The following is a 144179-nucleotide window of genomic DNA, read 5'->3' on the forward strand; positions in this document are numbered from 1 at the left end:
TGACTGTCAAAAACACAAACAACACAGCGACATAACAAAAGACAAACTTACATATACACACATGAATTTTCTATTTTACTTAAAAATATAACCTTTCATAGGAGGTATTTTGAACCATTATTTGTCGTTCATATGCCTTATTTTGATTGCCTTGGCAAGTGGCGTTTTAGACAGCTAAGCCAGAGGGCCCAAGTATAGTGATGGTATATTTTCTATTTCTGTGCAGTCAATCTGTTGTATATCAAGGGTAAGAGTAGTCCCACATAAACAGTACTCCTACAACCGGTGGCTCCTGTGTATCTGCTGTTCAATCACCATGCCTGTGTTACCATACCAGCTCTTCTCCAGAGGTCTCCTCTCTGGCTAATGGGCTGGCCCCTAAGGAATCCGATTGTCCTGTTGGATTCTGGCCCAGATTAGGGTATGAAGGTAACAATTCGGCAAATAGTGTTGAATGAGAGTACCAGGTTGGTTGTGTGTTGGAGCTGAAATGAAGTTCACTTCTGCTTTCCAAAACAGCTTTAGAGGTCACCCTGATGCTTTTCAGTATTGCAGGGAGACACTGTAGGCTGGATGGATGAGAGAGTGTTTGAAACGGAGTGGTTCACAGTGGCAGTTCGCCAGGGTTGCCGACACTCCCGCATTTAGCGGGAGTATCCCGGTTTTTGTTCCTTTCTCCCGGTCTCCCGATAATGTGTGCGATCCTCCCGGTTTTTTAGTCCGTCAAAAAAAAAAAAAAAAGTGACTGCGCATGCGCAAATCACAAAGTGCCGAGGCAGACGCCGCGGCTGTCCGGCCGGGGATCTGTCAGCAGTGTCTATACTGCCTACAGCGACAGCGCAGCAGGGGGCAGCCATCGGAGCAGGAGCAGCAGAGGGAGCGGCACAAGCAGCAGAAGGCAGCGCCGCAGATAAGATGGTAAGATAGCGGCTAACTGCTTCGTGCCTCCCTCCTGCTTCTCTCCCTCTGCTCCCCACTCTTTTTCCTTTAATTGGGTTCCTTTCTTTAAAAAAGTGCTACGGTACCACTACCATCTCAAAATGTAATTTGGATAGCCACGCCCCATTTTTGTGCCGTAAATGGGGCAGGGCCATGGGCGGAGCTATCCAAATTACATTTGAGAGCTCCCACGCCCCCTAATTAGCTGCCCTCTGCCTGGTCTCCCGCAAAGGGGAGATGAAAAGTCGGCAAGTATGCAGTTCGCCCGATGGTGGGACTTCTGCTTTCAAAGATCTGCTGTAAGCATCGAATCAGTGATGAGAGAGTCCCATCTCACCAGAGCTTCATACTGACAATGAATGTGTGATTGTTGGAAAAAAAAGGGGAGAGGAAAGGAAAGGATTGGTGAGGAACTGCTGTAGAGATCAGAGAAATCGATTTTGTCTAATGATATCACCCTGTGTGGATCCAATCTCTTTTTAATTGCACTGTGTGTGTGCTCTACATCTGTTGTCATAAAGTAGGTTATCGTGGCCAATCTCATATGGTCGCCTTTTTATCCCGAGATCTAGCTGGTGTGCCACAAAAAATATATATGTATCTATTGTGATTAGAACCACATCTAATCAGTACACATTTAGTTCGCAATCAAGATATATCGACTTCCTCCCCTCATTCCTTACACACAAACAAACAACATTTTATGTTTAACCCAACATGACTATGAATATACTAACACCTATATATAAAAAAGGCACTCCGCTACACGTATACAACTTACCTCATCACGTTAGGATTTTTTCACTCAGTTCAGTTTTGTTTGAAGCACTTTTTGCTCTTTTTTCCGGCTATCACACTTTTGGTTTTACATAAAGACCGCTCATATCATGAAGCCGTTTTTGAAGTAAAATTATAAACCTGTATAATCTTCTCTAGTCAGACATGAATGGCTATGTCCAACTTATACAGCAATACATTGTCACAAAGATAAAGAAACAAATTCAACAAGTGAAACAGATAGGGATCTAAGGTCAACATTGCAAGCCTTTACAAAACTGCAAGGAGCACATAGGCTCTACAACATGCCAATCAACTACCTCAACCAATCAAATAAACAGCAAGAGGATAAAAAGTGGGCATCTGCCCGAGAGAAAGATGTCGGATTGAGGAAGCCGACAGGCGAAACGCGTCTCCTCCAGCCACATTCAACACGCTCCGGCGTCAGCTATAGCCAGCTAACCGCCACCGCTACCCTGGGACAGCAGGAGAGACACCCAGAGCCGCTGCACGCAGACCCGCGATTCCGGCGTGGTAACACCTGCGGCTGACTTAAGGTGACTCCCGCAGCAGCTCAATAAGAGCCTGCGAGCGGTCTCCCCGGTAATTATCATACACAGTAAATCTTATGGTTCCAGCAAGGTAAACTCACACCGTGCGAGCGGTGAACACCTTCTTTATTCCTTGCTATTTGTACATGTATAGAACACCGCCGCAGCCCACACACTGTGCAATTAGTGGAATTTTCACTGTCACCTGTATATGAATAAATCGCTGCTGTTGCCCACACATAGTGTGAGCTGTGAACACTATTTTCTGCTACCTACACCCAGGGCCGGATTTGTGCCTAGGCCCGTGAGGCACGGGCCTCAGGGCGGCACCAATCAAGGGCGGCACAGCGGGCTGCCATTCCTTTATATAGCAGCATGGCAGAGCGGGTGGGAAGCGGCAAGTGACAAGCGGGGCCGCCGCTGACATGATTCATCATATGTCAGCGGCCGCGTCGCTCGTTACCCGCCGCTACCCTCCCGCTCTGCCATGCACACAGTACATTGTTCGCACCCGGGCCGACTGACAGCCGCCAGCGCCAAGGGAGGCTATAAAACAGTACCTGTGTCAGCTGGGCGGGCGGCGTGTCAGTAGAGCAGCCTGGGCGCTTCCCGGGATCATAGCAGATTCTTACTGCTTCTGTCCCGGCCAGGGCCGTGCAGAGTGTTCCAGCAGCTGCTGCAGTGTGGCCTGAGCGGCTGCGGCTCCGGCTCCAAGTGCGGGCACCGGGATGTATGTGTGGGCAGTGGCATCAGAACAGGGGAGGTAAGGGGGCAGCTTGGTCGGCGCCCGGAGTTGCAGAAGTGGCACTTGCAGACAGGGACAGCGCAAGCAGCGCGGCTGTCCTGTGACTGTCTGTTCATCGGCAGCGTGTCCTCCAGTTCCTGGCTCCAGAATGACTCTACTGACAGCCTGTCTCTGTGCCAGCACCAAAGTAAGGGCCTTGCTAAGGCTTACTTTCTTAAAACAAGGATGTTGTACATGTAATGTGTATGTGTATGTGTATATATGTGTATATATATATATATATATATATATATATATATATATATATATATAGATATATTTATCTATGTATATATATAGTGGATCCACGAAAAGAGCACTCTGGAGACTTTTCATTCAAATCAAAAACACACTGTATTGCAGTATAACGGTATTAACGTTTTCAGGACCTCAGTCCCTTCCTCAGATACCTACAGCAACTAAACAACAAACAAACCCCCCTACATATACCCCGCCACTTACCACATTGCCGCGCTTCACCCGCCGTCTGCGTCGCGTCTGGGCTTCCTGATGACGCACTTCCGGTCGCGTCACCCTCTGCTCCATGGCAACCAAGATAGCTTGCGTTGCACATGGTGTTGAGTGCGGTCCACAGACACTGCCGCCTCTCAGCCTCAGTCCGCAACCCCTGGCAGCGGGGATACGAAGCAACGGGACTGTAATGCAAAAATACAATAAATGCATATGAAAAACAATACATACATAATAAGACAAAAAATACAAAAAATACATACACAAAAAAATAAATAAAAAGCGCGGATAAATGCATAATAGACACCGCAACTAAAGTATACCTCGCCATTAACCCAAAGAGTTCCAGTTTATCTTGTCATTTAGGCCACCAGGCCTGGTCGTGCCCAAACGCAAGATCCACTGGGACTCACGTACCAACAGACTTTTATTCCTGTCTCCCCCACGCAAGGATTGGGGCACATGGTCGATGATAAAATATTTTAAGTCCTCCAACCGATGCCCAGCTGCCTTAAAGTGGCGAGGCACAGGCTGATCCACATCCTTGCCACGTAGAGTAAGACCAATGGAGGATCTATGTGCGGCCATCCTCTCCTTAAATTTGCGAGAGGTCTGGCCCACATACATCAGACCACACGGACAGGTTACAATGTAAACGACATGTGATGAATTACAAGATAACACATGCCTAATATCGTAGGTACGGTCACAGTGAGGGTGTCTGAAGGATTTACAGGCTATCATGAATGAACATGTAACACAATTGGCACATCGATAACATCCCGGGGCTTTTGTATAAACATTAGCCCCTGGACGTCCAACATCAGTGACATCTGCATGAACTAAGCGATCTCTTAGATTTCTGCCACGTCTATAAGACAACAGTGGTTTAGTGTTGGCAAACATGGACAAATCCCTGTCTGTCCCCACGATAGGCCAAAGTGCCTTAACTGCCCTACCCGTAATGGGGCTAGAAGTAGAAAAGTCACTCACAAAAGGTATCCTATTGGCCAATGTCTTAACAGGGGTTCTGGTCAACTGATCTCTGGGCATGGTCATAACCTGATTTTTTTGTTGTTGGAGCAGGACAGGGTCATACCCTCTATCCACAAATTTCTGGACCATATTTTCCAACTCCTCTGGTACTTTATTCGGGTCACTTGTGATACGGGCAGCTCTCACCATTTGAGATAGTGGAAGCCCCTTCTTAAGGGCCGGGGGATGATGACTAGAGGCCCGAAGTAGGGTATTCCGATCGGTGCTTTTAGAATATAACCCTGTTGTAAATTATATATCTTATATATTTAGCCACATGTGTCAATCATGTGTGTGTGTATATAACGCTGGGTGGAGTTACACCCCGCCCAGCGTTATACACACTAGCTAAATATATAAGAAGAACAGTGTGTGTAAGTGTGTGTATAACGCCAAGCCCCTCGCACAGAGCCACCCACTTCGCCCCCGTCACACTGCTGCGCTGCCACACAGTAGGATTGGCAGCAGGCGCAAGCGTCTGGAGGGAGCCGCCGGGGATAGGATAACCGCCCTCCCTTCCGTCCGTCCTGTCCACTACAGTATGTATGCCGCCCAACCTCCCTCCCTCCCTTCCGTCTGTCCACTATGTAGCCGCCCGCCCTCCCTCCCTTCTGTCCACTATGTAGCTGCCCACCCTCCCTCCCTTCTGTCCACTATGTAGCTGCCCGCCCTCCCGTCTGTCCGTGCACTATGTAGCTGCCCTCCCTCCTGTCCATCCACTATGTGGCCGCCCTCCCTCCCTTCTGTCCGTCCACTATGTAGCCTCCCTCCCTTCCGTCCGTCCACTATGTAGCCGTCTTCCCTCCCTTCTGTCCGTCCACTATGTAGCCTCCCTCCCTTCCGTCCGTCCACTATGTAGCCGCCCGCCTTCCCTCCCTTCCACTATGTAGCCGCCCTCCCTCCCAATGTCTAAACCTAACCCTCCCTCCCTCACCGTCAACCCTAACACTCCCTACCTCATCGTCAACCCTCCCTCATTGTCAACCCTGACCCTCCCTCAGCGTCTACCCTGCCCATTAAGCATTTACATGTTAAGGGGACGGAGCCCCTTACGACGGTGTGAAGAGCGCCCATAGGGCGCGAAGAATCACCTAGTATGTGTATATATTATATATATTTATATTTATATACATATGTATGTATATATATATATATATATATATATATATATATAAAAATTATTGAAAAAGGTTTTATCTCTAGGCTCATTTTACTATTACAGTATACTGGCAAGTTGGGACTCATACCTTAATAATGATTACATTAAAATAGGGGGGGGGGGGGGGGGCGGCCAAAAATGTTGTGCCTAGGGGCGGCCTGACCCCTAAATTCGCCCCTGCCTACACCCATGTTCAATATCAGTAAACACGCATGATAATATGGTGTGTATAATGTCAGACTGTGCAGAATAGGAGATATTAATCTCTCTGAATGGGGAATATTTTCCCTATTAAAACGGCATATGTATTTCGTGTTATCATAGTCCATACACTGTGTGTGAGGCCAGCCTTTTCTGCTACGTACCTAAAGCTAATTGATGCCATCTGATACCTAGGACAATTTGTTGTTTTGAAATGTCAGGTCTGGCAGAACAGATAATATTAACCCCTTCCTGACATTTGACGTACATTTACGTCATGGCCGGGATGTACTTCCCGACGCATGGCATAAATGTACGTCATGGCTTTAAACTGTCACCGCGTCTATAGACGCGGTGACAGTTTGGAGATGTCTGCTGTCCCTGACAGCAGACATGTCCCAGCATGTCCAGGGGGGGCGGCGATGCCTCCCCCCCGTCGGCGATCGCTGTGATTGGCTGTTCAAATGTGAACAGCCAATTACAGCGTTTTCTGTGTACCGGCGAATAACGTTCGCCGGTGACACAGGGATCGGTGGTGATTGGTGCTGTAAAGTACAGCACCAATCACCACGGGGTGTAAGGGTGACACTGGTGTCACCCCACCTCACCCCACCCGCCCCCAAAGGCCGTGATTTGTCCGTCGGACCGACGGACCAATCACAGCCATGGAGGGTGATTTAAACTAACGGTGACTGCACTGCAGACGCCATTCCGGTCTGGAATTGTGTGCAGTGCGGTCACCGTGCCTATCTGCCGTGATATACTGACCTGATCCTTGCAAATACTTACCTGATCACTGCTTGTAGCGTGCTGGATGCTTCCTGGATCTTGTGACTTCTTGTGACTTCCTGTGTTGTGCTGCTGCAGTGTGATAGAGTTATAGATAGAGAGATAGAGAGAGATAGAGAGAGATAGTGACAGAGAGTGCTATATTTTGTGTCTGCTGCCCCCCCCCCCCCCCTGTTTTGCTGATCAGTATATCTGTGCTGATCAGCAACTTTTTGGGGGTGCTGGGTTTTTTTTTTATATATATATATACAGCTGTGCTGCGTGTGCAACTGACTGCTGCCCCCCCTTTTGTGCTGATCAGTATAAATTAACTGATCAGCAACTTTTTGGGGGTGCAGAGTTTTTTTTTATATATATACCTGTCAGTGCTGCTGCTGCAGTGTCATAGGCCCTTATTCTGAATCGTGCGGTACGGGCCGCGTGCGGCCGTACCGCCGATGTTTTCAGTCTGCACATGCGCAGAGGTCAATCTGCGCATGTGCAGCCGAATTCGCCGCAGACGTATTTCGTCCGCCGCAAAGGGGGCGTATAGGGGCGTGAGGGGCTTCATACCCTCATTTCCCTATGCATACGCCCCGCGTTTCATGGGCGTTCCCATGCAAACGCGGGGCGTATGCATGGTAATGAGGGTATGACGCCAGTGATGGGGGCGGAAAGCTGACGTCGCCGGATGTCAGTTCTCCGGCCCCATACAAGCTATCACACGGACGATTGTCCGTGTGGTCTCAGCTTGCGGGAGCTGCTGGGGCGTGCGGCCCTGCCTTCGATGGTCGACGACCATCGAATGCAGGGGGCAGCTCCCACCATGGTGGAGGCGTACGCCCCACCATTTTCATGCGGATCGCCAGCCGTCCGTGTACGGACGGCCGTGGCGATCCGTAGTGTGGGCGGGGATTGGTTTGTGCGGCCGGAGCACCGTGTGCGGCTCCGGCCGCACGATTCAGAATAAGGGCCATAGAGTGATAGATAGTGAGAGATAGAGAGATAGAGATAGATAGTGACAGAGAGTGATGGAGAGTGCTATATTTTGTGTCTGCTGCCCCCCCTTTTGTGCTGATCAGTATATCTGTGCTGATCAGCAACTTTTTGGGGGTGCAGAGGTTTTTTTTATATATATATACCTGTCAGTGCTGCTGCTGCAGTGTCATAGAGTGATAGATAGTGAGAGATAGAGAGATAGAGAGAGATAGTGACAGAGAGTGATAGAGAGTGCTATATTTTGTGTCTGCTGCCCCCCCTTTTGTGCTGATCAGTATATCTGTGCTGATCAGCAACTTTTTGGGGGTGCAGGGTTTTTTTTTTTTATATATATACCTGTCAGTTGCTGCCAGTTGCACTGTCAGTTGCACCAAAGGTTGTGCACCTGCTGCCCCTCACTGGTAATCAGTGTCGCATCAGTGATCACCTTTTTTTTGAGGGTGCTGTGGGGTCTTTTTTTAATTTTTTTTTTACACACACTGTGATTTTGTGGGTGTCCTGTGGCCACTGTGCGCTGATCAGTGACGTACATCACTGATCAGCTTTTTCGGCACAGGGTTGATCTATTTTTTTTTTTTTTTTTTTTTATCAAATTCCTGTTGCCTTTGAGCGCTGTTCAGTGACGGACGTTACTGACCAACATCTGTGCTCAATTTTTGGCGCAGGACCTTTTTTTTTTTTTTTTTTTTTTTGATCAAATTCCTGTTGCCTTTGAGCGCTGTTCAGTGACGGACGTTACTGACCAACATCTGTGCTCAATTTTTGGCGCAGGACCTTTTTTTTTTTTTTTTTTTTTGCACTACATACACACTACACACTACATACCCCCCCGGGTTGAAATAAAGTTTGTAACCCCCCTACACTATACACGTGTTGAAACATTTCACTACCAGAAACACAAAAATAAAAATGGCATCCCAAATGTCATCCCAAATGTCATCCCAGTCATCCAGAAGAATGTATTCAGCGGAGGAGGCATATGCCATGCTTGCCTCTGACTCTGACACAGCCAGTGATGCAAGCGGGGAATTTGAAGGATTCATCTTAAGCTCCTCTTCCTCCTCTAGTGATGAGGGACCCCCTCAAAGATGCCCCCGTAGAGCAGTTAAGACCCCCCCCAATAATTGATCTCGTATGGACCCCACCACCAGACAATTTTGAGCCCCAGGTTCCTGAGTTTTTGGCCATCCCAGGAATCCAATTTGATTCCACAGGTCTCAGAGAAATTGACTTTTTCAAATTATTTTTCTCTGATGATTTTATAAATTTAATGGTGGACCAAACTAATTTATATGCCCAGCAGTTTATTGCTCAAAACCCCACGTCATCATTTGCTAGGTGGACCCCTGTAGATGCAGTAGAGATGATGACGTTTTGGGGTCTGGTGTTTCATATGGGCATAGTAAAAAAGCCAGAAATTAGGCAATATTGGAGTACAGATGTTCTGTACAGCACCCCACTTTACCGTATGGCCATGACCCAGACTCGTTTTGAGTTAATCCTTAAATTTTTGCATTACAACGATAATGCACAGTGCCCACCCAGAGATGATCCCACCTTTGACCGGCTATTCAAAGTCAGGCCGGTCATTGATCATTTCAGTGCCAAATTTCCAGAGATGTACATCCCAGATAAATTCATTTGCATAGACGAGTCCCTTATACATTTTAAAGGAAGTGTTAAATTCCGCCAGTACCTTCCCAATAAGAGGGCAAGGTATGGCATAAAAATGTATAAGCTGTGTGAAAGCACCTCAGGGTACACCCACAGGTTTAGGGTATATGAAGGGAAGGATTCAAGAATTGAACCGCCAGAATGCCCCCCCTCCCTCGTAGGTGTTAGTGGAAAAATTGTCTGGGATTTAGTGCACCCCTTCCTGGATAAAGGTTATCACCTCTATGTGGATAACTTTTACACTAGCATCCCCCTGTTTAAGGCCCTTGGTTCAAGAGGTACAGCAGCTTGCGGTACTGTGCGCAAGAACCAAAGAGGCCTCCCAAAAACGCACATTGCCCAAGTAATGAGAAGGGGTGAAAGCAGGGCACAATCCACCGAAAATATGTTGTTGGTCAAATATAAGGACAAGAGGGATGTCCTTATACTGACAACAATTCACGGAGACAGTACCACCTCCGTCCCTGTACGAGGTACCAGTACCCACACCTCAAAACCTAATTGTATCCTGGATTACAATAAGTACATGGGCGGAGTGGATCTTTCAGATCAGGTACTGAAGCCGTACAGTGCCCTGCGGAAAACAAAAATCTGGTACAAGAAGCTGGCCGTGTATATCATCCAGATGGCACTGTATAACGCTTACGTGCTATTCCGTTCTACCAGCCAGAGGGGGACATTTATGCACTTTCAAGAGGAAGTCATAAAGGGCCTAATATTTGGGAACCAGCAGGCAGAGGGCCCCAGTACTTCTAGTACTGGCCCCCGTATTGTACCAGGGCAGCATTTTCCTGATGAAATCCCCTCCACTGGAAAAAAGGGCAGGACACAAAAAAGGTGCAAAGTTTGCTATAAAAAGGGAATAAGAAAGCAAACTATTTTCCAGTGTGACACTTGCCCCGACAAACCCGGCCTATGTATAAAGGAGTGTTTTAAAATATACCACACATCTATGGATTATTAGGTTCATCATTTCAGCGTGCTTCGGGGGTCTTGCTAATGCCACATAGCACCCACCATTCATTCCACCAGAATCTGAGCCGCAAAATCCAAAAATCACTCCTTCCCTTCTGAGTCCTGCCATGCACCCAACTGGTATTTTTTGGTCACATGTGAGGCATTGCCGTACTCGGGAGAAATTGGGGCACAGATTTTGGGGTGCTTTTTCTCCTTCATACCTTATGAAAATGAAAAATTTTGAGCCAGAACTGCATTTTTGTGTAAAAAAATGTAATTTTTCATTTGCACAGCCCAGTTGTATCAAAATTGGTGAAACCCCTGGGGGTTTGAAATGTACACTATACCCCTAGATGAATTCCCTGAGGGGTGTAGTTTGCAAAATGGGGTCACTTGTGGGGGGGTTCCACTGTATTGGTGCTTTGGGGGTCTTGCTAATGCGACATAGCACCCACCAAAATTCCACCAGAATCTGTGCTGCAAAATCCAAATATCACTCCTTCCCTTCTGAGTCCTGCCATGCACTAAAATGGTATTTTTTGGTCACATGTGAGGCATTGCCATACTCGGGAGAAATTGGGGCACAGATTTTGGGGTGCTTTGTCTCCTTCATTCCTTGTGAAAATGAAAAATTTTGAGCCAGAACTGCATTTTTGTGTAAAAAATTTAATTCTTCATTTTCACTGCCCAGTTGTACCACAATTAGTGAAACCCCGGGGGGTTTGAAATGTACATTATACCCCTAGATGAATTCCCTGAGGGGTGTAGTTTGCAAAATGGGGTCACTTGTGGGGGGCTTCCACTGTATTGGTGCTTCGGGGGTCTTGCTAATGCGACATAGCACCCACCAAAATTCCACCAGAATCTGAGCTGCAAAATACAAAAATCACTCCTTCCCTTCTGAGTCCTGCCATGCACCCAAATGGTATTTTTTGGTCACATGTGAGGCATTGCCATACTCGGGAGAAATTGGAGCACAGATTTTGGGGTGCTTTTTCTCCTTCATACCTTATGAAAATGAAAAATTTTGATCCAGAACTGCATTTTTGTGTAAAAAAATGTAATTTTTCATTTGCACAGCCCAGTTGTATCAAAATTGGTGAAACCCCTGGGGGTTTGAAATGTACACTATACCCCTAGATGAATTCCCTGAGGGGTGTAGTTTGCAAAATGGGGTCACTTGTGGGGGGCTTCCACTGTATTGGTGCTTTGGGGGTCTTGCTAATGCGACATAGCACCCACCAAAATTCCACCAGAATCTGAGCTGCAAAATACAAATATCACTCCTTCCCTTCTGAGTCCTGCCATGCACTAAAATGGTATTTTTTGGTCACATGTGAGGCATTGCCGTACTCGGGAGAAATTGGGGCACAGATTTTGGGGTGCTTTGTCTCCTTCATTCCTTGTGAAAATGAAAAATTTTGAGCCAGAACTGCATTTTTGTGTAAAAAATTTAATTTTTCATTTTCACTGCCCAGTTGTACCACAATTGGTGAAACCCCTGGGGGTTTGAAATGTACATTATACCCCTAGATGAATTCCCTGAGGGGTGTAGTTTGCAAAATGGGGTCACTTGTGGGGGGGGTTCCTAACTTTTAGCATCTTATGGTGCCTAGAAACCTACATGGTGCCTAAAAAATAATCTCATAAAAAGGAGGCTCCAAAATCAAGTAGGTGCTCCTTCTATTATGAAGTCTGTGGTTTGGTCAACGTGCACACTAGGGCCACATATAGGATATTTATGAAAACAAAAGAATTGGTTGAATCAATTTTTAGTCACATTTCTCTAGTAAAATGTACTGTGTTCCTTAGAAAAATGTATTAAAATTGAAAATCTGCAAAAAAAATGAAATTTTGAAATTTCACCTACACTTTGTTTTAATTCCTGTGAAACACCTAAAGGGTTAACAAACTTCCAAAATGCTGTTTTGAATACTGTGAGGGGTGCAGTTTTTGAAATGGCATCATTTATGGGGGTGTCTCACATACAAGTCCCTCAAAGTCACATCAGAACTGAACTGGTCCCTAAAAAAATCAGTGTTTGAAATTTTCTTGAAAATTTGAGAATTTGCTATTCATATTTTAAGCCTCCTAGTGTCCAAAAAAATTAAAAGGAGGTTGAAATAATGATGGCAACATAAAGTAGACATATGGTCTATGTTAGTTATTAACTATTTTGAGTGGTATGATTATTTGTCTCACAAGCAGAAAATTTACCATTTTGAAAATTGCTAAATTTTCCATTTTTTTACGACATTTTTGTATTTTTCACAAAAAAACACAGACTGTATCGACGAAAATTTACCACTAACTTGAAGTACAATGTGTCACGAGAAAACAATCTCAAAATCACTGGGATAAGTAAAAGCAAAAAAAAGTTATCCCCACTTAAGTGATACATGTCAGATTTGAAAAAAAGGGCTCTGTCAGGAAGGCAAAAACAGGCTGCGGCGGGAAGGGGTTAATCCGCTTGATACATGTATATGATAAATAAAATGAACTTGCCGGAATAATACATTTGTGTGTGCCCAAGTATAGTACTTATAATCTGTGCAGGTGAACTTCTTTCGGCTATCTGCTCACATATCGATTGTCTATCGATACTAACGATAATAATCTGTTGTTTACAAATGCCGTGTGGATGCTTAGAAACAGTATTCGGTACTCTTTACCTAGAAGGGCGCCCGCGATTGGAATCGCGGGCGTCGGGAGTAAAATATCGCGGACATCGCGGGCATCGCGGGTAAATCGCGGGTACATAAAAAACGGGTGCCCGCGATGACCGCGATTTTCCCATAGGGAGCAATGTTAAAAAAGAAGATTGGCCGCGATTTCACTGTAAAATGCCTCAATGCCCGCGATTTTCCCATAGGAATCAATGTTAAATGGGCTACAGAGCCCAAATAGGAACAATTAACCCTTAAATGTCCCCCCAAATTTTTAACGCCACCCCACGATCCACGCCAACCCGAAGCATGGCGAGCGCAGCGAGCCCGCGAGGGGCGGCGGTACGCGAGGGGCGGCGGTACGCGTCCTCCGACCTTTTCATGCCCTAGAATAGAATAGAATAGAATAGTGTGGCGAGCGCAGCGAGCCACCAAGGCCCGAAGCGTGGCGAGCGCAGCGAGCCCCGCGAGGGGACGCGGATACCTTCACAGGTAAACGCGTCCCTTCGCGGACTTCACAGGTGTCCGCGTCGCCACGGACACCTGTGAAGCCCGCGAGGGGACGCGTATAACTGTGAAGGTATCCGCGTCCGCTCGCCACGCTTCGGGCCTCGGTGGCTCGCTGCGCTCGCCACACTATTCTATTCTCAACTCCACGCCGACGTGGATAGTAGGGCATGAAAAGGTCGGAGGACGCGTACCGCCGCCCCTCGCGGGCTCGCTGCGCTCGCCACGCTTCGGGTTGGCGTGGATCGTGGGGTGGCGTTTAAAATTTGGGGGGACATTTAAGGGTTAATTGTGGCTATTTGGGCTCTGTAGCCCATTTAACATTGATTCCTATGGCCAAATCGCGTCCATTGAAGCATTGAATGTAAAATCGCGGTCAGCACTAAATTTAACATTGAACCCTATGGGAAATCGCGGTGATCGTGGGCATCGCGTCGCGGCCGTTAATGTACTGCCCGCGATGCCCGCGATCACCGCGATGGGCACCCTTCTAGGTAAAGAGTACCCAGTATTCATATAAAAAAATTTTTTCGATACAATGTATACAACCAGTGCACGTAGAATTGTTACATTCTTTTGTGTGTAAGGAATGAGGGGAGGAAGTCGATATATCTTGATTGCGAACTAAATGTGTACTGATTAGATGTGGTTCTAATCGCAATAGATACATATATATTTTTTGTGGCACACCAGCTAGATCTCGGGATAAAAAGGCGACCATATGAGATTGGCCACGATAACCTACTTTATGCCAACAGATGTGGAGCACACACACAGTGCAATTAAAAAGAGATTGGATCCAAACAGGGTGATATCATTAGACAAAATCGATTTCTCTGATCTCTACAGCAGTTCCTCACCAATCCTTTCCTTTCCTCTCCTCTTTTTTTTCCAACAATCACACATTCATTGTCAGTATGAAGCTCTGGTGAGATGGAACTCTCTCATCACTGATTCGATGCTTACAGCAGATCTTTGAAAGCAGAAGTCCCACCATCGGGCGAACTGACAATCTGCCACTGTGAACCACTCTGTTTCAAACACTCTCTCATCCATCCAGCCTACAGTGTCTCCCTGCAATACTGAAAAGCATCAGGGTGACCTCTAAAGCTGTTTTGGAAAGCAGAAGTAAACTTCATTTCAGCTCCAACACACAACCAACCTGGTACTCTCATTCAACACTATTTGCCGAATTGTTACCTTCATACCCTAATCTGGGCCAGAATCCAACAGGACCATCGGATTCCTTAGGGGCCAGCCCATTAGCCAGAGAGGAGACCTCTGGAGAAGAGCTGGTATGGTAACACAGGCATGGTGATTGAACAGCAGATACACAGGAGCCACCGGTTGTAGGAGTACTGTTCACGTGGGACTACTCTTACCCTTGATATACAACAGATTGACCGCACAGAAATAGCTGTCTAAAACGCCACTTGCCAAGGCAATCAAAATAAGGCATATGAACGACAAATAATGGTTCAAAATACCTCCTATGAAAGGTTATATTTCTAAGTAAAATAGAAAATTCATGTGTGTATATGTAAGTTTGTCTTTTGTTATGTCGCTGTGTTGTTTGTGTTTTTTGACAGTCAAATTAAGTGACTGACTACTAACCTATAAATGCTCCATATTTTAGATAAAGAAGTCCAATAAAAGTTATGTTTTAAATGATTAATCAAATCACATAATTTAATACAAGAAAGAGTGCGCCCAAAAAGACACATTTGTCTTACAGTTTGCTTCTTGCAAACAAACCCCCATTTATTCCCTGAAATAGCAGCAATCTCCCTCTCTCCCTGATTAGTCTAGCAATCTCCCTCATTTCACCTAGCCCACATTATGTAGCTGTTATATTTTTTGGGGAAAAAAAGGAATGAGAAAGAGATACATTTACATTGAATCAACAGAACCATTACCAGCATTGGTGATAAAACACAATGAAGAATGCATGTCTTGTGGCCATTTATATGGAACCATGTGCAACAATTGGTGAACAGTTCCTGACACATGTCAGTGACTTTTCTTTAGCAAGTATAGTAGCTCTTACCAACTGCTTTGGATATGTCTTTTTAAAAGATTCCTCTCAGATGAAGCAGTACACGTTCACAATCTGTTTTCACAAACTCTCCATATTTGGAAGAACACACGCCCTTTGGTTGGACGCCCCCTGAGGTGGGGTGCTGTGTAAAATTCTACTACCAACTATAATCTCCCTGAAACTAGTTTCCAAGAGTAGGCAAGTATGGGTTGATCTTGCTTATGCCCAGTAACAGGATCACTAGTTTAATAAATGTATGTCATTATTGGGTAGATGCTTTTGTTAGAGTGGTATTGCCGTTGGAAACAATACATAAGGTACTTGTATTTTAGTTCATATACAGTACTGTCAGCGTGCTGTTTCTGACTTCCCCATGTCTCTGTGTTCAGGCTGATCACATTACTTCATAGAACAGCTGGCTGAAGCTGTCACATTGTGAAGCTCAGATGAACGACCACAGAGCATTAAAGAAATGGTATGGCTACCTGATATGTCATTGCTGCTTGTTGTGTTAGTATAGGAGCATATGGCTGAAACATGATGCAATCTACATTGGAGAAGGACACTGTATTGCAAGCATCTGGTTGCATTATTCTTATACAATACATGGGTAATAGTAAATACCATTCTGATGCCCCTTTCCCACTGCAGCTAAAAAACGGTAAATTGCAGATTTTCAGCACAATTTACCGTTTTCAGGCTGCAGTGGGAAAGTGCCAGAGTTGAAATACCGTTTAAATCTAAATGGTATTTCAACCCGTTTTTAAAGTCCTACACGTTAAAATAACGTTTAAGAGGCAGTGGGAATGCCTCTTAAACGTTATTTAGCCTCCAGGCAGTCCCAGTGCCTGATGAGACCTAGTAGTTCTCACTTTGTGCATGTGTAATGAGTGCACGTGCATAATAATGAGCAGCTCATTACATATGCGCATATGTAATGAGCGGCTCATTAGTATGCACGTGCACTCATTACATATGCGCAAAGTGAGAACTACTAGTTCTCATCAGGCACTGGGACTGCCTGGACCCCGCATGGACCCCCGCTGCCTCCCCACTGCCCTACATCCCCGTGCAGGTAAGTACAATGGGGAGGGGAGGTGGGGGCACAGGGCAGGTACGGGGGGAGGGATTAGGCACTCTTTACACTTGGGGGGGGGGGATTAGGCACTCTTTACACTGGGGGGGGGTTAGGCACTCTACATTTTAAATGGTATTTAAAACGGTAATCTGCTGCAGTGGGAATGCTAATACCGTTTTAAATACCATTTAAGATTACCAGTACTACTGGTCTGCAGTGGGAAAGCAGCATTATTCAACTGTGTATCTGATAAACGATCATGTTATGTATTGTTATTTTGTGGGGATATGTACTTTTCATTGTTCTGCATTGTCAGCTTTGTTGGATGAAATTACTTATAGTACAAAGCTTAAAAAAACATTCCATAGACAACGTGACTTCCACTTCCGCACATTGTGGTGTTTCAGTTTTCAGTTTGTCCATCCACAAAATAAAGAAAAGCTGACATATTTTATATGCTATTTAATGTCCTTAATTTTATAGTGGTACAAAGTATGAGATACATATGGGTCAAGTCACTGCACAATGCAGCCAGTGCAACTCGCAGGCTCTGGTGTGATGTGCATGGGACCACGCATCACATAAGACCTGCTGTCATTCACCTACAGTTTATGCTTTTGCTTGATCACTGCAATCGCAGGAAAAGAGCCCACATTGCAGGTGAATTGGATAGTGTATGGAGGGCCTTTAGAGTCACAGATAGTGACATATTCTACCAATTATTATCATCTGCTGTTCCCGTAGAGCTTGAATGCTCACCAGTACTTAGGTGACCACCTGTATTTACACTTTACACAAGTAGTAACTGTAACTCAGGACTGCTTGGAATTGGATGGTGCTACTGTGCCATACTTCTGGCAGATAACAGGCCAGGCACACAGGATATCACAGAATCGGATGGTAATTAATGTAGAGGACTATTGGGGGATGAGAACAGGCCAGGGAGAGGAAGAGGGTGACAGTGTAAGGCAGGGTGAGGCAGAGTGTGACAGAGAGAAAGAGTCAGTGATAGGTAAAAACATAGGGTGATGGGTACACAAGGGCGTAACTACCATAGGTGCAGGGGGTGCAGCTGCTATGGGGCCCAGAGCTGAGAGGGGCCCACTTTGCCTGTCAAAGTATCATGTGCTATATACATTTTTCAGCATTAGGTGATAAATAGGGGCCCTTACAAAACTTTTGCTATGGGGCCCACATGGATCTAGTTACGCCGCGGGTACATGCACAATATCCTCTGCGGTCTGGATAACAGGGGTCCCATAGTAGAGTTGGGAACACAGACCTCCCACCCCTTCGCTTTCCTCAGTTTGGCACTTGGTCAGACATATTCTGAAAGTGCCATTTACACCGGTTGTGAGCTGCCGTTAATTCACAGACAGAAAATAATCAGAAAAAAATGTACAGCTGTCTGTAAATAAGAGGCAGCATGTGACTGTGATCCTCAGTGCTCATAGGTGGCAGGACTCTATCAGTGGAGAACACAAGGTCATCTCTGCTCCTTTAAGGTAAGGGTCAGGTCTCACAACTAGTAAGGACCACCCTACTCGCTGCACTCATTTTGTATCTCTCCTATTATCCCTATAGATCTTTGATGGCTAACCTTGACACTCCAGATGTTGTTGAACTGCACATCCCACTATGCTCTGCTACAGTTTTACTATTTGGCCATGCTAAAACTGATGCAGGGCATGCTGGAGGTGTAGTTCAACAACAGCTGGAGTGTCAAGGTTAGCCATCACTGCTATAGATTGGAAGCTTCTGAGCAGGGCCCTCCTATCTCTATGTCAGTTTGTTTCTACCCAGTTTGTTTAATCACTGTTGTTTTCAATTGTAAAGCGCAACGGAATATGCTGTAAATAAATAAATAAATGAAACATTGCTCAAAATGGTCTGCAGGAGGGCCAGGGGATCTTATTGCAATGCACCTGTGGCACCAATGGTAGTTCCACCACTGGTAAGGACATTAAAAACTCAGGTGGGGTGGCATAGTATTGTAAATAGATATTACAACGTGTTTGATCTGGGGATATATAGTGTAAAAATGTCTGAACTGAATAGAGGTTTCCACCCAGGTGAAATACTTCTGCTGTTGTTCTTTTACTTATTGACTTAATAATAATAATATTTGCCTTTATAGCGCAAAAAAAACAAGCTTAACAGTGGATACTAGTGAAATGCTTGAGAGAACAGGAAAATCTTGAATGGAAGTAACAGTTATATATACAGTACTTCACATGGAAGTATATATAACTGTTTACTGTGTATACATACAGTAAGTCTTTAGAAACATGGCGCCTGCCATGTTCTGCCAACTATTCCCTACTGTGCATGCGTGGCAGCCATCTTCCCAGTGATTTTTTTATTGCCGCTGCAACGCTGACTCAGTACTCCGAAAGGATGTAATTAAACATGCGCGTAGTGTGGGCCCTCGTGCACTGCACACATTGCACCCATCATTAATATGCCATATTATTATATTTACTAGAATTTCTGGCTAGTTTCTTATTAATGATTGTCATTTTTAATTCTTATAAATAGTTCCAGATCCTGTAATTCATTTTGGAAATGAATAGTATGAAAATAAGTAAATGCACACTTGCCCAGGGTATCAATGCTGCTATAAATATTATACTAGGCTGTAACTGTAGGTAAGGTGAATAAAATGCACTGGTGTTTATAAAATTGTCTGTAAAATGTTGCAGAGAATTAGAGAATACTCTCAGAACCATAGTAGGCCCTTCCCATAGGTGTGAAACTAGGACAGTATAAGAGACTTTACAAGCTTGAATATATTTGTGCAGAGCAGAGCAGCCTCAGTCACGGTGTCTGGCCCTGTTGCAGTGTCAGTGTGTCTTGGCACCCGCTCAAGGCCAAGCTGTTTTTATGTTGCCCTTTTTTTCTTCAGGTTTTTTTGTGCGCAGAACACTGGCAGAATAAATCACCGCTGCTATGTAATCACTTCTGAGAATCTTAGCAAACACACTTGAAGCAAGACAAACTGGAGGCAAGCCATGGCTAATAAAACATGCTGCCTATATTCTCTTAATAGGTTGATAAAACAAAGGGAAGTGAATTCTGTTGCTCGGCACTCATGACAATACTTTAATCAGGCTCAGAGCAGAGGCAGAGTGCTCACTAAATTGTTGTCAATAAGGATTTTCCTATTGTTATCAAGGTTTTTCTATGAAATCTACTAGACTTCACTGTCTTCGTTATATCTCATTTTTGTATTGTGTGTGATCCATTTATTAGGAGCTTAATAGTTCACTGTTTTACATTACAATATAAGAATACAGCGCCTGCTTCAGTAATGTACTCAATGCTGATGTTTTCACAGATAAGTGATTATCTGCCGGCTGCACACACACGTCCAAGTCCATTACCGTAGTCACTGGCAATGAGGATTCATTCGCAAAGAGATTGGCAGGAAGTGGCCATGTGGGAGTGGTAACTGGGAGTAGTGGCAAATATGCCAGGTATATTGCACCTGTGTTTGGGCAAATTGCTATCTGCTTCTGCAGCATACTCGCCTACCCTCCCAGAATGGCTTGGAGGCTCCCGATCAGGTCCAACCTCGAGTCCCTGGGAAGATGGGCAAGTCTACCACATGCTCCAAAACAAAATCCGGAATCTGCAAATTGCTGCATTTTAGCCCCACCCCCTCTTTGCAGACCCGCGAATCGCACTGTTTTGAGTTATGCGGCGGGGATTAGTGACATCACCCCTCGCATCCCTTCCCCCATGTTTGGGTCTCCGCCGGGCATTTCCCAGAGAGGAAATCAGAAATGTAGGCAAGTATATTCTGCAGTCCCATATACACTAAAGATGGCTGTCATGTCTCAGTACAGGGCCATTCTCTGTGACCATAGAGTTACTCAGAAGGACGATTATTGAAGTATCTGTGGCCACGCTACATTAGCAAAGCCTCCGTAGTGCACCTTAATACAAATCCTGCGAGGTGGAACATTTTCATATTTTCGTAGAGTAAAGATGGAGCCATGGCTATCCAAGGCCTATTTTTCTCAGCTGCAATACAATACATAGAACAATACAGTAGGGGATTAGCAGAGTAATTCTATTACTTAATCCTATTAAAGGGCTAGATGAGGAGAGCTCCATCTGTAGCTGCAAATGCATGATGATCTCTATGCACAAATGTACATGGAAATTGATATATATATATAATATATATATATATATATATATATATATATATATAGTACTATTTTTCTGGAAAAATAGGTCCAGGAACTCCAGATCTGGGGGTGGATCAATTAAATAAATAAATATACATACAATAGAGAGAGGGAGGGAGAGATAGATGTATATATTGTATTTAGAAACAAAGGCACTCACAGGTGACTTTAAAATAAAACTTATCTTATGGAAAGTACATTTTCAGTTCCTGATGATGTCATATTTAATTAGAGATTCAGGAACTGAGTTCCTGCTGGTTCCTGCTGAAAAATAGCACTATATATATATATATATATATATATATATATATATATATATATATATATATATAGAAAAACTTGGGGGAGTAAGCACTCATTACAATTTCCAGATATAGTGGGTGCAGAATAGCCTAGGGTTTTTGTAGAAGAACAGGATATCCAGAGGATATGAGAGGCAGCACTCCTGATTAAACTTAGAAAGTTTTTATTTCATATGTCACCCGACATTGGTTTATATATAGCTGGGGTACAACTGCAACTGATGAAACAAGCAAGTACAACAAGACATGGGTTTCAGATTAATGTATGGAACATAATCACCCATATGGCAGTCAACGGAGCCCGTTTCGGCTTATCCAGCCTTCATCCTGGACTGACCCACACTAAATCAATCACTTACTCCGATGTCAGCCCCTCTGTGAGCACAAACAATACATGGCTAAGAAGACCAACTGGATCATACAAGTGTACTGGGTGTGCAAATTGTCCCTTTGTCATCACGGGAGCACACCTCGTACATCCTGTAACGGGTGTACAATACAAAATATTCCATCGATTGAATTGTGAATCTAGGTTCGTAATTTATGCCATTCTGTGCCCATGTAAAAAAATTTACATCGGTAAGACCATTAGAATGGTCAAGGAGAGGATCTCCATGCACAGGTCCTCAATTAAAAAGGCGCTAATTGGCATTGATCAAGCCACTCCACCAGTGGCTCGCCATTACCATGAAGCAGGACACTCTCTAAGAGACTTTTCCTATATTCCGGTAGATCATATACCACCTTTGCGGAGGGGGGGTGATAGACACAAAATTCTTCTCCAAAGGGAATGCCAATGGATAAAGAAACTAACAACCTTATCACCCTTTGGCCTAAATGAAGAGTTCCCATTGTCATCCTTCCTATAGATCTCCAACCGTCACTTTCTTACACAGAGACCATCCTCAGTCTATGATACAGAATTATTGCCTTTAAGTCAAGTCTTACACATCCCCAAATGAATGATAACTGAACATGATGCATATGGTGATTGCTATCTGTATCCCCTATTATGGGTGATTTTTTCTAAGGAGATGTGGATACCTCATGCAATGCTTCTTTATATATACTTTTCATTATGGTTTTTTCATTATTTCTTTAACGCATTTTTGCTAATTTTTTTATATATATTTGGGTGCTTTGGTTATATAGATTTTTCATACAATTATCACAGATTGGTGGTCAGAGGTTGCGCAGCTCTGTAATTATCGTGATGCATATGCCATACAAATTACTCCTATCCTTTCCCTAGTGCGCACTATTTACCTCCTTTGTGAATTATATTAGAGTTCCTCCAGTTGGATTGAAATGGTGATAGACCTTAACTCTGAATCCTGATGAGGCTCGGCACGGCCAGTGACACTGAATGGTGCCAACTGACCGGTGCGACGAGATACCAGGAGTTGCTTTTGAGTAGAACCTGAATAATGACAGCTTCCTTACCATGTGTGCCACAGCGCGACGTTAAACCTGATGAGACCCGGCCCTGATGACTCTGCTTACTGCAGCGTATATCAGTGGTAGCGGGTTACCAGGGTAACGTAACAACAGGTTGTCAAGGTAATGCGTCAACATGACGCTAAGATAGAGGAGGAGTAATCTTCCTGGCACGGAGGATGTCCCGGCATATAGACGCTCGGGCGGATGCGCGATTATGTCAGGACGCATCAGACGCACGCCCACGTCACTCAGGCCGGGCTCCGTGACACACACGGAGGTGTGTACTGTTTTACAGTCCCTGATTGGATCCCGGACCGGATACTCCATATTTGGAGATCCGGAGGGTGGTGATATGCATTCACATTATCACGGAGTAGCGCAATTGGACCTCAAAATCTACACAGTGTGGTGTGCATTAACCTGATTATTAACTGCTATATATGGATCCGATACGATTTGCCGGCGGTCGGAATCCCGACACTGGAATCCCGACCGCCGAAATCCCGACAAGGGGGGGACATGGATCGCCCCCCCTTGCGGGCTCGCTGCGCTCGCCACGCAGCGGGCCCGGTGCCTCGCTACGCTCGGCACGCTATTTTATTCTCCCTCTATGGGTGTCGTGGACACCCACGGAGGGAGAAAGTTTCGGGATTTCGGCGGTCGGGATTCCAGTGTCGGGATTCCGACCGCCGGGATCCCGACCGCCGGCAAATTAACTGCATCCCGCTATATATACCTGACTGGGGCATTGATTTAGTGTGGGTCAGTCCAGGATGAAGGCTGGATAAGCCGAAACGGGCTCCGTTGACTGCCATATTGGTGATTATGTTCCATACATTAATCTGAAACCCATGTCTTGTTGTACTTGCTTGTTTCATCAGTTGCAGTTGTACCCCAGCTATATATAAACCAATGTCGGGTGACATATGAAATAAAAACATTCTAAGTTTAATCAGGAGTGCTGCCTCTCATATCCTCTGGATATCCTGTTCTTCTATATATATATATATATATATATATATATATATATATATATATATATATATATATATATATATATATATATATATATATATATATATCATGTCAGATGCAAAGTAGCTGTTGAGTGGTGTTATTATTTTGACTTTGAATCTGAAAAGTAAATAGTTAAATAGTCTGAAGAGATGCGCTCCAAAGGTATACATTAATCATTTTCGATTCAATACATCCCTGCTCCAGGAACCTATTAAAAGAGGTCAGTTGACTTAATTTCCAGACCAATCAGCTAAGAGCGAGCACTGCATTATGCAAACAGTGTTGTTCGGTAAATTGCTTTCCAAGTATTTTACAGATAATGCACAGATCATTTTGATGGTAACACAAAAGTTCTTCATAATGCAGATGATTTCAATTAGAATGTTTAATTTAAAATTTGTATTTATTTCTGTCTTTTCTTATTCAATGTGTTATTCAAATGTCATTTTATTTTATTTTTTGCAATTTTAGCTAATGGGTAACCTCTATGGGCAAACGTCCTGTGTTTTATAAAATAAGTAATGATGGAAAATAATATGCTTGGATCTTGATTAGAGGACAGTTGGTCCTGCATGCATGAACCTTCAGAATTTCAGTGCTGCTAAAGTTTTCAGATAGGCTGACATTCATTTGTGATATACAGTATCTTTAACACAGTATAGACACCCCCAGTTTATCCTACTTTATATATAAATAATTTATTTGCCATTTATTTGCCACTATCCATTGTTTATCAAGCAATCTTCAATTAATTTCTCATCATCTTTCCTTATTTCTGCTGGTTCTAATAATAACTGGGGCAAGTACCAAGAAGGATGTAATGGGAGAGGCACAGGAGGGGGTTCTCTCCTGCCCACCTTGTAACCCCTCCCCATCGTCCCCCTTATTAAGTGGGACAGTTCAATTTTTCTAAGATTGTCATCGATCCTGCAATAAGCATAGTCATCCCAATATGCAGATGGCTTGGGAGGAGTTGCACTGCCACACATTGCAGAGCTCATTCCAAGGCTTTTGGCTTACTGTTGTCTCGATCCAGAAACTTAGAAACACTTTCATAACATTCAAGTGCCTCTCCAGGGCCGGCGCCACCACTAGGCAGCTCTAGGCATTTGCCTAGGGCGCCGGCACCTGGAGGGCGGCAGTTCGCCCCTCACCCCCTGCACTGTGGTACCTGCGTAAAAAAAACTTCTGTCCCCGGCGTCCCTGCTGAGTGCTGGTGTAGGGGTGTCCGTGCCGCCGGGGGAGCCTGCGGCGCTGTTATCGTGTATACGCTTGTCGCGCCCGGCGGGGTCCCTACAGAGCATAGAAAATAACGCCGCGCGCATAGCGCTAGTTATTTTCTATGCACTGTAGGGACCCCGCCGGGCGCGACAAGCGTATACACGATAACAGCGCCGCAGGCTCCCCCGGCGGCACGGACACCCCTACACCAGCACTCAGCAGGGACGCCGGGGACAGAAGTTTTTTTTACGCAGGTACCAACCAAGACCCCCCCCGACCCCCCCCCCCCCCGCCCGGCACCGGGGCGCCCCCACCCCGACTCGCCTGGGGCGCTCCGGTGCCTTGCACCGGCCCTGTGCCTCTCTAAGCTTGCTCTGCAGTATAGTGTGCAGCTGGCGGGCAAACTGACATCTGTCCAGTATAGTTCATGTCCATTCAGCGGCACTCACACAAATAATCATGATGCTGCCTCCGCAACAAGTATCTGCTCTACAAAGCCCTCCACTATGCTCATCCCCATCTGCATGTTTACAGGCCTTAGCCATTCTTTCTGCATGCCTGAGTTCCTGCCACTTCTCAGCCATGGGCGTGGCCATCTTGGATCAGGTAACATGACCCAACACAGGCAATCCTGTTTCTGGACTCTGACCTCACTTCTCACACTCTGGGACTCAGCCTATCGACACTTACCTGCTGTTATAAGGATGCTGGGAGGACTGCCCCAATCCGTAAGTAAAATTATGTCTCCACTGTAGCTGCATCATTAGATCTGCTCCTGTGATTCTCCTGCTTTCTACAGCATTCTGCCTAATATCATCTTGACACACAGCCTGACTTCCCAGTGGTCCTCACCATGTCCTTTGGTCCCTGCCGATTCGCTGCACTATTGCTAGGGCCGTCTTAACAGCAGTGTGGGCCCCTGGGCAAAGCAATGCACTGGGGCCCTTACCCATTCTCCACTCCTAGGGGTGGGGGGTGCTATTAGCAGCAGCTTTGATGTCCCACGGGTGGCAGGGGGTGCTCTATCTTCAATTCAACAATCAGGACCTGGAGCACTGGTGGGGCGTGCGGCCCTGCCTTCGATGGTCGCCGACCATCGAATGCAGGGGGCAGCTCCCACCATGGTGGAGGCGTACGCCCCACCATTTTCTTGCGGATCGCCAGCCGTCCGTGTACGGACGGCCGTGGCGATCCGTATCGTGGGCGGGGATTGGTTTGTGCGGCCGGAGCACCGTGTGCGGCTCCGGCCGCACAGATCTGAATAAGGGCCATTGATTGGGAAAACGAAACAGGTAAATCAGCAAGAAGCAATGGGTTCTTAAGCTTACTTAAAGACCAGTTTATTACACAAACGGTAGAAACTCCAACTCGTGATGAGGCGCTCTTGGACTTAGTATTAACAAATAACACAGACTTAGTTTCAAACACAAAAGTAATTGAACAATTAGGGAATAGTGATCACAATATGGTTTCACTGGAAATCAACTTCAGTAAATTACATCAAAAAGGATCTGCAAAAATACTAAACTTCAGAAAAGCGAACTTTGAATTATTCAGGGAAGCCCTTACAGGAATTGGGTGGGAAACGGTTATGGAGGGAAAAAATGCAGAGGAAATGTGGGATACTCTAAAAAAGGTGCTTGATTCACTAACTATTGAATATATTCCTAAAGTAATTAAAGGTAAATTCAACAAAAAAAAGCCACCATGGTTGGACAAAGAAGTAAGGTCAGCTATCAACAATAAAACCAGTGCCTTTAAATTCTATAAAAATAACTTGAATGAGGAGGCGTTCGCAAAATACAAAGAATCAAACAAAACTTGTAAAGGGGTAATCAAAGCAGCTAAAATATTATATGAAGAGTGCATAGCAACTGAAAGCAAAACCAACCCAAAGAAGTTTTTTAAATACATAAATAGTAAACGTTTAATTAAGGGAAACATAGGCCCACTAACTGATACTAGTGGAAAAAGTGTTACTGAGGACAAGGGAAAAGCAAAACTGTTAAATGAGTTCTTCTCATCAGTATTTACTAAGGGAGAGCAGACTGTGGAACGAACATTTACCACAAACGGGACAAATAAGCCAGATCTCATTGTGGATTTCACGCCGATGGAAATAATACTGAGGCTAAGCAAACTCAAAACACATAAGTCACCAGGGCCAGATGGGATTCATCCGAGGGTATTAATGGAATTAAGGGATGAACTAGCTACCCCCCTACATTATATCTTTAGCAAGTCACTATCGTCAGGTATAGTACCAAAAGATTGGAGAATAGCAGAGGTAGTGCCAATATTCAAAAAAGGAAAAAAGGAAGATCCCGCTAATTACAGACCCGTTAGTTTAACATCAATTGTGGGTAAACTATTTGAAGGATTTTTAAGGGATGGTATCCAGGAATATTTAGATCATCACCGTCTACTCAGTACTAACCAACATGGGTTCGTGAAAAATCGTTCATGCCAAACTAATCTACTAGGGTTCTATGAAGAGGTTAGCAAAAACCTCGATAATGGAAATGCTGTAGATGTGATTTTCCTAGATTTCGCTAAAGCATTTGATACTGTCCCACACAAGAGATTGATTAATAAAATGGAGAACCTAGGATTGGGTGAAAATATCTGCAGATGGGTAGGGAATTGGCTATGTAATAGAGAACAAAGAGTGGTTGTGAATGGTGCCGTATCAGATATGATACCGGTACTAAGTGGAGTGCCCCAGGGCTCGGTTTTGGGGCCCATTTTGTTTAACATTTTTATTAACGATATTGGGATAGGGTTACTCAGCAATGTATCCATCTTTGCGGACTATACAAAACTTAGCAAAGTCATCAAATCACCAGAAGATGTCACCATGCTTCAAAATGATCTTGCAATTCTAGATGAGTGGGCTAAAAAATGGAAGATGAGGTTCAATGTAGATAAATGTAAGGTTATGCACCTTGGGAGACACAACCAGTGTGCAAGTTACAACCTTAGCGGAGAGGAACTGGGTAATTCCATACTTGAAAAGGATCTAGGAGTCCAAATAGACAGCAATCTAGGATGTAGTGCCCATTGTAATGTAGCTACAAAAAAGGCCAACAAAATTCTGGCATGTATTAAGAGGGGAATGGAAACTAGGGACTCAAGGGTACTTATGCCACTATATAAAGCATTGGTGAGACCTCACCTAGAGTATGGAGTACAGTTCTGGGCCCCACATGATAAAAAGGACATCATAGAATTAGAAAAAGTCCAAAGGCGAGCAACAAAGCTTATTAGGGGAATGGAGAATTTAAGCTACGGGGAGAGATTAAGCAATTTGGGACTATTTACATTAGAAAAGAGACGTTTAAGGGGGGACATGCTCAACATGTACAAGTATATCAAGGGCCAATATAAGGAACTGTCACACACCCTATTTTCTACTAGAAAGGAATCTAGGACGCGAGGGCATGAGTATAGATTAGAAGAAAAAAGATTTCATTCAGCTAGTAGAAAGAATTTCTTTACGGTCAGAACAGTCAAACTCTGGAACTCTCTTCCCAGAGAGGTGGTAATGGCTGGCTCATTAAATGCGTTCAAGGCAAAGTTGGACAAACATTTACTGGAGAAAAACATCCATGGGTACAAATAAGAAATATAATTTGTCTGTAAAATACCAGAACCAACCAAATCAGCAATGGATATCTATACCAGGTTGAACTAGATGGACGCAAGTCTTTTTTCAGCCTTACCTACTATGTAACTATGTAACTATATAAGGATATCCTCGCAAAGACCTAATGATCAGATAGGGTTGAGTTAGTTTATCATAACTTTAAGAAAGGGTAGTGGATAAGTGAAATGACCTCCCATCATAGGTGGTAGAGGCAAAGACAGTAGATCAGTTTAAACATGAATGGAATAGTCATATGAATATCATTACAAAGAACTAAGGATCAAAGAGGTTTGATATTATATCTAAAGTTTAAAAGCGACAGACTAAATGTGTCAAGTGGTTCTTATCTGCCATCAAATTCTATGTTTCTATGTTAAATAGATCGGTTGTCAAATGTTTCTGCATTTTCTATGTATGAGAGCGTACATATCATTTTGCTGGCAAATGGTCTTTGAGGAGGAGGGGGAGGTGGAGAAGGGAATGGTTAGTAGTATAGGATAAAAAACAGTACAAGTCACTATTGATGAGATGACGACTCTGGGGTCTTGTTTTTCTTAATATGTTCAACAAAATATGGCATAATGCAGTAATGTAAAGATAAAACTATGTTACTAAATCTTTCCTGGCTACCTGGTGTCTATGCATTGCTTAGGTTTTTAAGTTTGATGAATGCTACAGTTTGACTTTCTATGTATGTCAGTCTTCACATATTAATGCAATTTTTTTGCCAGCAATGTAAAACTCTCTGCTGGCACCACAGTCATCCATCATGTCAGTTCTCTGGATGGAGGGCTGAAATCATTATGAGGTTTTTGAAAGGACCTTGAGAATTTAAATAAATATATCAACCAGCACAATTTGAGCAAGTAGATAATTAATTTATACAGAACTACTGGAATGACAATAAGGTAACCATACAATTTAAGGACTTCTTTACACACGCATTATATCTCATGTGACATAAATTGCATCACTAGAACAGGAAGGTGACAGTAGACTGAAAAAAGGGTCAGCAATAATATTTCCAATTGAATGCAGATTTACTTAATAAAAAACAAATGACAAGGTAACGTACAGGGTGTGTTGAAAAATACAGTATAAATAGGGGTATAGCTGGTAGAAGTAAAATCAGCATCAGTTCAGAAGTAGGTGTCAAAATTGTCGAGGAGACTGAGGATGAAGTAGAGGAAGGGAAGAACAGGACAGGAGCACAGGTGGGGTAAAGAGGTAGGGTGAGTACGTGAGGCAGGAGGACCCTACTCATAAGAGTTAACATACTAAAAATAGGTGGGTGGACGAACGAAAAACAACAGGACAAGTAGGAACGGAGGGGAACGGAGGCAGGATAGGAGGATCAAAAGAGGTTAGGAGGAGGGATAGGCTAGTCGAAAAAAGTGGGTTTTGAGGGAGCGCTTGAAGGAGGTAAGGGAATCAGAAAGCCTGAACTGTGTATGCACATCTAGGAGTATAATCTGGAGGACGACACGATATTCTGAATTATATGATACCAAGAACGTGACTATGTTGGCCATAACACTTCTATGTCATGTAAGTGCAAATGATAATGATGACACACATGTAGTTGCATAGATATGGCTTACACACATGTAGTTGCATATAACCACAACAGCATTCCATTTGCAAACCATTGCATTCAGAATGCAGCATATTTGGACCTACATGCAACTTGGAATGAAGCCTATAAAATAATTTAACACTTATTTAACTCAGGAAAACAAGAATACATATTAGATAATATTGTTTTGGATGTCATACTGTTCATTCTAAAAATGTCAATTAAGTGGTTAACTTATACAGTATATTATAGGGGAAATTACAGCAAAGTAGCTAGTATACAAGGAAAAAAGTTGCGTGTAAATGTGTCTTGCACAACTAAAAGCTGTGTGCCAAGCTCCCAAAATCAAGAACAGCTCATTTAAATATTAATTCGCAGAACACAATGTCATCTTGCCGTCTGATTATAATGAAGCAGAGCTTTACAATTGGGAATAAACTGAGTAATAAGACAAGATTGGGCATTATGAAGCAGACAAATAACTAAGAGGTATCTGCTGACAAACCTACAATCTATAGGAAAATAGGATCTTTACAAACAAGGTTAAATGCTTAATCCAGTGCATAGTTGTGTCTGTATCATTATGCATAAAGCATGTCCCATTCTACCCAAATATGCAAATTACACTGCACAATCTGCATACATTCAAGTACTCATTATTTTGCAGGATTTGCATAACAATCATGGTAGTGATACAGAGCTGGCATCAATGAACCAATTTTCACAACTTGCCTCAGTTTAGTATTGTATTTTAGTGATTTCAGCAGCTGATGTTTGAAAAAGAACACTTAGGAAATGTATTAAATCCTGGAGAGAGATAAAGTGGAGATAAAGGGCCTTATTCTGATTAACTCCTCTGGGAAATTCCTTCTTAGATGGACAAAACCATGTGCACTGCAGGTGGGGCAGATGTAACCTGCATTGGAGATGTTGCCCATAATAAGCAATCAGATTCTAGCCATAATTTCTCTAGAAAATGATAGACAGAATCTGATTGGTTGGTATGGGCAACATCCCTAATAGTCTTGTTTTTATCTTGACTTGTATAGTTAATCTTTTTTTTAAAAACATATTTTATTGAATGCAATGCAGAATAGTAGGACAATAAAACATGTCAGGTGGAAGCACCTGCTGATATTTAACAGCTCCTAGGACAATCTCTGGTTACTTTTTGGATTTCCTAATTGGAATTGGCTCAAAGACTTTCCCAACCCTGGGTTCACAGCTGAAAACTACCATCTTTCTTCTATTCCTGGGACACCATCACCTGTTGATTGTGGATTATAAAACATCGCAAAATTGTTCAGGGTGCCTCTCCATTTGAGGACTGCTAAAAATCCTCCAGCGCTGTTTACAAAATCCTGCAAAGTTAATGGACTCCCATATGCACTCCAATTACATATTGGACCCATCCTGGGGAAACTGAACATTTCTACCTACCCACCAATTGAGCTCTCAAAGGGGACACAAACGTGATTCCAATTTATAAGTATACAAACTTTGATTGCGCTATTACCTGTTTTTTATATTGATTAATATATATGCTTATGTTATAATAACTTAAAAACTGTCTGATTTTTATACCCATTTATTAATTATATGTTTTTTACTAATTAATAAATACTGTGTAATATTACCACCAATTGATCCATTTCTAGCGATCCACCTTTTTGCTTTACTTGTACCCTCTTTAGGGGTTTTTGACACCCCTAGTAGGAGCATCTTGACACACCACCCCAGTAGGAGCCCATTTTTTCCTTTAGCCATAAGTCTAAAAGATCATTTTTTTTCTAAAACATGATCATACAGCATTTGTTCCTTACATATCAGAATCACATACAAAGAGCTTGTGAAAGAAACACATAGATATCAGGGATCAATGTTACAAAAAGATAGCGGTGAGATCAAAAAAGGGTAGAAGATTATGACAATGTATATACTTTAAATTAGTATACCTGTGGAAAGTGAAACGGCAGTTAGTATCCCAAAAAAGGTGGTGCACCATTTGCAATAATCTCCATGTCATACCAGGGCGTTGATTTAAGACCGTTTCTTAGTGCCTCTATCATTGTTTGGCTTAGGGGGGTATTCAATGTGGGGGTCACGGCAGTCGAGCTTGCAGGGACTAGGCTGGTGTAAAAGGGGCCAACCCGTGAATGTCCCTGCATGATCCTGGGACAATATTCCCTGGTAAATCCCTGCATTTTCTGGTGTGAAAGGGGTATTATTTCAAATAGCCGGGACCTGCAGTGCTCTGAATACAGCCGGGCACGCCACGCTCTATGCATGGCTGTCAATGGCTGTCACTTCTGCCTGGTGGTGGCTGTCTCCCAGTTACCGCAAGCATGTATTGGTACTTGTTTAATATCTGGGCGCCCCATTTTTTCATTGTATTGCATCGCACCGCATGCAATATAGTGGCATACAATTCATGCAATGCGATTTTTCATTGTAAAGACCCGATTTTTTATTGTATAGTCACCCATGGGTGATTTCATACCCCCACTATCCAACCACGCTTCGGGCTCGCCACACTATATAAAATCAACTCCATGCGTAGTTGGATAGTAGGGGTATGAAATCACCCATGGTTGATTATACGATTAAAAATCAGGTCTTTACAATGAAAAATCGCATCGCATCGCATGCCTTAAGTAGTGGCATGCAATGAAAAAATTGGGGGCCAAGATAATACACAAGTACCCATGTATTCCCCCTTGGCAATGAGCATGTAATCCCACATGGCAACGAACATGGAACCCCTGGCAATGAGCATGTAGGTAAGCAGTACTTATGTAGCATAATTTTTAATAGGCATCATGGTGTTTAGCATAATACATAATGGACATTATGCTGTGTGACTTAACATGTAATGGGCATTATGGTGTACATTTAAAGTCCCTGTTTATGAAGCATATTGTGAATTTTGATTTGATCTGTGGCATTATGTGAATTTTGGCTCTATTCGTGTGGCATTATGTGAAATTTGGCACAATCCATGTGGCATTATGTGAATTTTGGCTCAATCCGTAAGGCATTATGGGAATTTTGGCACAATCCAGGAGGCATTATGGGAATTTTGGCACAATCCAGGAGGCATTATGGGAATTTTGGCTCATTTCATTTGGCATCATATGTAAGGGGCAAGTATAATGGGGTCTAGTATTTTGTTGCATAATGTGTAGAAGTTGTATATGGTGTGGTACACTACACTCAGGGACATGCCCCCTTTTGAGTGGCCACACCCCTTTTCCCAGAGCGCACCTTTGGCGCGCACAACTACGTCCTTCACTTTTGTCGCCAAGTTGGGCCTGTGTACTTTAAACACCAGGGCCTATTTTTAATCCCATTCCCGCCTTCTCTCTGCTCTCCTCTCTCTTGCCGCTCCCTTAGCATGTACACTGGCACCACTAACACCCTCCCCCTCCCAAACCCTCTCCTATCATGGTGCCCCCCCCCCCCCCTGTCATTTTCTCCACGATCCACCCCTGCGTACAAATATTATTCACAGTGTCTATTTCTGATGAACGTCTAGGCAGGGTGGAGTATTGGTATAGTTAATCTTATAGTGGAATCGCTATTGTCTCAGCAGCCATTCAGTTCCTACTTGCTTCCATCCACCTTAGTTTCTCTATTGTAAACACTTAGCCAGATTGAGACCTGTTTGCTAGGCTGCGTGTATTCACAGACTAGCGAGCAGGAAAATGTCACCCGCGAATGTCTACCACCCCTCCGCCGCCCGAATGTGGCCCCTAGCATGCAAATGGATACGTTCACATAGACATCTGCTCACAAGCAATTGAACGGGAGAGAAAATATTTGATGGTCTCTCACCATCGAATGATTTCTCCACTGATTACTTAGAAAAGTCATCCCGGACTGACTTTTCCAGCGCCTGCTATAAGCCAAATTCAGGGCAGGTGCTGATGTCAAGTGATGTCAGCCGCCCACCCAAAGCAGGCTTCAACACACACATGCATCTGCAGGGGTATGGGCATGCCCATAAAATGCTGGGCTTTCCCCTGCTTCCACCCCATGCCTGCCACCTTCCCATCCCTCCTGGAGTGAACGGCACGACGGGTGTGAAACTCACCAAATCCATTCAGTCACTGGGGTGGGTGTATGAAGAAGTGATAAGGGTGGAGAAGTGAGCCAGAGGAGAAGTGGCCCATGGCAACCAATCAGCTGCTCTGTATAATTTTAGATTGTGCAAATTATAGATGTTTCTTCAGTGCTGATTGGTTGCCATGGGCCACTTCTCCTCTGGCTCACTTCTCCGCCTTTATCACTGCTTCATACATCTACCCCACTGGGTTTGTACAATCGCAAACCCCGACCATCGGGGGACTGGGATGAATTCGACCCACTATGAGCGGGTCTGAATCAGCCCCACAGTTAATAGCCGAAAAAATGCATTTACCTATCACACTAGAACTAAGTGTTTTATACAAATACAGTTTTCCCCTTTCATATTGTTTGTTTTTCTTGCGCCATAGTGCCATCTGCTTGAGTACAGACTGCAGCAATTACAGTTTCATTTTTGCAAGGCTAATTAAAAAAATGTCACCATTACATTTGATTGTAGAAACCAGCACTTGTGTAATTGGCGAGAAAATTACATGTCTAAAACATTAATTGAGGCACATGGGACATGTAGTGGTCGTGTTACCGTGTATCCTTTGATGATAAAAAAGACACAAAGGCCTCCAATTGGTAGAGAAAGTTCTCACAGCTGTAGGGCTGTCTCTCAGTTAATGTTGTGCTTTCCTTCCTGAGTGTCTTCCTGAAATTCTTCTCATCTTTGGTTGTCATTTAGTTTGGGATTTGGTCATTTCTGAAATTATAGGACATGAATTTTTGCCAAATGTACACATCAGTAAAGGATGGGCAGTCTATCATTTTAATGGCATCTGTCAGTTGTCATGGCAGGGCCAGATAGTGGGTTATTCAGGCTGCAATTTTAGAGGCTGAGCAATAAATCGATAGGCTGCGCATGCGCAAGGGTATTCTGCGATAAAATCCTGCTCGTTTTTTAGAGCTGGCCATACACAAGTTGATTGACAGGTAGTCGATGTTTGGAGGTGGTATCCGGACATTTTCTGGGAAGGTCGGCAAAAAACACAGGCATGCCCGGGCATTTTAGAGGAAGTCCTGTGATGTCAGCTCCAGCCCCAAACAACTACTGAGTAAGTCCTGGGCTAAGCACAGACTGCAAACACTGGAAAATCATTTGATTCGATGGTGAGAAGTTTGTGAATTCATTTGCAGGGAATTGCCGATCTGGGTAATTTTATGCAAATCATACTAAGTCATTTACAGGCTTGCACAGGGCAGGATTTAATTTTGGCTGGGTGGTGTATACCTGATAACAGGGCTCTGCAATATAGCAGAGCAGCAACCAGGTCTGAATAACCCCATAGCTATATTATCAGCATTTGGGTGCACTGTGTCATATGGAAACTGGGGTCTCTGTGTAGCATAATGTGAACAAGGGGCACTGTAATGTTTAACCATAAAAGCCTAACTTTAGGGTCTCTCCTGGGGATGAGACCATGCTTGTACCACCAGTTTTTGGTGGCGGGGCTGTCACTCACTCGCTCCACCCAAAAGATGCACTGATTCATAAGTCACCAAGGAGAGGCAGGGCTAAAATGCATACACATGTGCATCATTAAGCTTTGGTGACCATCGAAACACACCAGATGTATCCCTCATCCACTGGCATTCCCATTGCAACCTCTTTGATCACTATTTGGACTCTACGAATATGTTGCCTCATTGAGAATGCATTATCTATTGCACCACAAGCTAGGGGACCACTCTTTCTACCCTATTCCTAGTGAGGACATTCCTAAGGACCATGTATTCAACAGACCTCTGAGAAATCTTCCAACGGTAAACATTTTGGTTGACACCATCTTATGAAAGTTGTGTCTTTCCTTCAACTGATATCGTGCTAGCAAATTGTCATCATAGTCACCGAAACCAGTGGTCCTCATGTACCCCGAGGATGAGAACCACTGACCTAAATCGATACTGAGTCCATATAGAATAATAGGAACAAGCATATCAACTGTAGGGAATAAAATATTGGCATGTGGTTTTATTGCCACTGTGCTTTTATTGATTACTGCTATACATATTTTACAGACAATCCCCTATTATGAATATTATTGTTTGATTGTTAAGGCCCCATACACTATATAATTTGGGCCCAATTTCACCTGATTTGGGTGGATCGGGCCATGAAATTGGGCCAAATCGCATGTGCAGACATCCCTTCCGACCCATGCCGGAGCCGGTAGGTCTGACGGCCTCCTGGCCAGTGCCGGTGCAAGGCGCCGGAGCGCCCCAGGCGGGGGGGCACCCCGGCGCTCACCCGCTCCACGGGTGGGGGGGTGGGGAGGAATACGGCCGGCGCGCTGATATGGGGGGGGTGGGATACGGCCGCCGTGCTGTTCCCCCCAGTGCATATATAATTATCTAGCTCATCGGGCGGGAGGGAGGGAGAGCTGGAGGTCTGGGTTAGCGGGCAGGAGGGAGGCCTCGCAGTTCAGTCCCGGCGCACCGTGTACAGCCGCTCAGCCGGGCAGCGCTGAGCACTTGGCTCACCCTCAGATGCTGCCCGGCTGAGTGGCTGTACGCGGTGCGGGTGGAGGAAGATGTCAGTTAACATGCACCGGGACTGAACTACAGCGGAGCGAGCCCTCCCTCCTGCCCGCTAAGCCAGACCTCCAGCTCTCCCTCCTGCCCTGCTCCCAACTACCGCCCCCGAGTGCAAATGCCTAACACTGCCTAGTGGTGGCGCCGGCCCTGCTCCTGGCACCCAACCTCACATGCCGTCTCTCTGCACGCAGCTCCCCCCCACCTCCCGGCTCCCTCCACCTGCAGCTCCCCGGGAACTGAACGTGATAAATCGCATGCAATTTATCACATGCAAAACTGCGGCTGTGGAGGGAGTCAAGTACAGGGGTAATCTCGCGAGAGCTACCGACCTCTAGCGAGATTTCCCCTATACTTGACTCCCTGCACTTCCGTCGGACCACACAGACCAGTAATTCTTAAACTGCGGCAGCCGCCGGAGCGTGGGACGGCTGCCGCAGGTGAACTTGTAAGTGTTTTTTTTATTTATGACCCGCAAGGCATTTTTCGCCTATACAAACGGCCCTTGTCCCCAAAAAGGTTCCCCACCCCTGAGGTAGAGGATTTACTTTGCCCTAACATAATCTGCATTGACTATAATCATCTATATTGATTTTGTAATGAGCTGGAAATAAATAAATGACAGTATCAATAACGTTCTAATAAGAAATAACTAATATGTGGAGCATAGCATATGAATAAAAGAAAAAAATTGATATACATTCTTTATTGTATTTACAGTAAGTGTAAACCTGCAATCCAAAGGTAAACCAAAGAGAAACTAAATAATAGCATCAACACTTTCTTCAGCTGTTCTAATTAGCCATGGAAACGTTTACACATGTAGAAGAAATATGAAATGCACCCTTCGGGATTTGCATAACTTCATTCATTTAGATATGCAATTGGACAATTTATGACATTATACTATAACATTTTGCATGCTTTGCAGTGGAATTCGGTGTTCCCCGTCCTACTCTGGTTCACACAATGGACACACAGGGGTAAATTTACTGAAATGGGAGTTCTATTGAAGATGGGATGTTGTCCAATAGCAACCAATCAGATTTTATCTAATATCTTATAGAAGTCGCTAAATAGTTAAGAAGCATAATCTAATGCTATGGGCAACATCCCATCTTCCTTTTTAAAGCTACAGAATCATGCATAGTGGTTATGTCAATAATTGTGGGTGTAATTATACAGTATAAATGAGTTAATTCAATTTAACTTGGATTTAATACATACTGTTTTAATATTTCCGTATGTGAAATGTGGCAACATTGTTCGTAATACAATTTTTTTTTTTTTATTATTTTGAAAGACTGCTGTCTTATTAACTTACCTATAATATTATTACTAATTATGCTATTTAAAAAATATATATTTCTTCATTCACTCGATGAAAATAAATCTGGTTACATCTTAAAACACAATTTTTTAACTTTTGTTTGTGGAGCTGAATTCTCAACAATTTTTTTGTCATTAAAATGTCTTCCAATAAGAAATGGGACCAAAATTGGTATTGTGTCACTGTATGACCTAAATGTTTCCAGTCATAGAAATGAATTACATACAGAGCTTGATTAAGGAACAGATGTACTAAGCTTGAAAAGCCAAAGCAGTTATTTGCCAGCACTACCGGCACTACCGCTGACAGTATCTATGGTTTTACACTATGAGATTTGCACCCTCCCCTTTGTTTCAGAAGTAATCTAGGAATAAGGACGGAGTTCCTTCTTGTCTTAAAAGGAGCGTGATCAAGCCAGGCCTAGGAGAGGCCCCCTTCCAGTACGCAGTTACACATAATTGGGTTGTTTCCTTGTATAAAATAGTATACATTGGTAATGCACTATGAGTGTTTTTTAATCTTAGATTTTTGGGGGAAAACAAACCACTGAATATATATACGAATAAGGAGATATTCTGAAGAAAAAACATCAAAATTTACCACTTTTGACTGATGCAGGATTGATCCAGGCCTAGGAGAGGTCAAACTCTAGACCAGGACAAATCCTGACTTGAGACAGTATAAAGATTAAGGACAATATTTTGATTTTAGCTACTCTCAATTAGGCACTCTGGTTCCAATTCTTCTATTTGCACTCTATTTTGGTGATAGTGGGTAACTATCACAGGTTACTAGCTGCACCTGTTTTTGAAGTGCAAGAGCCCAACATAATTTTTATTCCTTGCTACTTTTTTGACCATCTGTAACTACCCAGTTTGTTTTGTCATTGTTATTTCCAAATGTAACGTGCAATGGAATTTTCTGCATTATATATTAATACTTTTGTGCAGTGTTATATTGTGCTTTTGTGTGGTGTTTTATTGTGCTTTTGTGTGGTGTCATTTTTCTTATGTGTGCAATTCTATCACTTGTTGTTTGCGAATAGATCGCTTGTGCGATTAGATCGCTCGAATATTTGTTTACAGTATATATTCCGTTAGTTTTTACTACTGTTCAGTTAGGAAACTTTAGCTAGATTCTCCACTTGTCTTTCTCCTAAGGATCCCTGGCACTTTGTCCCAAGTGAGACCTGGTGGCACCAGAGTTGGTTCTGACTTCATTTGACCCTACATATGTGGCTATTAGAGGTGAAGATCGAGCCTCGGAGGTGCCAGTCATCTTTTGGGAAGCTAATACAGCGACAGTGTAGGGTCTACTGTGGACGTTCCAAACAGCGGTCGCGGTTTTAGGTTCACAGCCTCATCGCAACATCTAGATCAAAAAGTTAATTGCTAACTTTGATTTTTAAACAATCAATACAATGTGCAATTGGAAATGAACAATTCTTCAGAAGCAGATAACTTAATCCTTAAAATGGTACTTGATTTATCAATTAGTATGAAAGGAGAAAAAGGGATTGTCACCAAAAATCACTTTCTAGACATAATATATAATGCATAATAATGAGTCATCTTAAAGGCAAGATGTTTATTGCTGAATGTCTTGAAGATATTCCCCTTGTGGGTGATGCTTGGGGCAATCAAATCATTCAGATGTTACAGAAGTTCAATACTGGATTTTAATAGATTGGTACTCGCTGAGCCACATCAGCCTTTTAATGTTACAAGACAGAATACAGACTATTGTTTTATTTCAACTGTACCATACTGTATGCTATATTGAGTGGAGTGCTGACAGCAAGGGAAACAGGCAATGTTTGCCTGTTTCAGAAAATGGTATGCTTCTTTTATCAGAGAAAGTGATTGATTGGTTTTATTTTTGTACAATATTTTTAGGAATTATAAAAAGAAATATGAGTGTGTCTATACATAACCTATATTTGTATTTTATGTCAACAACTACCACTTCAATTTTCTAGCTTTTCCATGTAACTGCAAATTCAAATGCTTTTACAACAATTAATCATGCATTGCAAGACTGATTCTGTATAGCCAACTATAAGTATATTGGATTTGTATAAAGTAAGTGTGAAGCTTATAGAATAATAGTTGTTAGAAATATTAGGTTTGCAGCTGTGAAAAGAATAAATGTTTTATCTCTAAGATGACACAATGCTGAATGCACTTGTTGCTGAGGTGTAATCTACAGTGTTCAGGAGACTGCTTCACCTAGTTGTGTTGAGCACATTTGTGTTGAGCACATTGGCATACTTCTTACAAATGACTGATGGTATGAAGGGGCCAGGTAGGACTATGAGACAGGCCTCTTAGAAGAGGAATATTCAATGTCGGGTAATGACTGTTGGGCTGCCCCGACAGCCGTGACCCTGTCCCGTTGTCAGCCCGCTTGACGCTTATTTCACAGGCAGGATTCAATGTCCCGCCTGCCGAGCGCCGAGAAGGGGGCGCAGCCACGTGAAGTTGCCGGGAATCGGCACGCAGTGACCAGGAGCTCGTCAATTCCCAACCGTTCTCGGCAGAACGAGCCCGACTGCTTGTGAAGTCGGGCTTGTTCTGCCAAGATCCCCTGTTCAATGCTTTCGGGGAATACAGCAGCGAATAGGGCCCCCCGTCGGGAATGGCATCGGGAAATTGAGCAACAACGTTGTATAGGGAAAAACGCACCTCCAGATTTTTTAAAACATGGGAAAGTTATGTATCCACCCTTCCTTTAGATTATCAAAAAACGATTGAAGCCACACTAAAAAATACTGAATGGTATATAACAAGACTACTGTTGGATAACCCCCCTATCGTCTTTAGTTCTTAGACTTAAATTTGGTCTATATTCCCCTAAGGCTCCGGACCTGAAAAAAATATATAAGATCAGTGTCTTTGACCTTATTAACAAGTGAGTGTGTGAATCAAATCAAAATTCTAATTGGTTGGAGAAACTTGATCTCCAAATTACAAATGATGTTATTAAATTTCAAAAATAACAAATTATTGAAGGTCAATACTGATTATGAACCACAAAAAGTAAATCAGTGGCTGACATACACTAAGGGATAAATTTACTAAGATGAGACGTTGCCTATAGCATCCAGCCAGATTCTACTTACTGTATATATTGTGCACCTTCTACAAGATAAAAGATATAATATTATTGACTGATAGGGATAACATCCCATCTTCAATAGAACAACTCCCATTTTAGTAAATGTATCCCTTATAATATTGTACAGTATATTCAGAGTACAAGGTTTGAAAGACAGTGACCTATATATTGAAACTTTAGGAGGCTTAGCCATGGATTTTAGTACTGTAACTATGATACCAATGGTAACCACAGTCACAGTAATGACTGCCATTGATATGTATCACTCATCCTGAACTGGATTTTCCCAGGAGGGGTCATCCAATGCAAAAGGTAGAAATGCTCCCAAAAAAACTTTCTGAAGCTTGGAAATGTAATATGTTTTTTGTCTTCATGAGTAGTAAACCCTGTTGAATTCAGTGGGTCTTGTTCTGACATGTATGGACTGCCAATATCGGATGTAGTATAGTGATTTGCTGTTAGTGTACATGGGTCTAAATCGCACTGCACTTCAGTTCAACAGATAATTTAATTTCAAGAAATATTTTGAGTAACAACAACCTCAAGTTCAGAATCCACTATTGTTTTAGAATTAAAAATACTACAAGTAGCAGATGTAACATGTGTAGTGAGATTTAGATTTGGGGCGGTTATATTTTCTGTGCAGAGTAATTACTGTCTGCTTTTGCATGTAGCCCATAATTGTTTACAGCTTTATTTTTATGCTGCAATTTAGATTTCAGTTTGAATTCACCCTATCCAAATCCAAATCTTTGTCTGTGTCCTACGTTGTTTTTCCAGTTGTTTGCTTTTATTTCTTACAAATATGAATCCGTCCCTCAGTTCCAATATCCAATAGTAACCTTTTTTATCGTATGTACTGTATGCTTGAATAAGAAGTTTGAACTAAAACTAAGATCCCTAATTACTGTCATTCATATCTTTAGATGTTAAAAAGGGATGGATTAAAAAATATAAGTAACTAGAGAGTTTTAATATATTGGCTCAAGGATTATTATCTCAATTCATGGCAGTTTATCCGAATTTATTTCTTCATTAATGGTATTATCTTTGATTATACAAAAGCAACATCTGTTTGACTGATGGATCTAAAGGCCCCCATACATTGCGGTGACGTCTCCCCTCAGAAGTATTCGCACATAACAAACGTTGAGCTTCCCAGGCGGCAGGATCGCATGCAATGGTCCTTTTGCATGCAATATATCACATGTACTCCCAGCCAAGCCTGCCAGAAGCTAGAAGCAATTCTGCAGATTGCTTCTCCAGATGGGGCGACTCGGAAGGTCTTGTGCGATGCACATGGGTCCATACATTGCATACTGTACATATCATTCACCTGCAATTTGGGCTCTTTTCCTGCGATTGATCAACCCAATCGCAGAAAAGGGTCCAAACTGCAGGCCATTCACCCAGTGTATGGGGGCCTTTATGTCACATTAGGCATTGCATGTTGATCATGGAGAAGATTGCTGCTATCTGTACAAATGGGTTCTTAACTTAGCAGAAGATTAGTAATCAGTTCAATATTTCCTACACTTGCATGGAGTCAAACAAGTACTCTAAGAAACCCAAATCCTCCATCCTTCACATTTTGAGCAAATCAGTGTCTACTGTATACTAATGGTTCACATATGTCTCTCTTCCTGGGTATGTTTTTGATGAAGCAGATACAGAAGCTCTGACAGAAGTTGTAAAACTTCAGAAACCAGTGCAGTGCACATCAGTGCATGACAACCTCTTGACATTCATATCATTATTTCTATAGAAGCCTTTACATGTATTGTAGCACATCATAGCTCTCAATAAGGGGTCAATGTTATAAAAAGAAATGGAAAAAAATGAAAGCTTATTTAAATCAAACTTCCAATAATGTATGTTATAGGATAACTTGCAAATATTGGGTTGGCACTAAGGGATTACTGTTTTGCAGAGAACAAGAACATATAAAAACCCTAATAGTGAATGAGGTTGTCAACAATGGTATATTGTAGTAAAAAAGAGAGGGTACACTACAGTAATTGGTAGACCAGACAATAATCTTTCCAAACTGATTTGATATCAACTATAATTACCAGCTCATAAGAGGATGATGGCTTAACGAAAACAATAGAAACATTAAACCGGACAACATATATTCTGGGCCAGTAGCAATATACCTTACTCCCTGGTACTTAATGCTCTACGGGATCTGGATGATAGGTTAACTGTGTCTAGGTCGGCAGTCAAAAGGTCGACAGCACAGACAGTGTAATGGTTAGCATTATTGCCTCACAGCACTGAGGTCATGGGTTCGATTCCCATCATGGCCCTTATTTGAGTAGAGTTTATATATTCTCTCCGTGCTTGCATGAGGTGCTTACGTGGATTTCCTCCGGGTACTCCGGTTTCCTCCCACAATACAAAAATATACTGGTAGGTCAATTGGCTCCCAACAAAAATTAACCCTAGAATGAATATGTGTGCGTGTGCATGTGGTAGGGAATATAGATTGTAAGCTCCACTGGGGTATGGACTGAATGTTTTAATATTCTCTGTAAAGCGCTACGGAATATGTGTGCGCTATACAAATAATTTGTAATAAATAACATGCACAAGGTCAACATAGACAAAAAGTTCAACACAAGCAAAAGTTCAACATGTCAATGGTTGATAAATGAAATCGTGGACATGAGTTTTTCATGATATTTTTTTTTAAACTAGTTCACTTATAAAGGACATTTTGAAATGGTAAAATGGGGGTCCACATGCTGAGGTGTTGACACTGATACCAAAATAATACAAACAACTTGTCAACCTTTTTGTGTAAACCTTTTCAGTGTTGATATTTTATTTGTGTCAACCTTTTTTCAGTGTTGACCAACTGCCTGATGACCTTTTGATGTGGAATTATTGCCTGTAGCCCTAGACACATACCCCCAATTTCATAATTACCACTCAAGATTCATGTATTGGCCAGTGCTGCAGAACAGCAGAAAACACTGGGAAAATAGCATCAAGGCCGTTTTTTAAGAGATATGTGCATGTGCTGTAAAGAAGTCACCAAGAACATGATGTAGGCGCCATGTTCCTGGAGACCTGCCCAAAGTCCAAGTCTACTTTGCTGCCATCCAGGAGCCTGTACACAGTTGCTCTCCTCTCTTAAACTACCCATGGTCAGCAAACAAAAATATTGAAGACCTTGGGGCAAATGTAATAAGCCCGGTGAAGAGATAAAGTGGAAGGTGATAACGCACCAGCCAAACAACTCCTAACTGCCATTTTTTGAACATAGCTGTATGGCTGATGCGTTATCACCTTCTACCATCTCCACTTTATCTCTTCTCCAGGCTTAATACATCTGCCACCTTGAGAGCAATTTGTTCATCCCACTATACTCTTTCCCAGGCTCAATTTCCAGGTTAGAACTAATTCTATATTTTTTGTGCCAGACATTTTATGAACTTGCTTGGTGGTTGAAAGGCAGGCAAAGTTTGTGGACGAATGAAGGATGCACATGCTTGGTACTGTATTAGTAACAAGATTAATCACTACCATGCAGAATTCTGCACTGTATTCTCCTTCACCACTGAAATGGAAGAGGTTAATTCTGCCCTGTTTTTTATATTCAACTTCTCTCCGCTCTATTCCAAATAGGTACACTGGGGCTTTGTGTACTTTAGTTTAGTCTATGTTTAATTGTAAAATACTGCAATACATCAAGGAACAAAATTGGAGGAGGTGGGAGAAGAAATGCCAACAACATTTTCTGAAAATAAGCGAGGGGGTTATAGAATAATACTGACTAAAGAATAAAACATAGCCTGGATCTGGTGTAAACAGCTCTTGGCTAAGTATTTCTGCTGCTGTCATATAAACAGAATTATTTCCTAGCAATAAAATCCTACTAATGCTATTCACTGACTAAAACCACAGACTTGGCACTTAAAATAAAGAAAAATGGAAAGAAATTATAGTAAAAAGACCAAAATGTCTATAATCCATTCAAATTGTTGCTCCAAATAATTTCTATAGCACTTTATCCAAATCCCTCTGAACTGGCATAGGGAAATCGGCGAAAAATACCTTTTGATCATAAAAGAGGTTTCTGAGTCATGCACGCAGCAGACCAGCCGATAATGGAGATTAATCCCTAAGTTATGTGAGCTAGGCAAATGTAATCTCAATGGGGTTCGAAAGGGGTGTGTGTGTTTCATTTCTCCTAGTGTGATGTGCATAAAAATTCAGTAAGTACTCTTAGAAGAGGTGACAGTGTGGGGATAGGCAAAACTGATTTACATTAATGGTGATTTCGTTAATTTTTAGAAGTCCACTTTTTAGTCACTTCAGTGTATAGGACCTAGACAATTAAACTCTTAAGCAGCCTGCTGCATGGAAAGCGTCTGAACTAGGAGTGAAAGGATTCTATTGCGCATAATAATTGTATTTCTAGTGTTATTACATTTTGAGAAGCTGCAGTACCATTGCTCTTAATTAACTCACTTAAAGGGTCCCTGCTTCAGTGAATTGAGGTTAATAAAAGAAAATGCTCAGGGTGACAGCTGTCATGAGATGCAAGATTGGGAATTTGTGACATGCCTTCTTCTACTAAAAAGGCTGAATAAATCAAGTTGGTCTGGATGTGTTGTGAGGACCCCCTCATGTATTTATTTATTCACAGTTTCTTATATAGCACAGTATATTCCATTGCGCTTTACAATAGGACATGTAGGGTGACATTTCATAGAGTCCGATTTTGTGTTTTTGGCGATAATTAGGAAACAAAATGGCGTTATCGCATTTTTTCCTCAAATCATCCATTTAATAGCCCCAGACCCAGGGACCTACCTACGGGCTCAAGATAGGTAAGTATCAGTATGTGTGGGCTTTGGATGTATTAAAGTTTTATTTTTAATGGGTGTCAGTGTGTTTATTTAACTATTTATTTTACTGTGGAACTACAAGTGCCAGCGGGCCCTTTAATGCCCCGCATGCTGGGACTTGTGGTTCTCCAAGTCCCAGCATGCGGGGGAGGCTTGCTGGGACTCATAGTTCCACGGTATAAGAGAATAGTTTTTCATCTATTTTTTACACAGAATCAGCTCGATGCCCACAGCCCAGGGGCATCGAGGACAGGCCCAGGCTTCAGCATGGGCAGGTAATTCTGTAGGGGGGGACCCCTTCTTTGGGGGGTCCCCACTTCCCCAGGATCCCTGCCCATGCTGACTGGTCAGGGGGATGAATGCTTTGTCCGGGGGGACTTGTATAAAAAATCTCCCCCCGGCTGTGGCATTACCCTGCTGGCTGGTTGGGCCCGGTGCTGGTTGTTGAAATACGGGGGACCCCTACTCATTTTGTCCCCCGTATTTTGGGAACCATGACCGGCCCTTGAGCCTGGTGCTGGTTTTATAAAATCCAGGGGACCCCTATTTGGTTTGCCTCGTGATTTTATGAAACCAGGACCGGCTCTTTGAGCCCGGGGCTGGTTATGCTCAGGAGGGGGGACCCCATGCCGTTTTTTGCGCAATTTTTTGTTTTTACCAAAAATCGCATGTTTTGAAATGTGCACATTTTCATGACTGAAAATGCGCACATTTCTATGCCTTAAAATCGCCACAAATCGCACCATATCGCAATTTTCCCCCACAAATTCACATTTCATTAAATATGCGGATTACAAGGGAAAAATGTAAGTTCTAAAAGTGCGATTTGCGGCAATATGGTGCGATTTCTAAAAATGCAATAAAATCGCATTCTATTAAATGTCACAAACGGAATATGCTGTGCTATATAAGAAACTGTTCATAAATAAACATGGTGCCTGCACCTTGTTCTTGGGCACATAGAAGGCCCCCATCCACTAGGGTGACCTACCCCACCATCTCACCCGGCGGCCTCATCAAATCATACTCACAGTATGAGCACAGTACTAGCAGCGCTAATCCTCAAACATTATGTGGCTGATTTAGAGTTAGTTGCAAATACAACAAAATGTATTGCAGTGCAAGCAGATCCAGCGAGGAGGATGGGGTCAAAGATGGGGTCAAAGGGAACAGCCGGCCCAGTCCCTATGATGTAAGGAGCCCCAAAAGATGGCTGCTGCAGTGCAGGGATGGCTACAGTCCAGGAATGTATTGTTGTAAAGAAAATATATTGGATGCTGCACCAGATGGCTACCTGCCCATACAAGTGCCAGCTGGTTAGTGACTTGGACCTGACTTTCCAGCTACCGGTAACACCCTCCGCCCTACAAAATTATGTCAAGCAAAGTACAAGTGATGTGACTTTGCGTTCTCCCTTCTGCCCTTCCCTGATCTGTCTTTGCATTGGGCGCAGTCCTTGGGTGCAGCAGACACAGTGCTGAAGTGGAACCTGGAGGAGGTGGCTGAGTTGTAAGTGCCTGTAGAAGCCTCATTTTGAATAATTATTACAAAAAAAAAAAAAACACAGATAACATTCCATATGCAATTTAATATCAATGTGCAGTTGTTGCTATTATGGCCCAATGTAAGAGGCGTAAGTTCATCCCATTTTCCGGAAGGCAAGCTGGAAATTGGTGCCCCCCTCCCCTTTAAAATAAGTGTGACAATGACGGGTGGGTCTGGGTCAGACTCAGCGTCCAATCTCGCAGTCCAGTTGTGCAGCGGTGGGTGGATCGTTGCGTTCTGCAGCACAGGCTGAGCGGTACCAGGAAGTAGTCATCTTGTCCCCTATCCCAGGTTTTAGCAGAGCTCCTGAGACAGAGCCGATTAACTCTGCATTAGGAAGAGTTACGGTCACACTTGGGTCTCGTTGTGTTTAGGACAGTGGCTCTCACACAATTAAGGTATAGATGGTAGACAGTGACTAGGTCGACACCTAACAATGTCAACATACCATAGGTTGACATTGACAGACATTGACAGAGGGACATCACAAGCTTTAGGTTAACATGGACATGTTCAACATGAATAAGGTCACTTTTTTTGTGTCTATGTTGACATGGATACTGTATAGGTGCTTGCTGCACTCGCAATGCTTTGATGTTTGGCCTAGGGATGCCATGGCTTAAATTCTGATACTATAGGGTGCTGTGATGTTAAGCAGTCACTGGGTTAGGGCACACTAGATTGGACAATTGGTTCCTGTCTGCCAACAAAGTCTATGTCTCTTTGTACAGCTGAATTATTGGTGCATACAGGGGATGGATGAGTGGGTCTAGGTCTGGGTTCATTTGGTGCAGAGATATCAGTGTCCCCGAATGTGTACACCAGAAATTATTGGCACACACAGGGGAGGGAAGGCTGTGACCTCAAGGGGTGCATAATGCAAACATTTAGCAGGAACATTACAGGGTAAGACCTGCATGCTCTTTCATCATACCTTGGATTATTCTCTAAAATGGGAGAGCTCTCCCATTGTCCAAAAAACAGGGAACCCGCCCGCTTCCTGTTTCTTATCTGGAGTAATGGACAGCGTAGGTGGGGGTTGGGTGAATTAACAACACTACTCGCTATGAATTATGCCATCATGGGGGTGGGCCAAGGTTCTTTTTGCGTGATGAGAGGGCTCATGTGCAGGCTACATGCAAGCCCCCTCCTTTCCCATTGTGCCAGAGTCTATTGCGCATGTACACATCTCCAGGAACATGGTCCCTGGGACATCTATATTACTGTAAAAAGGATTGGTTTTGCACTTGCGCTGCTGAATCTAGATTGATACTCTGTGAACCACGCTGAACAAAAGGACACCTGGACACACTGTAAACATCACATTTAGAATTTTATGTATGAAAAGACATGTTAATAAAAACTGAATATACACATACAAGTAAATTAAATTAAAAAGCAGATACAATAAAATAATTTGTAACTTCTCATATACTTGGTTGCAATATGAGGCAAGCACTTGAATAAGGCAGTATCAATAGCCAACTCAAATGAGGTCACAAATTAATTAATAAGTGGGGGATGGATTCCAGGAGCAATATGAAGTCAATAATGGATTAGATCAGCCAGAGTGTTAGTAGCGGGGGGTAGTTTGTTAGATGAATTGGGGAAGATGCAAAAATGAAAATGGGGACCAAGCTGCGTGTAACATGCAACGCCAGGTGGTAGAGTTTCAGGTAACGCAATAGATCCATAGGTTATGCTCACCCTTCTTGGTAATGGATTCTGGAGGGATCGGGGAGCACGATGGCACGGCGGCTCGACCCGGTGCACGTGACGTTGTGTCGTCCGTGAGTGAGCGCTCCGGTGGGATGCGGCAGTTGAATAAGCCATGGGATAGCACTCCTGATGCTGGTGGCTGCAGGCAATAAGTGGGCTCCAAATATGATAGCGGAGACAAGTCAAACGAGCCGGCTCCGTGTACAGAGAGTCGTGACCTTTAGAGATGGGTTGACTCAGGGGCGGAAATTACATTGACGCGTTTCGTTTCCCAGGCAACCGAAACCTTTTTAAGACGGATTGTTCATGTCCACCTCTATACTATTTAAAGGCATGTGCATATCTACTTAAATACCATGTAAATGATCTAATAAAAATTTAATGCTAACAGCAAGTGTGCCCGGTGTCAGAATAGTAAATAAAGATACAATACAGATACATACAATAACATATATTCAACTAGAGGAATGCTTTATAAACATATCATTTTAAAAGTGTTTTTACAGAGAGGAATGATATAATTAGATTCAATTATAAGCTTAATAATTATCGCTCAAATTTATATTTGGAATAAACATTATACACATCAAAGCTCATTCAATACTTGCATATAGTACGAGATCACATAGAAGAGAGAGAAAGCTGAATTTTTAAATATATCAGATTTAGTTGTCAGGGTTCAAGTGAGATTAAATTCATTAATTAATTAGTTAACAGATCTATTTGTACAGGTAGTTCAAGGTCGCACGAGAGAGTACTGACTGGTGATGAATACATAAATATACAGAGCAAAAATGCATTCATTATTAATAGGTAGTAATCCATGATATTTACACTAGTGAGGATATAATATTACAAAAGACCTCCCATACCTGTAGGTTATTAGCGGATGTTTTACGCTAGAGATATAGTCTAAGGAAATATGATATAGAGATGGAAAGATGAGATTTTCTACGACATCTGGTAGTCATTATAAAGTCTGTTACCAGACAGAGGGGCAGATTTATTAAGCTTGAAGAAGAGATAAACTGGAGATAAAGCGGAGAAAAGGTAAAAGAAGATAAAGCACCAGCCAGTCAACTCCCAACTGTCTTTTTCAAACACAGCTGATTAGCTGGTGCTTTATCTCCTTTTACCTTTTCTCCGCATTATCTCCAGTTTATCTCTTCTCCAAGCTTAATAAATCTGCCCCTATGTATCTAGTCGGGTTCTGCAGCTAGTCTGTAGGGGGTGCCGAAAGCAGCGACTGCAAACCCCAGGCATCATGGTAACCCTATGTACCTTGGGTCGAAGCCGGTCTCCCCAGCCCGTGCAGAGTAGCCCAGAGTCCTTTATAGCATATCTATATTTGGATATACAAGGATAATTGAAGGAGGGATAGTATGTGAAAATGAAAAAAATATGTATAAGATAAATACATAAAAAATATATTAATATAAATACAGAAAAATATATATATATATATAAAGACGGAGAAATTAATTACAATCTTGGAAATATATCAGGGATTAATCAATGCAGGTTAAATCCAAGGCTTCATTTAGGCCTAGGGGGCTGAGAGTATCAAGTTTAAGTATCAAGTTTAAAAATCCAAGAGGATTCAGCTATACAAAGCTTTCTAAACCGATCCCCTCCTCTCTATTTGATAATATCATCAATGCCCATGACTGTGAGGCCACTCGGGTCTCCATTATGATGTTCAGAAAAATGTTGCGGAATGCTATGATAAGCCACTTTTTTTAAAATATTATTGCGGTGCTCTCTGAATCTGGTTTTTATACTGCGAGTTGATCTCATACTGTAGTCGACATGGGCATTCAAGGATGTAGACACAGTATTCTGTGTCGCAGTTTATAAAATGTTTAATAGCAAATGTTTTGTTGTTTGAAAAAAGATACTATCTTATTCATTTTATTGCACATATGTTTACATGTAAGGCATATCTTTTTATTGCATCTATAATTGTCTAATGGTTTATTTGGGAGCCAGGAAGATTGGGAGATTTGTGGAAGAAGAGGTAAGAGGCTGGGGGATATGTAGTCTTTGATGTTTCTATTCCTTTTAAATATTATTCTGGGCTTCACACAGGCGGTTAGAAGTATTTTGTCATATTTGAGAATCTCAGAATTTTTTTAGGATAGTCTTTTTAATATCTGAATATTTAGTATTGAACTTTAATATAAATAGAGGGGGATCTTGGTTCAGATCTATGGACTCTTTCGCTTTCATCTTAGGTTTTAATAAGTTTTTCCTTGCAGTAGTCTCTGTTATATGGGAGGCCTCTTGAAGGAATGGTTTAGGATAGCCTCGTCTCCTGAAGTGACCAAGCATGGAATCTGACTGTGATTTGAAATCACTGTCGAGTGTGCAGTTCCTATTTCAAATCACAGTCAGATGTATATAATGTTTATTGCAAATATAAATTTGAGCGATAATTATTAAGCTTATAATTGAATCTAATTATATCATTCCTCTCTGTAAAAACGCTTTTAAAATGATATGTTTCTAAAGCATTCCTCTAGTTGAATATACGTTATTGTATGTATCTGTATTGTATCTTTATTTACTATTCTGACACCGGGCACACTTGCTGTTTTATTTTTATTCGATCAATTACATGGTATTTAAGTAGATATGCACATGCCTTTAAATAGCATAGAGGTGGACATGAACAATCCATCTTGAAAAAGTTTCCGGTTGCCTGGGAAACGAAACGTGTCGACGTCATTTCCGCCGCTGAGTCAACCCATCTCTGAGGTCACGGCTCTCTGTACACTTGACTTGTCTCCGCTATCATATTTGGAGCCCACTTATTGCCCGCAGCCACCAGCATCAGGAGTGCTATCCCATGGCTTATTCAACTGCCGCATCCCACCGGAGCGCTCACTCACGGACGACACGACGTCACGTGCACCGGGTCGAGCCGCCGTGCCATCGGGCTCCCCAATCCCTCCAGAATCCATTACCAAGAAGGGTGAGCATAACCTAAGGATCTATTGCGTTACCTGAAACTCTACCACCTGGCGTTGCATGCGCTAACAGGTTACACGCAGCTTGGTTACCATTTTCATTTTGACTGTTTTGGCTTGCATCTTCCCCAATTCATCTAACAAACTACTACCCGCTACTAACACTCTTGCTGATCTAATCCATTATTGACTTCATATTGCTCCTGGAATCCATCCCCCACTTATTAATTAAATCATGACCTCATTTGAGTAGGCTATTGATACTGCCTTGTTCAAGCGCTTGCCTCATATTGCAACCAAGTATATGAGAAGTTACAAATTATTTTATTATATCTGCTTTTTCATTTAATTTACTTATATGTGTATATTCAGTTTTTATTAACATGTCTTTTCATACATAAAATTCTAAATGTGATGTTTACAGTGTGCCCAGGTGTCTTTTTGTTCAGCGTGGTTCACAAAGTCTCAATCTAGACTCAGCAGCGCAAGTGCAAAACCAATCCTCTTTGCAATTTCTTGGTGAGTTGCTAGCAGACTCACTTGCACCTGCTGCAGCTGTTAATCTGGAGGTTTGATTTTCTTGTGTTTTACATGTGGTTCCAAAATAAATTTTACTAAGCGCCAGGTCCTGCGGACTGAGGAGGAGCCTAAGAACCCTCCTGCGTTCACAGATTTTTCTCTTTCTATATTACTGTGCCATTTTCTATGTGACTTCTGTCTGCAGTGCAGGCTGCCACGGTACACCAGAGTATGTATAATTATGTGAGTGCAGGGTGTGAGGTGTGGGACCCACTAGACCTTCGGCCTATATGCACCTTACACCCTGTTCCCATTATAGATACAAAAATGGGTGGAGCCTTGTGATATGATTCAAACCACCACCCCATGCCCCTTCCACCAGAACCTTCCACCCCCCTGAGAACAGATCAGAGAAGTAGCTTAGTATATTTTGTATGATGGCTCCACAACTCTAAATCATTGTACGTAGTACATTGTTCAGGTAATACAAATGTTGCACTCAAGAGCTTGTTTTACCCCTAGTTCTAATTTAGGCCCAATATATGCAGTGTCTGTTCCACTTGTCGCACACAGGAATAAAATAATATAGAGAAATACTCGTTAGAATTAGATGTAATGGGGCAATTCAGGGCCCTAGACAGGAACCTATGATATATTGCTATTAATCCAGAAACTGCACTATCACACTCCATTGACTAATCTTTCCTTTTCAGCTAGAGAATTTAATGAATTCGCTCTTTTCACAGGGACTGTGATTTTTACATTCCAAATGTGCTGCAGAATCAGAAAATAGGCATACAAATAATGCTGTTCTCCCTGTGCTGGGTCTGCTTAAGTCAACACAGTAAGGTGTCTGTAAATGTTTATTTAGAAAAAGAACAAACTGGAACCAAAGAAAAAAAATGGTTTCTCTGCTGAAATCTGAAAATCTAAGAATCGAGAAGGCAGAGTCCCCACATTAGACATCATATTACCAACTTCAAGTATAATACATATTTGACAATGTGTTAAGGCAGTGATGGGTAATAAGATGCTCAAGGGCAGTCAGCACACCAGGCATTCAGCTGCAGCCCCTGGCTCATTGCTGCTTTGTTCTCCGCCAGGCATTTTATTTTGCTTTATGATCCATATGCCATGGGACCTACAGTATTTCCTGCATTATCTTTAGTAGACCTTCACACACAACTGCAAATGAACATTGGCTGGTTAAGAAACAGAGAATAATACTGAACTTGATCTAATGTTTTGCCTGAGGCAACCAACTTCTATGTTATGACCTCCTCCACATCACATGATCTCATCTACACATTATAAGGAAGCTCACAGAGCTAGCAGCACATCTGAAATCAGAGGAAATGAGATGTTCAGTAACACATTATCTACCTCCTAGCTGCTCAGTTAAGAGCAGTATGATTCTGGATTACTTCTACAGCAGGTAGGAAATATTTAGGCAGATGATGTAACTCTTAAGACTTTGATGTGTATAGCTTAATCCTTGATACGGTAACATCTCCTCTTTTAGTTTCTCCAGCAACTGCGGCTACCATGAAATAAAACAAAATTTTCCTAAGAGACCCACGGATCTAAAAAAAACTACATACAAATAGTGACATATATACCTCTGATACAGTCACATTCATCAAAGAATGGTTGATTGTTTCAGTTATAGAATCCAAATAGGCAGTTCAGACAGTCCATTTAATTACTGGCAGGACAAAAGACAATTTGGAGGCCCTTGCACAAACTGGCTTTGCTTTATTTAATATTCCCACCCTCCAGTGTGTACTCTGAAACTATTTTCAGTGCAGCCGGGAACCTTGTCAGTGATCAGTGTAGGAGGTTGCTTCCCCAAAATTTGGAAAAGATGATCATCAAAATTAATTACAAATTCCACAAGGAAGAACTTTGCTGGCAATTACGACAAAAATACAGAGGCGCCTCTAATGGTGGATTCCAGCGGGGACAAATTAATAGTGTGTAAAGAAGAGGATATGCACCCTGATGGGGTGAGCAATGGGATGATGATGACGACATCTTGCCTGTGTACAGCCAGGTTGTGCATGGAGAGATCGTTGCCAGCAATGTCCCCTGCCCATTGGCAGCTTGTTTTGTTGGGGAGCAAACAAACCAATTATTTCAGCCAGTTTGGCAGTCCCATGCATAACCTGTTGAATATATACAACATAAAGGTGGGTGGAAGGGCCCAAGGACAATTCCATCTTGCACCTCTTTTCTTTGCATGATGCACTGTTTGGAGAAATAAATGTTATTGAGGTTAATAATACCATAGGTCAAAATTCTGTGATTTTAGTAGTTTATATGATTTTTGCAAAAAATACAGATCAAAAACCAAATCTCGCATGGGCAATTTTGGCAAAACCAAATACAGATCCCAAACACTGCCGGAGATACAGATCCAAAACAAAAACCAATGACGGAGGGCAGCGCACATCCCTACTTGTAACCTCTAAACTATATAACAACAATATATGCATTTAAATGATTTATGCAACTTCTAAATATATATAGCCAGGGCTATTTTTCTGCAGGCTCCAGCAGGAACTGAGGCCCTTATTCTAGTTCACTCTATCTGACAAAATATTTCTTAGATGGACAAAACCATGTGCACTGCAGGTGAGGCATGTGTAAAACCCCACCCAAATCTAATTATCTCTGCACAAGTAACACCTGCCTCACCTGCAGTGCACATGGTTTTGTCCATCTAATGCCCCCCATACACAGTCCGTTTTTTCAGTCCGTTCTGTACTTTTAAAGTACACATCGGATCGGATCGCATCCCTAGTGCATGCAGTGTGCATGCACTGCGATCCGATACGATGTGTACCTAGTACAAAAAGTATGTGCAGCACATACTTTTTGTACCGTACTATGTGATGTGCGGGAGCGCGCATCGCATAGTACAAAACGGAGCCGGACGCAACGGAGCGTCTATGGGCTCCTTTAGAGATATTTTGTCAGAAAGAGTGAACTAGAATAAGGGCCTCAGTTCCTGCTGGAGCCTACTGAAAAATAGCCCTGTATATAGCCATAATGTAATGTAAAGGTGTCCATACACTGAGCCGATTTGCACCGATTTCAGATGATTCTTATGAATCGGGTCATCAAATCAACCCAAATCTGGTCAGTTAGATGTCCTCTCAGATCCGATGTGCAGTCCCGTGCAAATTGGACCTGAGTCGGTGGTGGGACCTGCTGGCCGTTTGACCAGCCGACCTGGGACCTCCCTTGCGGCGGCAAGCTATGTGGGAGCAGGGACGCATGCAATCCGTCAGAACACATTGTGATGGATCGCATGCGTCCCTGCCACCCGGTAAGGTCCAGGGGGTTCGAGGGGTATAGGGTGGCCATACACTGCTGCGAGACATCACAGCAGTGTATGGGCACCTTAAGTGTATTACAAGTACCTCTTTAGCATTAATATAATTAAGGTCCAATGTGCAGCATTAGATACCTGATGTGGAAGAAGAAGTTGGGCATTTTTCCTGAAAGGTGCCAGCAGGACACAGAAAATCATTACTCAATATTTACTAAGGTTATGGACCTGCACTGGAATGCAATTACTTTCATATTTTCTTTTTTCCCCCAAACAATTATTTTATAGTGAAATCATAAATATACCTGTTTGAGGTTACTTTTAGACGTGCAACTTATTTTATCGATTTGATTAACATTCCCTTGTGTGTGTTTTTTCTGGACCAGATTTCTGCATTTCCAAGGTTTGCTGTAAACTTTTATATTGAGAACACATAATTGGAGTTACATATTCAGCTTGCGGATCACAACCCTACACTGATTGCATCCTGAGCCGATGCTTATTCCCGTCTTTGTTAATGTTGTTTCTTTGCCTTATTTGATCCAGACCCACTGCCAACATGGTAAGTCACTCGTAGCTACAATATATACATTTGCAAACATGTGCTTATATACAAAAATTATTGGCTGCCAGGATGACTCCAGACAGACCATGTTCTTGTATTCCTTGTGGTTCCAGCGAGAAAAAAGAAACCCAAATTACAGTGAGGGAATAGACTCTTTGTAAGTGTCTGTTCTGTGTCATCTGTGCAGACTCTGGCAGATGTTGGGCTTATTATACTTCTGCACCATAACAATGAGTGACAGCTTCCAAGAAAAACACTGAAGAAAAAACAGCATTTGCACCGGCTAGAGTGAAATACAAGGAGTTAATGTGCCTGTTCAACAGTAAAACAGTAAGCTAATGTTTCCCAGTTTAGTCATTAATCCTGCAGCCCTAACCTTCTTTTGTGTGCTCTTTTTGAAAGCTGAAGTAGCTGCCAATTTAAAGCCAGCAAAAATGACAGCCAGTGTCAGACGTAATAGCCATGTGAGCCAGATTCAGCCATAAAGAGGGGAGCAGCAGGTGCAGCCATTTCTGTCAGAGGTGTAGTGTGTCACCGCAGGCTGATAGGGTGGACGAGTCTCTGTGTGGTCCCATAAGTAGGCTACATTTAACAAACATGCATCTATTGTGTATACTAATAATAATAAATTATACACAATGCAGTTATGTTTAGATGAAATCGTACTGGGCCCAAGCCTGTTACATTTAACTCCTCTGTTTTTGGAACTAGACTCACTTTAATTAATTCCAGTACTTTTTTGTGATAAATGGTGGTTTTAGGAAATGGAGGTCAGAGGAAGTAAATTGTCTTCAATTAATGTTATTAATATACATATTGCTGTATATGAACACACATATGTGTTTCCAATATTACATTTAGTAGAAATTTCTTAGAACATAAAAAAGTGTTTATAATGGTTTGTCTTACTTTTGATAGTTTGTAGTGATTTGTGATTTCATGGTTTACCACTTTAAATCATATATAAATATATTTAGATGAATATCAATGGGCCGGCACTCAGAGACTGAATAAATCCAAGCTGGCCTTGGTACCCCCACATATATCTAGCAAATATAACTCACTTTTACTAATTTGGTGGAGTGCTCCAGGTGGGAACTTGAACTGCACTATAATTAGTCTTGAGAACAGTGGCGTAACTGTAAATTTTGCGCCCCCCCTGCCAAAAAGTTTGTGGTGCCCCCCGGCTCCTCTCCAGCATGTTTCCCCAGCGTTTGATGTGATGACGTCACACGCATAATGGAGAAGCTGAAGCAGGAGAGAGGAAGAGAGACCAGCATACACTGCTGCTTCCCTTGGCTCCGACGCATTCCAGACCACCCTAGCACGCCCATTCGCCCGCCCACCCGCCCGCCCATCCTGTACACAGTAGCCAATAGCTGGCTCTGTGTACAGTCAATTGAATCAGTGGGGGGATTTGTCTGCTCTGCCATGGCCGCACCCGCGCTGTGATTGACTCGCCTACAGTGCTCAGTCAATGGGCAGCGGCAGGCAGCAGCATGTCGATGCGTCGAGCAGGTGCCGGCGCCCACACAGACCCCATTGCTACTTGCTCCCCCAAGCGGCTGCTGGGGCTGCCTCACAGTAGTTACGCCACTGCTTGAGAAGGCACCCCAGCTAACTACCCTTTCATCTAGGAGTGAAAAAGCACACACACATACTAATTTACTGTTTTCCTCTGGGATTATTTATTTAAATCTTTAGCTCCAATCTATTCAATCCGGTTTCTCCTTTAGAATTATTTCTTCAAGTCTTCAGCTCCATTCCAGTCAATCCAGTTACGCCTCTGGACATATATTCATCAGTCTTCTGTCTTCAGCTTCAGTCTGGTAACTCCTGTTACAAATCCTGAATTTTTTTTTCAAGTCTTCAGCTCCAGTCTGAGCAATCTGGTTTCTCTTCTGGAATTATATTTCTTCAAATCTTCAGCACCAGTCCAATCAGTCCAGTTATTCCTCTGGAGTTACGCTCGGCGGGGCTGTCCCCTGTAATCCCCCCCAGTGATTAGCGGCCAGGGCGATATATTAACAGCCGCCCAGGCATTAAATCTCCCCGGCCACTTCGCCAGCCCAGGTCTATCGCCCGTTGCAGGGCCAACACTTTGTCTTGGTGCTTCTGGCTCGGGCTGCGCTGGAGATCTCCCGGTTTCAGTGAGGTCTCGCGCATGCCCATTAGAGCTGACCGGGGAAAAGCAAAGGACGTGCAGGACATCGGGGGAGCCGATAAGGAGAGCAGTTAACGCTGGGCATAACGGCTCTCCTTATCGGCTATGGGGGGATCATGCATCTGCCTATAATGGGTGACCGCTTCTCCACGTTATGCTGGAGAAGCGGGACCCGTTATTTAAAAAACGTTAGGGGCAGATTCATACATCTGCCCCATAAAGTCTGTGCAGCCCGTGCTTTTTGAAGTAGGTCCCGATCGCATCATGTCACACAAATCGCATGCAAATCGATTGCGATGCAATCTAGTTCAAAATGCACAGGGGAATATTGTACCATGTATGGCACCTTTATAGTGGGTACACATGGAGCAATTTTGCTTGCAATTCGATTGGGATCGAATCGGGATCAAATCAAATGCACACAAAATGCATTCGATTTGACTATATAGTACAGATCTCTACTATAAAGTCTTGCCTGACAAGTCTATTTTTCTATTCAATATACACTACATGGGAGCATGCATTGGGATCAAATCTATTAGCAGTAAGAATAAATATTTGTTTACCTGGATCGTGACACCACCCTTTATTATTTATTTATTACCAGTTATTATTTACTGTATATAGCGCACACATATTCTGCAGCACTTTACAGAGAATTTTTAATCATTCACATCAGTCCCTACCCCAGTGGAGGTTAATTTGTTGGGAGCCACATAACCTGCCAGTATATTTTTGGATTATGGGAGGAAACCGGAGTACCCGGAGTAAACCCATGCAAGCACGGTGAGAATATAGAAACTCCGCACAGTTAGGGCCATGGGGGGGAATCTCCCAGGACCTCTGCTGTGAGGTAGAAATGCTAACCATTACACCATCCATGCTATCCTTTGAATCCCTACTGATAAGGAGCTTTGGTGAGCGAGTTTTATGCTTGTGCTGTTGATTTCCTGTTTCCTCTTTAATTTATGAATTAAGGGATCATGAATAAATAAATAAAATCATTGCACAAAGGAACAATGGGCAATATGCTAAATTAAAAGCGCTTTGGTGGAAACATTACCCTGTACCTCACTTTAGGCCCCCATACACTATGTGATTTGGTCCCGATTTCACCAGATTCAGATGGATCGGGCAGTGAAATCGGGCCAAATCGCATGTCCAGACACCCGGTCCGACCCGATACGCGGTCCCATGCGCATCGGATCGGAGTCGGGAAGTCGGACTGGCTGCACATGAGATTTGCTAAATCTTATGTGCAGCCGGGCACGGGACTCAGGACGCCGGAGCAGGGAGCTGTGCTTCGGGAAGGTGGAGATGCTGCGGGGCGGATGGCGGGGGATGCTACTAGTAGGGCAAAGGCAGTGGACGCTGCAGGGGACAGTGACACAGAGGCGACAGTAACGGAGAGCCGGGCAGGGGGAGCCGGGAGCTGTCAGTGCTGGAACAAAAAGCCCATACAATGAATGGGCAGCCTGTGATTGGCTTAGCACTCTCTCAGCCAGTCAGCAATTGGCTGAGAGAGCGCTCAGACTGGTCCTGATGAAGCTGGTGGCGACACGCGCGTTAACCAGACACACTTAGTGTGTGAGATATCCCCATGTCCCTTTCCCCCATGAAATGTATTTTGATTGATGTATAGGGCGTTACAGTATCCACTCACAGAGGGCGCATCTGATAGGAACCATGGGGTCAGAACCTGACCACGGTCTCCCAAGACTCAGATGTGATTACAGCACGCCAGTGCAAATACAGCACCCGGCCGGTGCGTCCCTCTGTTAGGTGCAGTGTCAGTGACGGAGCGCGACACGGGTCTGCGAGTTGGAGATGTCACACCAGGGGTCTGAGTCGCGGAGACTGAGACCTCTGGTGGGGACCTGGATCGGTATCTGAACCGGGGAGGTTGCAGAGGACCCTTTCGCATGTGATGCGAGACAGTGCACCCAGAGCCAGTAAACAGTCAATGGTAAAATACAACCGAGTTTTATTAGCAGATGGTTGTAATACACAAGCAGTAAAGTATGCAGATGAAATAGTACAGTCTATGTAGATAGCAATACTTTACAGCTGGATGATGATGTGGTATTGATGGTGGAACATCGGATCCGGAATATCGGATATGGAGTAGTAGACTGTGGGTCCGGAATGACGGACGGAAACTGGAAGTGATGTACCTGGAACTTCACAGGAGATGGAATGCCTGGAGTACACTGCAGCATAGGAGATAACAACACCAGCAGGAATACACTTGTATGGAGACAAGGACAGCTGAACACACAATGGAGACCACTGAAGCACTAGCAATGATTCTGAGCGCTCCCTGCATACTTATACCCACTGGGTGGCCAGGATTGGCCGGGCAGGTATGACAGGGAGATCAGAACCATCAGGATTGGACAGTGCAAACATGTGACTGGGAAAAACATGGCAGCCCCCATGTCTGCTATGGCGGGAAAGAGTGTTTGTACAAGCCATGCTTGTGGCCAGGAGCATTAACGAGTGCAGCTGTTGTGAGCTGATGCATCAGGTCAGACTGCAGGCTTTGCTTCACAGCTGCAGCATTAAGGAGTTACTGAAGAGACTGTGGAGAGGCACTAGAAGGTAAAATAATGTCTGTTTTATCCAGATAGTGACAGGAGAATCACAGCCCCACCATTGACTGTGATCTCCCCGCAGACACCGACGCGCTACAAGCACAGCCGGGAACAGTGGCATACAGACAAGCCACTATCCCTGCAGAAAGGAACTACACAAACGGCGGAGAACACTAACAGCTGATTTGTGTTCCCAATATCAAATCTAACGGGTACACTTTAGATGTGAAAGACGGCATGTGAACTACCAGCTGGCCCCGTAGTCTGTGATTATTTAAGACTGTGCAACACACTGCGCAATATCTGTACAGATACTAGGCGGCACCCCATTTTCTGATGTTTAAAAGGATCTAACAGACATATTTAATCGCTGTCCTAATTTATCTGCACAGTTCTTGGGAGCAATCTGTGTTATAAACTAATATTAAACAAAAGTAACTTATTTAAGTGAAAATTGTAGCAGATCTGTTCATTTTATGAGTGGGTACACACTGTAAGATTTACAGCAACACGCACCTAATCTAGCAATTATACTGGGAACAGGACATTGGGTTCAATTTGAGAGGATCTATATCCCCTCTTTTAAAAACACTTTGTTTCTTCCTCTTTGCCTCTTTGGCAATTGTTTTTATATGTCGCAAATCTTAAAATAAACAATTAAAGGTTAAATTTTATTAATTTTTCTTGTCCTAACAGTGCGTCACGCAAATAACAGTCTTTCTTCTCTTCCTTTGTTACAGTTTCAGTGGACTGTAAAGGGCGGAACCCGGATTGGAGGGGGTCTAGAATGTATGGGGGCCTTAAGGGCCAGATGTATCAAGTTTCAAAAAGTGATAAAATCGTGATAAACAACCAGCCAACAACTGATAAACAACCAGCCAAACAATCAACTCCTACCTGTCATTTTTCAAACCCAGGATTTAACAGTACAGTTAGGAGCTGATTGATTGTTTATCACTCTCCATTATATCACTTTAAGAAATTTGATACATCTGGCCCTAAGTATATATTGTAGAGTTCTTTGTAGTATCGCCCTTTTACTTCTTTCCTAGCACTTCAGTCAGGGCCGGTGCAAGGCATCAGAGCACCCCAGGCAGGGGGTGGTGCCCCGGCGTTCACCCGATCCACAGGGGGGGCTGATGCGTCCTCCACCGCTGCGGTGCCAAGCCCACCTCAATCCAGGGGGGACCTGGTCCCAAGTGCTGCCCCTCAGTGTTTAATTCCCAGGTTGTGATACTGTTCTTTCGCTAAATTGTACTGAACAGAAATCTGCTAAAGGTAAGTTGACAGTTATAATGTTGAAGATGCAGATAGCCAAATCTGGACTGTTTTTTTATTTGTTGTCACCTAAATGAAATGTACACAGTACAACCATAATTCGCTATAAGTATATCAATCTTGCGTATAGAATTAACCAAATTTGTGGTACATTTGTGAAAGAAACCTTCAGCACTTTGTACTCCCAAGATTGCTGTGGGAGAGCTCACCGAGATGTCTCTGGCTTTTCCGGAACAATAGAATACATTTTCTCGAAAAGTACAGTTCAGTTCTAAACTAAGCTTTTTCTTTTTATTGGTATTTTGGATATTATGCTATAATGATGTATTTATACACCTACTCAAAGCGATTGCTATGCAACATTCATATGTTGACTGAGTCTGAAGTAATGTGTTTTAATGGCTAAGGGTGCATCAGCAGAGATTTAGCAAAGAAGAAAAATAACAAGTATATATTTGCTTACACCTGCTGTTTCCCTAATCTAATTGCCAGCTAGATGTTCCTTTGAGCCCTGAACAGGCAGAGAGTTTGTAAGAAATGTGAATCAAATTGGAAAAATATGTATTTTTAACTGCTCAACAGACACACTCCCGTGTTACTGTGCAAAACCAAACATCATATTCTTGCAGATTCTCCTGTCTAGCTGCTCTCTATGGTTTACAGATGAGGTGGTTATACTGTATTTTGTTTAAAACCACAATCCTGTTTTGCTATTGGTGGTGTTCTGGTGGTTTGGGATTTTCCCAAAAATACGCATTTTAGGAATTTGTCAAAACACATCATGAAATGAAGGGCTGATTTTTGTTCATTACATTAGTGTGTGTCTGTGTGTGTGTGTGTGTGTGGGTGTATATATTTTTTTATTATAATTATCCTTTATTTGTGGGACCTGATTATAGAATACATAAACGAATAAGCAAAATAGTGACTTACAGTTGAATACAATAGAGGACAAGTACAGGGTAAATAACCATAGCACCTTCAGCAGGGGATACTGTATTAAGTATCAGCGTGGCAGAAAACCACAGAATTTGGTGCCAGCAAAGATGTTTAAGTAAGTGAAGGAAAAGCGCATGAGGGAAAGGGCCCTGCTTGTGAATGCTTACATTCTATATATTTATAAAGATAGATATAGATATATATTTAGTGGTCAAAGTGGACATTTTGAAGCGGGGGGTATGAAAAAGTGAAGGCTGCAATTATGCACGTGCCTAAGGCGCACTTGCTCCAGAAAAGTAGTGTGGCCAGTTAAAATGGCGTGTCCTTACATGTAGTGTACTACACCATATACCACGTATACACATTATGCATGACAATATTAGGACCCCTTATACTATCTAATACTAGTTACACATTATGTCACATTATGACACACGGAATGACCCAATATTCACATTATGCCACAAGGAATGAGCTAAAATTCACATTACAGTATGCCACAAGGAATGAGCCAAATTTCACATTATGCCAAACAGAATGAGACAAAATTCACATTATGCTACATGGAATGAGACAAAATTCACATTATGCCACATGAAATGAGTCACAATTCAGGGACATAGGGACAGTGACAGCAAGGACAGTGAGTGACAACAGCAACACAGGAAGAGTGAGTGACAGCAAGGAGAGTGACAGTGGGGACACACGGAGAGTGAAAGCATGGACACGGAAAAGGACAGCTGGAACACAGGGAGAGTGACAGCAGAGATACAGCAAGAGTGACAAAATTCAAGGACATAGGAATAGTGAGTGACACCAGCGACACAGGAACAGTAAGTGACATCAGCGACACAGTGAGAGTGACAGCAGCGACACAGAGAGAGTGACAGAAGGGAGAGTGACAGTGGGGACACAGGGAGAGTGACAGTGGGGACACAGCAGGCCTACCACACTTGATAAGCATAGGGCTCCAGTGTTGGCATTGATGAAAGCCAGGAGGTAGGAATGAGAGTCGGGTGTAGGCATTTGGTGGCTTTGAGATGAACAGCGGGGGGATGTGAGGGGACCAGGGGTGCCCAGCAGACTCCAGCAGCGGTGTGGATGAGAGTTGGGCGGCGAAGATGAGAGCCAGCCACCCACTGAGTGCTGACCAATCCCTTAGTGTGGAGGTGAATGCTGATGGCCACCCGCTAAGTACACAGTGATTGGGAAAAAGTTGTTGGAAGTAAAGGGGGACATTTACCAAAATGGATTCGTAGAAAAAAGGTGTATTCGTAGGCAGAAATACACCTTTTTTTTACGAATTTGTATTTTCGGGATTTACAATCCCAAAAATACAACAATTCGTAGTCCTAAAGATGGAACATTCGTATTTGTAGTTACAAATACGAATGTCTACACCATCGATAGAATACGACAGAAATCACCATTCAAAAGAATGGTGGTTTCTGATTTACTAAGCAGCCGTATGGATAATACGGCTGCTAAGTGGTGTGAAACACCCACGCAAATACGACAGGAAAATAGAACACCATTTTCATGTCGTATTTGCGTTTTTGCCTGCACGGATCAGTCAGATCCGTGCAGGCTTCGGTGTAAAAAAATAGAAAAATTAAATAATTAAAAAAAAAAACGGCGTGGGGTCCCCCCCCACAGCCGAAACCAGCACCAGGCTGACAGAGCCTGGAGCCGGTAATTAAAAATCAGGGAACCCGACAAATAGGGTTTCCCCGATTTTTAACAACCAGCCCCAGGCTCCTGCTCTGGGGCTGGTTCCCAAAATACGGGGGACAAAATGACTAGGGGTCCCCCGTATTTTAAGAACCAGCCCCAGGCAAAACCAGCCAGCGGGTAATGCCACAGCCGGGGGGAGACTTTTTATGCAAGTCCCCCCGGCCAAAGCATTAACCCTACCGACCAGTCAGCCTGGCCAGGGGCCCTGGGGGAGTGGGGACCCCCCCAATAAAGGGGTCCCCCCCCTCCAGGACTTACCTGACCAGGCTGAAGCCTGGTGCTGTCCTCGATGCCCCTGGGCGGTGGGCATCGAGCTGATGGTTTTGTGTAAAAAATAGAATAAAAACCATTGTCTTTTACTGGTGAACTATGAGTCCCAGCAAGCCTCCCCAGCAAGCTGGGACTTGGAGAACCACAAGTCCCAGCCTGCGGGGCATTAAAGGGCCCGCTGGGTCTTGTAGTTCCACAGTAAAAGAAAGAGTTAAATAAACACACTGACACCCGTTTTAAATAAAAGTTTAATACACACATTACATACATACTGATACTTACCTTTCTTGATCCCGTAGGTAGCCCTGGTCCTGATGTCCTGTGTCGTCCATGTCGGCTGTCTGCGTCGTCCTCCAGGTCCATGTCGACGGTCCGTGTCGTCCTCCAGGTCCATGGCGGTGTCCGGGTCCGAAGAAATCCATGTTGGAGCTGTGGAAGGAAATCCTACTCACCTGTTCCTGCGCTGAAGAAGTCTTCTCTTGATCCGACGTAGTCCAGGTAATCTTCCTGCTGTCGCCGGTCCCCGCTGTCTGCGCTGTCTCTGCATCGCGCTGAGGAGAGATGCTGAAGTTTCATATTCGGCGCCTCTCCTCAGACTGAATTCTATTGGCCGCCTAGCAGGCCAATCAGGAGCCGAGAAAGTCGGCTCCTGATTGGCCTGCTAGGCGGCCAATAGAATTCAGTCTGAGGAGAGGCGCCGAATATGAAACTTCAGCATCTCTCCTCAGCGCGATGCAGAGACAGCGCAGACAGCGGGGACCGGCGGCAGCAGGAAGATTACCTGGACTACGTCGGATCAAGAGAAGACTTCTTCAGCGCAGGAACAGGTGAGTAGGATTTCCTTCCACAGCTCCAACATGGATTTCTTCGGACCCGGAAACCGCCATGGACCTGGAGGACGACACGGACCGTCGACATGGACCTGGAGGACGACGCAGACAGCCGACATGGACGACACAGGACATCAGGACCAGGGCTACCTACGGGATCAAGAAAGGTAAGTATCAGTATGTATGTAATGTGTGTATTAAACTTTTATTTAAAACGGGTGTCAGTGTGTTTATTTAACTCTTTCTTTTACTGTGGAACTACAAGACCCAGCGGGCCCTTTAATGCCCCGCAGGCTGGGACTTGTGGTTCTCCAAGTCCCAGCTTGCGGGGGAGGCTTGCTGGGACTCATAGTTCACCAGTAAAAGACAATGGTTTTTATTCTATTTTTTACACAAAACCATCAGCTCGATGCCCACCGCCCAGGGGCATCGAGGACAGCACCAGGCTTCAGCCTGGTCAGGTAAGTCCTGGAGGGGGGGGACCCCTTTATTGGGGGGGTCCCCACTCCCCCAGGGCCCCTGGCCAGGCTGACTGGTCGGTAGGGTTAATGCTTTGGCCGGGGGGACTTGCATAAAAAGTCTCCCCCCGGCTGTGGCATTACCCGCTGGCTGGTTTTGCCTGGGGCTGGTTCTTAAAATACGGGGGACCCCTAGTCATTTTGTCCCCCGTATTTTGGGAACCAGCCCCGGAGCAGGAGCCTGGGGCTGGTTGTTAAAAATCAGGGAACCCCTATTTGTCGGGTTCCCTGATTTTTAATTACCGGCTCCAGGCTCTGTCAGCCTGGTGCTGGTTATGGCTGTGGGGGGGACCCCACGCCGGTTTTTTTTTTTATTTATTTATTTTTCTATTTTTTTTACACCATGCAGCCTGCACGGATCTGACTGATCCGTGCAGACTGCTAGAAATAATTCGTATTAGCAGCCGTATATACGGCCGCTAATACGAATCATTACACCATCGGAGGGTTACAAAGCAGTCGTATATGACTGCTTTGTAACTGATCCTCCGGAATACGACTTTGCATACGACTTAAACAGTCGTATGCAGTCGTAGGGAAAATACCAATACGAAAAACTAGGTTTTTCATATTGGTAAATTTCCCCCAAAATGTTTAAAAAAGAGTGCAATGCTTGAAGTGCCGGTATGCTATACCGTTATATAATGGCCCACTTGGTGGATGTTGACATCATGTGATGTCAGCCACCCGGCCCGAGCGGGAAACAGTCACAAGGTCGACAAGGGGAAGGTCAAAATGCATTGTTGACCACTGAAGGTCAACATGCATGAAGGTCAACATTTCTGAAGGTCGACATGGGGTTATGTCAACAGGGACATTAGGTCAACACATGCATTAGGTTGACATGGGCTAGGTGGACAGTCAAAAGTTCATCATGAGGTCTTTCACTTTCTCCGAGTCAATATGTGCCGACAGGTGGTATTTCTAGGGCATGGTGGGAGAATAAAATAGTGTGCTGAGCGTATTGGTGAGGCACTATGTCCGTAGCATGGTGAGCGCAGCGAGCCATGTGAGGGGACACGGTGCACTCTTTTAGTGTCCATGTTGACCGTGTCAACCTTGGGAATAAAAAAAAGTGAAAAACCCCCATGGCGATTTTTTTTACTGTCAACCTTGCCCATGTTGACCTAATGTTTGTGTCGATCTATTGACCCTGTTGACCTTGATACATGTCGACCTTCAGTCGACCCTTGTCGACCTTCCTCTTGTTGACCCTATAACCCATGACCCCACCCCACCCTGAGCACGCATCTGCAGTCTGCTTTCCCAGGGGAACACCCAGCATATTCATGGGGACGCCCATAAAACGCTAGCCATTTCCCCTGCTACAGCCCACCTCTGGAGTTAATGGTTTAATGAGTGTGAAACACGCCAAAGCCATTCGATCCCTGGGTTTCCACATATGCATAAACGCGCATGTGAAAACCCCCACCATCAAACAAGGGGACGAATTTGGACTTACGTGTGGAATGCACGTCAGCTTCCGGTTACCTAATTTCTGGTTGCCAGAGCCCAAGTTCTTCGAGTGCTTGCCGAGGACAATTATTGTTAATGGTTAGGTGATCCGGCAGCCAATTTCTCAGGTCCAATAAGTACATTTGCATCAGTGATGATGGATATACAGGGAAAGATTTTTTTAAATTTACAAATATACACATAAGCATGTCAGCTTATAGTATATATAATCAGATGGTACATTCTTAGGTACTTGTGTATTATCTGGGCGCCCGATTTTTTTCATCGGGCCGATAAAATCGGTGATGCGATGGATGCGATTTTTCCATAGGAATCAATGTTAAATGGTCCCAAATGGTCCCTGAGACCATTAGAGTCAATGTGAAATGCCCCCCAGGCCCCCCCATTGTGTGTATGCCCCCTAATTGTTAACGCCACCCCACCATCAACGCCAACCCGAAGCGTGGCAAGCACAGTGAGCCTGCGAGGGGCGGCGGTACGCGTCCTCTGACCTTTTCATACTCCCACTATCCACGTCTATATACCCCCACTATACTTCACTGGTATTACGCGTCCGCTCGCCACTCTTCGGGCTCCGGGGCTCGCTGCGCTCGCCACACTATATAGAATCAACTCCACGCCAACGTGGATAGTGGGGGTATGAAAAGTTCGGAGGACGCGTACCGCCACCCCTTTGTTGCTTAGCTTCCAAGATTGGATGAGGTTGGGTGTATCCAGCATGGCTGAAGTCAGTAGATAGAGTAGCTCACTGTAGAATGCCTGATGTGTGTATAACAGACTTTTGACACATGGAGGGGCTGACCTCATTTTGGTACTATAAAGGTAAAATTAGTGTATATACATACATGGTCCAAATAGGCAATGAGAGCTTAAAAAGATCACATCAGGTCTAGCATCCCCCACATAATGGGAGAGGACTGCAGTACCAAGTCTTACTGGGTGGTCTCTCGCCCAGTATTTTCTTGGCCTAACACTGCTTCATTTATCAGATTTAACAATATGAAGTGTAAGCAGTGCGGTATATCTGTATATGATAGTGCAAATGGACAGCAGAGAGAAAATGTTGGGGGAGATGATTGGACTTGTGCTTATGGTTATAAGATGGGAGCCATCTCATATCTTCCATTTTCAAATAAAATTACAAAGTCCTTTATAAAGTACATAGGGGCTCCTGCCACAGCCAGGGAACACTTTTTACATAAGCTCCCCCGGCCATTACATGATCACAATGGCCAGTCAGGCTGGGTCCCTGGGGGGAGTGGGGACCCCCCTCCAGCAGAACCCCAGCCGGGCCTAAAGCCCGGGGCTGTTCCCACTACCCCAGGGCTGTGGGTGATGGGTTGATGGCAGCTAAAAGTGTAAAAAAATAGAAAAGTATTGGGTTTTGTTGTGGAACTACAAGAACCAGCAAGCCGCTCTGGAAGCAGTGACTAATGGGCCCACTGGTTCTTGTAGTGCTACAACACACCCGGAATACTGAAATAAAACAAACACACAATGAATAAAGAAAAACTTTAATACATACTACATACACACATAGATACTGACCTATAGGGTCTCCCGTAGGCTTGTCCTCTTATCCAGTAGAAATTCACAATGGATATCTGTGAAAAGAAAATATACTCACTAACCCATCCGGTGTAGATTGCATCTTCTTCGTTCCATGTAGCATTCAGGGTGTCAAAAAACAAAAACAAAAAAAACAATTGCCCCGGCTACAGCGGACTGAGAAGCCACAAGTGTGTTGACTCTTGCAGCTCCTCACGAAGAATAAGGGACTCCCTGATGATGTCATTCACTGGCTCCTCCCTCAGCCAATCAGGAGATGGCCTTGGGGGAGCTGTGTGCCTGATTAGCTATGCGCGGCTCCATAGAAGCCCATGTTATGAATTTAACATGGGCATCTAAGGGTGTTTCCCATCATAGACACCCATGTCAAAGATTTACACAAGGTAAAAAAAAAATGGTAGACCCCATTTAAAAATCCAATTAGTAGCAAAAACAGGGAAGTTGAATGTAGGGTCCCCACAAGCAATAGGCTTTGCCAGCTAGGGAGCAACTATAGTGGGGATTCTTGTAAATGTTGGGTCTCCCTCAACATTATAGCAAGTGTTATTTTCTGCTGAGGTACAGTACAAGAGGATTCAGCAAGCATGATTAGCAATGGCTGCAATTATGGTTGTACAAATGGTGCCTACTGGAGTCTGTAGTTCACCTATTAAAGAGGCAAAATCTGCAGAAAAAAAAAAAATAGTGGACAAGTCTACCGGAGGTTGCCCACTGCCATCCAATTTAAAAGTCATTGTTGTTCTGTCTCCGCTTTACAGTACCTGGAAGCTTAGCATTATATTGCGGTGGGGTGTGGCTACACTGACACAATCAAGGCTACACCCCTCCCCCCTCTTAGGGCATTGAAAAAGTTGACAACTATAACTGTAGTATTTTTCATATAGTGTAGGTGTCAGTGTAGCTGAGCACTGCGATGTAAAGGCCAGTCAGGCTGGGTCCCTGGGGGGAGTGGGGACCCCCCTCCAGCAGAACCCCAGCCTGGCCTAAAGCCCGGGGCTGTTCCCACTACCCCAGGGCTGTGGGTGATGGGCTGATGACAGCTAAAAGTGTAAAAAAATAGAAAAGTATTGGGTTGTGTTGTGGAACTACAAGAACCAGCAAGCCGCTCTGGAAGCAGTGACTAATGGGCCCACTGGTTCTTGTAGTGCCACAACACAACCGGAATACTGAAATAAAACAAACACACAATGAATAAAGAAAAATTTTAATACATACTACATACACACATAGATACTGACCTATAGGGTCTCCCATAGGCTTGTCCTCTTATCCAGTAGAAATTCACAATGGATATCTGTGAAAAGAAAATATACTCACTAACCCATCCGGTGTAGATTGCATCTTCTTCGTTCCATGTTAGACCGACTGTAACTTATCCATTCTAAAAAGTTATTAATTAACAAGCTAAACATGCAATATAAAATATTTCTATGATAGTTGGTTTATTGTGACATTCCACTCAAATCTATAGCTAAATCTGTCAAAACTGGGGGGGGGGGGGGGGGGGGGGGGGTTGCATCTACACAGAAGAATATCTTACTCATATTAATAAATGCAAATTTGTAGATAAATGCCATTCTTCAACATAATAAGCAGAGCATATTTTTCCATCATGTACTGGCCCATTAATGGTCTGTAGTTGACTGGTAAAACTCCACCACCTATACAGAATATAATTTGTTGAACGCTGTAAATAAGTGGCATAAAACATTATCATAACAGAAATATCAGAGCGATTTCTCTTGCAGAGCAGTAAATGAATCTCCACATGAAGATAAATCAGGCGTGATGGTGCTGAATCTGTAAGATAATATGCTTATCAGCTCTGTGCATACAATCAGCCTTTCATCTTTCATACGTTATCAGTGATATCATAAAGTTACCGTTTGAAAGTGACAATATGGAGAGAACAAATTGATTCCCTATGAATAACAATATGGATGAACTTTTATGACCTGTTTCATATAGAGATGTGATACATATAGCTACTGCTACAGATGTAGCGTCTCACACGCACACGCCACCCCTTCACTCGACCAGCAAAAACCCTGCCTGTCTCCACTTCAGGGAGGGGGCAGGGGCGTAACTACTGTAACTATTCAGCGCCCCCCCGCCACACGTTTATTCGGCGCCCCCCCCACCCCCCACCTAACCTGCCCCCCCTTCTTACCCGCGGACTGCGTCTCGCCCGGCTCTCTGTCGGGACCTTCCTGACGTCACGGTCCCAGCCGGCTCCTGCTGCTACAATGAAAACGGACTCTTAGAAAATGGCTGCCCCCATACTGCAGACAGAAAACTGTCTGCAGTATGGGGGCAGCCATTTTCTAATTGTCAGTTTTCATTGCAGCAGGAGCCGGCCGGGACCGTGACGTCAGGAAGGTCCCGACAGAGAGCCGGACGAGACGCAGACAGCGGGTAACTATAGCCCCGCAGTCCCCCCGGCGGCACCCCCAATTTCTCTGCGCCCCGCCACCGCGGGGGCTGCGGAGCTATAGTTTCGCCACTGCGAGGGGGGAAGGGTTAGGGGGGAGGTGGCGGCAGGCTCCGGGTGTGGTCGTCTCGTGCGTGCATGCCCCCTTCTGGCGCCTGGCAAACTTCAAGAAGATAATATATATAATCTGATTGGTTGTTATGGGCAACATCCCATCTTCAATAGAACTTGCATATTTGTAAATTTACCCAAAAGTGTCACTTTTCAAACACAGGTAGGAGCTGATTGGCTGATACTTTGGGCTAGATGCACTAAACTTCAAAAGTGATAAAATGGAGAGCGATAAACAGCCAGCCAATCAGCTCCTACCTGCCATGTCACAGGCTGTGTTTGAAAAATGTCAGGCAGGAGCTGATTGGCTGGCTGTTTATCACTCTCCATTTTATCACTTTTGAAGCTTAGAGAATCTGGCCCTTTACCCGGGATTGAATATCCCCCATAATATTATGTAGCCATTAGATTATAAATAGTGCATCTGGCACCATATCTCTGTCTACATTATCTCTATCCAAGTATCAGTACATGGGCCCCATAGACTTAGGTTGATAAGCAGTGAAACTCGGAGAAAGGAAATTATGTCAATCGCACAGGATGTTCTATTTCTGAGATAAGAGGACCCCCTTATTGTTTTAGTAAATTAACTCAATAGGATTTGGGATTTCAATTGTGGGGAGGGTGCTACCCCTGTACAATAACATCAAGCAAATACATGAAGAAAAAGCTGTCATATATTTGAACAAGTGAAGATGCATAGAGACAATGGCAGTTACACAAAGCTATACAACCCCATGAAGTGACTACTATTTTTATTTTATTTAGTTACATTTTCTTATATAGCGCAGCAGATTCCGTTGCGCTTTACAATTGTTGACAGTGATAAAACAAACTGGTTAACAACAGACAGACTTGGAGGGGTAAGTGGGCCCTGCTGCAAGTTTACAATCCATAGAATGGAGGCAACTAATATAGCCCCATCATACAGTACTATCCTATTGTTCCATAGTGCAATTAAGAACTCCAAATAGCCCACTAATACACACCATGACTTTCTTATGGAGCTGCTTTCTAGTGCGTTTTATTACTGGCAGCTGCCTTACCTGTGTCACTAATTACAGTGTTATACCTGCCTCACCTGCAGTGCACATGGTTTTGTCCATCTAAGAAATATTTTGTCAGAAAGAGTGAACTAGAATAAGGGCCTCAGTTTCTGCTGGAGCCTGCTGAAAAATAGCCCTGGTTATAGTTAAGATGTTTACACACTGACCGGATCCATCGACCACCCGTGCAGCAGCGCATGAAGCCACCGGTGATTGACATCAAATGTCCCCGCCCACTTGGGATGTCCATCCCCACAGATCGAACAACGTGTATGGAGAACACGATGCCCGATCCATCTGTAGATATACTTGCAGATCGATTTATCTGCAGATATATCTTGTAGTGTGTACCCAGCTTAACTCGTCCAGACAGTTGGAATTGAAGTCAAAGCTGTAGATTGGGGTGTGCAAGCAATGCTGTAGCACAGAGTGAAGGATTCTGGGGGTGCATCATGGTTTCTGCATTTAGTAAGCAAGGTGTCTGGAATGCACACAGACCTCTGGAGTCCAGGGGGCCATACACTGCACACGCTGCACCAATTTTTTTCAATACGTACCCCCAGTATGTAATCTGTCCATCAGCAGCCTTTTATCAGGTTTATCAAGGCTGTTGCTCCTTTCACTACACACAGATCTTTTGCAAGCCAATTCTTCACCATTTTAACACCGTATCTGGTCAGCGTATCTATAATGTCCAGATTGAACATGTTATGGTGAACAACGCTTAATCGAATGCGTCTAGTTAGAGGCCTAAAGATAGTCAACTGCATCTAGATTGACAGTAACGGAAGTTAGACGCAAGTGTTAGGTAAACTGGAGCATGGTTGACGGTCACATGGTTGACATGAGTTTTGCACATGTTTTTGGTGCTGGTCGACTTGATTCATACTTACTATCCAAGTGGACATAGAGTTAAGCTGTGTACACATGGTGCAATATCGCTGGCAATATGGTCGCTGAGCCACCATATTGCCAGCGATTTGGTTGTGCTGCAGCAGTAAATCGCTGGGTGCACTCTCCCGTGTTCCTAATGGTCGCTGGTCACTGGTATGGTAGCTGTTTCCCTCTGCAGTAAGTGGCCCAGGTTTGAAGAAACTCAGGGAGCCCGAGGTGTGCTCCCACCACCACCAGTGCTGTGCCTAAACACGTGCAAAGGGGGCAGCCGTACGAACGTGTGGGCCCTCTCCCAAAGGAGAAAGGCCCCATGGTTCCCCTAACCCCCCTCAACCATAAGGCCGAGGAAGGGAAAAAAGGGATCGGTGGGTCCTCTTCGCCGAAGCTCAGAGAGACCCGCTTTTCCTCCACCCCCGGAAGGGTTTTGGACGGTGGGTCCTCCGCACCCGAAGGTTTGGAGAGACCCGACTTAGGCTTCCCTCCGCCTTGCGGCTCGGGGTTGCCCTCGAGGGGACCAGGACTCTCCCCAAAAGGTGAAGAGTCCCAGCCACGTTTGGGGAACGGAAGGCCTGTTAGGGACAGCCGCACTACCCAAATCAAAAAAACGTGACAAACTAACGAAAAACGTGAAGTGCCAAAAGTGCAAATCAAAGAAATAAATAAAAGAGGCCCTAGCCAGAAGGCCGGGGTGGGGGTGTAAGTGGCCCAGGTGCACTGCCCAATCTGGATGTGAGTCCAGGCATATGTAGGTCTAAAAACAGAGGCACTCGCAGGACTTCCAGACAATCAAAAAAGACACAGAGGTCTAAATGAATGCGGCCTTTTTCATTTAGACCTTTGTGCATTTTTTGATTGTGTGAAAGTCCCGCGAGTGCCTCTGTTTTAGGATATATATATATATATATATATATATATATATATATATATATATATATATATATATATATATATATATATATATATATATATATAATAGTACCAATAATCCTCTCCGCGCTATATATGCAAATCTAATTCAGATACTGTAGTAAATGGCTGCCTAACCACAAAAATCCCTAGAGGGTTCAGGGACAATGAAAACAACAGAAAAGACAATTGTGGTATGGCGCCTAGAATTGATAAATAAAGTCCATATGTATGGTGATCACAAAAAGCAGTGAAGCAGACCAGAAGATTTCATCCAATTTCTTGTTTATTTACGTCAATTTTGTCATCGGCAAAACCGTGAGAAGTATCCCAACGCCTTTCGTCTAGAGCGACTTCATCAGGAGTAACATCATAAAATTCGAAAATACAAGTATTCACATTTCAATGACAAATTTAAATTCATACATATACATAATTTACATACATAGCTTCACTGAAAGACCCATTACTAACCGATATCAGAAGAATAGAACTAAAGAAGAAAAGGTGGTGGTGTGAAAGGACAATTACTTGAACCCTGTGATTGAGCTAAAAGGTAATACATATACCTCTTCATTCCAAAGATAGGAGAAAAGTGTTTTTACTCCTCCAGTAAAATCGGGGAGAAGGAGCTGTTCTTCCAGACCTAAAAGTTGACATAGTTCTCAGTGACCATAATATTGAAGGTTTAAGAACCTTTTAACTATAAAGTGAAAAATACATACCAATTATCGCTTTATCTTTATAGAGTGGAATATAAGCTGGTGATACGCTTAACAGTATACGTGTGTGTGAGCACCTACAATATATATGATATGTTTAACATCATACATTATTTGTGTCATAAATGCTGATTATTAAGAGACATTACTTTACATACCAATAAAATTCTGGAAAAAATACTTTTCTTCCCTGTGTAGTGAACCTATGAGAAGGCAACATTTTTAGAATTTTTTTTATTTTTTTTTCCTTATATAGAAGAGTCTATCAGTAACATTTAACATCACATTTCTAATTTCTAACAGCTCATTTACCAATTTACAACAAACACATAGGATACCAGTCAAGTATATAATATATAGAGAGAGAGAGAGAGAGAGAGAGAGAGAGAGAGAGAGAGAGAGAATTGGTGGATGAGCACTCATTAAATATTTCCAAGTTAAGTGGTGCAGGGTCCTTAATGAGATTGGTAGAGAAACATGATATCCAGAGGATATAATAGGCAGCACTCCTTGTCAAGATGCAAAGTCAATTTATTTCATATGTCGACCAATGTCAACATATTTAGGACTGGGCTGTAACTGATGGCAATAGTAAACATTTAGAAAGCATGGGGCATAATCATATTCACCAAGGGCAGAGTATAAATGGCAGTCTATGAGCCTGTTTCGACTTATCCAGTCTTCATCCTGGACTGACCCCTGCACCAGTCTGGTATATATAGCTGTCACCAAATTGAATAAATAGCAAACTCCTGTGTTAAATGAGCAGACTGATCAAACAAGGGGTTTTACTACTGCCTAGGAGCGCCCACCGGATCTCCATATAAGGAATATCCGGAATGAACTCCAATCATGGAGTCACATACGCGACATGTCAGTGTGCATGTCAGTTGGCTTGGCAACCAGACACCAAACCAAGTACAGAGCACTTCTTCAGGTGTCTTCCTACTGTCACGACTGGGAATTTGGGACCCGGGAGTGTCCTTGGTGGCTAACTGACAACCAAATGGAAACAGGACGGAGGCACGTGGATACAAATGGGTAATGTTTATTGCATAGAATGAAAACTGGTGCAGGAGACAATTGAAAGTTTGTAATAGTCTTTGGGAAGCTGGAATCTGGCAACAGTTACTTGGAAGCACGGAGTAGGACCACTGTAGCGCAGGTGCCGGAAGCACGGAGTGCAGCGGTGAAGGTGTTCGCAGGTGCAGGTACTGAGGCACGCAGAGGCAGGTGGTCACAAGTGCAGGCAACTCGGAAGCACAGGTGCAGGCAACTCGGAAGCACAGGTGCAGGTGGTCACAGGTGCAGGAACTGTAGCGCACAGGTGCAGGATGCAGACGGAGCACAGGTGCAGGATGCAGACGGAGCACAGGTGCAGGATGCAGACGGAGCACAGGTGCAGGATGCAGACAGAGCACAGGTGCAGGATGCAGACAGAGCACAGGTGCAGGATGCAGACAGAGCACAGGTGCAGGATGCAGACAGAGCACAGGTGCAGGATAGCTGGAAGCTGTGGATACCAGCAGTGCAGGATAGCTGGAAGCTGGGGATACCAGCAGTGCAGGATAGCTGGAAGCTGGGGATACCAGCAGTGCAGGATAGCTGGAAGCTGGGGATACCAGCAGTGCAGGATAGCTGGAAGCTGGGGATACCAGCAGTGCAGGATAGCTGGATGCAAATGCTGGGTAACTGGAACACCACAGAGCTTAAGCAGGAGCACAGGCTGAAGCTTCCTCCCAAGGGATTGACAACAATGCAAAAGCCCAGTGTTCATGCAGGGCTGGGAGGATAACCCCTCAGAGCAGCACTGATTGGGCAGCTGGGTGATTAGAAACAGCCAAACCTGTTCACAGTCTCTGGATGAGGGAAACAGGGAACTAGCATGACTCTTCTCCACTGGTAACTACAGAACTCACCCAGGTGCTCATTACTAGCAAAGACTCAGATCTTGCTACAGCAGGCTGAGATACAAGACTGACAGGCAGGTAAGACAGGACAAACACCCAGAGTTCTGGCAGGATTGTGACAGTACCCCCCTTTTCCACCGGACACTTCAGGAAACTTTGAAGAAAAGTCACAATTCTGCCTCATCATCAGAACAAGTGGACCATACATCATCGATGTAAACGGAATTCCCATTCCCTCGGACATGATAATGAGGATGACTTCCATCCTGAAGGAACACTTGACTAGGACGAAGAGGACCACTGGAGAAAGACGTAGAATCATATTCATCAGGGATAACTGAAGTATTTTTGACTGGAACTGAGAGATGAGAAGTTCGGGCCCTTGAGGCTAAGGCACCACTAGGACTCAAATTAAATCTTGTACGATATCTAGGGGCTTTCGGATAGCCATCTGTAGCATCCAACTGAATTTTTCTTAGAGGAAAGACATGGCATGGTGAAACAGGATTTTCAAGGAAAGGGGTAGAGTCATAATCCTCATCATACTCGGAATCAGAATCCATGTCTAGAGTTAAGCCCGCCTTGCTCTGACTGGAGATTTCTGAAGACTTGTTGGGACAAGGTACCGTAGAAGGTTCCACTTAAGGATGAGACAGAGAGAGAGTGCCAACTCTCAGGTCCATGGATACAGGCTTTCGTGGACTGGAATTTCCCACAGAGGACTCTAGAAATAGTGCAGAATTTGAAGATGATGAGTACTGGCAAGGAAAAGACTAAGGACTAGCAAACTTGAATCTTGAGGAGCAGGAGACAAGGCCATGTAATTAATGTTCAGAGGTTGAGGCTTTTGTGAAGACTTTGAAGCAGTTCGTTTTGTGGCAAACTCTTGTTGAACTAATTTAAGAAATGCAGGAAGATCATTCAAGATGGGATCGTTGGTTTCTATAAAGGGATTAGCCCAATCCAAGGCTTTGCCTCTGAAAAAACAAAAGAGATGTCGGACTGCATTACTTGAAGTGATATTTGTTGATGGATTGGACTCCATTTCAGAGAGGAGATGACGGGCGATCATGCGTAGTTGAGCTACATCCCCATCAAAGTAAAGAGTCTCTGGAGTGTCAACTGTTTGTTCAACAGAATAGGAGACAATAGAAGACTGGCTGGAATTATCAGGACCAGGCAAGTTTGCAAGAGTCTTTGGGCAGAAGGATGGTATAGGCTTGGATGTAGACAAACTTGGACCGGCTGGAACCGGAGGACATCTGGTGGTACTTAAACCGGCAACGACTGGCAGGGACTTGACGAGCGGACTCTGGATTGACGGATGGGACCGGATGAGGTCCAGAGGTGTCGGAATCGTCTGGAACCAAATGAGCCTCCTGACTGACGGCTGGAACCGGATCATCAATGGAGGTACTTGAACCGGATGGGACCGGAGTGGACTCTGGACTGACGGTTAAGACCGGATGAGGTCCAGAGGTGTCAGAATTGGCTGGAACCGAATGAGCCTCCTGACTGACGGCTGGAACCGGATCATCAATGGAGGTACTTGAACCGGCTGGAACCGGAGTGGACACAGGACTGCGGGCCCCCTCTTGGGGCTGAAGGCTGCGGACCCCCTCTTGGGGCTGAAGGCTGCGGACCCCCTCTTGGGGCTCTGTACCCCCACTCGGGGCTGAAGACGGAAGACCCCTACCTGGGTCTGAAGACGGAAGACCCCTACCTGGGGCTGAAGACGGAAGACCCCTACCTGGGGCTGGAGATTGAAGACCCATACCTGGGGCTGGAGACTGAAGACCCCTACCTGGGGCTACGTGAAGCTGAAGACTGGATGTGGTCAGAGTCACTTTGTTCTTGGGCTTGTGAAGGGAACAATTCTCAATGACGTGGTCTGGATACAAGACTGACAGGCAGGTAAGACAGGACAAACACCCAGAGTTCTGGCAGGATTGTGACACCTACGCTGGCAATCGCACCAGTCCTCCTTCTCTGAGGTGATGCGGGTCACTCGGATCAATTGGGAGAAGGGAAGGCCCCTCTTCAGTGGTGCTGGATGAAAACTTGAATATGCTAGCAAAGTGTTTTTGTCAGTTTTCTTGGTAAAAACTTTGGTAACGTATTTGTCATGCGTAGCTGTTACTGTGACATCAAGGAAGTCCATGGTTGTTGGATGACAATTTTGTGTAACTCAAATTCGTCCGGTAGGTGGTTTAAATAATCAATAAATTCCTCAAGTTGGGTTTGACTGTCAGTCCAAATCAAAAACAAATCTTCACTACAGTATATCTACAGTAAAATGCAATGTATTTGGAAAACATGGAATTAGACATAATGAATGCCCTCTCATAGCTGTACATAAAGAGGTTGGCATATGATGGTGCCATGTTCGAACCAATGCTGTTACTGATAACTGTAAATAAAATGCATTGTTAAAAAGAAAATCATTTTTATGTAGTATGATATTCATCAATAGAATGAGGTAGTCAATTGGTGGAACTATGTAGGAACTTAGAGTCTATACCTGGTTAAATTCACAAAATCCGCAGAGGGACCAAGAAAATGTGGAGGGGGTAGAGACTTTACAGATGTTGAGTCTCACACCTCCCAAAGTGATTCGGATCAGCCATCAAGGGGTAGGAAACGTCATTATTTCTGGGAGAGTGTACACACATGCAGCCGGAATCGAAAGGGAGATTGGCTGATCCTAATCACTTTGGGAGGTGTGAGACTCAACATCTGTAAAGTCTCTACCCCCGCCACATTTTCTTGGTCCCTCTGCGAATTTTGTGAATTTAACCAGTGATAGACTCTAAGTTCCTTATAGTCTTCCCTGACCCTTTTATATTTAGATTTCTTAAATGCCAATAATTCAGTTTTAATTTCTCCACCCCCTCACTGATTTTAGTCAACCAAGAATTGCCCTCATCAGCTCTCAATGTCTCTAGCCCGTTCTTTTCACAATCGGCTATGTTAGATTTGATGACTTCAATATCAGCATTAACTTGTTGAACCACCAAAACCATAAGGTCTAGGCTACATTGATTTAGAATCATGCAACATTGTTTACAGAATTCAGTATTGCCCCGGCCAATAGTGGGCTGGTTTTTAATGCGGAATCCTCTGGGTAGAATTTTGTCTTTATGGTACTGGGATAATGTAAACCCATGTAGTTCTAGTTCCACAAGTCTTTTGTCAATTTTAAAAGTTCAGTATATATCTCATTGGGATTATCAACATCAAATGCCAATTGGGATGTGTCTGTAAACAAGATTTTAGATATGTCTTTTTCAACCTGTACCATGTATATATACATTCTGTAAATAACAGTTGCATATATAATTTGATTCTTTTAATACTTTAATAACTATGAACTATGTCTAGTGCGTTGACTTTCCTCATTTAAATCATATTATAAATTAATAATTCAAACTTGTGACCAGAGATTCAGAGGTCTGGAAGGTCACAGCTGTAGTACTGAGAAAAGTCAACATCTAGAGTATGAGCATTGACTGATGTCTAAATAGAAATATGACCTAAATTCCACATATGTGAAGTCAGTTTACAGGTGGCATATTAGATATTCAAATCTTTTTTACATGACTCTATTTCAAAATGTCCCACCTATTTTAACTCAAAACAGATGTATGTAATCACCATCCCATTCCATTTTAAAAATAAAGGATATAAATAAAAATGGACAAAAATAACAATCTGTGAACCCAGCAGTGCTAAATTCAGTATAAATTGAGGTGATTCACATATCTCATATAAGATTGTACTTAGGTCTTGGACAAGCAGCACATTTGCTGGGTACAACATTGTGGGCCTAATTCATACTTGCTCGCTGGGGTGCAAGTGTTCTGAGACCAGCGAGCAGCAGTGGCGTATCTATAATGGGTGCAGTGTGCGCAGTGCACACGGGCCCCTGAGTCCCGGGGGGCCCACATCACTCACACTGCACCCATTTTCTAATGGAAACCCCCTCCTGTTAGCAAGTGGCTGAAATTATTACAACAAGAGCAACGGTATATAATTTCAAGATCTACCACCACATCATGCAGTTTAAGTGACAGAGCAGGGTTGCTGTCATTGGCGTAACTATGGAAGGTGCAGGGGATGCAACTGCTATGGGGCCCGGGCCCTTGGGGGGCCCTTGGCCCAGCAGACAATCCCCTGCACCCTGTTTGTAAAATAGTTCAGGAAGGAGTAGGACAGTGTCGGCGGCGCTGCCCCGTGCCCAGCCCCCCGCCAGAGGCAATGTTCACCAATCAGGAAGGCGGTCCCGTCGATCCTGCCTCCTTTCCCCGATCACCTATCTGATGCTGCCGGGGCTTAACGTCACCATCTTGTGACCAGCCCCGGCGTGAAAATCGCATAGCCCTGTGCTGCTGGGCTGCTGGTGCTGTCACTGTAGGAGACCGAGCAGCATGCAAAAGACCATTTCCGGGAGACGGGCTGCGGCTGCAGGGACTCAGAGGAGCAGTCGGAGAGGAGCCTTCCAGAGATGGTCTTTTGCACGCCGCTCGGTCTCCCACACAGTGATAGCGCCACTGTCCAGCAGCTCCACGTGGAAGGAGCAGTCAGAGACCCGGCACTGATGAGGACGACCTCCCCATATGCTGGAGGTACTGTACATAATCATATCTTCCCTGCTCTCTCTCCCTGCATCCCCAGACCCTCTCTCCACCTCCTTTCTTTTTATCCCCCACCCCACCATTTCTCTTCGCGCTCTCTCCCTCTCTCTCCTGCTCCTTTCCCACCTGCCTCCAACTCCCTCCCTCTACCGCTCTCTCTCTCACCTCTCTCACCTCATTTTTTATCTCTCTCCAGCTCACACACACACACACACTCACTGTCAAACCTTTCCCCTCCGTGTAATCATGATGGGGGGGCTGTTAAGATTTTGGTATGGGGGGGGCCCTATTAATATTTTGCTATGGGGCCCATACGGTGGTAGTTACGCCCCTGGTTGCTGTACATGCCCAGTGGTATATTTCTTCTACCAGAGTCCTCAATCAATGCACTGAACAAGAGAGCAGCTTATAAACAGAAGAGACAGGAGCCTTACCATGAGATGGGAGAATGTGAGCTCAGAAAGTGCTCTACTGGTTCTAATATGTTTGTATTTATTATGGTATGTTTAACCTTTTTTACCACTTATTTATATTATTTAAATGTTTGATACAGACTATTCTATTAGACCATCTATAGATGTTAATAATGTACTCCATACAGTATCCAGTGTATAAAAAGAACAATGTGTACAGTACATTAATGTCCAGGGTCATTACTAGGTTCTTCTACCCCTCCCCCAGACTCCGACACTTGCTCCAAGGTTCTGCATAGTTGAGCTCATGAACTGCAGTTGAAACCCCCCCTATATAAATCCTGCATTATGCAACTGGTCAGTGTCAACATCGGAGCATGTGGTCCCCCACTGGTGTAGCTGTAGCATGTACCCTAGCAGCTCACCATGCTTGGGGCCTGGTGTCTCGCTCCACTACAGCTGCACTCGGTACACTTCACCATTCCCTATTTAGAGTCTGCTTCAATGTTAAAGCATGATAAAGTCCACAAAACTGGGAAAGAAATGTGAAAAAAAAAGTTGAACTTTCAATGTGTCAACCTTTTCCATGTTGACATTTTGCTTGTGACAAACTATTGACTGTTGACCTTTTGTCAATGTCAAACTATTGACTTTGGAACATTTGGTGTCAAATTATTTACTGTCTAGCTGTCTGAGTCAACCGTATACCCCATGGAATCACATGTGAGCAAAGCATGATCTGGGTTCACCATACAGGGTCCATTGATTCTGTACAGTATCATATAAACTATAACAATGATGTAAATGCTGCCATACAGCCAGCAAGAGACTAAACACCGACTGCATAGTGGATCTCCCCATCTGATGGATTTATCCAATGCCCAATTAAATTGATCTGGTGACTGAAAAAAAGCCATGACATCAATCTTCTGACATATGCATACAGCCAATCAAGGACATTTCGAAACTTGAAGCATTGAACATTATCTTATTAAGAGAAGTCCTGTCATATACACTGGGTAGCGTCCTTTTCGAAAAGGGGCTGTCCATACATTCAACCACTTTGGGTGGATGTGTTCACCATGCTAAATGCGGTTCTGAATCTCGACCTAACTCCTTACCCATCACTGGCACCCTACTGCAGATCTGATCCAGGTGCTTAAGAGTGATAGATACCTTCAGGAACATATATTGATTACTGCTAAGGCAGCTGTCGCCCAAGCCTAGAAAATCCCATTGCCTCCTCCTCCTCCTCCTCATCTAAAATTGTTGCTTAAATCCAGTTTTGCTGTGAAATGGAGACTGTGGGTATCCTTGGTGCAGCCCTCCTCTTTAATGAAATGGTTCTTATGGCATGAATATGTCACTGATAGCCCAAGAGTCCCTGCAACAGATCTTCCTTCTTTACCAGGATCCCCATTACTCTATATGATTGAACCTCTCCAATTGTCTTTGCCTTGATCTACTTTATAGTGTATAATATATATATCTGTTGAGGTTTGTTTTTGGAATTGAGCACTCAATGTGACATATGCAATTTACTGTACTGTGTCTTCTGCTTGTACAACTTCTTTCCCTCTACCTTTGTACCCTATTCCCTTTTTATCACTTTGTACCCCTATTGTATGTTTCTTATCATTCAAAATATTGCGGTACTTGTTTCCTAGCACGGCGCCCGTCGCGTTGATCGCATGCCTTAAGTTTAAGGTACTTAAGGCATGCGATCGATGCGATGGACCCGATTTTCTGTCAATCACCAGTGTAAAAGAGAAAATCGCGTTGATCGGGTCTATCGCGGTTCATTATAATGGGCCGCGATGCGTCCGACGCGATCAACGTGATTTTCTTATAGAGAATAATGTTAAATGATTTTTAAAGTTAAAATCGGGTTGATCGTGTCATAATGGGCCGCGATGCGATCGACGCGATCAACCCGATTTTACATAGGGAACAATGGGAAATGGGCCAATATGGCCAATTTCTCATTGTATATGGTTATAAAGTATGTTTAATGCCCCCCCATTGTTAACGCCACCCCACTATTGACGCCAACCCGAAGCGTGCCGAGCGCAGCGAGCCCGCGAGGGGCAGCGGTATGCGTCATCCGACCTTTTCATACCCCCACTATCCACATCGGTGTGGAGTTGATCTTATATAGTGTGGCGAGCGCAGCGAGCCACCAAGCCTGAAGCGTGGCGAGCGCAGCGAGCTACACGAGGGGATGCGTATACCTGTGTAGTTATGCACGTCCGCTCGCCACGCTTCGGGCTCGGTGGCTCGTTGCGCTCGCCACACTATATAAAATCAACTCCACTCCGACGTGGATAGTGGAGGTATGAAAAGGTCGGAGGACGCGTACCGCCGCCCCTCGCGGGCTCCCTGCGCTCGCCATGCTTCGGGTTGGCGTCAATAGTGGGGTGGCGTTAACAATGGAGGGCCATTTCACCCATCAGGGGGGGTTTGCTATTAAAATGGGGGGTTTGGGGGCTTTTTACATTGAAATCAATGTAAAATTGGGTCTCAGGGCCCATTTTACATTGATTCCAATGTAAAAATCGCATTGATCGCGTCAATGGCATCGCATGCGATTTGGTTGGCCCGATTTTTGTGACCCGATCAATACAATCAAAATCGTGGGCGCCGTGCTAGGAAACAAGTACCAATATTGCTGTTAAAAAAGAAAGTTGCTTTCACATAAGGATGCACTGCTGGCACCCAGAGGAGTAACTGGGCAGCATCAATGTTTTAGACATTCAATTGAAATGTTTCTCTGCTCACATTAAAGGCATCATTGTGTGCCACCAAAAACATATATCCTGCATTACTGTGCCCCCGCTATCCTGCATTGCTGACATCTGGCAGGGTGCGCAAATGTGATTTTTATCATATCATATTCCTTCCAAGCATCCCAATGATATCTGCATACTGTAACTGACTGACAATAAATAATAGGTGCACCTAATAAACTGGCAGCTCCTTTCAGTTCCACTCCGTAGGACAAAGAAGAGAAAATAGGAATTGTCAATGCTTCTGGGAAATGGGAAGAAATGCACAAATTGGTCGGATGTGTTTCTTGTGTGATAAGCCTGTGAGACTGAAAACCTGAGAATGCATTTCCCATTAGCGTTAAACACTTTCACACATCTGGCCAAACTGTTTTCCACCTCATATTGTCTCTCAATGTGAAAACTGTTTCTCACCCTTTTTCAATGTCTGTATCTTCCCAATTAACAGCTTCATTTAACCACACTGAACTCAATACGCCTGTGACATTAATAAATGCCTAAACATATTTCGCAGCAATGTGCAGTTCCGGAACAATTAGAGTGATATAGAAATAAAACAAGCGTTCTTTATATTTGTTCCCCATCTAATTATAGATCAGCGAGTCTGCAGGAAATATCTGACAGCTTGAAGTTTGAACCGCATCTTAGAAAAATCTTGGAAATTGTCAACAAAATGAGGGCTCATCCGTAGTGTGAAGCCAGCTCTTTCTTGTGGCCTCTGTTGGTGATTAGAGTCAAACCGGATGAAATGCTGAAATGTTTGACAGTGATGCTCATTTTTATAACAAATTAGGAATAGATGTGAGCACATTGGGGCTTTCAAATTATAAAGATGGAATTTAAAATAAAAAACTATCGTCAGATTGGAATGACATTGTAACCATTTCCAGCCTATATTTATTTCAAATTCGAATATTATAAAAAAAAATGGGAAAATTGTCTCTACGTTAGACCATGAATTTACTGGTGGTTTCGCATCCTGTAGAATTATTCTACTCAAACCTGTTGCAGAGAAAACACACTTTAGAATATTGTAGAATGGAATTTTGAATGTCTTTACCATTAGAAGAATAGAAACCCCACATGTACAACCATGAGGGCAGATAAAAAAACATGGTCAATCAGCACAGTGCTGGTTGTCCTTAGGGAGTGGGGAAACGCACACTGGGCCTGATTCAGGGTGGCTCGCTAGATAGCATACATTAGTTGCCTAGCGGGCTAATAAATGCTGCCCGCCACCTGGCTAACAAGTGGTGAGCTTACAGCATTTTTATAAGGTCTAAACAACCTTTAGTAAATAATGCCTTTTGTGAATAGGATCTGCAGTCAATCCATAGTGGGCTTTAGACAATTTAAAACCCATTTAATTCTGAATCTCCAATCATGGCCGGAAGAACGGAGCCGGAATCCCAACTGATATCTTGACTGCTGGAGTCCTGACTGTATTCAGTATACTTACCGGACACCTGTAGGGATTCTGTGTATCCAGATCCTGACCACTGACCAACCGCATGTATTTACTTAATTTAGACCCTTGTTCCAATTTTGTTTTCCTGTACTGTACTGTATATACAAACATACCAATTATATATGCGCTCCAGTAAACTGGTAAAATATACATTTTTACTAAAAGTATTTGTTTGATTTACAATAAATCCTACATTTAACCTAAAATATCTTTAGATAGAATAATTACAATTTCCATTTAATAAAGGTCACTAGGAATCTGCAAATAATGTGGACATTCCCTTTTATGTTTAACAAATGCTGGACATACACCAGAACAATATCTTTTCAACAAGTTAACTAGTTGGCTGACAGTGAAAAATACCAGAACACAGGTCCATCCAAATATTTGGGAAAAAAACTAATATTTTTTTTCCCAACTATATTATAGTGTAGGGGAAAGTTCCCCCAACTAAACGCCTACCTTGTTCTCCATCCTCATCTCCTGCCACCCAGGTTGATCCTGTCAACCAGGTATCATGGCCGCTGAGCAACACTCCTTTAGGTCCCTGGCCTTCCGGAGGAGGGGCTGCCGTGGTTTAAAATTCAAATAGGGGAGTCACACCCACTGCCACCAACTGTCATTACAAACTGACTCACTGGCAGTTGAGTTTCTCCCCTATTTGAATCTTAAACTGTGCTGCAGCCCCTCCTCTGGAGCTGCCATTGCTCTCAATCACTTTATCTAATTTAAATAAATCTGTCCCTCAACACAAAATATTACCACTACCCAAGGTGGGGGTATTTTTAATCTGCACAGGATATAGATAGAGATGTATATGTACATGTAATGAACCAACATAATTTTCAATGTGAAAACTGTTTCTCACTGTTTTTCAATGTCTGTATCTTCCCAATTAACAGCTTAATTTAACCACACTGAACTCAATACGCCTGTGACATTAATAAATGCCTAAACATATTTTGCAGCAATGTGCAGTTCCGGAACAATTATACCCCTTTTAGACAGAAAAATCCCAAAAACCCAGGTATTTCCCGGATACAAAAACCCGGGTACAACTAGGCAGCAAGGGGCTGACCCCCTTTCACACAGGAGCAAAAACCCGGGTATTTCCCGTGTCGACCCCTTTCACACAGAAGACGGATTTTTCCTGCAAAACTCTGTGTGTCATAAGAATAGGACAGTTTTAATGGCACACAGAGATGAGGTCATCAAAAGTGGGTGGTGACTGCTCACTGCATTGCATTAACCATGGCATGACACAAGGATATGTTGTAAACAAGTGTTATTGTTTTTATATACTGGAAGGTACAGGTTACCTCACATGGCTGTCAGTATATTTGCAATGTTTGAGTACACTGTGGCATCTTTGACTGTCCCAGTCATCTGCCGATATCCTCCTCCCCTCTCACTGCCAGCAGCTCTCACCTCTTGCTTCTACCAGTGGGCCATGCTATAGTTTTTTCAGCTCCCTAATGACCTCAGAGGCCAGCTCCATTGCCATGCCCTCCCAGCCAATCAGAGAAGCCTATCCTCACAACCAATCAGCCAGCACCCCACCAGGAGAGCCAATCAGTGCCTAACAATGTGTAATAATCCCAAAAACCCGGGTCATTTCCTTTCAGACAGCCGGCGACCCGGGTTTTTGGAATACAGACCCGGGAAAAACCCAGGTAAATACCTGGGTCGAAGTCCCGGAACTTTAGACCCGTGTTGACCCTTTCAGACAGAAGAAAAACCCGGGTCGACACGGCAAGAGCAGGGAAATTCCCGGGTCTTTTTTTCTGTCTGAAAGGGGTATAAGAGTGATATAGAAATAAAACAAGCGTTCTTTATATTTGTTTCCCATCTTATTATAGATCAGCCAGTCTGCAGGAAATATCTGACAGCTTGAAGTTTGAACCGCATCTTGGAAATTGTCAACAAAATGAGGGCTATATTATAGTGTAGGGGAAAGTTCCCCCCAACTAAATTATATGTAGGCGGACAGTGTCCAGCAGTGTTCTCCTACCTTGTTCTCCATCCTCATCTCCTGCCACCCAGGTTGATCTTGTCAACCAGGTATCATGGCCGCTGAGCAGCACCCCTTTAGGTCCCTGGCCTTCCAGAGATGGGGCTGCAGTGGTTTAAAATTCAAATCCGGGAGTCACACCCACTGCCAGTACAAGCGGACTCACTGGAAGTTGAGTTTCTCCCCTATTTGAATCTTAAACTGTGCTGCAGCCCCTCCTCTGGAGCTGCAATTGCTCTCAATCAAAGTATTACCACCACCCAAGGTGGGGGAATTTTTAATCTGCACAGGATATAGATAGAGATGTATATGTACATGTAATGAACCAACATCAGGCTATTATGAAAGTAATTTGGATTATAGCGCTATGCTGGAGGTGCACCCAGAGAATAGTTCTGAAAACTATGATGAATATATTACCACCCTCCACCTAACTGTCCACTCTCTGCCCTCGTCGCCCCATTGTGTCCACACATATTCCTTATAGACTGTATGCTCCCTCGTCTCCTCTTCATAATTATTCTACAGTAACTGCTCACTGTAAATAGGTAGCTATGTGAATTTATATATTATTAGTTAAAAGCTCAACAAAATGACGGACACAGGGCATGATTATATGGGCTTTCGATAGTCACAAAGCAGGTGTTTGTATGTGTGAGTGTGTGTGTGTGTGTGTGTGTGTGTGTGTGTAGTTGTGTGATATATAGATACTTTATATCTGTAATGGGCTGGCAATAAGGATGCTGCACTATATACACAAGTAATGGCATATGTTGGCAGAGCCGGATTAGCTCTAGGCAACCTAGGTGCTAGTCTAGGGCCCAACGGGCTCGTGAATGGGCCACTTTATATCCGTCTCTGATCGGTATAGGCAAAACTGAAGGGTGGTCGCGGGAGCTGCTGGTGGCGGGGAGCAGCACCTCAGGCAAGGTGCAGAGTCTATGTCAGTATACAGACAGAGACCATGTGCCCCTCCAAAGATGGCACCATCTTCTAGCATCTGACAGGGGTGCTCAGGGCACACAGCGCTACCCAGAAATAGTGCAGATTCCTGGAGCACTGCGATGTCTCCCTGCTAGTATGCAACCCAGGGCAATGAACATGTTAACCCCTGGGCAATGAGCATGTAACTCCCCATGGCAATGAGCATGTAACTCCCAAGGCAATGAGCACGTAATCCTCCATGGCAACAACCATGTAGTTTCCCCAGTGAAATGAGCATGTAACCCCCTGGCAAAGAGCGTGTAACCCCATGGCAAGAAGCATGTATCTCCCTAGCAACAAGCATGTAATCCCTAGTCTCAAGCATGTAACTCCTGGCAACAAGCATTTAGGTTAGTGGCACATATGTTGCATAATATGTAAAAGGCATTATGGTGTGTGGTATAATATATAATAGGCATTACTTTGTGGTATAATATGTAATGGGCATTACAGAGGGTGGCATATTATGTAATAGGCATTACAATTCGTTATAATTTTTAATAGGCATTACAGTATGTGGCATAATATTTAATAGGCATTACAGTCTGTGGTATAATATGTAATAAACATTACTTTATATCATATAATATGTAATGGACATTACAGTGTGTGGCATAATATGTATTGGGCATTACGGTGCTATGTATAATATGGAATGGGCATTGGGAAGTGTACCTCTCTGCTGGGGGGTAGTATATACAAAGCAGCTGAGCCAGTTATCTGCCTTCACCTCAGCCACATTATCAGTAGGTCCAACACCAACTCTTCTTCCTCTTGTCACCCCACACACAGTCTTAGGGGAGTATTCAATGTTTTTATTCTCCATGTGCAGCGAATCCTGTTTAGGATTCGCTGCACATTCGCAGGGTTCAGGAGGGCTGCAGCATTCGCTGCCAGCCCTCCCTGTCACCCTATTCAATGCAGCAGGGGCTCACTGGCGAATTGTAACCCCTGCGGTGAATGCCGCAGGGACCAGAGGGACGGAGGCAGGTAGGGAGATGTAAGCCTCCCTGCCTGCCCCATAATTTGTGGGGGAGGTCTCCTGGGGCACAGACAGCAGAGGCTGCCCCCTGGGAATGCTGGCACGGGACAGGGGTAGGGAGCCGCTCCTCTGCATTTTCTGGGGCACTCCCAGAAACACTGGCCGCTGATCAATCAATTTGTGAATGGCCAATGATGACAATCCATCGCTAGCTTTGTTTGCATGGTGTGGTTCTTGGATGCCCTGAAGCCTTCTTAACTATTGAACCTCTCTTCTTTAAGTTCTTGAGGTGAAATCTTACTAGCAGCAATATCCTTGCCTGCAAAGCCCTTTATGTGCAAAGCAATGATGACTGCATGTGTTTCCTTGCAGATAATCATAGTTAAGAGAGGTAGAACAATGATTTAGAGCACCACCCTCCTTTTAAAGCTTCCATTCTAACTCAATCAGCATGACAGAGTGATTTCCAGCCTTGTCCACATCAACACTCTCACCTGTGTTAATGAGAGAACCACTGATATGATGTCAGCTGGTCCTTTTGTTGCAGGGCTGAAATGCAGTGGAAATTTTGTTTTGGGCTTAAATTCAGATGTGGGCCAAATGTAATAGGGAGAGAGTTTCAGAAAGTGAGAGATTTTGGGAGAGTTTTCCCTTGTTTTTTAAAGCAGCAATCAATTACATGGCAAAATCAACCTGGGTTTGCAGTGTAATTGATTGCTCCTTTAAAAAAAAGGTGAAAACTCTCCCAAAATCTCTCATTTTCTGAAACTCTCACCCTATTACATTTGGCCTCTGATGTCGTATCTGCAAAGTTGCAGATGACTGCGAGTACATATTCATCACAGGTATGGGTCATAAGGTCGACCTTTTCCATGTCAACCTAATGCTTGTGTTGACCCAATGACCATGTTGACCTAATGTATGTTGACCTATTTCATGTGTTGACCTAATGAGTTTCGACCTAATGCTTGTAGGCCTAGTGACCGCATCCCGCCTCCGACCCCAGACAGAAAAAAACTGCCCTACGCAAATCTGCAAGAGGATTGCGAATAGATTGATATTCACTATTATCTGCAAACCCATACATTTACCACCAATGATTTTTCCAGCCTGTGGTAATGTGAGAAGCGTTGACCCTTCCACAAATTTGCGGCAGAATCAAGTTTATAAAGGCTGATGATGTCACAGACCCTCCCTTATAACACCTGGTAGTTTTTTTCTGACACTATCAGAAAGCAGCCAGTTACCACCCAAAATGGCGGCTTCTGGTCCGATAAATTGCAACGAGATTGTGATTAGATATTTTCACTATTTCTGTCGCTATTTGTCCTGGCGTATGCACGCTATGATCTGCATGCACGTGCAGTCGTGCAATAATCAATAGGATTTAGAATTTTCAGAATCAACTCTGAATAATCCCCAAATATCATTGTCATGGGAAAAGGGGACTTTACAATTAATTGCAATTCATCTGATCACTCTTTACAACATTCTGGAGTATATGCAAATTACCTTCATAAAAACGGAGGCAGCAAACTTTGTGAAAACCAATACCTTTGGCCATGTCTGTTTGTAGGAAGGGTGCTCTCTATATAGGGGGCACTATATGGAGGGGTATATTGGTGCAGTGTGTATATACTGGCAGTATAAGGTGGGGGTGCAGAATACAGGAACAGTATATGGTGGCAGGGTGCAATATATAGTTACATAGTAGGTAAGGCTGAAAAAAAAATTGCGTCCATCTAGTTCAACCTGGTATAGATATCCATTGCTGATTTGGTAGGTTCTGATATTTTACAGACAGATTATATTTCTTATTTGTACCCATGGATGTTTTTCTCCAGTAAATGTTTGTCCAACTTTGCCTTGAACGCATTTAATGAGCCAGCCGTTACCACCTCTCTGGGAAGAGAGTTCCAGAGTTTGACTGTTCTGACCGTAAAGAAATTCTTTCTACTAGCTGAATTAAATCTTTTTTCATCTAATCTATACTCATGCCCTCGTGTCCTAGATTCCTTTCTAGTAGAAAAGAGGGTGTGTGACAGTTCCTTATATTGGCCCTTGATATACTTGTACATGTTGAGCATGTCCTCCCTTAAACGTCTCTTTTCCAATGTAAATAGTCCCAAATTGCTTAATCTCTCCCCGTAGCTTAAATTCTCCATTCCCCTAATAAGCTTTGTTGCTCGCCTTTGGACTTTTTCTAATTCTATGATGTCCTTTTTATAGTGTGGGGCCCAGAACTGCACTCCGTACTCGAGGTGAGGTCTCACCAATGCTTTATACAGTGGCATAATTACCCTTGAGTCCCTAGTTTCCATTCCCCTCTTAATACATGCCAGAATTTTGTTGGCCTTTTTTGTAGCTACATTACAATGGCCACTACATCCCAGTTTGCTGTCTATTTGGACTCCTAGGTCCTTTTCAAGTATGGAATTACCAAGTTCCTCTCCGCTAAGGTTGTAACTTGCACACTGGTTGTGTCTCCCAAGGTGCATAACCTTACATTTATCTACATTGAACCTCATCTTCCATTTTTTTGCCCACTCATCTAGAATTGCAAGATCATTTTGAAGCATGGTGATGTCTTCTGATGATTTGATGACTTTGCTAAGTTTTGTATCGTCCGCAAAGATGGATACATTGCTGAGTAACCCTATCCCAATATCGTTAATAAAAATGTTAAACAAAATGGGCCCCAAAACCGAACCCTGGGGCACTCCACTTAGTACCGGTATCGTATCTGATACGGCACCATTCACAACCACTCTTTGTTCTCTATTACATAGCCAATTCCCTACCCATCTGCAGATATTTTCACCCAATCCTAGGTTCTCCATTTTATTAATCAATCTCTTGTGTGGGACAGTATCAAATGCTTTAGCGAAATCTAGGAAAATCACATCTACAGCATTTCCCTTATCAAGGTTTTTGCTAACCTCTTCATAGAACCCTAGTAGATTAGTTTGGCATGAACGATTTTTCACGAACCCATGTTGGTTAGTACTGAGTAGACGGTGATGGTCTAAATATTCCTGGATACCATCTCTTAAAAATCCTTCAAATAGTTTACCCACAATTGATGTTAAACTAACGGGTCTGTAATTAGCGGGATCTTCCTTTTTTCCTTTTTTGAATATTGGCACTACCTCTGCTATTCTCCAATCTTTTGGTACTATACCTGACGATAGTGACTTGCTAAAGATATATTGTAGGGGGGTAGCTAGTTCATCCCTTAATTCCATTAATACCCTCGGATGAATCCCATCTGGCCCTGGTGATTTATTTGTTTTGAGTTTGCTTAGCCTCAGTGTTATTTCCTTCGGCGTGAAATCCACAATGAGATCTGGCTTATTTGTCCCGTTTGTGGTAAATGTTCGTTCCACAGTCTGCTCTCCCTTAGTAAATACTGATGAGAAGAACTCATTTAACAGTTTTGCTTTTCCCTTGTCCTCAGTAACACTTTTTCCACTAGTATCAGTTAGTGGGCCTATGTTTTCCTTAATTAAACGTTTACTATTTATGTATTTAAAAAACTTCTTTGGGTTGGTTTTGCTTTCAGTGGCTATGCACTCTTCATATAATATTTTAGCTGCTTTGATTACCCCTTTACAAGTTTTGTTTGATTCTTTGTATTTTGCGAACGCCTCCTCATTCAAGTTATTTTTATAGAATTTAAAGGCTCTGGTTTTATTGTTGATAGCTGACCTTACTTTTTTGTCCAACCATGGTGGCGTTTTTTTTGTTGAATTTACCCTTAGTTACTTTAGGAATAAATTCAATAGTTAGTGAATCAAGCACCTTTTTTAGAGTATCCCACATTTCCTCTGCATTTTTTCCCTCCATAACCGTTTCCCACCCAATTCCTGTTAGGGCTTCCCTGAATAATTCAAAGTTCGCTTTTCTGAAGTTTAGTATTTTTGCAGATCCTTTTTGATGTAATTGTCTAAAGTTGATTTCCAGTGAAACCATATTGTGATCACTGTTCCCTAATTGTTCAATTACTTTTGTGTTTGAAACTAAGTCTGGGTTATTTGTTAATACTAAGTCCAAGAGTGCCTCATCACGAGTTGGAGTTTCTACCATTTGTGTAATAAACTGGTCTTTAAGTAAGCTTAAGAACCCATTGCTTCTTGCTGATTTACCTGTTTCGTTTTCCCAATCAATGTCGGGTAAATTAAAATCCCCCATAATTAATACCTGACCCTGATTTGATGCTTGTTTGATTTGGTTTAAAAGAAGAGACTCTTCCCTTTCGTTTATATTTGGTGGTCTATAGCATACCCCTATTATAATTTTGTTTTTTGTTTTTTGGTACTCTTTACCTAGAACGGCGCCCGCGATTAGCATCGCGGGCGTCGGGGGTAAAAAATCGCGGGCATCGCGGCCATCGCGGCCATCGCATGCACATAAAAAACGGGTGCGACGCGATGCCCGCGATTTTCCCATAGGGATCAATGTTAAAAGTCAGATTGGACGCGATTTAGTGTTAAATGCCTCAATGCCCGCGATTTTTACATAGGAAACAATGTTAAATGGGCCACAGAGCCCTAATAGTCCCCCTGAAGTCTTAAATGGCCCCCACAATTTTTAACGTCACCCCACGATCAATGTGAACCCGAAGCGTGGCGAGCGCAGCGAGCCCGCGAGGGGCGGCGGTACGCGTCCTCCGACCTTTTCATACCCCCACTATCCACGTCGGCGTGGAGTTGAGAATAGAATAGTGTGGCGAGCGCAGCGAGCCACCGAGCCCGAAGCGTGGCGAGCGCAGCGAGCCCCGCGAGGGGACGCGGATACCTTCACAGTTATACGCGTCCCCTCGCGGGCTTCACAGGTGTCCGTGGCGACGTGGACATCTGTGAAGCCCGCGAGGGGACGCGTTTACCTGTGAAGGTATCCGCGTCCGCTCGCCACGCTTCGGGCTCGGTGGCTCGCTGCGCTCGCCACACTATTCTATTCTCAACTCCACGCCGACGTGGATAGTGGGGGTATGAAAAGGTCGGAGGATGCGTACCGCCGCCCCTCGCGGGCTCGCTGCGCTCACCACGCTTCGGGTTGACGTTGATCATGGGGTGCCGTTAAAAATTGTGGGGGCCATTTCAGACTACAGGGGGACTATTAGGGCTCTGTGGCCCATTTAACATTGTTTCCTATGGAAAAATCGCGGGCATTGAGGCATTTAACACTAAAATCGCGTCCAATCTGACTTTTAACATTGATCCCTATGGGAAATCACGGCCATCGCGGGCATCGCATCGCACCCGTTTTTTAGTGCATACGATGGTCATGATGGTCGCGATGGGCACCGTTCTAGGTAAAGAGTACCGTTTTTTTATTATTGTCGGTTATCTCTGCCCACACTGTCTCCGAGTTGTCTTCTTCCAGGTCTGTGCTCATATTTTTCTCACATGATGTTAAGTTATTATTTACATATAGGCACACACCCCCGCCCCTTCTATTTTCCCTGTCTTTCCTGTAGAGTGTATATCCCTCCATGTTTAATGCCCAGTCATGCGACTCATTACACCATGTTTCAGTAATACCAATGATGTCGTAGTCGTCCCTACGGATCACCGTTTCTAGCTCCCCGATTTTACTCACTAAGCTTCTTGCATTAGCCAGTAAGCATTTTAATTTATGTTTATTTTTAGATATGGCTCTAATATTGTGATTAGTTTCACCCCAGGACCCATTTGAATTATTTACTAGCTTCCTCTTTCCCCTCTCCCCTTCAGTAGACTCTCTACAGCCCTCCCCACCATGCACACTGCCTGCCCTATTTATAGTTCTGGGAATTCTTCCTCTGTCCTTCCCTCCTTCCCATATACTAAGATCATCTGTACCTAAGAACGGTAATGGGGTAACGTGACTGTTACAACATAACATTTTATTACATGACATTCCTGATGCACCCTGGGAGTTACCCCCGATTATACCCTTGTTATGTCCCAGGACAATGTGTGTATGTATGTCTGGAACGAAACTCCATCACTTGTCCTCCATTGACCACCAGCAGCAAAACAGAGGAGAGGGGCAATGTAAAGCTGTGCACACACACAAAGATTTATCTGTCCAATCTGTCTGGTGGAAACAAAAATCTGGTAATGTATAGGAGCAAAGGACAATCAACCATTTGCTCCCAAATACTGAAAACAGACAGTGGTCATTCAGACACATTGATTAAAGCCATTTGATTTAACAAACTAATCCTAACAATTGTTTTTGTCCATTTTCCATGGAAAATGTTCTTTGTGCCCATACATTACCAGATTTTTATTATTCTCACCAGACAAATTGGACAGACACATTTTTAGTTGTGTACCCAGCTATAGCCTTTTATATATATAGCCTTTTATATAGCCTTTTATATATATATATATCAAGGGATCCTCTCTGTGGCCAATGAAGCCGGATACGTAACGTATACCTGAGGGTGTTTTTCTCAAATACTGTTATTGCCATGTGATGTTGGGACTTTGGCTACTGAATTTCTGATCCTCATTATGGATTAAAAAGGAACTTTTTATCTGCAAAGTGTTTTCTGGTGCTGGTTTATCTGAGGACCTGTAACTACACTACTTGGATATGGAAATATATATATATATATATAATAATAATAACAGCAACACCTCGCATAAGCAATGAAAAAAGGCTTGTTGCTAGCACTGTTGCTATACACTTCTGTGGTTCATAAATTCAGGATTGACAGGTGAATTGTTCTGAGGAGCTGACACTGTGTGCAAAATAGCAGTTAGTTATGATTGTAGCTGAACTAGGGTCACCTGGACTCATATACCTCCATTCTAATTGCACAATGCTTTTCAGCTCTATATGAGAGCCTGGTTACTATTTGCCTTATTTATTGGTCGATTGGAAATGTAATTTTACAATTAACAAAGAGCAGTTCCTGGAAATACACAGTCCAACACATTCTGCGAAACTGCGTATTTATAAGCATGTGTCACAGCCACACTGAGAAAAGATCTGTATTTTCTCATTGTTTGCTTATGTCATATGCACATTGGTTTGTTTGGGATGCTGTCACAACAATAAAAATGTTGACAGTCATGCTGACAGTTTTGATGTCGACATGTTAACATCTGCATCTGGCATGGTCACATTATCATCATGTGAAATGTTAACATTCTGCAGAATGCTGACATTAGGCTAGGCTGCGGGAAGAGTTGGTTTGGGGGTGGGAGGAGAGGGTTAGGCTGTCCAAGGGGAGGCTTCTAAAATTGAGGGTTAGTGTTAGGATACAGGAAGCGAGGGATCCTGATGAAGAGAGTTCACTCTTGCAACATGTTGATCCAGACATAGGGGTATATTCAATGCCACATGGCAAGCTATGACGGTGAGCAGTGCTGATAGCTCGCGGGTCAGTATTCAACTAACTCCCCTTCACTCACCTTTTCCGCCTCACTGGTTCTTTTCAGTGAGGTGGAAACGGCAAGTGTCGCTGTCAAAATGGTGAGGCTCGCCACTATATGCAGCGGGCTAGCTGAAATAGCAGCGAACCTCGCCGTTCAGGGGAATCTGCAAGGACTTCCCCGGAAACATAGAATAGGACGAGCGGCTGGAAAGGGGGTTAGATGGGGAGGATGGCTTGTTTTCGGCTAAAACAAGCCACCCTCGCCGCAGAAACCCCTTTGGCTGCATTGAATACAGCCCATTGTGTGAGCATCACAGGGAGAGGTCTGATGAGTGGAAATAACAAAAACCAAAGGATTAAGAAGATATCAGACATGCAGGAACAATACAGAGGGATTAGGGCTACAATTAAAGTTAGGGCAGTTGCTCACTGCCGGATAACCGCTGTAACTTACCATCAAGTGACATCAAGACAGAGAAGTCACCGTTGGAGACGCCAGAGATACTGTACGATAGCAGGTCAATGATCCACTGGAACACAATGTTTTGCAGACATTTTCATCTTTATCTGTGTCAGCTTGATATATGTTAACATGGCCAATGTCAACTTGCTAGGAACATCGACATGACGCATGTTGATATAATGACCATGTCAACATTCATTAGGAATGTCAGCAAAATATGCAGAACCCAATTTGTTTTCTGTAAAATTCCAACGAGAGCCTTATCTGTGTGGAGTTTGTGTTTTTATGGTTTTTCTTCCGGTGTTTTCATTTCCTCTCTTAATGCAAAAACATACTTTCGGTTAATTGCCGTCTGACAAAAAACAGCATAAGTGTTAAATACTATAAATTATAAGCTCCAATCTGCAGGGACTGATGCGAATGAGTAAATATTCGCTGTAAATTTACCAGCCTGCACCCTGTATACCCATCCTTTATAAAGTCATATGTGCACCCTGTATACCCATCCTTTACAGTCATATACTACACGTTTTCTGAAACCTGGGAGAGACCCCATGCTGGTACACTCCTAAAGGACTATTACCCTTTTAAAAATTGATTTGAAAATGTTGGCCTGCAATCGATTTTCCCTGGCTTACTCACATCTCATCTATTGGGTTTTGTTCATGAAGGCAAAACAGTAAAAGCAATCCCCTTGTTGATGTACACAGCCCCATATACACTAGATGATCCTGGCCACGGGCAATATGGTTAATGATAACGGCATCGGTTATATTGTTCAGTGACATCAACGGGACACGCTGAACATGCAGGCTGTTGGCTATATACCCAAAATCGACCCAAATGTTCAGTAGACAGGAGTGATTGTTAACAATGTGTTGGAGCGTGCATCATTAATGATATTCAGTGCACACACTCGAGGATATTTTAATAGATATCACTCAAAAAGTCTTTTCTGAGTGATATATTCTGAAATATCCTCTAGTGTGTATGGAGCTTTAGACTAGCAGCCATTGGGCATATATATGGTAGCAAGATATGAGCGCTAGGGACAGATGTATTGTACTATGTACAAATGGCTGCCGTCTGGTAGAGGGATGCCGCCCTCAATAAGAAAATATACAAGAGAAAAGAACCTTCTGTACACTAATAAAACAATTTAATTAATAAATAACAAATAACATAAAACAATAAGTTGCATGCATGCAATAACACATTTAAATTATATTAAAAAACCACATCAATGCAATTGCATATTGGTAAAATGTAACCTATAGTTACCAAGTCCTAATTGGACAATTAGATTGCGTAGATTGGACAGATGTTCCAGTCACACAATGAGGGATAATTTTCCAATGCACAATATAAGGGTTGGCGATGAATGGTAAGTCCTCCCAAATGAAATTAAACAAATGGTGAGCGGATGGATTCTTTACTCACTCTTAGGTCTCAAGTTTAGGGTGACCAATACTTGTTAATAGTGTTTGGTAGATACCCAGATGGTTTGGGAAATTATCCCTCATCGTGTGACTGGAACATCTGTCCAATCTACGCAATCTAATTGTCCAATCAGGACTTGGTAACTATAGGTTACATTTTACCAATATGCAATTGCATTGATGTGTTTTTTTAATATAATTTAAATGTGCTATTGCATGCATGCAACTTATTGTTTTATGTTATTTATTATTTATTAATTAAATTGTTTAATTAGTGTACAGAAGGCGCCTACTGGTTCTTTTCTATTGGGCATATATATGCCTGTCTTGTAGGCCAGCATCTTGTAATCTCAAAAACGAATCAACAGCTTGATAGCAAATTTGCCCATCAGATAGAACTTTGTATACGGCCATGTTCTATCATTGGTATATTCATTCATAAAGCTGAATTTGGCTGACCTTGCCATATTTTAATACTGCAAATCAGTCGAATTCGACATCGAAAGGGTATGAATACATGTATTCGTACCCATTCAATCTTAGTAAATTTCCCCCAGTGTGACAATGGGAGGGGGGGGGGGGCAGAGTGTCAGAGAGGCAGGACAGAGTGTCAGGGAGGGAAGACCAACTGTCAGGGAGAGATGGGGGACAGAGTGTCAGGGTGGGAGTGGGGGAGAGAGCACACTGCTTGACCCAGCAGATGTATCTGATGGGGGCAGACACTTTGTGGCATTAAGGACCTCCCCCTTAATACCCACAAATCGCAGGACTTGCCCCATCCCCTTAATCTCTGAGTGGCTGCAGCCTTGTGGGGAAGGGGATGGGAGCGAAATAAGGGGGGGGGGGAGCTTTAGAGTCAGCCAGGTTAAGAGTGCAAGGGGAGTGGTGTAAAAAAATGTAAAAAGCTACAGTAATGGTGTGTACACACGGTGAGATTCCTTTGCTATTTGACTCAGAGAGAGAGATGTGTCAGGGAAAGAAAGGGGGGCAGTGCCAGGTAGGGAGAGAGGGGAGGGGGAAGAGAAGGAGAAAGGGAGGAAACAGAAAGGAGGATGAAGAAAGAAAGATAAGATGATGAAGAAGAAAATGAGAGAGAGAAAAAGATGTAGAGAGAGACATGGGAGAGAAAAAGAGAGTGGGAGTGAGAGAAAAAGATGGGGGAGGGCTGAGGGAGAGAGGGGGAGGAGAGAAAGGAGACAGGTGGGGGTCGAGAGAAAGATGAGAGAGGTGGGGCAGGTGAAGAGAGGAAAGAAGAGAGGAGAGAGATAGGGATATGGGGAAATAAAAACAGAGAAGAGAGAGGGGCTTGGGGAGGGGGAGAGAGAGAGAGCATGTGTTTGAAAGGCTTTGGACACCCTTCCTCCTCATCTCCACCCCCTTCCACACCAGAACAGGTTGCACTCCACCCCCCCCCCCCCCCCCCATTCCCCTCTTCCCCATCTACATTGGCAGCATTGTGTACCTGAAGACATGCCAGCTAGTTAGCCTAGGATCGCCGGATCTTCAGTTTGCAGGATAGCAAGGGATGGTGGCTGCAGTAATGGACATAAGGGGAGCAAGACTGAGGTGGTGCCACTGGCGGAAGTACAATGAGCTGCGGTAGGATGAGTGTGGGACTGTGCCGGCAGTGCTGTAAGGAAAGGACGCAACTGCTTTTCCCTGGCTCCAGCTCCTCAGGGTCTCAGCGCCAGCCGGGGGGAGCATGGGGCGGCGGGAATGGGACCGTAGCTGCAGTGGTGGAGGTAGGAGCACAGAACTGCTGTTTGCTGGCTCTGACTGCTAGGTTCTCCATCTCACCAGTGCCGGCGGGGGGACTATGGGACGCGGCAGGGGCGGAAGAGCAGGACTGCGGCTGACTGCAGTATTATATTTTAAAAAACGAAAAGAAAAAAATACTTCAAATGGTGCAGGGGATTGCCAGCAAGGTCCTCGGGACCCCCAAATGGCCGGGCCCCATAGCAGCTGCATCCCCTGCACGTTCCATAGTTACACCACTGGCTGAACGGGAGCCAGCATCTGCATCGAATCGGTATAGAAAGCTTAAAAACATGTTCAATCTCTATTCGATGTCTATGCGATACCGATTCCATTTTGACTATATAGTCAAAATCAAATGTTAAATTGTATTGTGTGTACACAGTATAATGGTGTGCACACACACTGTGCAATTTAATGTTCGATTTTTTCATGTGTTTTTTGGTGTCTATGTCGACATAGTTCGGTGTGGACACTGTCTAAGTACCATGTCCCCTTGCATGGCTTGCTACGCTCGCCAGGCTTCGGAGACGGTGCCTCGCTGCTCTCGGCACACTATTATATTCTCCCTCTACGCCATAGTGGATGGTAGGGCATGAAAAACCGCCTGTTGGCACATGTTGGCTCAAAATTTAAAAATAACTCATGTGGACCTTTTTCATGTCAACCTTTTTCATTTCGATCTTTTCCATGTCGACCTTTTGACTATCAACCAATAATGGTCGACCTTATGACTGTCGACCTAGTGTCAATTTATCATGAGTCCGGATACCGCATTTTCTACCTGAATACCAAAAAGTTCTAGAGGTACCAGCCCACCTATCCATCTCGGATTGAAGGACCCTAGAATTGTTAAGGACTCGAAGGCGCGTGCCCAAAATTTGGGGGTGTGGCCTGGTGGTAAGAGAGTGTGGCCTACAAATTGCATCATTCTGTGAGACCACGCCCCTATTTTGCAGGAATAGCTGAGTCAATTCTTAGCTTCTCAGCGGGGTGACAGGGGTTTACACCCAACTCCCCCCCCCGCTGTGGACACTGCCAGCCCTGGTGGGATGTTAGAATGTCCCCAAAAAATGGGACGTTCCCATGGAAAGCACGACAGTTGGCCATGCCCCCAGCTCCTCTGCCTGCACAGTGGGTGACAGGGGGGACTGCCAATTCCTCCCCCAGTGCGTGTGCCGCAGGACACTGCCTGCCCCGGGCAGGATACGAGAACATCCCAAAAAATGGGACATTCCTGCGAAAATCGGGACAGTTGGGTGGTATGTATTATGCAGACCACAACATAGACACTCTTGTGTTTGTCAGAATGTTGACATTCTGCAGCAAATTTTGCATCTTGATTTCTACCAATGATAATGTATAGCTGGTTAATGTGTGTGTTTGCTTTCTACTTGTATTGCTTACTGTAATTCATATTTGCATTTTATCCACAGCAGGAAAGCAGATTGCTACTTTGTACATTGCACAGCTTGCACAGCTTGTTTTACCTCACCATAACATTTTACCAGGTTGAACTAGATGGACGCAAGTCTTTTTTCAGCCTTACCTACTATATACTGTAACTATGTAACTAGGCACAAACCTAGGTACAGACATTTGACAATTTTCTGACGTGTCTCACAAAAGCAGAGTGGGAAAACCATCTAGGGCAGCTCACCTGTGCAGAAACAATACACTTTGCAGTGTACAGTGTCAAAGTAATTCCAATGTTCTGACAATCTGGCGTCTGTCTTGTTTTGTCTGCTTTCTTGAGGAACTATTTATGTGACTATTCTTGCAATAATAAAAAAACAAGAATGGGCTCTATGATACTGTATTTAAAGGGGGTATTCAATTAGCGGGTGCGAAAATCGGAAGTCTTTCCCAATGTTTTTCTGATATTTTTTTAGGGCTTTCCAATTCGGTCTCTTGAAAAAAACAATTAATTTACTTCTGAAACACAGAGGTTCAGTGTTTATGGCCACCACAGCCCTATTTATTCTAGAAAATGGTTCTGCTTTCAGGGATCTGGTTTCTCCTGCCTGAGCACTCAGCTACTGCACTTACTACAGACAGACCTTGAATCTTGCAACGAGAACAAAAACCACATAAAATCAAAAAGCCCCGCACCTCCGGCATCCGGACCCTACTACATATATCCCAGGTTTGGATAGCTTATTACTGCTTCTGCGGGTTACTATGGTTACTCTCCAGAAACTATTGTGGTCGCGCAACATAAAGTGATGATGTCACACCTCACAACACTCAGGTAGCAATTGCAGTGCTTTGTTGCTTTTCGAATGTGTCTGCATTGGTAATACAGGTTGAGTATCCCTTATCCGAAATGCTCAGGACCACGAGCATTCCGGATAAGGGAATATTCCGGTTTTTGGAATATTTTTTTTATGCATACTTACCTGCCCCTGGTGGGCCCCCGATGGTCCCTCGGCGTCCATGGAGTCCTCCGTCGTCCACGGCAGGCCACCAGCACCATCTCCGGCGTCTCCAGCGTTCCCAGGAGTGCTTTGCGCAAGTTCCCAGGCGTGCCGGTGACGTCAGCGGCGCACGCACTCATGCAAAGCACTCCTGGGACCGCTGGAGACGCCGGAGAGGATGCTGAAGGCCTGCTATGGACGCCGGAGGACTTGGTAAGTATTAAAAGAGGGTTAGGGGGGGGGGGGGAATTAGAATTATTCCAAAAAAACACAGTTTTTGGAATAATTCGGATACGGGATGCCCGGATACGGGATACCCGACCTGTACACTCTTACTGTATTTAAGAAAAGCACTTGTTCATTATTTGCGAACACTCCCTGATGAAAAGTTTTGGTCTTGAAAGGTCAGCATAATGGAATAAACAGCACCATATTCAGGGCATACAGCTAACCTTTGTCTGTATTTAGATGAAAGTCTCTGAGTGCCAGCCATCAGCTGCTGTATATTTTTTCATTGAGGAAGGTGGGTAGAAAGTTGTGTTTAATATGTATACACATCACCAAATCCATGTGGCACTCATCCATAGGCAATAACGATAATGCAGGGTTTATCATAATCGCTATTGCCTATGGACGAGTGCCGCATGGATTGGTGATGTATTGTATGGATTTTTAAGGGGGCACTGCCTAAAGCTGCTTTATTATAGGGAGTGCTGGGTCTTGGAGTCTGTTATATATAGATATAATAAATTCTTGTTCTTTATGTTCAGAAATCTGTTTACTGTATACTTTATACTTACTACAGAATTCCTCATAAAATGGTCCATGTAGCCAATGCCATTTTATAACACACATAAGATATAGTATCCCTTGTTTTATTTGACCTTGTTCTGCTCCACAAACTGCTGCACATTCTCAGTAGCTGACGCCAAGCGATCTGGCATCCTGCCACTTATTAAAAATTAATAGGGTCATTGTCAGCTACCCTAATTTATGTGCTAAGAAAATGTCTAGTCAATTAGTGTACTTGTATTAAACATAGTTTAGCACCTTGGTTTATAAGCTCTGCTTCTCCTGTTACAGCCCCACCAATATTAGGATCATTAGTAAAACAAAGGCAATTTACGAAAACAAATGGTACATTTATCATTTCCATGGGGTTCAGGCTCCATCAGGATTCCAGCTACATTGTTAGAAAATTTTCTAAAGCCAGAATGATCTATAGCCTGTGTTTAGCATCACAACATGCACTGTAAATTACAATAATATAAGGCTTTCCGGGAACACTTCACAGATTTTGAAATCCATATCCCTTCAGACTGTTTAAGATGTATGTTTCTAAAAAGCATAAACGTAGTCTTAATATACCATTAGCTTTGTAAACAAATAGCAAAAGGATTAGTCTGTATTAATAAACATGAACTGAATTATTTTGAAAAAATACCTTCCATCAGCTTTTTATTTATTTTTTACATTTTTTGCAGATTTTACTTTACAAAAGCAGTGGAAGCCTTCACAAAGCAGCTGAACAACTTCCACAATGATAATAATTGAATACAACTTGACTTCCTGTACTGTGGCTCATCTGATCATAATACTAAAAGAGATCAGTAGGTTTCACCAAGGAAAGGATACCGACAATACCACCATGAACTTGACAAAGGTCTGTAGTGTTTTTTAGTCTTGGATTGACAATGAGGATGAAGGAAGAAGTGATAACTTCTGCAGTATGGGATGCAGTCACCATGCCGGCGATTGGACTGCAGTGGTCAAAACACCGGCCCCGGATTCCTGACCGGCAGCACCAACACCAGAAACCCAACTTCATTGAATATACCAATCGCAGAATCCCAGCAGCCTGCATTATGATTATAAGTGTGCCGGAACTGGATAAGGTCGGGCCACATGGAAGGGATAAGCATTAAAAAGAAGTAGTTACAGATGGGGGATTATTTGATGGTTAGGCTGCGGAAAGGGAATCCTTAGGGTTAGGCTGTGGACAGGGCCAGATTAAGGGAGGGGGGGGACAAAGGGGGTCAGTACCCCTGGGTCTCCCTCTAGCTAGGGGCCTCCTGTTTTTTTTTTTTTTTTTGCTAAAGGTTTTTTGCATGGGAGTGGGGTAGTGCTGCAGCTTCACCTATCTGCCAATGTGACAATGATTAATGGTGCTGAGCATCGGGAGCCAAGGCACACTGACTGCACAAGTGTGCAGTGCATTACTGGGAGTTGACTAAGTCCCATGACATTTTGCAAAAGAGGGCAGAGGTTGAGAGGTTTGTGCTGAGCTCTGATTGGTGGAGCTCATTACATGCTTCTCAGGCCCATGGAGGACAGCAGCAGCAGCCTTGTCATGTGAGGGTTTTTAATCAGAGGCAGCGCTGAGCCTGTGAGGTCTCCTACAGGCCTACAAGCTTTTCATGTGGTATGTATATATATATATATATATATATATATATATATAATTATTATTATTATTATTAATCCCCCCCTGCAGTTACCCATTTACCAAGTTTATACTGCATTTACTCTGTGTTTTGACAGTGTAATATTCTCCCATCCAGTTTGCAGCCAGTAATGATAAGTGCAAGGGGCTCCTTTGTCTAAAGCAGGCATGTCCAACGTTGGCCCTCCAGATGTTTTGAAACTACACATCCCAGCAAGCTTTGCAATAGTTTTAGCATTCTCTAATAGCAAGACTGTGGCAAAGCATGCTGGGATGTGTAGTTTCACAACATCTGGAGGGCCAACGTTGGACATGCCTGGTCTAAAGTGACCCGGGGCCCCCGGAGGCTTAATCCTGCCCTGGCTGTGGATGTGGATGGTTAGGCACTAATGCGGAGGACTAGGATTAGGCTACTAGGGTTGGGAGGGTTAGACTACAGGTAGAGGGAGACAAAAAGTATACTTACGCAGCTCCTGTCAAGATTTTTATTAGCAGGATGCCGCTGAGGGTCTTCTAACCACTGGCATCCCAACATACAATGTACAAATTTCTGTAGTACCCATATCTTAAAATACCTTTAATTCAGTATAACTTTACCAAATGCTTTTGTTTAGACAGGCTAGCCATTGCTTGGATCTATTACCTTCTACATTGGTGTCTTGTCAGTCAATCTTTTAAACCAGTCGACACTTTGTATCTGTTGGTCAAAAACACAGTTGACCTTTTACCATGTCGGCCTAATTCATGTTAACTATCTCTGGTTTACCTATATATCTACCCACTGACTGGAACCTAATCCCTGAGAACAGGCAGGCATGGCAAATTTTACAGGTAACATTAAAAGTCATATTAGGCTTAAATTTTAACTGCTCCCCATCATATTATATGTGGTCTACTCCACAGGTTCTCAAACCCCTGGTCTACTCTGATAGTGACTGTACAGTATACAAAGTGTCTGTGAATCTTTTTATCTTTAGCTTGGATTTCTTCGCTTTAAAATTTTGCATAAATAGTGTGCATTATCTAAAATTATTATTATTATTTTTAATAATAATAACAATAATACCAGAAGCCCAAAAGTATGTATGTGTCGCCTATTTCCTAATATACTAATATTATTGCAGTAAAAAGGATGAAAACAGGAAACTTATTCAGAGCCAACGTGTTACAAAGCTGATTCTCAGATTTATTCTTATCCTGGAAAATAAAAAAAAGGTTAAGAACCCCAGCAATAAGTTAATAAGTGCCAGTGTGATGTCTGACAGGTAAACTAAAGATCAAAATGTGACATCACAGCCGTCTGTCTCTGCAGCCAGAGGGTCTGGAACTAAAAATAGGACAGTTCAGACATGGAGGAACGATGCACTACGGCTATGAATAAACAATGCTCACCATGGGGGAATTTCCACAGTTTCTGATTATTAACTGCTACATTGCAATGTGAATTCGCTATGGGTGTTGCCGTTATTCCTGCTATTTAGGTATTATTTACTGATAAAATTAAATTAAACAGTTTTTAATTAGAAGTACAAAACTAAAATATTATTTGAAATCGTGTTATCTATAAAGAGGGCTTAGCATCAGGTGGCTAAATAAATGTAATCGTCACCACAACCATCATCATTTCCTTGGGAAAGGGACTCTCAAATACCAGATAATCAGCATGACTTGTACACTAATTTTCTGTACTGCCTATTCAGACCCCGGTGGAGTGGGTGAGCACCGGGGCGCCCCCCCCCCCCCCACCTGGGGTGCTCCGGTGCCTTGCACCGGCCTTGCCCAGGGACCCATGTGCACTACATACCTTGCACATCAATATGACTATGAGCACCACCTTTCCAACACATCATAGCCTAGGTTATTTTTACCAGTCTGCATCGGTAGTAAAGAAAATTAGTGTAATAGTCGGTACTTATGTAATATCTGGACTCCCGTTTTTCTTATGAGAAAGCGCTTTCTTATAAGAAGCGCTCACCACGCTTCGGGCACGGTGGCTCGCTGCGCTCGCCACACTATATAAAATCAACTCCATGCGTAGTTGGATAGTAGGGGTATGAAAAAATGGGGTGCATTTAACATGGGAGTCCAGATAATACATAAGTACCTAATAGTCATACTGATTATCTGGTATTTGAGAGTCCCTTTCCCAAGCAAATGATAGTGGCCGCCAAGGCGTTCGAGGGGGGGGGGGCTCGAGGTTGGGGGCGAGGAGTGACAGTCCCTGCTCCCAACCACCTTCCTCCAGTGGCCGTTGCCCTAGGAAGCTGCCTAGTGGTGGCGCAGGCCCTGTCCCTTGGTCCAGAAGGGCTCACACCACTTTTACACCTACCTCTCTGGAGTCCCATGGTAGCGTCCCTGCACTGCAGACATAAATCACTTGTTAAATGGCCGTTTCCAAGTGATGCGCACTGGAGATGTCAACGGTATCAAGGTCCAAACACAGATGAGTGGATGAATAAATTGCGCATCCAGCTGCCAGACAAACAAATATTCCTTATAGGTTCCTCAAAAACCTTCACCATACCCCAACACACAAAAAACGGAATATGACTTATCCAGCGCTTGTAGATTCAGTAAGTACCAGGATTCCTCCCGTACAACAAATCATATCTTGACAACACACCCACATGAACACAAACCTGTGCTCACAACATATTCCGTTTTTTGTGTGTTTGGGTATCAAGGTCGAATCAGCATGTTCTCAGAGAACTGCTGAAGTGCAGTAGACTCTGACGAAATGGTCTACTTGCTGCCAGATTGGAGGGGGAATGTAAAGGAGGCTGTACACAGGCCCTCACCACTCTTAAAATGCCCCTGGTCCAGGTGATAGATCAGCGTATTGGAACCCTCTCCTCGTCCAAAGCTGGCCATACACTAGGCGACTTCTCCAAGTAGAGAAGTCGCCCGTGATCCCCCCCCCCCTTGAGGAGATTCCTGGGTGGCAGGACCACATACGATATAGTTTGCAGACCTTATGCATACTATATATCGCATGTGTAGGCAGCCAAGCTTCTCTCCTGCTGGCGGTGCAACTAACAGGCGCCAATGCGATGCGCACTGGACCACGCACTGGACCTGCTGTCAAACACATGTGATTGGACACTTTTTATGCGATTGATTGCTGGAATCACATAAAAAGTGACCAAATTGCATGTGTATCACCCTAGTATAGGGGCACCTTTAGGGCTTAACATGGATGTATATGCAAACCTAATGGTTTATGTATAAATTTGTCCCATGTGCAGAATGTTCCGGAGTGATTTCTTGCAGTAACTGCCATGCTGCAGGCATTTGGGGGTGGTGACAGAGACCATTCTACAAAATGGTCCTGCTGCTGGTAGCATTCACTATTGCTTTCCCAGTCATGATACCTGTAGGTCCTTTCTAATGGTTTAGTAGACAACAAAGTTTATTGCTTTATTATTTTCCTAAACATCCCAACATCTTATGTGTACCTTTAGCATGTCAAACTTATACATTCTTATCTTACATAACTAAACCTGAAATAAAGACTCGGAGGCATAGGTTTGGCAGAAATTGTTAACTGATTTATTTGTAGCAATATTTTAAGCTAGATTGATTTTTTAAATTAGATTGATTATTAATGGTGGCCAAGAAAGAACGGCTTCTACTGTAACTCCACCCCAACTCTAAACGTAACTGGCCTAACTCAAAAACAAGCGATATCCAACTCCACCCAACAGCATTGACTACCCACCCAGCCGGGTGGGGTCGCTGTCCCCGAACGGGTGATCCAGCAAAAGGCCTAAGCCAATGAGAGGTGAGTGCACCGCAAACAAGCCATTAAAACGTCAACATCAACACGTAGTGTGAGCTAAATGATTAAATCTGCTGTTCTTTCCCACCTATCAGCTAACGCGATTAAAACCCACCACCCTCAATAAAACAACAGGGAAGGGAGGGCGGGGAATTCTGCTGGAAGAAGAGGAAGTCTCCTCCTCTTCCTGCTATCTTAACTCAGTCAACCTAGCCAGCCCTATGCCCCTATTGGATCCCCGAGTCACATGCATCCCAGTGTGACACGCAGATGGGGATGTTTAATTCACTCCATGTCAAGTGCTGGCATTACGTTACTCTTCACAGTTAATGGAACCCAAAGCAGTAATCACTGATGACGCCCCACTATTTTCATTCTGCAGAAAAAATAGTTAAATACTAGAATTCTTCTATTAAAAAAAATACTAGAATCCTTGTTCATTGACTGCTTCAAAGCTTTCAGATAAACTTGTCACAATTTCACTAAGTCAATAACTAAATTAAAACAACACCATTGAGCTAGAAAATAAATTATTTAATACTACAGTGAAATTAAAGGCTCTTCGTGTTGAAAATAAATATTGATCATAAACTAGAAACACATATCAGTCAATATTTTAAATTCTTTATAGATATACTAGCCAAATAGATTGCAATTAAAAGTTCTTTACTTATTTATTACCAGTTATTTATATAGTGCACACATATTCTGCAGCACTATACAGAGAATTTTTGAACATGTGGAGCTTACAATCTATATTCCCTACCACATGTACACACATTCATTCTAGGGTTAATTTTGTTGGAAGCTAATTAACCTACCAGTATATTTTTGGATTGTGGGAGGAAACCGGAGTAGCCAGAGGAAACCCACACAAGCCCGGGGAGAATATACAAACTCCGCACAGTTAGAGCCATGGTGGGAATCTAACCCATGACTTCAGAGCCATGATGCAGTAATGCTAACCATTACACTGTCCATTCTGTTTGAATAAAGTTGTGAAACTACAATGAGTGCACCAGATTCATTAAGGGAGGCCCAAACTCAGGAGGTGTGACCACCCCTTTTCATACAATAAACTGTCCCGGTAGTATCACTGCAAGTGAGTGGGTATTGGTCTGGGTGCTGTAGTGTGGCCACACCTTCATCCCATAAAATGTTTTCAAAGGCACTATGCACAGCGCCGCAAATTGGGAAGAGGGGCAGATTTGTCCTTCTCAGCCAGGGGACAGACGCAGGTGGATGTGGGTGGGATCAGTAATACCAACCAAGTAGAGTGGGGACACTGCTAATCTTCAGCAGCAACATTCTCTCTGGATCCTACACAGCCCAGCACACAGCAGTGTTTTCTTTGTTGGGTAGAGAGACTGCTCTACCTGTTAGCATCAGTAGTCTCCTTCTCTCTCTGCCTGAACCAGGCCCCTGCTGGGCTCCTCCAACTGGCCTGGAAAATTAGTACCAGATCACGTCACCCTAGATTCCTTTGCATTTGTCCCCTTCAGCAGCTGACCTGGGCAGCTTCAACAAGCCCAGGCCAGGATAATCAGTACCCTCTCCCCCTCTTCTGATCAGATTGGAGGAAGGCCTGCCAATTCTAGATCATCTTCCCAAGCCCCTGAGCCCTTACCTCATCAACTTGCTCTTAGAAGATGAATATTAAAATATATGAATTATTCATTGATTAATGCACCAACTGCTTTTATTGAAATATAAGTAATTGTCAAAGGTGCTAACAATGACACCTGGGGGGAAATGTTTTCAAAGCCACCTATCAGTGGATGCTGCGATCATCTACAGCCTGAAACCCCATGGGGTTATATACTAATCCTAGGAGAGTGATAAAGTGGAGAGAGATAAGTTAAACCCCAATCAGCTCCTAACTGTCAAGTTAGAGCCTGTATTTGCATAATGGCATTTAGGCACTGAATGGTTGGTAGTTTAACTCTCTCCGCTTTAACATTCTCCAGTGCTTAGTACATCTGCCCCTAATCAGTTTTATTAAGCTTGGTGAAGTGATAAAGTGAAAGGTGATAGTGCAGCAGACAGTCAGCCTCCAACTGTCATTTTGCAGTCCCAGTCTGCAAATTGACAGTTGGGAGCTGATTCCATGGCACTTTACCTCCGTCCACTTTATCACTTCACCAAGCTTAATAAATCTGCCCCTATAGGGGCAGATTTATTAAGCTTGTACTAAAGAGAAAATACTTTTTTACCGCATTTTCTAATGTACAGATGGAGCGAGCCTCGTTTAGAGGGGGTCTGGAGGTTGGCGGAGCTCCCTGCCGGTCCCCGACGCTTGCCATCTAACTGCCATCCCCCCCCCCCCCAACCCTGCCCATCTCCCTGAAGCGGAGACGGGCAGGGTCCGCATCCCCGCCATCTGCTAACTGGGACACGCATTTTAGTCAGATGGAGCACCATCTCGCCAGCGGGGGCAATCTGGCGAGCACCGGCTGAGATGGTGCATCTGTATTAAATCGCCTTCCGGTAGGGTTTCTATGCGGAGCGTATTACCAGCTGGCATAACCCCATAGAAGCCTATTGGGTCTTTTAAGGAGCACTCCTTTGAGAGGGATTGGACACGGATCCAGCAGGCCCCGGGGGCCACCAGAGTCCCTGCACATTCGCAGAGACACTTCTCGTTAAGAAACCTGGAAGTCCAGGTAGTGGCGGGGATCGTAGAGGGCAGCTCTTATCGGGAGAGCTGCCCCTTGCGTTGCTCATCACCATGGCTGGCACTACCATTAGGCAGCTTTAGGCAGCTGCCTTGGGTACCAGGATCTGGGAAGGGGGGGCACAAAATCTGCCTTTCAAAAAATTAAGGATGTCTATGAGGATCCTTGTTGTACTTAATGCAGGTGGATGCTGTGGAACTTCTAAGACCTCATCTCCATACTTTTCTCTTGAGGCATACTTCCCTACTTTTCTGCTTCCTCCTCCTTGTAGTGTGTTGTTGGTGTCAAAGGGAAACCTCTAAGGAAAGCAGGGGTCTTGCCCACCTTCCCAGGGGGCTGGGAGGACCACCCGATTTTTGGAAACCTCCCTGCCATACTGAAATGTTAGGCAAGTATGCCTTAATGGGTTGGAAAGTGGGTATTGGTGGCAGTATGGGGGGAGGGGGGTCATTTGGTTGGAGTTTTGCCTAGGGTGCTGAGAAGCCTTTCCCCGGCCCTGCTAATCGCATATGTTAGTACATATGCAATGAGCATCGTGACGGTGGGTAGCGGAATGTACCACCAGTGCTTGGTACACCCCACCCTATATTTTTTAAAAACAGAAAAAGGATTCAGATGGGAAAAACAGATTTGTTTTAAAAAATGTACAGTTTGGGGAATAAAGTATATTTATTCCATCACCAGCACTCACATTTTTAGCATATCATTCAAACCTATAGGAATTATGTTCAAACCAATTGTAATTTTCTTTCTTCCAATTCAAGTAAACGCAAAATGAACAAAACCATGTGCACTGCAGGTGGGGCCGATGTTACATTTTGTTTGAGATTTTGTTTCCACACAGAGTAAATTCTGACTGCTTTATTTTTACAATAAGGAGTTTGCTTTTGCAAACCAATCTGAATCACCCCCCAAATTATTTTATTCATCTGCAAGTATTTGTAACGTTTGTGTAATATTTATATATACTAGTATAACCCTTTATTGCAAACCTAATAAAAACTTTATTGAAAGTAAACGGTAATTACAAAGTAATTGAGAAAGCGCATTCCTCTCCCCTCTGGTAATTTATATGAGGCATTATACAACCATTGTCTCTTCTACTGTTGATGCTTATCAATCTCAGCATTAAAATGATGTTAGCTGATGATGTTTGTGTTATAGGAATGTACTATATAACTAGCAACAGCTCGAGTGCATAGGTTTTTTACTGTTGCTTTCAAACATAGCAAATGTATATTTTAAAGACATCTAGGGGGACATTTACCAATATGAAAAACCTAGTTTTTCGTATTGGTATTTCCCCTACGGCTGCATACGACTGTTTCAGTCGTATGCAAAGTCGTGTTCCGGAGGGGAAATTACAAAGCAGTCAGATACGACTGCTTTGTAACCCTCCGATGGTGTAACCATTCGTATTAGCGGCCGTATATACGGCTGCTAATACAAATTATTTGTAGCAGTCTGCACGGATCAGTCAGATCCGTGCAGGCTGCAAGGTGTAAAATTTTTTTTAAAAATAAATAAATGGAAAAAAAAACGGCGTGGGGTCCCCCCCACAGCCGAAACCAGCACCAGGCTGATGGAGCCTGGAGCCGGTAATTAAAAATCAGGGAACCCGACAAATAGGGGTTCCCTGATTTTTAACAACCAGCCCCAGGCTCCTGCTCTGGGGCTGGTTCCCAAAATACGGGGGACAAAATGACTGGGGGTCCCCCGTATTTTAAGAACCAGCCCCTGGCAAAACCAGCCAGCAGGGTAATGCCACAGCCGGGGGGAGACTTTTTATACAAGTCCCCCCGGCCAAAGCATTCATCCCTACCGATTAGTCAGCCTGGCCAGGGGCCCTGGGGGAGTGGGGACCCCCCCAATGAAGGGGTCCCCCCCCCCCTCCAGGACTTACCTGACCAGGCTGAAGCCTGGTACTGTCCCCGATGCCCCTGGGCGGTGGGCATCGGGCTGATTATGGTGTAAAAAAAAAGATAAAACTATTGTTTTTTACTGTGGCACTACAAGTGCCAGCAAGCCTCCCCAGCAAGCTGGGACTTGGAGAACCACAAGTTCCAGCCTGCTGGGCATTAAAGGGCCCGCTGGCACTTGTAGTTCCACAGTTAAAACAATAGTACACAAAACACACTGACACACATTTTAAATAAAAGTTTAATACACACATCACAAACACACTGATACTTACCTATCTTGATCCCGTAGGTAGGTCGCTGGCTCCGGTGTCGGCGGCTCCGGTGTCGGCGGCTCCGGGGTCGGCGTCCTGTCTGAAGAAAATCCATGTTGGACCTGTGGAAGTAAATCCTACTCACCAGGTCCTCCATGGATGGTCTTCTGTCTTCTCTCTTCTTTTCCAGGACTTATTTCTTTGTCTTCTGTCTTCTTCTTTCTTTACGCTGCCGGCAGCTCCCGGGACTTTCAGAGCTGGAGAGATGTTGCCTCCTCGACGTCTGGACTAAGAATGAATTCTAGCCAATCAGGAGCCGACTTTACTGGCTCCTGATTGGCCACTAGGCGGCTCCTGATTGGCTAGAATTCATTCTTAGTCCAGACGTCGAGGAGGCAACATCTCTCCAGCTCTGAAAGTCCCGGCAGCCGGCAGCGTAAAGAAAGATTACTACCAGTCTCCATATTACTCCCGTTTTTCGGGTAATTGAGAGATTTAGTAAGTTTTGTCAGTCCGTTAAAGAATTCTCTATGATCACTTTAGGTGTTCTGAGTTAACTACCATTACTGACAATCTATACCTTAGGTTGTCACTCCAAACTAGGCTTACTGGTGACAGGCGCACACTGATTTAGCGCACTGTGATAATCACCAGCCTGCTCATATTTGTTTGGAAGTCGACATCTCCAAAAGTGACGACCTTCCTTGTCCATATTTATTAGGATTACATACTGTGATATACAGCAGTTCAGGCAGACTACTACTCGTCATGTATTGATTATATGTCAACCACCTGCCTACCATATAATTGCTGATAAACAAAATCGATATTACAGTTACTATATCCACCATCATCTGACCACCAAAGTAGCTACATTGTGTAGAGATTTCATTCATTCCCATGAGGGGTCACAACACTACTGCATTACTAATCTCTGTATAACTCCCGTTTCTTCGGGTAATTAAGAGATAAAGCAACACTTCTCTTTAGACAATTAAGAGATAAAGCTTCTTTGGTTACTCTAGGTGTTTTTGAATTAACTGTAAATCATTATTGACAGCATACACCTTGGATTGTCACCCCCAACTAGGCTCATTGGTGACAGGCGCCCACATATTCAGTGCGCAGGATTAATCACCAGCCTATATATTTGTTCGGGAAGAGACATACCTTAGGTGACGACATTTGTGTCGACATATGCCAGGATCATAAATTGTGGTACACAGTAGTCACCCCCAACTAGGCTCACTGGTGACAGGTGCCCATACATCTAGCGCACTGTGATAATCACCAGCCTACATATTTGTTCGGGAGGAGACATCCTTTAAGCGACGACATCTGTGTCGATAGACGTTAGGATCACTTATTGTGGTAAACAGCAGTCCGGGCAGACTTCCATGCACCACTTATTGAAGATTTTTAATACTATCTGTCCACCAATATGTCCTATTAGATTTAGGATTACCATTTAGTGCGCCTCTACTTAGGGAAAGTTTTATTGTTCCTCAGTGAGAAAAACAAAATAGCAATCTAGCAAATATGATACCTTTTAATGGCTAACAAAAATAAATGTTGTTAAAATGCAAGCTTTCGAGACTTCTTAGGTCTCTTCCTCAGGCATGGTATAACAAGGTGTGTGAAGAACCACATATATATACACAGCAGAGTAGGAACAAGATGTGATAGATGGACATTCTTAAGATCAAAACAAAACAAAATAACAGAATGAGCTTGTAAATTGAGTCCTTAATTGGTTTGTAGATAAGTAGTGTGAAAGTTTTATTGTCTCTAAGTTGATGACAGACCAGAGTTAGAGCTCCGATGCCCTCACTCTCTCTGGGCCACATTCCTCAGATGTTGTAGTGGGCCATAAATCCCTCGGATAGATTCAGTCCTGTGTTAAGGGTGTCAAACGTTGTCATTAATTTGTATTCCCAGACCCTCCTGTCTCTTTGTGATTTGAAATTTCCTTTTAGTATAATCACTTTCATATGATCCTGATTGTGTCCTGGGCTGCAGAAATGTTTGGCCACAGGAAAGTGTGTCTTTTTTTCCTTTATTGTGTGGCGATGGGACCTCATCCTTGCCTTAAGTTTTTGTCCTGTTTCTCCAACATACAGACCCCCAATAGGACATTTGGTGCACAGAATCAGGTACACTACATTGGTAGTAGAACATGTGAATGTCCCTGGGATCTTATAGTCCTGTTGTGTGTTGGGGATCCGTACACTGTCTGTAGTGAGGATATGGGCACAGGTTTTGCAGCTCCTTACATTGCAGGGATAGGTTCCTCTTTGTGTAATGGATGGCAGTGAACTTCGGATTATAATATTTTTCAGGTTTGCAGGTTGTCGGTAACATAGTAGTGGAGGGTCTGGGAATATTGTTTTCAGGCGGTCATCTTTGTGTATGATGTGATGTAGTTTTTTTGCAGTTTTTCTTAGCACCTCAATATCCCCCATGAAGATGGACTGACAGCATGCCAGATATATCTTGAGTCCAATGGGATTGCTCCTGGTCCTGCAACACAGCTTACAAAATTCATCCTTACACACAATTATTTTTCCTTTGGCAAAGAAATATTTCTACAGCGCACCGGGACCGCCATGGGCAGTAAAATGGCACCGCAATACGCCAATCTGTTCATGGCAAAACTCGAGAGTGACTTCTTGGCATCCTGCTCAATCAAACCCTTGGCTTACTTCCGTTACATCGATGATATCCTGATCATCTGGACTGATTCTGAACAAGAACTCATACATTTTCATGAAAAATTTAACAGATTTCATCCAACAATAAACCTGACAATGAATTACTCATATACCGAGATAAACTTCCTTGACACCACTATAACAATTCAAAACAACGCAATACAGACAACCCTATACCGAAAACCCGTGGATCGGCATTCATACCTCAGATGGGACAGCTTCCACCCGAAACACATCAAAAAATCCATTGTCTACAGCCAGGCCATCAGATATCATCGCATCTGCTCCAGCCCAGCAGATAGAGATGTCCACTTAAAACAACTTAAAGGGACCTTTTTAAATCAGGGATATCATCCCACATCAATCAACGATCAGATTATCAGAGCCATCAGGATACCCAGAAATCAACTTCTCCAATATAAAGAAAGAGAAAGAAACAACCGTGTACCCCTGGTAGTCACCTACAACCCACAGCTTGAGGTGCTAAGAAAAACTGCAAAAAAACTACATCACATCATACACAAAGATGACCGCCTGAAAACAATATTCCCAGACCCTCCACTACTATGTTACCGACAACCTGCAAACCTGAAAAATATTATAATCCGAAGTTCACTGCCATCCATTACACAAAGAGGAACCTATCCCTGCAATGTAAGGAGCTGCAAAACCTGTGCCCATATCCTCACTACAGACAGTGTACGGATCCCCAACACACAACAGGACTATAAGATCCCAGGGACATTCACATGTTCTACTACCAATGTAGTGTACCTGATTCTGTGCACCAAATGTCCTATTGGGGGTCTGTATGTTGGAGAAACAGGACAAAAACTTAAGGCAAGGATGAGGTCCCATCGCCACACAATAAAGGAAAAAAAGACACACTTTCCTGTGGCCAAACATTTCTGCAGCCCAGGACACAATCAGGATCATATGAAAGTGATTATACTAAAAGGAAATTTCAAATCACAAAGAGACAGGAGGGTCTGGGAATACAAATTAATGACAACGTTTGACACCCTTAACACAGGACTGAATCTATCCGAGGGATTTATGGCCCACTACAACATCTGAGGAATGTGGCCCAGAGAGAGTGAGGGCATCGGAGCTCTAACTCTGGTCTGTCATCAACTTAGAGACAATAAAACTTTCACACTACTTATCTACAAACCAATTAAGGACTCAATTTACAAGCTCATTCTGTTATTTTGTTTTGTTTTGATCTTAAGAATGTCCATCTATCACATCTTGTTCCTACTCTGCTGTGTATATATATGTGGTTCTTCACACACCTTGTTATACCATGCCTGAGGAAGAGACCTAAGAAGTCTCGAAAGCTTGCATTTTAACAACATTTATTTTTGTTAGCCATTAAAAGGTATCATATTTGCTAGATTGCTATTTTGTTTTTCTCACTGAGGAACAATAAAACTTTTCTTATCAACTGGCTAACACGGTACCAAACTTTTTTCTTTCTACTTAGGGATTGTGGCCAATCATTCAGTGACATTACACTGTGATATTTCACTACATAGTAAAAACATTACGGCCCCCCATTCCTGTATTTGAATTTATGGTATATTAATACCGCTCATAGGATCAGAGAGCCACCGTTTTTTAACACAGTGTGTATTTGTTGTATGTGTTTTTTTATATTTCGCTTTCTTAAATTGACAAATAAAAGTTACATTTTACTCGTGTGAGTTTCAGCAGGTGCATCACACATGGGCATACTTTTTCTTCACCATATATGCTCCAATTCTCTATGTCCAGTGGTAGCACACCTCCGATAATAATTGATATTTTCTTAGTCACTGTACCAACTGGGGGTCCACCCTTCTGCCTCCTTTAGATGAGGATCCTGTGCGAATAGCCAAGCTTTGTGTGTTCTGGTTTTGCCTGGGGCTGGTTCTTAAAATACGGGGGACCCCCAGTCATTTTGTCCCCCGTATTTTGGGAACCAGCCCCAGAGCAGAGCAGGACCTATTTGTCGGGTTCCCTGATTTTTAATTACCGGCTCCAGGCTCCCTCAGCCTGGTGCTGGTTTCGGCTATGGGGGGGACCCCACGCCGTTTTTTAATTTTTATTTATTTTTACACCGCAGCCTGCACGGATCTGACTGATCCGTGCAGGCTAAAACGAGAATACGACAGGAAAATGATGTTCTATTTTTCTGCCGTATTTTCGTGGACAAAAGCAGCCGTATTTTCTATACGGCTGCTTAGTAAATCAGGAACCACCATTCTTTTGAATGGTGATTCCTGTTGTATCCTATCGATGGTGTAGACATTCGTATTTGTAAATACAAATACGAATGTTCCATCTTTAGGACTACGAATTGTTGTATTTTCGGGATAGTAAATCCCGAAAATACAAATTCGTAAAAAAAAAGGTGTATTTCTCCCTACGAATACACCTTTTTTCTACGAATCCATATTAGTAAATTTCCCCCCTAATCTCAAATTAATGTTACATATAATGCTGCGTTCTCATTGCCGCCCCTGCAAAATCCCGGGTTTTTCTTGCCGGATTTTTGGCGGGGCACAGAGCTTCTCAGCTCAACAGACCCCCTTCATACTACACCTCAGACCCGGAAATTCCCTGTGTCTGCCCCTTTCACACTGCTTTTCATGGTCTGCCTTCCAACAAGTGTGTGAAATTTGATTGGGTGTTGGGAAATTTGTACAAATTGCTGTGATTGGCTGTTTAAAAACCAGCTTTTATTGGCTGGCTGTCACATATCACATGATTACATTCCCCAATGAACTTGCTTTTTTGCATTTTGTGAGAAAAACCTGGGTCTGTGCTGTTCACACTGCCATACACCCATGTGTTACCCAGGAAAAACCCTGCAAAAAACCCGTGTCTAATTCCTAGGGCATAACACCCGGGAATTTCACAAAGACCCTTTCACACTGAGACAGGACAAGGGAAATTACTGCTTGCTCTGGCAAATACCCGGCTTTTTGCGGCAGTGAGAACGGGGTATTACATGCATTATTCAGTGTTGCCCTGACAGTCTTCTGCAGCTGTTAATACAAACAGGTTGAATTCAGATTTATTTATCCCCACTGTATTAAGACACTAATTCAAATTTGATTGGATGGCGCTGAATTTGTCGGGCAGCACTTACCTGTTTGTTAGGCAGAGAGTGTATGCTGCCTAGCGAGTGGTGTCTGAATCAGGCCCTAGCTGGTAAAGGACATTGGTCCCTACCTCTGTCCTTTTTATTTTTTTACTTTATAACTACCAAATTGAGAGAGTAGACTTTTTTGGGGGGGCTGTACTTGAGGAAACACCCCTATATTGTCCCACTGAGACTGGATATTGGGGTGCTAATTTTTGTTTGTAGCCAACATAACTTTTATTGCATAGTTGTGTTTGAACACATTCTATTGGTTTGTGGTGGTTGGCGGTGCTCCCCGAGTCTGAAAGATAGACTATTTGTGCAAGGAGATAAGAAGACTCTTTTTTGGGGGCACTCTTATTTTTAGTTATTTTATGGTTCAGGGATTTGTTTTGGTAACGTGCTCTCAAAATAAAGTAAAATATAACTTTTATTAATATCCGTTTAAAAGATCAATATTGATAGATGGTAATAGACAAATGACAGGCAGCTATCCACCAATATTTTCTGACTGGCAGTCACTGGCAATAAGGTGAACAAGGCCATTACAGGGTCAAACTAGTTTTCCAGAGGACACGAACCGGCTGCTCAGTCAGAAAGGGCTGCCCGGACACTGCACACACGGCTATCAGCAGAGCCACCGCTCACAGTCATCCCTCAGTACCACACGAACACAGCGCGCTCTGGGCTTGGGAGAGCCGCTGTGCAACACCAGGTAGCAGGGGATCTCCCCCTGCAAACCATATGAATTCTGATATAATTTGGCCATTAATACCACTAGGATTTGTGACTAGCTGTTTTTTTAGAAATCCCGAATACAGGGATATATTGTGATATCATTAAGTGAGAACGTAAACTCAGAAGCCATTAACCATACTGCATCACTCCATGCATGGCAATGGAGATACCTCCACGGTCACGTATGATTTTAGAAAAATTGTGTAAAATCAAGGAGACCAATTTGATTTTACCCCAAACAAGTGGTCACTATCTAGAACAGTGGTAGCCAACCCTAGCCTACGAGAGCTACCAACAGTTCACATTTTCCAGACAACCTAGCTGCTGCACAGCTGTACTCATTAATCACTGACACATTTTAAAAGATACACAGATGGAACCAATTAGATCACTTGTGATTCTGTGAGACCTGCAAAACATGCACTGTTGGTAGCTCTCTCGAGGACTAGGGTTGGCTACCCCAGATCTAGAGAGTGACTGGAGGAAACCCTTCAATTACAATTGCCAATTACTTTAAATGATCAAACTGTGTAGGAGCAATTTGAGTGCTATTTAAGCAATTTGTACTCTCTTCTTTCATTACCTTTTTCTCTATACTACACTTCCTTTATCTCTTTTTTTCTTCTTTCACACTCTCTTTAATCCCCAGGTTACAGCACAACCCTTGCAATGTCAAATGACAACAGGGGATCGCCGACTTCCTAACAGGGGACAGCAGCAGTTTGCCTGTCAGCACTTATCTTACCTATCAGCAATTTGACTGAATAATGATCCTACTCTAGCACCATCTATTTTTCTGTGTGTGTGTATCTTTTGCTCATGCCCCTTTCCCACTGCATGTTACGGTGCCTACTATGGCACAAGCAGAAACGATAGGTGGATGTAGACAGGTGGTCAGGCGTGAGCCCGTAGCCGGGACCGCCGGTTAGGACGGCCACAGCGGATGCTACTCTAACTCTGTTGAGTCCCTGAGGCAGATGGTAAACCCCTGCAGAGCTAGGCTTCACCTGTGGCCGCCGCGTCCGAAGGAGCGAGTTAAGCCCGCTCCGACCCCGATGCAGCCAGGTCTTATGAATTGACAAGGGGTAAACGATCGTCTGAGGGTACACAAGAGGACTTCTAACTACCGGGCCTAGCTGGAAGGTAACCCCTGACTGCCGGCACCGGGCCAAACCGGGAAGCGACCAAGTCGCAGACACCAGGGAAAGGGAAGAGGAGTTCCAGCAGGCTACGCCCCAGGTACGGCGACTCCTCAAAACCAGGGTGGAACTAGAGGACACTCCCTACTAGAAAAATACTAAAGACAGGTAAAAGAATGTACCCACAGAGGGGATAGACCACGGCGGGCCACTGGAGATGATAAAGAGAAAGAGAGTGAACCCACGGAGGGGTACGGCCATGGCGGGCCGCTGTAGATGGGTGGAAGAAAAGGAGAAAGGGCCCACGGAGGGGCACGGCCACGGCGGGCCACTGGAAACACAGAGCAAGACCGAGGCTCCACTGGAGCACTTACGTGACCCACGAGAGTTGAAGACAGTGGGCCAGACGCAGGCTCAAGATGAAGCAGGTCTTCTGGCTGCAGACAGGATTCCTGGACAGGACACTCCACGGAAGACTGAGGAAGCAGACACAGGAAGCAAAAGGGAACAGGACGAGGGCAGTGGGCTTGGAAGCCCAGGGGACCGGAGTGCAGAGTAATCTGCAAAGCTGGGCAGAAAGCTTGAGGCAAACTATGCTGACAGCTATAACCGGCGTCTGTGCTCAGCAGACGCCGGCTATTTATTTGAACTTTCGTGCCGCCTGACTGACGTCAGGCGCGCGCGTGTCCCCTGCCGCTGGACGGACGCTCGGGGACGTTGCCTAGCAACGTCCCGACGCTCCCCGTCAGAAGGAGGCTTGAGACGCTGCCGGGCAACGTCCCCGGCTGCGTCACAGCGTACAGCATCCGCCGTCCGTCCGGGTGCCTCACAGCCCGGACGGCGGTGCGCAACACTGCAGGCTTTACACGGTAAAATGCTGTTTTTTTAGCCTTTTTAAACGGCTAGAGCTGCAGTGGGAAAGCTCCAGGTTGCTTTTCCCGGGTAACAAATACCGGTATTTGTTAACCGGGTAAAAAGCAGTGTTTTACCCGTGTAAGAGCCGTTTTTTTGGCAATGGGAAAGGGTTTTAAACGGTATTTAGAAATAATAATAAAGGTTAAGAACATGATTGGTGCATGTGATGTTTTTAATGACAGGCAAGGTTTACTAGAGTGTTTAAACGTGTTGCTTTGTGGTTTACACAGGTATGTGTGAATGGGACATTTACTGCTTTTAAACGGTAATTTACCGTTTAAAAGCTGCAGTGGGAAAGGGTCTTTATGGCTCTTACCCGGGTAAAGACCCATTTAAAAAAAACGGTCTTTACCCGGGTAGGCAGTGGGAAAGCAGCATCATTCTCAATATTGACCTTTTAAATGGATATTAATAAAAAAAATATACATATATTTTACTTTATTTTGAGAGCACAGTACCAAACATATCCCTGAACCCTAAAATAATTATAAATAAGATTGCCCCCAAAAAAGTGGTACCGGACAGGGACCCGACAGTCATTTACCCGACGTCGGGATCCCGACTGTTAAAACACCGACAGAAGGCTTCCCGACGGCCACCGGCTATTCTCCCTCGTGGGGGTCCACGACCCCCATAGAGGGAGAATAAAATAGGTGGCGAGCATAGCGAGCCACTGTGCCTACAGCGTGGCGAGAGCAGTGAGCAAGGAAAGGGGCTTTGTTGCGCTCGCCATGCTGTCTGAGTCCAGCCAGTCGGGATCCCGACGTCGGGCTAATGACTGTCGGGATCCAGACTGTCGGAACTCTATACCACATCCAAAAAAAGTTTTCTTTTCTCCTTGCACAAATAGTCTATCTACCAAATTGCACAAGATACTTTTGCAGAGCAAAGCTGTCACTCACACTCTAATATCTTAGCGTAATGTGTGATAAATGACATGTAAGTGGTAAAGTATAGCAAGATGCAGTGGTGGAACTCTGGGAGGCACTGGAGTCTCCTGCCACCGTGTACCAAGCCCTGGCGAGGACACTGCTAATCCGCCCCATTTTCAAAGCCAGAGCCATGTTCTGGGGACAAGTTTACTAGGGTCCCACTGAGAACTCACTCAACGCCACCCACTTACCCACTGGGGATAGGGTCTTTATTTCTGCGCTGTCCTGTTACTGAGCCACAAGCTGCAGGATCGCGTTTCATTGGACAGCTGCCGGAAGTTCAGCACTGCTCTGTGGCATCGGGGTTGTCCGATTGAATGCGATCCTGTGGCTCATTAACAGGACAGCGCGCAAGCTGCAGGGAGGTAGTGCGTGCTGCATGGGAAGACAGGAAGGACACACACAACACCACACAGGAAGAGAAACATGCTGCTCAGCCACTGCAGCTCTCTTTTGTTTGTAAGTGCTCAGGTAATAAAAATCCCAATAGCAGCCCCGTTCTTGCAGTGGTGGGGTGGGGGGGGGGGGGGTAGTTCCAAAATCTGTCTTGCTTCTGGGCAAATTCAATGAAGTTATGCCACTGGAAAGATGAATAGATTTAAGTAAAGATGGGTATGCATTATACCAGTGGTTCCCAAACTCAGTCCTCAAGCCCCCCTAGCAGTCCAGGTTATAAACATCCATACTTGAGGTGACTTAATAATAACGCATTTATTTTGAATAAACCATGTACTCAAGCATGGATATCTAGGGGGTTAGCGGGGGTCAGGCAGTTGGCAGAGCTCCCTGCCGGTCCCTGTTGCCTCGCTGCCGGTCCCCGATGCTTGCCCCCACCTCCCTGCTCCCCCCCTAACCCTGCATGTCTCCTTGAAGCAGTAACTGGGACATGCGTGCGCATTGGATGCTCGCATGTCCCAGTCAGATGGAGTGCCATCTCGCCAGCAGGGGCAATCTGGCAAGGCCTGGCACTGGCTGAGGGGCACACCATCTGTATTAAATCCCCTTCCAGTGGGGCTTCAATGTGGAGGGTAACACCAGCTGGACAGCTGCCGGACGTTCAGCACTGCTCTGTGGTGCCGCAACTGTCAGATAGAATGTGATCCTGTGGCTCAGTGACAGTGCCCAAGAAAATCTATCTTGTCTCCGGGCAAATTTAATGAAGTTATGCACTGGAAAGATGAATAGATTTAAGTAAAGATGAGTATGCACTATACCAGTGGTTCCCAAACTCAGTCCTCAAGGCCCCCTAACAGTCCAGGTTATAAAGATCCATACTTGTGGTGACTTAATAATAATGCATTTATTTTGATTAAACCATGTGCTCAAGCTTCTAGGACGGAATTTAGGAAGCGCTGCACTCTAAGATCGCACAATATATATTGTTCCGACATGGGTCAGAACAATATATATATCATACATATTGTATAGGGGTCTGATTCAGATATGGTTGGAGATGCTATCATGGCTGCTTACATGGAAGTAGCAGGGATAGCTGTTACGCTCTTACGCTAGACCAGCCATTCTTTAATCTCCTGCTTCCTAGTCTTCACCTATAGCAGCTGCCTTTCCCAGGTGGATTAGGTCCACCCAGATGCCTCCAGGTCTTTATGGTGCACAAGGAGATTATTGGAGGCTGGGCAAGGAATGTACTGGAGTAGGCAGAAATAACCAAAAGAAATAACCAGACAATACAGGACTGACTGAACCACACCACCATCTGCGACTGGCAGGGGACCACTGCGGCAGATGGTACAACTAGCGACCACATAATGGAGATGTTAGCATATGGGTACTGGGTAGTGAACTACAAAGGCAAAGGTAATTGTGAACCAGTAGCTGGAAAGGTCTCTGTGCCAGTGCAGGCGGACAGCAGTTGGGACTGGATTGTGGGGCTGCACCAGTTTGAGCAAACAGACAGACAGGACCGAACTGTGGAGCAGCACCGGTTCAGGCAGGCAAATGTACAGGACTGGGTACAGTCCTGCAGTTGGAGGTCTGTGAATGTGGTGTTGAGACGTGCTAATCTAAGCAATAATCCTTGTACTTCCATCCAGATTGGGGGTACTTGGATTGTCTTCACCTATTCCAGTAACAGTTTTCTTTTTCCAAACTTTGTTCTTTTTTTTATCTATTTTACCCAATTTTACCCTGTTTTATGTCACTGAATAAATACCTTTTTTATGGAGGAACGATCTTCATTTTTTTCTTGGATTGATCCATGGGACATCAGACAAAGATACCTTTCCACACATTGCCCCTATGCGAGTTCTGTATATAAGGGGCAAGCGTGTTGAAGGAGGAGTCTGTGTGGAAGTGTAAAAGAAACCCTTATGTGCACATAGGGCGATTCAAAAAGGTCAGTTCGGGTCATATTTGCCATCTACAACTGTTTGCATTGTATGCAGATCTCAAATTGGATTTGGAGGAGTGGGAGGTCAACAACCCCACAAAAGATACTCCTATGTGCATATAGGGCATTGACCTAAGGTTGGTCAGTAGGGACCGTATATATTTTTGAAACACAGAGGTTCTTATTCCCTGAAATGTGTATAGAAATACAGCACTATTGACATTCCATTTTGTTTGGAGGTTGTTTGAAGGACTTTGGTATATCCTGGGAATCGTCCACCAGCTGCAGTACTACTGGGCGCAGTCACTGTCTTATCATCTTTGTTCCTTAGGCAACAGGACCGGCCTGTGTAGTAGCACCATTAACAGACATACTGACTGACAGAACCGGAATGCGGAGCAGTACTGGTTACAGACAGGCAGACAGGCTCCAGAAGCGGAGTAATCCCTAATAGCAACACAGGACTAGCAGGTATACAAATGGAAGCTCAGTACAAGCTGGTACAGACTGGATACATATAGGACACATGTATATATACAAGGACATAAGCAGAAGCTCAGGAATTAAGTGGCAGAGGGAAATGAGTTCCACCTCTCCAGGACCACTATTAGCCCTGGATAGCACTATTGTCCTTACTCAGATCTGAGCTCAGTACAAATTTGTTTGGAAAGTGGGCAAAACCATGTGCACTGCAGGTGGGGCACTAGATATAACCTGTGCAAAGAGAGTAAAGGTGCCCACACACTAGAAAGATCTGCGATCATAAGATGTGCGCATAAATTAGCCTTCAAATCTTTGGTCTGCCCTGGACCAAAGATTTCAGGCAAGAGCACATCTTTACCAAAGGTTTTTCTTAAGATCCTGTGTGCGTTCCTATGGATCTTTTGTTGAATCTTCTGATCTTTTGTGCAGCACGTAAGATCAGAAGATTCAGCTAAAGATCCACGGGAGCGCGCATCAGACCGATATCGGCCGATTTTCAACCGATTATCGGTAAATATCGTACGATATATCGACCGATTTATCGACAATCGGACAATCGGCCAAAAAATCGTTCTAGTGTGTGGGCACCTTTATGTAGGGTACACACCAGGACGACCACCGTCGTCCACGACCGATAGATGACCATGGAACGATTTCCCTTGGACTTCCCGGGAGCTCCCAGGCAGTCCCCAGCAAACGATTAGCAAAAATTGTGTTTTCTTTGCGGAACGATCTAGATCCGATCCCGATGCGCCCTTGATGGTCGTTAAGACGGTCGGATCGCTGGTTTTTGTTTTTTTGCAAGAACACATGCGACCGTCGTCAGATTGGCCTTTGAAATTTGAATGAAGGGGCTGGACTAGCAGAGGGGGATAGGAATAGCAGCAGCCATTTTAAACCAGTGTATTTCTGCTTTGTTACTAGTGAGGCTTGGTTTATACCTGCTGAACGCTGGACATAGCTATTTACACATTACTTTGTTTTGCCTGCCATTAAAAAGTGTCTTTTAACCCTGCACTATGGAGAATGCAGTGATGGGTAGTCACCAGCAACATTACCTGCTCTATTATGCAGTGCTGAAGCCCAGGCGTCAGAGGGCCCAGCGCAGGAGAGCAAGATCATGCTGGACAAAGCAGTGGCTACTGCAGCGTCAGACTCGTTCGCACATGCCACTGCTCAGGGACATCAGGGAAAATAACCCAGACGATTTCCGGAACTTTTTGGAGGATGGATGATGCCACATTCAAGGAATTGCTGCGTCTGGTGACTCCCCACATCGAGAAGCAGGATACCAAGTATCGCGTGGCTATCCCTGCTGAGGAACGGCTGGTGGTGACCCTGAGGTTTCTGGCGACAGGACGGTCTCTTGCTGACCTGAAGTTTGGATCCCTCATCTCCCCGCAAGCTTTGGGCCTCATCATCCTGGAGACCTGCAAAGCCATTGTGAAGGTGCTGCAGTACCAGTATTGCAAGGTAAGGATGAAAAATACACCGTACACTTTATTGTGCAAACAAAAAATTTTTATTTATAATTTAGGCCTAGGACAGAAACAGGTTTTTAGGCCTTTCATATGTAAAACATGTAAAATAGTAAATAGATTTATTGTGTCAACACAAATATATTATAATACCATATAAAAGATATTGTACAAAAAAACACACTATATATAAACATTTAAGTATGTATGACCCAGTTTAAACTTTCCCAATAAGTACGGGCTACTGTGTGGCAGAGGATGTCTGCCGCAGATATGTAAAGGCTGCGGCCCACATGGCGCATGGCGCAGATGCAATGGTCCCGGCCCCATTGATGTGCGCCATAAGCCATGTGAGCAGTGGCCATCACATACCTGCAGCTGAGACCATGTCTGCCGCACAGTACCCCATACTATTGGCAAAGACAAAAGGGCAATAAATGGAGTTTGCTCTCCAGATTGAGGAGAATCCTGTTCTCCCTCTGGTAATGCAGGTACAGGTAGCAGCATATATGTAGAAAACCAAAACAAAAGACACTCTGGTAACTTATGAAACAGGCCCTTACAACAGTAGGGATAAGGTACTGTGTGGCAGAGGATGTCTGCTGCAGATATGTAAAGGCTGCGGCCCACATGGCGCATGGTGCAGATGCAATGGTCCCGGCCCCATTGATGTGCGCCATAAGCCATGTGAGCAGTGGCCATCACATACCTGCAGCTGAGACCATGTCTGCCGCACAGTACCCCATACTATTGGCAAAGACAAAAGGGCAATAAATGGAGTTTGCTCTCCAGATTGAGGAGAATCCTGTTCTCCCTCTGGTAATGCAGGTACAGGTAGCAGCATATACGTAGAAAAAAAAAGACACTCTGGTAACTTATGAAACAGGCCCTTGTGTGGCAGAGGATGTCTGCTGCAGATATGTAAAGGCTGCGGCCCACATGGCGCATGGCACAGATGCAATGGTCCCGGCCCCATTGATGTGCGCCATAAGCCATGTGAGCAGTGGCCATCACATACCTGCAGCTGAGACCATGTCTGCCGCACAGTACCCCATACTATTGGCAAAGACAAAAGGGCAATAAATGGAGTTTGCTCTCCAGATTGAGGAGAATCCTGTTCTCCCTCTGGTAATGCAGGTACAGGTAGCAGCATATATGTAGAAAACCAAAACAAAAGACACTCTGGTAACTTATGAAACAGGCCCTTACAACAGTAGGGATAAGGTACTGTGTGGCAGAGGATGTCTGCTGCAGATATGTAAAGGCTGCGGCCCACATGGCGCATGGTGCAGATGCAATGGTCCCGGCCCCATTGATGTGCGCCATAAGCCATGTGAGCAGTGGCCATCACATACCTGCAGCTGAGACCATGTCTGCCGCACAGTACCCCATACTATTGGCAAAGACAAAAGGGCAATAAATGGAGTTTGCTCTCCAGATTGAGGAGAATCCTGTTCTCCCTCTGGTAATGCAGGTACAGGTAGCAGCATATATGTAGAAAACCAAAACAAAAGACACTCTGGTAACTTATGAAACAGGCCCTTGTGTGGCAGAGGATGTCTGCTGCAGATATGTAAAGGCTGCGGCCCACATGGCACATGGCGCAGATGCAATGGTCCCGGCCCCATTGATGTGCGCCATAAGCCATGTGAGCAGTGGCCATCACATACCTGCAGCTGAGACCATGTTGATGGTAAATGATAAAATAGCCTATTTTTTAAGACAGATCCTCAAAAACAGGAGACTCCAGATCTTCTATCAGTAAAGAACTGTAGAATTGACGGTACTGGGAGGGTTGAGAAGGCTGTGTAGGTGTTGACTGGGTATGTGTTGGAATTGTGCTCGACTGGCCTGGTACGGTGGCAGGCGGAGTAGGCACTGGTGATTCTAATGACAGTGGTGTGTCTGGTGCACTACCCATGCCAACTATTTTAGTGCCACTGTTGAGATACCCTAAACTGCCATTATACACTAACTCCATGCATAACTTTTCAAAAGTAAGTTGCTGGTCCGGAGCCATGTTGCGAACACACTCTGCCACATAAGTGAAGTAGTTGTCATGTTTGTCCGGGTTTCTTTGCAGGACTCGCTGTGCCCGCATCATAAATTCTTCATGTGCTGCTGCTTCTCCTTTTTTTCTTTGCCACGCATTTTTTGGGCATGGGGGAGTCGTGGAGTGGGTTCCAGGGTGGGTGGCGGAGTGCGTGCCGGAGTAGGAGCTTCGCTCGATGTGCATGCATTATCTGATAGGACAGACAGGTCTGGGGTTGCAGGTGGGTAGTCAGCAAGCTGTAAATAAATTGAACATGTTTACTAATCAATTCTATTTACTTCTAATTTCAGTTCCCTACCAGCGTGAATGAATGGAAAGTCATCGCAGAGGAGTTTGAACAGCGATGGAACTTTCCAAATTGCGGTGGAGCCATTGATGGCAAACATGTCCGCATAGCCCAGCCTATCAATAGTGGTTCCTACTACTTTAATTACAAGGGCTATTTTAGCATTGTACTAATGGCTGTTGTTAATGCGAACTATGAGTTTATCTTCCTGGATGTAGGAAGGAATGGCCGTGCATCGGATGGTGGCACTTTCAAGGACACAAAGTTCTACGAAAGGCTCATAGCGAACACCCTTCACTTGCCGTCTGTCCAGGAAACTAAACAGGGGCTTAACTTTGTTTTTGTGGCAGACAAGGCTTTTGGCCTGCACGAGCATGTCATGAAGCCTTATGCGCAAAGGGGCCTGAACCATGACAAAAGGATCTTCAACTACAGGCTATCCAGGGCACGGCGTGTTGTGGAAAATGCTTTTGGCATCCTGGCTAGCCGGTTTCGCATTTTCCACACTGCCATTAACCTGAGGGTGGACAAAATTGACTGGGTTGTCACGGCATGCTGTGTCCTGCACAATTTGCTCCGCAGAAAAGCCACACAGCAAAGGGCTACAGGCACAGCACTCCAAGAAGACCAAGATCTGCCAGAGGAGGTAGTGCAGATATCCTCCTTGCAAACCCCAACACAATACTTCACAGGGAGTGCACGAGCCAAACAGGTGAGGGAAGAGTATATGGCCTACTTTAATGGGGAGGGGGCTGTGGATTGGCAGGAGGAATCAATTAGATAGCCAAAAAAATAGACTCACCGATGCAGACTGCGAATTATCCTCCTGCGCCGTGACTTCTTGGTTTTTCGTGTTCGACCATCAGGACTACTCCTGTCCTCATCGACTCCTGGCTGAGGGTGAACGTCAACCTGTCGTAGTACCAGAGCGATGTTTTATACATCTCGTCGACTCCAGCACCAGACTTCTTTGCAGCCTCCACCTTCTTGTGTTCCTTTAAGAAAACCGTGCGCAGATTCTGGATGCGTTTCCGCACCCATTGGCCTCTGGATGAAATGGGAGACTGTAGCGAGACAAGTCCTCCAAGGCTTGGTTTCTTTTCATTTTATTCGAATACTCTTTGGACTTTGTTCGCCACAGGCATTCATGGGAACGATACTTCTCGATAAACCCTTCTAAAAATTCTTGTTCTTTTGCGTTGGACATTTGGACTGTAAAAAGATCAAACCATTTTAGTTGTTATAGTTATATCCATGTTTTGTTTCATATTTAATTTTTTATAGTTATAGTTATATCCATGTTTTGTTTCATATTTAAATTTTTATAGTTATAGTTACCAGTTTACCTAGTTCTTATGTTTTAAGTATTTAAAATGTTAATAAACTTTTATGAAAACCACTATACATTTTATTGTGCAGATTGCTATTCACACTCACAGGTGAATAGGGCCTAGCAGAGAGGAGTGCATTGAATACTGCAATGGTGGACAATGTTTATATCTATATGTATATATCTATATATACACAAACACACACACACAGGTGAATGGGGCCTAGCAAAAAGGAGTGCATGGAATACTGCAATGGTGGACAATGGTTATATCTATATGTATATATCTATATATACACAAACACACACACACACAGGTGAATGGGGCCTAGCAGAGAGGAGTGCATGGAATACTGCAATGGTGGACAATGGTTATATCTATATGTATATATCTATATATACACAAACACACACACAGGTGAATGGGGCCTAGCAGAGAGGAGTGCATGGAATATTGCAATGGTGGACAATGGTTATATATATACACACACATGGGGCCCACACGAGCAAACAGTGACATGGTCGGGTGCACGGTTGCCAAACCAGTGCTCTATACACACTATATACATTGGTGGCAACAGTGGGCATGCATAGGAGAGCATTGGGAGTGCAAACATACCAGGTTGTTGTTCTGGGAGATGAGACAAGAAGTAGAGTCCAACTGCTGCGCCAGCACTGTTTGCTATGTGGAAAAACATGGCGCCGGGGGGAGTGTTTAGGAAATGCCACTCAAATAGGCTGGATCAAACGACGGACGCACCGATTGACGGCCGACGGAGGCGGCAAAAAACACTCACGATCTGCATGCGATTGACGGTCGGTCGGCCTGGGATTGACGGATCCTACCTGCAGCACGTAGGACCAAAGATGCGACCAAACGAGTGGCGTGTACGCGAATCGGATCGGATCAAATAAATGACAAAAATGCACAAAAGTACATACAATCTGCATACAACCGGTCGGAATTGGATCTAAATTGTCAGAATCGGGCCCTAGTCGTCCTGGTGTGTACCCAGCATTAGATTTCTGTGAGTTATTTTGTTTCTGTGCAGGGTAAATACTGGCTGCATTATTTGTACACTGCAATATAGATTTCAGTTTCAGCACACCCCATCCAAATTTAACTCTCTTTGCACAGGTTGCATATGCTCCTCCTGCAGTGCACATGGTTTTGCCCATTTTCCAAACAAATTTGTACGGAGCTCAGATCTGAATAAGGCCCAATGTTAGTACATCGGCATATGTTAATGCTGGCATTAGTGATCCGAACTGCATCCTAGGACACAGCATCAGAACATCTCTAACACCCTAAGATGATTGTGTGACAGATGGGGTTGTTTGAACCTGACCACTGGCCCTGAATGGCCCAGTGCAGGAAGCAGGGTGCGGTTCCGCTGCCTGCGGAACCTGGCCCTTACCTTATAGAGGCAGGGATGACCTTGTGTTCTGGACTGATAGCAGAGTCCTGTAAGCTATGAGTGCTGATGATCATAGTCACATGCTGCCTCTAATTAGATCATGCTTGCCGATACTCCTGCATCTTGTGGGAGCCTCCCGCTTTGGCCCCCAGTCCCCCGGTGCCCCGCAAAGCCCTCCCAATCCCCCAGGAATTTAAAAGGGCAATCTGTAAATTCAGACTGCGCATGCGCTAGTCCGGTGCGATGGGGGGCGGGGATTGGACTAGCTGCAGCCTGCCGCCCCGCGCAGAGCCTCCAGGGACACTTTACCTGCAGTGGCAGCAGCAACAGAGTCTTCAGGTTACCCCCGCATAGTGGAAGCTGCAGGCTGAACACACAGGGGGAGAGTGACAGGAAGCTTCTGCTAGCACAGTGACAGGAAGGAAGCAGCTCGGAGGAGAGGCTGGGGGAGGAGCAGGTTAGTGCATGTATTTCTGGCTGACCCGGCAGCTCCACACTGGTTTGTACTGTGTAGGCAGCAGTGTGATGTGACGTGGTGTGTTTGTTTTTGTGTATATGTAGCTTGGCACTGACTCCAATGTGTGTTTGAAGGTTACCCCTGGGTGTGTCTGTCAGAGCTGGCACTGCCCCCTTTGTGTGTAGTCACTACCCCTGTCAGTGTGTGAGTACACTGGCATTGTGTGTGTGTGTATATAGGAGAACACTGTCCTGTGTCTGTCTGTATGTGTGTGTGTGTGTGTGTAAGCTGGTAGTGACCCCTATGTGTGTGTGTGTGTAGGCTGGTAGTGACCCCTGTGTGTGTGTAGGCTGGCAGTAACCCCTGTGTGTATATGTGTGTGTAGGCTGGTAGTGACCCGTGTGTGTGTGTTGGCTGGTTATGACCTCTATGTGTGTGTAGGCTGGTAGTGACCCCTGTATGTATGTGTGTGTGTGTGTGTGTAGGCTGGTAGTGACCCCTGTATGTATGTATGTATGTATGTATGTATGTGTGTGTAGGCTGGTAATGACCCCTGTATGTATGTGTGTAGGCTGGTAGTGACCCCTGTATGTATGTATGTATGTGTGTGTAGGCTGGTAGTGACCCCTGTATGTATGTGTGTGTAGGCTGGTAGTGACCCCTGTATATGTGTGTGTGTGTTGGCTGGTTGTGACCCCTATGTGTGTGTAGGTTGGTAGTGACCCCTATGCGTGTGTAGGCTGGTAGTGACCCCTGTATGTATGTATGTATGTATGTATGTATGTATGTGTGTGTAGGCTGGTAGTGACCCCTGTATGTATGTATGTATGTATATATGTTTGTGTGTGTAGGCTGGTAGTGACCCCTGTATGTATGTGTGTGTAGGCTGGTAGTGACCCCTGTATATGTGTGTGTGTGTTGGCTGGTTGTGACCCCTATGTGTGTGTAGGTTGGTAGTGACCCCTATGCGTGTGTAGGCTGGTAGTGACCCCTGTATGTATGTATGTATGTATGTATGTATGTGTGTGTAGGCTGGTAGTGACCCCTGTATGTATGTATGTATGTATATATGTTTGTGTGTGTAGGCTGGTAGTGACCCCTGTATGTATGTGTGTGTAGGCTGGTAGTGACCCCTGTATATGTGTGTGTGTGTGTGTTGGCTGGTTGTGACCCCTATGTGTGTGTAGGTTGGTAGTGACCCCTATGTGTGTGTAGGCTGTTAGTGACCCCTGTATGTATGTATGTGTGTGTGTTGGCTGGTTGTGACCCGTGTGTGTGTGTAGGCTGGTAGTGACCCATGTATGTGTGTGTGGGTGTGTGTGCATAGGCTGGTAGTGACCCCTGTGTGTGTAGGCTGATAGTGACCCCTGTGTGTGTGTTGATAGTGACCCCTGTGTGTGTGTGTGTAGGCTGATAGTGACCCCTGTGTGTGTGTGTGTGTAGGCTGATAGTGACCCCTGTGCATGTGTGTAGGTTGGTAGTGTGGTAGTGACCCCTGTGTGTGTGTAGGCTGGTAGTGACCCCTGTGTGTGTGTGTGGTTTGGTAGTAGGTTTTCCGACACTCCTGCATTTTGCAGGAGGCTCCTGTTTTAGCCACCAGCCCCCCCCCCCCCCCCAATTCCCTGCATGGGCCTCCCAATAGCCCAAGAATACTCAATCCCCATCTAACAATCTGGACAACACAGCGGAGACTGGCACGATCATGCCTAAGAGGCCTGCCAAGCACCACTGCCCGTAGTCCGCACAAGAGCCACCCAGGCCAGCAAAGCCTGCTAGTGGCCAGACACCAGTGGAAAATGATGAAAATGGGTGTCGCTTCGCTGGACCCTGCCCACTTTACTGGAGACCACACCCACCTTCATTGAAGCCCCATCCAGGTTTGGCCACACCTCCAGCGCGGCAGGTCCTGATTTTAACCATGCACAAGTTGTGAGGGATGGAATCTCCCTGAAACCAGTTTACAAAAGTAGGCAAGTATGAATTAGATGTACAGTTTTTCTGATTTTCTTCTGTTCGTGAATTACAGGCAGCTCACAATTGGTGTAATTGGCACTGTCAGAGTATGTCTGACCTAGTGCCAAACTGAGGAAAGGGCTGTCAAAGACACAGCAGGGGTGACTGTATTGCTGCTTCCACCATGGGAGCGACCCGGTCATTGACATCAGATGGGGGTGGGGTGGAGTGGTGGTGCGGCATTGGGGACAAAGGCAGATCTTGGAGCTGATGCTGCCTTCAAGTGCTGCCTCCTCCATAGTGAGAACGGGACCTGTGTCACTCAACCCGGATTACTAATTTACAATTCACAGCAACCCAGGTTTGACCAGGGATAACTTTTTATCCGGGTTAGAATGCCAGGTTGCTGGGCCCAGGAAATTGAAAAGGGCCCTTTCACATCACACAAAGACCCGAGCCGATCCGGCAACAACCCAGGATTGATCCGGGTTACTTTTGCAATGTGAAAGGGGTATTAGGAAACATACCACTATGTTGTTACCTTACTGCAGGGGTGGGGAACCTTTTTTGTGCCAAGGGCCATTTGTATGGGGAAAATAATCCTTCAGGGGCCATACGTAAAAATTTATCTTACAAATTGTCCTGCTGCAGCCGTCCCATGCTCCAGCGGCTGCCGCTGAATGGGACAGTCAGTCTCTGGCTGCTGCTGATTAAGAGGAATCTCGCGAGAACTACCGACCTCTCCCGAGAATTCCCCTGTACTTGACTCCCGGCAAAGCCACCGGGCGGATGGGAGGGCCACATACGGCCCCCGGGCCAGAGGTTCCCCACCCCTGCCTTACTGCAATGTTAGTTGTTTTAAAATGGTCAACTTCAAAATGTTGCTGCCTATTGTTTCTGAACTCCCCTGTGGTCCAGTTTGTTATAAAGTATATTGTTATGGGACCCACACGCACACACACTGCAATACCAGTTTGATTTTAAAGTGTAAATGATTGCCGCTTTTAAAAAACTGGAGATTTCTTACCAAATCCCTAATTTTCTGAATCATCCTCCTATTAAATTTCACCCATGGTGTTTGAATCTAAAGGCCCCCATACACTATACGATTTTGGGACGATTTCATCCGACTTCGGCACTTTGGGCCGATAACCGGATGAAATCGCCCCAAAATTGCAGGTGTGTGATATATGATCCGAACCGATGCGCGGTCCCGTGCGCATCGGACCGGATCAGGGAGGTCGGGCGGTCAGCACATAAGATCATCTGACCTCCCTGTATGCTATGCATATGCCTGCCCACCTGTCAGGCATATGCATGCAGACACCGGGGGGCGGGGGAGCACGGCGGGCAGACACGCTGACCTGGCCGGCATGCTGTGATAACAAATAGCAGCGGCAGTAGTGGGGGCGGGCGGTGGCTCACAAATGAGTTCCCCGCGGGTGCCGTGTGCGGCGAGTGATGTTGACCTGGCCGGCATGCTGTGATCACAAATAGCAGCGCTGCCACTGTGGGACGGGACGCACAGTGTCGGCTATTAGATTTTCAAAATACCTGTCAAATGACCGGCCGTTCTGTGATTGGCTGAGAGCTCTCTGCCACTACTGCCGCCGCCCGCCCCCACTACTGCCGCTGCCCGCCCCCACTACTGCCGCTGCCCGCCCCCACTGCTCCTCACCGCCCTGCAGCTCCCCATTTGTTTTACATGTGATAAATCGCAAGCGATTTATCACATGTAAAAACTGGCTCATATAAAACATAAAAAAAAAAAAAATGTATGTGTTGCAGAAAATTTTACCTAACATAAGAGGTGGTGATTTTACCAAAAAACTGGCAAAAAGCTGAGATGTCCTTAATTTTTAACTATAAAACACTCATACCTAATGGTTTAAATAAGGATTTTGAAACCAAATGGTTTTTATAGTTGGTACTTTTATATGTTATATTTTTATATACATTGTCTAGGTTTTATCAAATTGCGTCTCATTTTATCATGTATTTTTGCCGTTTGCACTAATTATGTCCTTTTAAATTTATTTCCGAGGACATATCATCTTTACACATCCGAAAATAGCATTCCACTCTGTAACAAACGGGTAACCATGACAATCGTCTTCCCGCGATTCAAATCAAGCACGGGAGATACACCACGTCACAAGTGGAACGCAAGCGCTTCCAGTCAAAGCCGGAAGTCCTGAGATGGAACGCAAAACGTCACATCCGCTTCCGGTATCGGACGGGATACCGGAAGTACCCGGACGCCGGCGCTATGCGCTGAATAATTGCTATCAGCTGCGCTGGAAGATAGATTAAAGATATGTCATGGACTGGCTGATGCTCTGTTTCTTTTGAAGGGGATGGGGATTTTAGCGGTCAGCTGATCCATGTCTGGAAATAGGTTATTTTTTGTGTCTCCCGATAGGGGGTATTTAAACCAGTCTACTACACTGGTCTATCACATGCCTTGAAAAAGATTCATTGTGAATCGAAACTGGTCGGCCTGTGACCTGTGACACAAAGGGGACTTTGGTGGACCTTGCCTGATACTTCATACCAGCAGCATTCCGGGGACGCCTGTGGTAACATTCCTATGCGCTGTTTGTCTACATTTACACCTGTAGACATATCTATCCGGTGAGGGTCCTCTGTTATAGTCCTCCTGTGTCATTCTGTTTTTATCTTTTACTATTAAAACGTACTGCACCAATATTATCTCTTTCATTTTTTGGAGCTTCACCTGTTCCTGGTGTTTAATGAGAGAAAGCGGATCCTTTGGTGGAACCCAGATTCCCCCCAATCAAGTGCATTTGTCTACCTATTAAGTAGACCAATCTCTGTGGTACGAGCAAAAGCCTCATTTGTTTTATAGATGTGTTCTACGTAGTGTAACCATATCACACTATTGTTTTTTTCCTTCTCTTTTGGGTACCATACAAATAATATCTAAAGAGGAAGGCCTCCTACTGATAGCGCTCTGGAATTTCAGACACCTTTTGGTAAAGTCGGCCTAATGTATGGGGGCCTTAAGATTAAAAAGTATAATGTAAGTATATTTGGTACTTGTGTATTATCCGGGCGCCCGATTTTTTCATTGCACGTTCAAAAATCACATCGCATTGCTTACAATCATATCGCACGCGATGCGACTGGACCCGATTTTCAATCGCACAGGCACCCAGATGCCTAATTCTTATGTTAAATGCCGACCCAGACCCGAATTTTGATTGTACACCCACCCTGATGGGTGATTACTATGTTAAATGGCCCCCCATTGTTAACACCACCCCAGTATCAATGCGAACCCGAAGCGTGGCGAGCAAAGCGAGCCCGCGAGGGGCGGCGGTACGCGTCCTCCGACCTTTTCATACCCCCACTATCCAAGTCGGCGTGGAGTTGACATTATATAGTGTGGCGAGCGCGGAATACATGTGAAGTAATAAGCGTCCCCTCGCCACGCTTCGGGCTCGGTGGCTCGCTGCGCTCGCCACACTATATAAAATCAATACCACGCCGACGTGGATAGTGGGGGTATGAAAAGGTCAGAGGACGCGTACCGCCACCCTTCGCTTCAGGTTCGCGTTGATACTGAGGTGGCATTAACAAGGGAGGGGGCATTTCACATAGTAATCACACATCAGGGTGGGTGTACAATTAAAAATCGGGTATGGGGGTGCATTTAACATTGTAATCAGGCATCAGAGTGCCTGTACAATGTATTATCAGGTATAATCACATTGCATCGCATGCCACTAGTTAAGGCATGCGATGCGACGCGATATTAAAATTGTACACTCCTCCCGGGAAAGGCTCAAAATTGGGTACAATCGCATCGCATGCCTTAACTAGTGGCATGCAATGCGATATATCGGGCGCCGGATAATACACAAGTACCGTATATTTTAATTAAACATTACTCTTAGGGCCAAATGTAATAGGGTGGGAGATTAAGAAAGTGAGAGATTTTGAGAGAGTTTTCATTTACCAGTTGCATAACAATAGCGCCAGGGGTCTGCGGGGCTATCAATGTGCTGCACTGCTGCCAGGGCCCAGGACCAACCTTACCCCTTTGCTTGCTGGCACCGGGACCCGCAGATCTACTTGTCTGCGGTCCTGGCTCTCCTCCTGGCAAGCTCCTGTTATTGAAAAATAGCCCAAACAAAATGTCCGCCCCCTTACAGCAGCCATTTTGTAAGGGTCATGTTCATTAGCAGGAAACAGCCAGGAGGAAAGCCGGGACCGCAGACAAGTACATCTAAGCAGAAGGGTAAGGCAGGGTTGGTGGTTTTAGGAGGGCGGTGGGCTTTATTTTACGGGGGGGGGGGGGAAATATTCATATCCACTTCCCACAAACTGTCAGCTATCTGTTTATTTTAAGCATTACATTGTAAAGGCTTTTTATCTGCATTGTTATATAGCGACAAGAAAGCTTGCCAAGTAATAATGGCAATGTTTGTATCATTGCATAGTGTAGTATAACTTATGTGTACTAACAACCATATATATATGTTATTACACTCTCATTGTTTATCTGAAAATGGTTGTACTTTTCTGCATATAGTATGAAAATCTGTATATGAATTCTATATGTCACATGGTAAGTATCACTGCTCACCAACCCCAGGGGATTTATAAATTACATACTGTAATTTGAGCTCCCCTGATGCCTTCTCCTGCTTCTCTGGTTTAATACAATTTCACGTTAATGTAGGATGAACATATTTCAGTCTCCACATGGGGCTAGCATGCTGCTGGAGTAAGGCTTTGCTTGGTTGAAGAGATTATGTTAGATTTTTAGCTTTAATGAAAGTCAGACGGGAGAATGTAGTTTCTGAAGTTAAAATGTGTGTTCATGTGTGGGGTATATACAGTACAAATATATACATCTATTAATATAATGAATACAATTGCTATATTATATTTATCTGGTGCTACAAGATGTTTTCAAAGCTGTACACTGGGCAGGGGTGGTCATTATGTTGATTGCGATCTACCGGTCGATCCCGGACCTTCTGCTGGTAGATCGCCATCATTTCCTTAAGTATTGAACCTGCTGAGGCCTCTAGTCTTCTGGCTTCAGCGGTCCGGTCCCAGTAATGCAATGTGTGGGTGCATGTGTGATGTCACCACGCACCCGCGCACTGTGAGGGCTGAGGAGCAGACAGCGTCTGCGGGGAATGCTGAAAGGTGGAGGTGGCAGGCTGCGCACAGTGAAGTCATCGGGCAGAATACAGCGGGCAGTGGGCAGAATGTGGGCAGAATGTGTAAGAAAGCTGGCTCTTGTTTTTCACATGTGTTTGTTGTGGACTTGTGAAGGGGGTGCAGAAAGGGGGTCTCTGTGCATCCCAGTTCAATGGGATGGAGTTTTGTTGCCCCCATAATCTGTAATTTCTCAATGGAAAAACTCTTTATTTTATTTATGGGGGGGGGGGGGGGGGGCAGCGGTTTTAAGGGGCACTATCCCTGAGAATGGGGTTTTACATGGCAGTTTTGCTTTTGTCACCACTAGTTTAGGTAGCAGGATGGATGGGCACAGTATAGGTGACCCTTTGTGTTAGGTTAGTGTGCATAGTTGCTCTGGTTATCTGGTTCTTTGGTGTGTCATAATGTGAATTTTGGTTCATACGGTGTGTCATAATGTGAACTTTGGTTTGTACCGTGTGTCATAATGTGAACTTTGGTTTGTACCGTGTGTCATAATGTAAATTTTGATCCGTATCGTGTGTCATAATGTCGATTTTGGCTCGTATCGTGTGTCATAATGTCGATTTTGGCTCGTATCGTGTGTCATAATGTGAATTTTGGCTCGTACCCTGTGTCATAATGTGAATTTTGTCTGGTACCGTGTGGCATAATGTGAATTTTGGCTTGTACCATGTGCCATAATATGTAAGGAGCGTATTGTACTGGGAACTGAATATTTGTCCCAGGGGGAGACGCTGGTAGATCACGGTACGTAAATGTACAAAAAGTAGATCCCGGGTTACAAAAGTCCGGCCACCCCTGCTATACAGGTAATACACAATACAGAAATACACATACCACCCAACTTCTTGGGAGCCAGGGGAGGGACGGCACGCAGAAATATTTCGGGGGGGGGGGGAAGCTATTTTTGGGGGCATGGCCTATACTCGCAGCTCACCCGTGAGGCCGCGCCCCCGTTTTGACGCTATGGGGGCATGACCCAGAGGCTCTGTGAGCCTCTAGCCATACCCCCAGCCCCCTGGCTGTGGGAATAGACGCTGTGCGCAGAGTTTATTCCCCGCTGCTCACCAGCCGACAGGGGGGACTCCCAACAGCCCCCCCCTCGCCGCGGGACACTGCCGGCCGCGGGAGGGACGCGGGAATGTCCACGAAAACCGGGACATTCCCACAATTTTCGGGACTGTTGGGAGGTATGAATACATCAAACTTGCCTCCCAGCACTAAAATTATGGATTTTATTCCAAGTAGACCACTATGGACTAGATGTATTGAGCTTCAAAAAGTGATCAAATGGAGAGTCATAAACAGCTCCTCCTACCTGCCATGTCACAGGCTGGGTTTGAAAAATGAGTTGCTGATTGGCTGCTTGATTATCACTCTCCATTTTATCCCTTCTTGAAGCTTGATACACACAGTTTGGGCCTTATTCAGCATGGATCACTAATTAGAGAATACACAGTCCGGCCGATTATTGCATGTACACAATGTTCGCATTGCGCATGCACATATTGCAAATAAATATCCGTATGCATACACTCACAATTTGATTGACAGAAAACCAGCATTTAGGGGTGTTTTGGGTGTGTGTTTTGAATACGCATGCTTGCCAAAGCATTTTTACCTGTAGGTTGGGATTTTGGAGTCAGCAGGGGCTGGCTGGCAACTTTTAGACTGGGGGGGCAAGTCCAGAGCACTGGCCCATAAGTAACATGGGAATGGGAAAATATCTGGATGCAATTTTTAGTTTTACTAAAAATCGCACCTTTAAAATGTGCAAATTTGCGGCAAAAAGTGCAA

The sequence above is a fragment of the Crinia signifera genome, chromosome 6, assembly GCF_055691185.1.
Source record: "Crinia signifera chromosome 6, ASM5569118v1, whole genome shotgun sequence".
NCBI lineage: Eukaryota > Metazoa > Chordata > Amphibia > Anura > Myobatrachidae > Crinia > Crinia signifera.